Source organism: Salvia splendens, chromosome 2, assembly GCF_004379255.2.
Source record: "Salvia splendens isolate huo1 chromosome 2, SspV2, whole genome shotgun sequence".
Classification (NCBI taxonomy): domain Eukaryota; kingdom Viridiplantae; phylum Streptophyta; class Magnoliopsida; order Lamiales; family Lamiaceae; genus Salvia; species Salvia splendens.
In genome coordinates this window covers 5633525-5772280 of record NC_056033.1, presented here as the reverse complement: position 1 = coordinate 5772280, position 138756 = coordinate 5633525, and the positions used below count along the sequence as shown (strand labels likewise).

The 138756-nt window shown below is 39.0% G+C and overlaps 20 protein-coding genes and 1 non-coding gene across 27 annotated transcripts; 13 read left to right on the top strand and 8 right to left on the bottom strand.

Moving 5' to 3' along the window:
• Positions 1 to 3177: 3177 nt before the first annotated feature.
• LOC121785345 (F-box/LRR-repeat protein 3-like) lies at positions 3178 to 7114 on the top strand. The gene is made up of 8 exons (XM_042183731.1): positions 3178 to 3967; positions 4874 to 4999; positions 5185 to 5289; positions 5368 to 5761; positions 5837 to 5966; positions 6063 to 6357; positions 6428 to 6679; positions 6765 to 7114. The coding sequence occupies exons 1-8, from the start codon at positions 3326 to 3328 to the stop codon at positions 6813 to 6815; spliced, it is 1995 nt and encodes a 664-aa protein (XP_042039665.1). The 5' UTR covers positions 3178 to 3325; the 3' UTR covers positions 6816 to 7114.
• Positions 7115 to 9132: 2018 nt separating this feature from the next.
• On the top strand, positions 9133 to 12311 carry LOC121785323 (probable WRKY transcription factor 33). Of its 2 annotated transcripts, none has more exons than XM_042183713.1 (5): positions 9133 to 9553; positions 9626 to 9751; positions 10682 to 11259; positions 11358 to 11519; positions 11593 to 12311. In XM_042183713.1, the coding sequence occupies exons 1-5, from the start codon at positions 9200 to 9202 to the stop codon at positions 12038 to 12040; spliced, it is 1668 nt and encodes a 555-aa protein (XP_042039647.1). In that variant the 5' UTR covers positions 9133 to 9199; the 3' UTR covers positions 12041 to 12311. The 2 variants fall into 2 exon arrangements, with proteins under 2 accessions (XP_042039647.1, XP_042039642.1); XM_042183708.1 differs by having other exon boundaries at positions 10679 to 11259.
• Positions 12312 to 12368: 57 nt separating this feature from the next.
• Positions 12369 to 13846, bottom strand: LOC121785335 (CASP-like protein 4B1). The gene is made up of 3 exons (XM_042183721.1): positions 13448 to 13846; positions 13214 to 13349; positions 12369 to 12767 (listed from the first exon to the last, which is right to left on the bottom strand). Exons 1-3 carry the CDS (start codon positions 13693 to 13695, stop codon positions 12576 to 12578), a joined length of 576 nt encoding a protein of 191 aa, XP_042039655.1. The 5' UTR covers positions 13696 to 13846; the 3' UTR covers positions 12369 to 12575.
• A 5535-nt stretch (positions 13847 to 19381) lies between these two features.
• LOC121770427 (probable protein phosphatase 2C 65) lies at positions 19382 to 21413 on the top strand. The gene is made up of 5 exons (XM_042167158.1): positions 19382 to 19712; positions 19792 to 20097; positions 20162 to 20279; positions 20368 to 20591; positions 20713 to 21413. Exons 1-5 carry the CDS (start codon positions 19500 to 19502, stop codon positions 21097 to 21099), a joined length of 1248 nt encoding a protein of 415 aa, XP_042023092.1. The 5' UTR covers positions 19382 to 19499; the 3' UTR covers positions 21100 to 21413.
• A 14670-nt stretch (positions 21414 to 36083) lies between these two features.
• Positions 36084 to 38333, bottom strand: LOC121760097 (patellin-6-like). Its single transcript, XM_042155707.1, has 4 exons — positions 37489 to 38333; positions 37247 to 37371; positions 36914 to 37055; positions 36084 to 36431 (listed from the first exon to the last, which is right to left on the bottom strand). Exons 1-4 carry the CDS (start codon positions 38191 to 38193, stop codon positions 36177 to 36179), a joined length of 1227 nt encoding a protein of 408 aa, XP_042011641.1. The 5' UTR covers positions 38194 to 38333; the 3' UTR covers positions 36084 to 36176.
• A 15162-nt stretch (positions 38334 to 53495) lies between these two features.
• LOC121763952 (kelch-like protein 3) lies at positions 53496 to 58904 on the top strand. Of its 3 annotated transcripts, none has more exons than XM_042160052.1 (11): positions 53496 to 53633; positions 54412 to 54624; positions 54794 to 54975; positions 55088 to 55681; positions 55778 to 55855; positions 57098 to 57425; positions 57501 to 57700; positions 58063 to 58139; positions 58224 to 58325; positions 58442 to 58628; positions 58703 to 58904. In XM_042160052.1, exons 2-11 carry the CDS (start codon positions 54462 to 54464, stop codon positions 58799 to 58801), a joined length of 2010 nt encoding a protein of 669 aa, XP_042015986.1. In that variant the 5' UTR covers positions 53496 to 53633; positions 54412 to 54461; the 3' UTR covers positions 58802 to 58904. The 3 variants fall into 3 exon arrangements, with proteins under 3 accessions (XP_042015986.1, XP_042015981.1, XP_042015990.1); XM_042160047.1 differs by having other exon boundaries at positions 53545 to 53633; positions 54445 to 54624; XM_042160056.1 differs by having other exon boundaries at positions 53564 to 53633; positions 54448 to 54624.
• A 745-nt stretch (positions 58905 to 59649) lies between these two features.
• On the top strand, positions 59650 to 61575 carry LOC121760083 (macrophage migration inhibitory factor homolog). Of its 2 annotated transcripts, XM_042155688.1 has the most exons (4): positions 59650 to 59865; positions 60869 to 61069; positions 61154 to 61212; positions 61342 to 61575. In XM_042155688.1, the coding sequence occupies exons 1-3, from the start codon at positions 59755 to 59757 to the stop codon at positions 61205 to 61207; spliced, it is 366 nt and encodes a 121-aa protein (XP_042011622.1). In that variant the 5' UTR covers positions 59650 to 59754; the 3' UTR covers positions 61208 to 61212; positions 61342 to 61575. The 2 variants fall into 2 exon arrangements, with proteins under 2 accessions (XP_042011622.1, XP_042011630.1); XM_042155696.1 differs by lacking the exon at positions 61154 to 61212 and having other exon boundaries at positions 59661 to 59865.
• A 6511-nt stretch (positions 61576 to 68086) lies between these two features.
• On the top strand, positions 68087 to 76280 carry LOC121762748 (protein LURP-one-related 12-like). The gene is made up of 4 exons (XM_042158735.1): positions 68087 to 68356; positions 68560 to 68791; positions 71875 to 71909; positions 76239 to 76280. Exons 1-4 carry the CDS (start codon positions 68087 to 68089, stop codon positions 76278 to 76280), a joined length of 579 nt encoding a protein of 192 aa, XP_042014669.1.
• LOC121765565 (PRA1 family protein B4-like) lies at positions 69379 to 70366 on the top strand. Its single transcript, XM_042161768.1, has one exon. It carries the CDS (start codon positions 69447 to 69449, stop codon positions 70125 to 70127), a length of 681 nt encoding a protein of 226 aa, XP_042017702.1. The 5' UTR covers positions 69379 to 69446; the 3' UTR covers positions 70128 to 70366.
• LOC121785314 (probably inactive leucine-rich repeat receptor-like protein kinase IMK2) lies at positions 76253 to 79111 on the top strand. Its single transcript, XM_042183702.1, has 2 exons — positions 76253 to 78187; positions 78326 to 79111. Exons 1-2 carry the CDS (start codon positions 76432 to 76434, stop codon positions 78919 to 78921), a joined length of 2352 nt encoding a protein of 783 aa, XP_042039636.1. The 5' UTR covers positions 76253 to 76431; the 3' UTR covers positions 78922 to 79111.
• An 11532-nt stretch (positions 79112 to 90643) lies between these two features.
• Positions 90644 to 91595, bottom strand: LOC121760071 (abscisic acid receptor PYL4-like). Its single transcript, XM_042155677.1, has one exon. It carries the CDS (start codon positions 91375 to 91377, stop codon positions 90763 to 90765), a length of 615 nt encoding a protein of 204 aa, XP_042011611.1. The 5' UTR covers positions 91378 to 91595; the 3' UTR covers positions 90644 to 90762.
• A 3672-nt stretch (positions 91596 to 95267) lies between these two features.
• Positions 95268 to 96556, top strand: LOC121764539 (uncharacterized protein At5g01610-like). Its single transcript, XM_042160551.1, has 3 exons — positions 95268 to 95354; positions 95604 to 95658; positions 96016 to 96556. The coding sequence occupies exons 1-3, from the start codon at positions 95268 to 95270 to the stop codon at positions 96384 to 96386; spliced, it is 513 nt and encodes a 170-aa protein (XP_042016485.1). The 3' UTR covers positions 96387 to 96556.
• A 320-nt stretch (positions 96557 to 96876) lies between these two features.
• Positions 96877 to 98221, bottom strand: LOC121764526 (mitoferrin-like). Of its 2 annotated transcripts, XR_006042566.1 has the most exons (3): positions 97384 to 98221; positions 97008 to 97266; positions 96877 to 96932 (listed from the first exon to the last, which is right to left on the bottom strand). XR_006042566.1 is itself a non-coding variant. In XM_042160539.1 (2 exons), exons 1-2 carry the CDS (start codon positions 98065 to 98067, stop codon positions 97087 to 97089), a joined length of 864 nt encoding a protein of 287 aa, XP_042016473.1. In that variant the 5' UTR covers positions 98068 to 98220; the 3' UTR covers positions 96877 to 97086. The 2 variants fall into 2 exon arrangements, 1 of the variants encoding a protein (XP_042016473.1); XM_042160539.1 differs by having other exon boundaries at positions 96877 to 97266; positions 97384 to 98220.
• Positions 98222 to 107339: 9118 nt separating this feature from the next.
• Positions 107340 to 111271, bottom strand: LOC121785300 (protein TIC 56, chloroplastic-like). Of its 2 annotated transcripts, none has more exons than XM_042183696.1 (6): positions 110651 to 111271; positions 109928 to 110138; positions 109149 to 109346; positions 108174 to 108447; positions 107926 to 108088; positions 107340 to 107848 (listed from the first exon to the last, which is right to left on the bottom strand). In XM_042183696.1, exons 1-6 carry the CDS (start codon positions 111122 to 111124, stop codon positions 107660 to 107662), a joined length of 1509 nt encoding a protein of 502 aa, XP_042039630.1. In that variant the 5' UTR covers positions 111125 to 111271; the 3' UTR covers positions 107340 to 107659. The 2 variants fall into 2 exon arrangements, with proteins under 2 accessions (XP_042039630.1, XP_042039624.1); XM_042183690.1 differs by having other exon boundaries at positions 108174 to 108456; positions 110651 to 111270.
• Positions 111272 to 111961: 690 nt separating this feature from the next.
• LOC121760616 (gamma-interferon-responsive lysosomal thiol protein-like) lies at positions 111962 to 113218 on the top strand. The gene is made up of 5 exons (XM_042156258.1): positions 111962 to 112399; positions 112530 to 112595; positions 112675 to 112815; positions 112909 to 113001; positions 113077 to 113218. Exons 1-5 carry the CDS (start codon positions 112127 to 112129, stop codon positions 113149 to 113151), a joined length of 648 nt encoding a protein of 215 aa, XP_042012192.1. The 5' UTR covers positions 111962 to 112126; the 3' UTR covers positions 113152 to 113218.
• Positions 113219 to 113304: 86 nt separating this feature from the next.
• On the bottom strand, positions 113305 to 115492 carry LOC121760621 (kinetochore protein SPC24 homolog). Its single transcript, XM_042156262.1, has 5 exons — positions 115072 to 115492; positions 114479 to 114620; positions 114296 to 114397; positions 113722 to 113795; positions 113305 to 113573 (listed from the first exon to the last, which is right to left on the bottom strand). Exons 1-5 carry the CDS (start codon positions 115247 to 115249, stop codon positions 113464 to 113466), a joined length of 606 nt encoding a protein of 201 aa, XP_042012196.1. The 5' UTR covers positions 115250 to 115492; the 3' UTR covers positions 113305 to 113463.
• A 74-nt stretch (positions 115493 to 115566) lies between these two features.
• TRNAS-CGA lies at positions 115567 to 115648 on the top strand. Its single transcript has one exon. It is a non-coding gene; the product is annotated as a tRNA-Ser (tRNA).
• A 3468-nt stretch (positions 115649 to 119116) lies between these two features.
• Positions 119117 to 120721, top strand: LOC121762661. Its single transcript, XM_042158618.1, has one exon. The coding sequence runs from the start codon at positions 119117 to 119119 to the stop codon at positions 120719 to 120721; it is 1605 nt and encodes a 534-aa protein (XP_042014552.1).
• Positions 120722 to 126294: 5573 nt separating this feature from the next.
• On the bottom strand, positions 126295 to 126726 carry LOC121762550. The gene has a single exon (XM_042158454.1). It carries the CDS (start codon positions 126724 to 126726, stop codon positions 126295 to 126297), a length of 432 nt encoding a protein of 143 aa, XP_042014388.1.
• A 1575-nt stretch (positions 126727 to 128301) lies between these two features.
• Positions 128302 to 129777, bottom strand: LOC121762484 (protein NODULATION SIGNALING PATHWAY 2-like). The gene has a single exon (XM_042158371.1). The coding sequence runs from the start codon at positions 129775 to 129777 to the stop codon at positions 128302 to 128304; it is 1476 nt and encodes a 491-aa protein (XP_042014305.1).
• Positions 129778 to 134732: 4955 nt separating this feature from the next.
• On the top strand, positions 134733 to 138520 carry LOC121766898 (probable L-type lectin-domain containing receptor kinase VI.1). The gene is made up of 2 exons (XM_042163130.1): positions 134733 to 136288; positions 137666 to 138520. Exons 1-2 carry the CDS (start codon positions 134843 to 134845, stop codon positions 138299 to 138301), a joined length of 2082 nt encoding a protein of 693 aa, XP_042019064.1. The 5' UTR covers positions 134733 to 134842; the 3' UTR covers positions 138302 to 138520.
• The last annotated feature ends 236 nt before the right edge of the window (positions 138521 to 138756 follow it).

Here is a 138756-nt window from a genome sequence, read left to right as displayed (position 1 = left end):
AGTTGGAATTTTATTCGTCTCATCCATTAACTATTCATGGGGCCCACTGTACTTTTCACTCAATCTCTTAACTAAGAGACAGAACCTGCAACCCTCCATATCTTATCCGTCTCTTATCTCATCCCTTAACTATTCATTCAATTTTATTTTTTATTTTTATTTTCAACAAATTCAATTAATAAAAACACATTTCATTAAATAAAATTTTTAAAAAAACATAATTAAAAATCCTAAAAAATTTAAAAATACATAATTTAATTTCTTCCGCTCACTCTTTCTAAATTCAAAATTTCAAAGCGTAAAGAAGCAGAAGAAAGATCATGTGCGTCTACCGGTTGCCAAATTTTGCCCAAATGTGCTCCATTAGATCATCTTGGAGTTGGGCGTGGGCGGTAGAATCATGTGTCCTTGCCCGAATAGACAACCAATCTTGCAAAGACGGATGCATTCCACTACGAGGCGGACTACTTGGGGTAGAGCTTCCGGGGGTTTCTGGGTCGAACCAATTTCCCGCCTCGGGTCCTACGTCGGCGACAATCATGTTGTGCAAGATTATGCATGTATACATGATGTCGACCATACTCTCCATGAACCACGTACGAGTCGGGGCTTTGATAATGTTGAAGCGCGCTTGGAGAACCCCGAACGCCCTCTCCACATCCTTGCGAGCAGCCTCCTGCTTCTACGCAAAAAGAGCCTGCTTTTCGTTCACCGGCATGTTGAACGTCTTCACGAAGGTTGGCCACTTCGGGTAGATGCCGTCGGCAAGATAGTACCCCATTTTATACCGCCGGTTGTTAGCGATGAAGTTGATGGTCGATGCTTTACCATCCAAAACTTCGGCGAAGAGGTCAGATTGGTTGAGCACGTTCGATCCGGGGACCCCGAAGTCGCATGCCAAATCCATAGCCGGTAGTCGGCAACAACCTCGAGTATAACGGTGGGGTGAGTGCCTTTGTGGCCACTTGCGTATGACCCCCTCCACGCCACAGGGAAATTCTTCCATTGCCAATGCATGCAATCGACGCTGCCAAGCATCCCGGGGAATCCGTGCACTTCTTCGTGAAGGTGGAGCAGAAACTGACAATCTGCCGTGCTTGGCTTCCGGAGAAATTCGTCTGCGAAGGCTGCCCGGACGCTTTTGCAGAATTGCATCAAGCACATTCTCCCAGTGCTTTCTCCAATGTGGAGGTATTCGTCAAACAAATCCGCCGTTTGTCCAGTCGCAAGCTGACGGACTGCTGCAGTACATTTCTGCAACGTCGTGTGGCTGGGACGGCCGACGATGTCGAACCCTTCTTGGAAGAACTCTTCCCGGGCTGCCAATGTATTTGCGATGTGGAGAAATAGCGGTCGCCGCACGCGGAATATCTCCCCATACCGCGTTATCACAGAAGTAGTCGCGTACTAACCTTGCGGCGGCTTCCTCCCGGTTACGATGGATGTAAGTCCGGGATCGTCATTGGGGCGGCGCGGCTTCCTCCGCCCCCTACGTCGATCTTCTTCAAGTGATTCTTCCATTATTCGACTCATTTGCTCAAATGGATCCATGAATGGATTAACTTTGGTAGAAGAATAAAAGAGATGATTTGAGATGAAAATTGGAGAGGAAAGAGAGATGATTTGAGAAGAATAGATGTGTGTTTGTGTGTGTGAAAGAGGAGTATTTATAGAATAAAAAAAGAAAAAAAATTTGAAAATTACCGTTGAACGGTCATATGACCGTTTTTAATTTTTTTTATTAAATTTGATTTTTTAAAAAAATGATTTATTGCGTCAGCGTGACGGCGCCCACTCGTGGGCGTCACGCATAGCGCCGGAGTGCGCCACGTTGCGCGAGCGCGTGGCGAGACAGCTCGCGCGCCGTCTCGGTGGGACGGGCGTGTCGGCGGGCTATGGACGAGACGGGACGCTGCAACGCGTCCCGCGGCCGTCTCGTCTCGGAGGGACGAGATAAGGGAGACCCGCGAGACGCGTTGTGGGTGCCCTTATCATATTTCAGCGCATATTCGAAAAAAAAATCAAAAAAAAAAAAACAAACACACCAATTTCAAAAGGGACAGCATTGTAATTACAATCCCAAAATCCTTATTCCCCATACATCTCTCTCTCTCTCTCACCTCTTTACTGTTAAAACTTCACTTATTAGAGCACCCGCAACGCGGTGCCGTCGCCGTTCCTATGCCGTTCCGGAGGAACGGTTTCGCGGCGGCACGCGTTGCAGCGTGCGTTCCGTCGCCATTCCGTGCCGCCACCGTTCCCATGCCGTGCCGCGTTTCGTTCCTCCGGAACGCGGAACGAAACGTTCCGCCACGCGCCGAGGCGACGTGGCGGACTCCCATTCGACGCGTGAAGCCCACTCGCTGCCCCGCGAGTGGGCTTCGTCCCGATGACGCAATAATTCATTTTTTTTAAAAAAAATTTCGAATTTAATAAAAAAAAATAAATTTTTTTTTTATTAACGGTAATGAGACCGTTAATTTTATAGCCGTTTGTTTTTTTTTATTATTTATTTATTTACTCTATAAATACTCCTATTTCATACTCATTTCAATCACAAACACACATCTATTTCTCTCTATTTCCACCCCAATTTTCATCTCAAATCAACTCTATTTTCCTTCTCCCAAATTTAATCAAACTAATGGATCCTTATGAACAAATGCGTCAAATACAAGAACGGTTATCTATTCGTGCAAGGACACGCGACTCTAGCGCCCACACCCAACTCCAACATGATCTAATTGAGCACATTTGGGCAAACTTTGGCGGATGAAATTATTAAAATTGTGTACTTTTATTTTTTTATGATTTTAATTGTGTGCTTTTTATTTTTTTAAGTTTAAGTTGTAACTTTGTTTTAATGTTGTGTGTTTTTTAATAAAATGTGTTTGTTTTTTTAATTGAATTGAGTTGAAATTAAAAAAAAAATGAAATTGAATGAATAGTAATTTAAGGAACGGTTAAGGAACGGTTAAGGAACGAGGGTTGCAGGTTCCGTTCCTTAGTTAAGGAATGGAGTAAAAAAGTACAGTGGGGCCCTCAAATAGTGGTTTAAGGAACGGTTTAGGAACGGTATAGGAACAGCGTTGTGGATGGCCTTAGAGTCTTGCGGTTAACGGTTGTTCAATAAATCCCTCAATTTTATACACACCACTAATTTTAGCATGATTGCAACCATTCTTCTACACCTATCAAATTATTGAAAAAAAATCAGGCGTAGAAGCCAAAAATCCACAAAAGATCGAGCCTCTTTTCGCCGATTAAGCTGCAAAGATCCAATTTTTAGCCTCATTACTCGAAAAAAGCTTCGACCTTTGCCGCGATGAAGAAGCAGAAATCAATCCCAGAACCCACCTTCAGCCGCTTCGATCTCCTGTCAGAAGAGATAGTATTTACACTTCTTGATTTCCTCGAAAACCCAGTCGATAGGAAGTCGTTCTCTCTCGTTTGCCGCTCGTTTTACGACATTGAGTCTCGCCACAGGAAGCTCCTGAAACCCCTTCGCTCGGAGCTGCTGAGCAAAGTTTTGGTCAGATACCCTCATGTTTCAAATCTCGATCTCTCTCTCTGTCCCAGAGTCACCGATGCCACGCTTGATGTTGTGTCGAGTTATTGCAAGGAAACGCTGCGGTCGATTAATCTGTCTAGGTCCAAGTTTGTTGGGCATGTGGGGCTGTCTAATTTGGTGGTGAGTTGTGGGAATTTGGTGGAGATTGATCTGTCGAATGCGACAGAGCTTAAGGACTTGGCGGCTGCCACCATAGCCGAAGCCAAGAACTTGGAGAAGCTGTGGTTGGTCAGGTGTAAGTCTATTACTGACATTGGGATAGGTTGTATTGCTGTGGGGTGTAGGAAGCTCAAGTTTCTCAGCTTGAAATGGTGTTTGGGTGTTGGTGATTTGGGGGTGGGGTTGATTGCTGTCAAGTGTCAAGATATTCGAAGTTTGGATCTTTCCTTCTTGCCGGTATTACAGCTTGATTTTAAGAGTGTTTTCTTGATTATTTGACTCTGTTTTTGATGCTTTATTTTGATTTAGTTGATTTACTGAGTTCTGATGTTGTTTATTGCCTTAGTTGTTGTTTGTGGAATAACTAAATGAAATAAATTCATTTATGTATACTAAGTATTTGAAGTTGACCTTATATCCATCAGTAGCCTGAGGTCTTAACCTTGAGTATTTCGCCTTCATGTGTTAAGAAACTAAACATGATTTTAGTATTTTAAAATTGATGTACTCCCGCGTAATACTTGCTAGGTAACAGTCCCTGACCGTGGCAATTAAACATTCTTGCTACCTATCTCGCCCGGAAGTGCTAAGCTTTTTGGTTGGGGCTGTTAATGAGAGCTGTATGATAAAGCAAAAATTATGTCATGAATTTGAACCTTTTATGATGGTGAATGTATGGGTAGTTCTATCTAAACACATGTCTAAATACGGTGGCCGGACAATATTATTAGCGCTGCTGCGTCTTTGCTGGAAGAATTTTAACGTGATAACATATTTTACCCTTAGGGAATAAGGAAAGTTGTAGAATGAGTTCTATTTCATTATGATTAGGTCAGAATCTCTCAGGGCATGTTACAGGACCAATGATTTGAATTTGTACTGGTTTTTAATAGAAAGTACTAAGAATACTCAAGTTCTAACCTATTGTTTGAATCACATATATATTTACTTGCTAATTGCTATACTTCTTTGTTTTTTCTGTATGCAGAATTCACACATAACGCTTTAATGAGTTTTTTGTGCATAAAATATACTCCGTAGTTTAATAGTTGAATCTGTACGAATTAAAACATATATAGCTTCTGTGAGCAATATTCATGGACTACAGGAATGATAATGCCTCACTTATTTTCTCTCATGTAGATCACCAATAAATGCTTGTCGCAAGTCTTAGAGTTGAAACGCCTCGAAGATTTGGTTCTAGAAGGGTGTTTTGGAATCGATGATGACAGCCTTGCAGCTCTCAACCAAGGATGCAAATCACTGGAGGTATTAATTTTTAGATTAAGCATGCTTAGAGACTCATGGACTTTTACTAAATGTATAACTTTACAGTTTTGTTGGACAATGAAAAATCTGAACTTACAGGCTTCAGTTAGTGGTTTCCTTACTCTTTATCGATCTTGAAGTGGAAATTGTGCTTTGCCCGTAATTAGCTTCTTTTGTTTCAACAGACACTTGATATGTCGAGCTGTCAGAAAGTAAGTCATGTGGGTTTATCTTCTCTCACCACTGCTACTGCGAGTTTGAGGCAACTCATCTTATCATATGGTTCTCGCGTGAGTCTCCATCTTTCCCCACCTTGCCTATAGTTGTATATTTTTGAATTTTTAACTAATGTACTAGTGAATTTTCAGGTGGATCTTGCTCTTGCTGATAGTTTGCAAAAGCTTTCAATGTTGCAATCCATAAAACTTGATGGTTGCAAGGTCACGTGTTCGGGACTCAAAGCCATTGGGAACTGGTGTGTATCACTGAGTGAGATAAGCTTAAGTAAGTGCTTAGGAGTGACAGATGAAGGACTTTCCTCCCTCGTTACAAAACATAAAGACTTGAGAAAACTAGACATCACCTGCTGCCGCAAAATAACTAGTGCGTCTGTGGCCCACATAACAAATTCTTGTACCGCCCTCGTTTCCCTCAAGATGGAATCGTGCACCTTGCTTCCAGCTGAGGCTTTTGTTTTGATCGGGCAGCGATGCCAGTTTTTGGAGGAGCTTGATGTTACTGATAATGAAATCGACGATGAAGGTAACTAATTGCTTTGTTTGGCTCATTTATATATTTATAGGAATTTTAGTAATGCTGATTCAAGTACGCATCCAGGTCTAAAATCCATCTCCACGTGCTCTCGACTCAGAAGCTTGAAACTGGGGATCTGCCTGAATATAACCGACGAGGGGCTCATTCACATAGGCATGTCTTGCTCAAAGCTCAAAGAGGTCGACTTATACAGGTCAGCTTTTATCATGCATACAAACGAGAAACATACTCGTTGCTTTGAAGCTTTTCTTCCTTCCGTTTATCTCTAATACTATCTTTTGTTTGCCAGATCTGATGGAATTGGTGATTCTAGCATCTTGGCCATTGCTAGTGGCTGTCGTGACCTAGAAACGATCAACATTGCATATTGTAAATCCATCACGGATTGTTCCTTGATGTCCTTGTCGAAATGCTCGAAGCTGAACACACTAGAAAGCCGTGGATGCCTTCTTATCACTCCAGTTGGTCTAGAAGCCATTGCTATGGGATGCAAGCAACTCTCCAAGTTGGACATAAAAAAGTGTCGCAACATCGATGATGCCGGAATGATTTCTCTTGCCCGCTTCTCTCAAAACCTCAAACAGGTGTGCTCGACGTTCTTACCCCCTTTCCATCTCGCATAAGAAACTCCATCTTAGACTGCTTTCTATGCAGATAAACTTTTCATACACATCGGTGACTGATGTGGGGCTCGTCTCCCTCGCAAGTATAAGCTGTTTACAGAGCATGACTGTCCTCCATGTGAGGGGCTTGACTCCCAGAGGGCTCGTGGCTGCACTCTTGGCATGTGGCGGACTAACCAAAGTGAAGCTTCAGGCTTCGTTCAGAACCTCACTGCCAGAGCTTCTCGTGAAACATCTAGAAGCCCGTGGCTGCACTTTCCTGTGGAGGGATAAAGTATTTCAGGTAACCATGGTTTCACTTGTGTCTTTGAGCCTATGAACGAGTCAAATACCCGTCTGAGACTAAGCGGCCGTTCCTTGATTTGCAGGAGGATTTAGATCCTAAGTGCTGGAAGCTTCATTTTAACGAGATAGAGTAACGAGACCCAGAAAACTGCAGATTAGTAGCGAATTGGCGATCATCTCAAAGCTGTAGAGAACGTGTTAAAGGTTCGTCCCGTTTCTTGATTCTGTGATAGTGTGATAGGTGGTAGCATACTTTTGAATCAAGCAGTTGTTCGTCTCTCTTTGCTTTGGAAGAGGCAACAATTTTGTTTCGTTGTTATCTTTTCGTGTTGCAGTCTTGTGTTCCATTTCATCAGTACATGTCATTCGGATATCTATAATGTATATTGTACTTCCAAAATTCCATAATAACCATATACTATCATATTGTGTATATATTCTCCTTAATTTTGCAAATTATTTAAGAATTTTTTGGATATAGGAATAAAAGAGGAAGAAAAATCAAAGATTCCACACTCCTGAGTCAATGATTAAATCTAATATTCCTTGGAGAAATAAACTGCATAATTTTCAAATGACTGATAACACAGAAATTAAGGTTGCTACAAATATCAGACACGGTAGGATAAAATAAGCAGACATATCATGTCTATGTTCTGCTAAATAAAAGTAAGACAATCAATCAAGTGCAAAGAAAAAAATGTTGGATAAATCATCCACACGTGTGTACAGTATACATTATACTCCCTCCGTCCCGCACTACTTGCACTTATTTCCTTTCTGGGCGTCCCAAGTTATTTGCACTCTTTCCATTTTTAGTAACAATTTATACCTACAGCCGTAATTGTTGACTTTGTCTATCACTCATTCCTTAATCTCCGTGCCCAAAAGGAAAGGTGCGAGTAGTGCGGGACGGAGGGAGTATATGAATGCTAATCATAAAAAAGAGAAGTGATTGATAGCCATGGGAATTTTCTATTTCGATATGTTACTCCACCCTCCCCATCTTCAAAGCTAATCATTCTAAACTCATAAAATAGAAAAGGTAATTTTATGCAATATTGTCATGTGTTTAGTTAGCAAAATAGAATAACATAAGAATGACAAAATAGAAAAGGCAGTGTTTTTTTATTTTTAGAAATATATCAGTTTGATTAAGATATTTTGGAAAAGAAAACCGTGTCACCTTTGAGAAATACTGGAGTATACCGGTGTAGTTTCATGAAAATTGCAAAAAATTATAAGTACTATGAGGCATCCCCGTCCGTGCTCTTGTCAAAGTGCAGGGATGTGGGCCCAGACTCATTTTTATTACTTTTTTACTTCCTGCTCTTAGGCAAGAGCACAACATCTACATCAATGCTCTTCTGCAAGAACATGCTCAAGAGTCCCACTATTCTATTATTCAATTTAAATAAAAACTTTTCCATAATATTAAAATGCATTAAAAATATCCGGAATACTATTACAAATTACAAAAAAATTAAAAATTACATAATTAAGAGAAGATGAGAGAATTTAGATGAGAATTGTATAGTGTGGTGTGAAATTTTTGGTGTGGAAGTGGGAGTATTTATAGATGAAAATGTGAATTTTGGAGAAAAAAATTGAAAAATAAATTAAAAGTGGGGAGAAAACGGATATAATTTATTGGGAAGTGGGAAAATATTTTTTTTATTTAATTCGAATTTTTTAAATTAAATCCATTTTTTTTAAAAAAAAAGAAAAAACGAAATTGCCAACGGTATTGCCGTTGGCCAATCAGGCGCCGCCACGTCAGCTGCTCAGCGGCACGGACGTGCTCGATGCATCGAGTAGCGCCGTGCCAGCGGCAAGAGCACAGCTGCGAGCAGGGGTCAGCTGCGCCAGCGGCACGGACGCCGTCCTTGCCAGCGAGCACCGCTACGGATGCTCTAAGTTTGATAAATTTCTAATCAATCCTGCATCTTTCTAAATATTCTTATTATATAACCTTGACATTTTTCTTCAATATCACATGGAGAAAATTCTAGCAGTGCTACATGCTTTAACTTAATTAACATCATACGTATTTGTCAAATAATTAAAAACGTAATTGGTTAGGTGTAATGAACGATGTGTTGCCGAACATTTTACGTTTGTCATATATAATTTTTCCTCCATCATGATATTATGATAAAAAAAAGTATTAAAATTATAATATAATATGCCATTTTCGAAAGTTATAAATTTGTTAGAATTTGATCAAACGCCATATTTTTAGACAATTTATCTCTAATTTATTGTGAAAATAATGGATGAGTCATTACAGCCGCCGAGAATCAGTCAAACCCACACGTTTTGACAAAAAAAAAAGAAGTGAAAATTCCACGGTCAAACATATCGCAACCTTCTCCGAAGCAACTTCACTTCTTCATTTCTATATTATATTATGCATATATATATATTATCACGACACAGTCCAACACTTTCTACTTGTTCACATTTCCATTTTTTCATTCATCTCCCAAAACAAAACAAAACAAAACAAAACAAAAAAATGGCTTCTTCAAGCGGAAGCCTAAACACTTCAGCAAACAATTCCAATCACCACATCTTCTCTCCATCACAATTCATGTCCACTTCCTTCACCGATCTTCTCTCTCCCAACAAACAACAAGAGGAGGAAGAAGAAGAAGAAGACGCCATGAGCCGACCAAAATCTCGTTTCAGTTGGGGCATGAATTCCGACATACTTAACAAAAACATCGAAATCCCAAAATACAAGTCTTTCCCACCTTCCTCTCTCCCTCTCTCTCCTCCACCTGTCTCTCCTTCCTCCTACCTCTCCATTCCTCCTAGCTTGAGCCCTTCCATCCTCCTAGATTCTCCTGTCCTTTTCTCGTCCTCCAACGTAAGTAAACTAAACCGTAATAAATTCATGTTCGTCTGCAATAGCAGCCTCACAACCAAGATTCTTTTGCAGGTTCTTCCGTCTCCGACCACCGGGAGCTTTGCCGCCAAGGAGGAGGAGAGGAATTATTCGGATTTCTCTTTTCAATCTCACACCAGGAATTCCAATCCTTCTACCATGTTTTCATCCAATCCTATGGTATGTTATTTCTTATGTTTCAATATTTTTTTCTTTTATTTCTATTGTATTTTATCAATTTCGTAGTATTAAAATGCAAAGCCTTCATTACTATGATTATTGGTAGGAGGCGAATGCAGTATTGTAGTACTCCGTATGTCATCTTGAACCAATTTTAAATAATTACTGTAAATTTCAATTGTTTTTCCTTCTATTCTACTTTATCAATTTTAAATTAAAATATTTACTACTAAGATTATTGATATGAGACTGATGTAGTATTTAACTATATGAGAACTTAATCAAGATACTTTTTGAATTATTATTGATATTATTTTGCATTGTGTGTTTGGCTTCCTACTAAGTTGACTTGCGTGGTTTGCTCTTATCTTGTTTAGACTTATGTGGTGTTTTAAATATCTAGAATGATTGCGTAACATTGTTGTGTGTCCAAATTTGATTTCGCTCTCTTTCAATATTATAGTATTATTGTGTCTGCATTATTAGGCGTATGGAGCTTAAATTATCTATTCTGACCTCTAAAGTCTCCTCTAAAATAGATCCCATCTCTTTTACAACAGCTGGCTTCGCGCATGCTTGTCAAACTCTCTCATCTCTACGTCAACTGTTACATTATTTTCATTATATAGTAAATAAAATACAATACTACCTGATTTCAGTAGTCCTGATAGTAAATAACACAACTGATGTAAAATTAGTAAAATTGGAAATTCTGATAGTAGATTATGCAAATTGTAATACAAAATTAATAGTAAAATTGAAAAGAGTATTGAGATTTAATATTGATTGATGCTGAAGTATGCATGAGTTATAGTAACTTGTAAAACATTTTTACTCTAATCAATAGATATCGAATTTAGCCATTGGTTAGGACTTGAGTTAGTTTTATCAGACAAAATAAACTGAATCATCTGTTGGTGAACACAGCAGGATTCATACAGAAGGGAACAAGAACAAAACCTCAACACATTCCTCAATAAACAAGCTGAGGTTCCAACAACACAACCTTTGTCCAAATCCGAACAACATAGTTTCTCACAAGACTTCCCCATCCATGGCGATCAACCCTCACAACAACCAGCCCAAATTCCATTTCCACAACAGCCACAGTATGCTAGAGAGCAGAGGAAATCCGACGACGGCTACAACTGGAGGAAATACGGCCAGAAACAAGTGAAGGGGAGCGAGAATCCTCGTAGTTACTACAAGTGCACGTTCCCCAACTGTCCGACCAAGAAGAAGGTCGAACGCAATCTCGAAGGACACATAACGGAGATCGTTTACAAGGGAAGCCACAACCATCCCAAGCCGCAGTCCACGCGACGATCATCCTCCAACGCCCTGCACAATCCCGTCTACACAGGAATGCCAAGCCAGCCCTTGGTCGAGAACGACCAGGTGGATCCCGTCACAACTCCTGAGAACTCGTCCACATCCTTTGGAGAGGAGGAGTTCGAGCAGGGCTCATCGATGCACGACGATGAAAACGAGCCCGAAGCTAAGAGATGGTGAGTGAGTGTGTGTGTGGTGGTGTGGCTTAAGAGTAATTAATGTCTGAGACCAAGATTCTGTTAGTTAGTTATTTACCTTTCTCTGTTTTTTGTAGGAAAGGGGAGAATGATAGTGAGGGCGTTTCGGCCGCTGGGAGCCGGACGGTTCGTGAGCCGAGGATCGTGGTGCAGACGACGAGCGACATCGATATTCTCGACGACGGCTACAGGTGGAGGAAGTACGGCCAGAAAGTGGTGAAGGGAAACCCCAATCCTAGGTAAGACATCATTATGCATATGTAAGACTAAAACAGAGTGAAGAACTATATGCTTATAACCATTTTCTTGCAGGAGCTACTACAAGTGCACATTCAACGGGTGCCCGGTGAGGAAGCACGTGGAGAGGGCGTCCCACGACCTGAGGGCGGTGATCACCACGTACGAAGGGAAGCACAACCACGACGTTCCAGCAGCACGGGGCAGTGGGACCTACAACATGAACAGGCCTCAGGCAGTATCAGGCAACGGTAGCGCGCCCACAGCTATAAGGCCGGCTGCCATGGCTGGACATACCAACGAGGTGCATTACCCCAACCCCGCCAGGCTGCAGGCGAACCACAACCAAACCCCTTACACGCTGCAGATGCTGCACAACAACGATAATAGCTATGGATTCTCGGGTTTTGGGAACTCTGCAGGGCCTTACACTAATCAGATGCAGCAGCATACGGATAATTCCATGTCCATAGCCAAGCAAGAACCTAAAGAAGACTCGTTTTTCGATTCTTTCCTCAGCTGAAGGGCGACGGCGCAGTTAGTTCTCAGCTATGGTTAGTGATGTACAACAACATTACTCACACTTTGTGCTGTGTATGTAATATCTTGTAATAGGATTTAGATAAAATTTCTTTATTTTTTTAAGCCATTGAAACTTGAAACAGTGGCCTCATATAAGGTTTAGTGCAAGAAAAGAAAACTAGAATAAGGAACATACATTATAGTGATCAATTTTCTTCATTTATTTCTATTTTCATATCATTTTTTCAATAAAATATCCACTTCCTGTTGTAGCAATATCTAAACAAAATATAGTTAGGTTGAAAAGAAATCGAGAGAAAGCACAAATATAGTGGAGTATAATTCATTTCATTAATTCACAAAAAATGAACCTTTACATTTCAAACTATGTAATGTACCCAAGTGAAAGGAAATCAACTCCTTTTCTTCATAAACATGAATTTACAAGTAAAATATAGTACTCCATATGAGTAAATGATCAACAATACAATCAAATAAGAGAAATACAAAGAAATTGTATCAATATTTTAGGCTGATCAGATGTAAGTTTGATTAGAGAGCTTGTATCCGGAGATGAGAGCCGACAAACCTAGTGAAAAGAATGCGAAGAATTCCATACTGATCGACGCTGCTGAGGAATCTGTGAATATGTTATCTCCTCCTCGACGCATGCTGTTTGTCAAAGGTACTGCTGCTGAAGCTGCAGACAGCAACAAGTATGCCACAATCTACAAATTCGACAATTTTTCACAATCAAATCGATATGTTTAGCTACAACAAGATCCTCACCTAATAAGCCTATACTCATACAAATATGACAAGTGTCTTGAAGAAACATTCTAGAAAGATCAAGAAGCTTGAATGATTGTCTCATCCTTCACGAACGTTCATCTGATGTTATTACTACCATTATTCGACACTAGAACATTCACAGCATTCCTAGTTTACTACACCCCCCTCTCCTATTCGTTGCATATTATGTATCTGGAGACCATTCCCTAATCGCTACACCGGCATTTTCAACTAATCATCTAGGTTTTAGTGCTCTACTACATAGAAAGGACTATACTACTAAATTCAAACACCAATTTCATTGACACATATGAATTGTCATTCCAAAATGAAATCCAACAAATCATCATAATGAAGTCTAGCATCCCAATAAAAAAAGTACCTGATCGCCAATAAAATCAAAGATTGAAGCATTCTTCCGTGAAATGGTCTCTTTGTTTGTGTGAATTTCATGAATATGCCTCCCTGTTTGAAATCCGGTGTATAAAGCAGACAGAATTGCAATCGCCAACACATACCTACCAAAAAAACCCACAGAAATTCAAACAAACAAGACAGAGAGAAGATGAAATTGAAATTGAAATTGAAATTGAAATTGAAATTTTGTATAACTAACCTGTATTCTTCATATTTGTAAAATTCTCTGCCGTCGCCGTGTTGATTGGTGGCCATGATAATGAAAGCGAGCAAGGAGAAGAGTAAACCGAAGGCTCGAAAAGCCACACAGCCCCTCTCCACAACACCTTCACGCCGCCACCGCTGGACGATGTTGGAGAATCCGCCGCCAGCAGCCGCGGGCGCACTCTGGCTCTCCACATCGGCGGCGGGCGGCGGCGTCTCTTCGGCATCAGCAGGCTTCGTCATGAGTTGTTTCTAGATGGAAACAACTAAATTGTGATTGAGAGAGAGATTTCGGGAGAAATGAAGAAGAATTGAAATGCAAGAAAAGGAAGGGAAGTTACGACAACTGTGTTTGTTCTGTTATCGGTTTGGTCGTCTTGACAACTAAGCTAGCTTTTTGTTCTTCGTTACAGCGTGACTTATCAATTATCAATTAAAATAGAGGCAACATGATACGGCACCAACACGAGACCTCTTCCTAAAAGACTAGCCTGTTAGGAGAAAGAGCTCATTTAATCTATATACCCCACATCGGTTATAACCCCAATCACTTGTTCTCACAACGATGTGAGAATTGAGTCCGTAACATTCGACCCTCCTTTAAGGGCCAACGTCCTCGTTGGTCACGGATGGTTCTTTTGACAGGCCGCTTTTTGTTCTTCGTTACAACATGTCTTATCAATTACTCCCTCCGTCCCCGAATAAGAGTCGTTAATTTCCTTTTTGGGCCGTCCCCATTAAGAGTCACTCTTCATTTTTACCATAAATGGTAGTAGGTCTCACATTCCACTAACTCACTCCACTCACATTTTATTATAAAATCAATATATAAAAGTGGGTCCCACATTCCACTAACTTTTTCAACCAACTTTTCTTTACATTTCTTAAAACTCGTGCCCGGTCAAACAACGACTCCTATTAGGGGACGGAGGGAGTATCAATTAAAACAGAGGCAACATGATACAAACTAAACATGAGAACTTATCAACGTCCTCGTTAGTCACGACCACATTGGTCATCACTGGTTCTTTTGCCAGGCCGCTTTTTGTTCTTCGTTACAGCGTGTCTTATCAATTATCAATTAAAATAGAGGCAGTATGATACAGACCAAACATGAGAACTCATCCCAAAATACTAGACTGTTAGGAGAGAGCCCATTTAGTCTATATACCTCACATCGGTTGTGACCCCACATCAGTTGTTCTCACAACCGATGTGGGAATTGAGTCCGTAACATTCGACTCTCCTTTAAGGGCCAACATCCTCGTTGGTCACGGCTGGTTCTTTTGCCAGGCCACCACTCCGAGTTCTCGTTGGTCACGGCCACGTTGGTCACTGCAGATTCTTTGCCCGGCCACCACTCCGTGGGTCACCACTCCGAGAGGTCTCAAACGCACTCGTTGGTCACGGTGAGTTCGTTGCCCGGCCACCACTCCGAGCCATTTGGGCTCTCAATGAAAGCACCAATTGATACAGACCAAACAGGAGAACTCATCCCAAAAGACTAGCTTATTAGGAGAGAGAGCTCATTTAGTCTATATACCCCACATCAGTTGTTCTCATAACCAATGTGGGAATTGAGTCCGTAACACAACAACACATATCTCTCTTCTTCTTCTTCTTACTCCCGCTGCCCTCTTCAAAGCTCCGATTTGTTGAATTTTTTTCTTCATGTCTTAGTTGTTAGCGAACTATTCGGTGGAAGAAAGAGGGAATGGTTGTAGGTGGCTCAAATTAAAATACGAAAAATGTATATGTCGCCAAAGAGCTATTTTGTGCGAATTGGCACGGTGGATGGGGATTTGGTGAGGAGAGGGATGTTGAGGATTACGCAGACCAAATGCTGCAGTTTTGCCTTTAATTGCTGCCCTTTCACACACTTCACTGTCCACACACACCTTTCTCTCTCTATATATCTGTCTCTATATCCACGAAACCACAACTTTCTAATTTCTATGTGTATCTCTCTCTTCTTGTTCTTCTCGAAAGAAAACCCCTTTTTGAGTGCTCCGACTTTTGCTCCGACTTACCATCTCTCTCTCGCTCGCATTGCTATTGCCAGGGACGGAACTACCGTGGGCCAAGTCGCGGCTCCAGCGGAGGCTTGGCCAGCGCCGGTCCCGGTAACCTCACTGACACTGTGTCCGCCCCTGATATGTCTCTTTTATGTTGTTTAGGCCATCAACGACTCTGTCACTATATCGTCCCTTAAAACACTATTCGCGGGTCCCACTGTACTTTTTTACTCCATCTTTAACTAAGGGACGGAACCTGCAACCCTCCATCTCTTATACGTCCCTTAACCGTCCCTTAAATTACTATTCATTCAATTTCATTTTTTTTCCAATAAATTCAATTAATAGAAAACACACTTCATTAAAAATAAAATAACATTACAACATAAAATAAAAATAAACATAAAATTCAAAAAAATAAAAAAACACACATAATGAAAATCCTAAAAAAATAAAAATGAAATAATTTAAAATACAATTTTATAGAAAATAAAAAAAACGACTCCGTCGGCGAATCATCCCCCTGGAGGAGGCGGTGGAGGTGCACTGAAGCCGTGAGGAGGCGGAATGTCAAGTTGTGCTGCCATAAACGCAACTCCGTTAAGCCAGGCTTGGTATTGGGCGGGCGTAAAGCGGGAAGTGTCCATCATTGTGGCGGTCATGTACATGGCCATAAGGGAGTTGGGGGGTCCCCCCGAGCCCGAGCCCGCCTGGCTTGATTCGGCTCGGCCCCTCCTCCCTCTAGCCGCCTTCGCCGCATTTCTCCCTTGTGGCCGACGGCGCCCACGGGAGGACCCCCCGACATCGTCTGCCGGGATCTCCTCTTCCTGCAAGGCAAACTCTTGTGACCCGCTGCTCGAACCGCCCTCACCAGACGAGTATTGGCCACTCGCCGCGTGCTTCGTGCGTTTCGAGGTTGAGCCCGAGCTGGACCGCACACCGCCGGCCCACCTTTCCTCGTCCCTGACGAGCTCCCAAACATCGGCATATTTGAATTGTTTGCCGGTGTCTTCGAAGTAGACCCGCAAAGCCGACCTCAGAATGTCGGCTCCCGTGGCTCCGCTTTGGTACTGCGCCACTTCATTCTTGTAAATGGCGCAGAATCGTTTGACCTCTCTGTCGACTCGGTCAAAGTGAGCGCGGAACATCTTATATGTGCGGCGGCGGGTCTTTTTCGACTTAATCTCGTGGTACTCCTAGGTGATCTTTTCCCAGAAGCACTTCTGGGGCTGTTGATTCCCGACGATGAGATCGTACGAGACACTGATCCAGGCGTTGTACACCGCCAGCGTTTCTTTGGGGCCGTACGGATGCCGGCCTAGATCTTCCTCCTCCTCCTCCTCCGCCATGGAGCCTCCCTCGCCTCGGCCTTCTTCCGAAGTGGGTTGAACCGGATAATCCTCCCGAATCTAGGATAATCCCTGCGAATACCGCGGGGCGGAGGGACGGGCGTATGCATCAACATCAAAATTGGGTGGTTGGTACCCCCCGGCGTCGAGCCCGGCGCCGACGAACCGGACCACCCAATGTGTTGTACATGCTCCCCCAGTCGCCGAACGCGTTGAGATCCCAGGCGCCGGAGTTTCCGTCGCCGGACATTTTGTGATGAGATATTAGATGAAAATTGGAGAGGAAATGAAGATGAATTGAGAAGAATAGATGTGTAGTTGTGTGTGAAATGATGATGAAATAGGAGTATTTATAGAGTAAAAAAAATAAAAAAAGGAAACACGACTCTATTAACAGTAATATTATCGTTAAACATTTTTTTATTTTATTTATTTTACTTAATCCGAATTTTCTTAAAAAAAATGAATTATTGCGTCAGCGTGACGATGCCCACTTGCGGGACGGCGAGTGGGCGTCACGCATGGCCTGGGAGCGCGCCACGTCGCCTCGGCGCGTGGCGAGCCGTCCCGTGTTTCTTCGCCGCGGGACGGGTTGCGTGACGGGCTGGTGATGGGGCGAGAAGCTGCAACGCGTCCCGCCCCGATTCCGTCGCTGCGGAACGAAGCACAGGCCACCCGCGTGACGCGGCGGGTGGCCTTACAGAGGACTAAGGGAAGACTGAAAGGAGAAGGAGACAATAGGATTAGACAATAATTATCATTAAATTTACAGCGGTGTGGGGTCCACTTTTAATTAGAGAGTAATTAATTTACTGTGTGTTTCAAGAGATTTGGAAATACAGTATATAGCAGTATAATCGAATTTGCACTATTTTGATTTGTGGAAAAATACCTAATGCTAATTTTCTTGCCTTGATTAATGGTTTAATACTTGAGTTTGTTTAACAAAATATTTTGCATATCTTCATAATAGCACAATTTATGTATCTCTATTTGTATCTCTATTTGTATCTCTATTTCATTATATTAAAATATTAGTAGTCATTTGAATATATAAAATTGTCAAATTCTAATTTATGGTAAAAATGACGGTCAAGATTAAAAATCATACATATTAGACTATGTTTTCACGACATTCCGGACTCAACATGTGAAAAAACTCACATGTTGATGGAAGAATGAATGAAACGAAGAAGAGTCCATGCATGCTTTATTTTTTCACTTCTCTGCATTCACCCATTAATAATAGTTTTGGTTGTAATGGGAAGTTGTTGTGCAAATCAACACCATTGGATTAAAAGATCTAACGACCTCCGTTTGGCATTTGTTCTACGTGTAAGAATGGTTCTACGTTTAAGAATGGTTCTATCTTGATCAGAATCCTATATATATATATATATATATATATATATATATATAATGTATGTGTACCTTCTCTCTCTGTTAGCAAATATATACATTATATTTATACACCTCATCCACACTCTCTCTTTCTCAAAATCATTAATTAGATATATAACTGTACTTGCAAATCACGGTGAATGGTGATGCGGACAAAAAGTTGAAATGGTGTATTGACTAAAATGCCGAAACCCTCAAAAGGGTATTTTCGTCTCAAAAAATGGTAAACGGATCATTTTTGAAATAAACCCTTAGTCCACGGTTGTCTGGGGATATTTTTAAAGTCCAGGGTTTATTGTCGAGATAAACTCATAATCCAGAGACTGTTTTTGAAGTTCACACTCTTGATACAATATAATGCATTTACAATATCAATAAATGCATCAAACAATCTCAATATAATGCATGTATAATATCAATAGCAGATTTTATATCAATATATTAAGTGCATCAAACAATCTCAATATAATGCATGTACAATACCAATAAAAGTGTGTTGATATTTTCTGATACTTGTGTTGAGATTTTCATGTCCATATGTTGATATTATTTGTAACACACTATGTCGATAAAAAAATCTATGAAAATTATTATGTTCTAACAAATTGACTATTTTACCATTTTATCAATATTTAATCTACTATTTATTGAAATACGTGAGCTTTAATCTCATTCACTCATTTTAAGATCTAATGATATATGATTGATGATAGTTGTGGATTGAATACTATATGCATTATAAGAAATCCTTTAAGTATATATTCTCAACATGGCCTTAAAAAAACAAAAGTATTTTTCTTCTATATACGTATATAACTTTGTAATTTGCTGTGTTACATATACTATTTCTATCTCAGTGTCATGTGCACACATTTTTTATACAATATAACTTGCTGCATCACATTTAAATATAATACACACCAAGTATAATACTATGATAAGTGGCATAATATGTAATCCTACACCCAAAAATAGGGCTTATAACATACTATTACTGGATTATGGATTTAGAAAATTTGGTTTGGTTAATTAGGACCATCTAAAATTGGTGAAATTGAGACCTCTCAAAGCAACGATTTTCCTGGTAAATCTGAATGATTGTTATCCTTTGAATATAAACAAATCACATTCTTCCCTTTCACACCATTCTTGTGATCAATTTAAACTTTATATCATAATTAGTTTTGGCATCAAGAGTCTGAATTTTCAGGCTCTAGGCTCTCCTTGCATCCATCTTTTGGTCCCTCGGCCCTCTTCGCATAAGAATCCAAGGGACAAAAAGATGGGTGCATGCTGCTCGTGTCACCGAGTCGGCAGATTTGAAGGCTGCCCAATCGAGGAGGAAGCCAAACCTAGAGAGGTCGATGAGGACAATATCATCTTAACCGGCGAGGGAGGGGCCCGCGTCCGCCTCCAAGGATCCTCTAAATATGTCGCCATGCACACCCAACAAGGAAAAAAAGGCTACAATCAAGATGCCATGACCGTTTGGGAGGTACTCTACCTAAATAGTATTTGAAAAATCAACTATTATTTATTTGTAGTACTAATTTTGATTTGATTTCGTTGGTAAGAACTTTGCCGGCGATAAAGAGGCGGTCTTGTGCTCGATATTCGATGGACACGGGCCCAACGGGCACATGGTTTCGCGCTACGTTCGTGATTATCTGCCGGCTAAGATCACAAAATGTTACCAACAGTCGAGATCTTACAAGATGGACCCTGAAAGTGATCAAGTTTGTGATGAAAATCACCCACATTACCTATATTGGAAAGATAGGCTGGTGAAATGTTTCCATGAAATGGATGAGGAGCTGGAATCAGATGCTCCGGTTGATAGCTATTCCAGCGGCACCACTTCCGTAACTGTACTTAAAAAGGTATGATTCCGTCTCATTTCGAATTGTGGATCGGAAGATCTCATCTCGTGTCGTTTGGTTGTAGGGTCGGAACTTGGTCGTTGCGAACTTGGGCGACTCTCGTGCCATCATATGCACAAGGGACTCCAACAATGAACTTGTTGCTCAACAACTCACAGTTGATCTCAAACCTAATCTTCCAGGTCTAATATTATACCGTATGAAATTATACAAAACTAATTATTATAAGTTACAATTATATTGAAACGCATGGTTGTTTTGATTGGTCAGCCGAAAAGGCGCGAATCACAAGCCATAGAGGCAGAGTTTTGCCAATGAAGGAAGAGCCAAATATCCACAGAATATGGATGCCTGATCAAGATTGCCCTGGACTCGCCATGGCCCGAGCCTTCGGAGACTTCTGCCTAAAAGACTATGGTCTCATCTCCACCCCTGATGTAACCTATCGACGCCTCTCCGATCGTGACGAGTTCGTCGTCCTGGCCACCGACGGGGTAATAACTTTCATAACAAATTGCATTGATTTAAATCCAATTAATAATAAACTTGTATAGTAGTAGTGCTTTTAGTTTTTCTAATATTAAGAAATATCAGTCTCGTGTTTCGTTTCATCAGATATGGGATGTCCTATCAAACTCGGACGTGATCAAGATCGTGGCGTCAGCGAGGAAGCGGTCGATGGCAGCGAAACTGCTGATCGACGAGGCGCAGAGGGCGTGGAGGCACAAATTCCCGTGCGCCAAGACGGACGACTGCGCGGCGATCTGCCTGTTCTTCAAGAGGCCGCGGCCGCTGCTGACGAAGTCGGTATCGGAAGTGACTCACCTGAGCTTGAACTACAAGGACCACGTCGTCCACAAAAGCGGCCAAGACCACGAGCTCGAGACGGTGCTGAACTGCGATATGGAAGAGGGCGGCGAAGATTCGCACAAGCCGGCAGGCAAGAATCCGCAGAGGAGGAGGAGAAAGACATCTCGGAAAATCGAATTCGCTGGCCAGTGACATACTTACCTTCCGACAGTCTTGGTTTTTTTTGTTTTTTGTTTTTGCGTTGGTAGCATTAGTCAAACACTAATTAAAAGGTGTGGATCAATAATAATATTTTGTTTTTGGCTAATTCCACATTAATAACAATGGTCAATTTTGAACTCTACTGGAACTGTGGGGGATAATAGAAGTGGTCGGATAAATTGAGGCTCTCGGCAGTTCCGGCCACGTTAGTACACTGTGTGTGTGTGTGTGTGTGTGTGTGAGGATATTGTACTACCATGTAATGTTTTTTCTTTCAAATCCTAATGTGTTTATATTTACATTTTTGTTTTCGGCTTATTTTACATTTTTAGAAATACTTCATTATTATAATAATAAAAATATTCGATTTTGTTACTACGTTTTATATCATTTTAATGTAAATCTATCGAATATCAACCTAACCGGCAGAAATATACCTCCAATGAGGGGCTTAGTTAAACTTTTTGATATTGTATGCAAGTTATAGTGCAAAAACCTCTATCACTACAATGACACACAGCAAATTATTGCCTCAAAATTACGAACACAAAATTTGAAACATAAACTAGCATCTATCAAAATAATTTTTCACATCCACCCCTGCTCTTCTTAAGAGTAATTGCAAAGTCTTCAAAGTCTCCTTCAAAATTAAAGGGGCAATTTGGGCTAGATTTTTTTTCAATATATTTTAAGTAAAAGTGAAATCAATAGACTAAAGTCCAATTTTGGTCTCTTACATTTGGCCTAAAATTTTTTTTGATCATTTACATTAAGTTTGTGATCTTTTTGGTCCCAAACATATTATTTTGGTCCAAAATAACCATTTTCTGTTAAAATTAACCGGCAAAATGTTTGATCAATTTAATAACTTAATTATAATCTAGAACTAAAGTCCAATTTTGGTCCCGTACATTTTCCATAAAATTCTTTTCGAGTCCCATATATTAAGTTTGTGACCTTATTTGAGACCAAAATGTATCAACACAATATGTTAGGGACTAAAAGGCTACAAAGTTAACGTAAAGGACCAAAAATAATTTTAGACTAAATGCAAGGAACAAAAATTGGACTTTAATCTTTTTACAATTACGTTGTGGCAGATTCATTTCCCCATTGCTAGGGCCGGTCCATAACTTTGAGCCCGTACTCCAAAACTAAATCAACTTTGGGCTTTCGAATTCCTCTTTTTTAGGGTGTCAATTTGTAAATATTTGTTTGTATGAAAAGTGCACTGCTACTATGTTTTTAGTTATTTTCGAATATTTCAAGTGTACAAATGTTTTTAATCCTAATTTTTATGAGAATTAGAGATGTCATTATACTAGTGAAGATGTCTTCGCCTAATTAAATGTAAATAAAAAAAATGTAATTAGTTTTCGATCAAAAATAAAAGCTAAGTTACTAGGTAATTACCAAAACAAAGCGAACAGAGTCAAATTCAGAGAAAAGTGAGAATACAGTTTAACTATTTTAAGTACTCCACTACTTTTCTTTTTACCCTTTTCCTAGTTTTATGTAGCTATTTTGTTTTAGATGACAATATTCCATGGAATTAGACGTAAAGATAAAAAAAAGGGGAGTTGTGTAGCCAAGATATGAATTACAAATAATAAAAATAATTACTCTAATTAGGCAAAGGACAAACAAAAAGTTGATTTGGCAGGGCAGAAAGAATCATCGTTTTTTACCGTGCACTCCGATTTAGTGAAAAACCAAAAATAATAGGAGTAGACTGCACAAGCAACGCAAAGAAAAAGGCTAGCCGTGTCCACAAATATGAGTATGCAAAATTCAGTACTGACTCTGCCTCCGCTGACAAAGGTAAAGGATACACAGAGACAGAGTAATATCTTGGGTTCACAAGCAATGAAAATTCATTGATACGTTTCGAATGGCCGTATAAGGTCATCCACATCCATGTCTCAATACTGTCTCTTAACCGTCTCATCTCTTAACTATTCATGAGTCTAACTTCATTTTTTACCATATCTTTTAACTAAGAGACAACACTTATTTCTCTACATCTCTTAACCATCTCATTTATCAACTATTCATTTAATTTAATTTTTTATTTTTATTTCCAACAAATTCAATTAATAGTTCATTGACATATTAACTTAATACTAATAATTCATAAAATCAATAAAAAGCACAAAAATTACAATATCCGAAAATACGAAAAATACATAATTGAAATCCTAATATCTATAGAAGTGATTGGAGGCTTAAAAAATTCAAAATATTGGAAAAACCGGCTAGTATTTTTGGGGAAAAAAATTAATTTTTTTTAAAATTTTCGAATTTTTTGTAATTTTTTTAACGGATATAAAACAACGCCCACTCGCGGGCTGGCGGGCCGCGGGCGTCACGGCCGCACGGGAGCTCGCCACGTGGCCAACGCGCGTGGCGAGACAGCTCGCCAACCACCTCTTGGCGGAGGGACACGGGACGAGACGGAGCACCCGCATTGCCATCTCGTCTCGCCAAGATGAGACCGAGCCTGCATCGAGACGGCGATGCGGATGCTCTAACAATGTTTTGCTTTTCTATATTTGCGATGTCTATATTCATATTTAATAATGGAAAACTTTCTTTTTAAATACTAACAAAAAGGAAAATTTGATAAAACGATGACAGCATATTTGTAGTTTATCATGATTGCAAAGAATGTATTTCCTCATGGAAATAGGTTATATTTACTTTTCCATTAATTTCATAATTTAGTCTATATTCATTTATTACAATATTTTTCTCATTCTCTTTTACTTTATCAATTATGATACTAACTACTAACTATCCACTACACAATTTCAGCTACTTTCTTTCACTCTCTCTTGTTTTACCACTTATACATTAAAACTCGTGTCAACCATAAATGGCATAATTCTATGGGACGGAGGGAGTAATATATAGCATCGGAGATAATTTGGTTGTAAATTTAAACTATCATTTATTAACTAAACTATTTATTTACTCTCATTTTATAAGTAATCAAAATTTCGGTGTAAAATAAAATTTCAACGGATATAACTTGATGATTTACTTATGTCAAAGTTTGACAAAGATATTAACCCTTTAAGGTGGCAACCTAAACACAGACTGTTTAGCAAATCCAACCCAAACCCGACCTACTACTTTTACAGTGTAGATGACCTCCACATGACATAAACACAATGGCGGATCCAGAAACAAAATATCATGGGGTCGAATAAAATGGAGTAATAAATATTTAAATTAAATATTTAAATAAACATGTATTTTAATTTAAATAATTCATCCTAGTCTCGATATTCTAAAAAATGCATAGTACTCTATCCGTCGGCGAATAGGAGTCTCATTTCCTTCCGGTATAAGTTTTAAGAAATGCTAAAAAAATGAGTTAGAAGAAAGTTATTGTAATGTGAACCTCACTTATATATATTAGTTTTAAATGATATGTGAATGAAATGTGGGTTTTTATACCATTTATAGTAATTATGAACTGGGACTCCTATTCGAGGACTGATCGAAATAAAAAATCGAGGCTCTTATTCACGGATGGAGGGAGTATATCTTTTTTTAACATTCCAAGTTTTAGAAATGCAGAAATAATTTGAATTTGAATATTAAGGTTAGAAAATTTAAATTATAAACTAAAATTATAAGAAATCAAGTACTAATATTTACTTTATATTTTTTAAAGTGTGTTATATTTTAAATAAAGTGATTTATTGATTTAGCTTCGTCGAAATTATCAGATGGGGGAATATTTTTAATATACTTGAGAGAAGTAATACAAATAAAAAATTCAAAGCCCATTTACCATTTAATACACATAGTTCAAGATATTTAATGAATAGCTTCCTAGGTAAAGTAAATATAGGGTAAAGAAAACAATAACGACGATAGAAGACCCTTTGGTTTCAACATCTCTACTATCTTCTCTTTATGGAAAAAAATACTGAAAAATCTCTTCTAAAATCTCTCCATCGACAACCGCCTCCCTCCTGCGATGAGACTCCTTTCTCTCTACTCAGTCTCCTCATTTCTCACACTGCGTTGGGGAGGAGACGTGAACATTGTGGGGTCGGCGGCTGATGAAAGAAGCTTCCCGCCCGAACTCAACGGCCGGTGGTGGAGTCGGCCGACCCCACTCGACCTCACCTGCATCCGCCGCTGTATGAACATATTAGCAACATTGCAGCAAGATCTACCCAACGTTGTCAACTGCGCTACGCCCCTGTGGGCAAACATATTAGCAACATAAACTTAATCTTGCTGACAAAACAAACTCAAACTCGAAACGATTTATATGTGTTGTATAAGAGATATAATTTGACAACGTGGTGGTGATGGTGGTGGTGAAAGCGGGGAATGGAAATGATCAATTATATGAATCCAACCAAATTGTAACCTGAAATCAGATTATAAACTATGCATGGTAACAATAAACTAAAAAATGGTAATACGTAGTAATAATTAAAACGAGTTATACGAGTTCGATTTGAACCCAATCCGAACCCAACAAAGGAAATGTACACAATAAGGCTTAGCAATACAAGTTCATGTAGTAGTACTTACTATTTTGCGTGTCGCTATTGGAAGTCAACTATAGTAATGTCATATTTTAGACAACAAAATAATGTTATTATAGTCTACTAAATTAGATAATTTTGTTGGATTATGGTTCATAGTACTATTAAAGATGGAATGAAGAAACCGAGAAATAAGAAACGAGAAGAAAGGGAGTAAACCAAAGAAGCTACTCCCTCTTTCCGTGAAGAGAAGTCCTATTTTTCCATTTTGATATGTCCCCGAATAGAAGTCCCGGTTTGTAATATATATAAATGGTGAAAAGGCCTTACATTCCACCAACGCATTCCACTTAAATATCATTTAAAACTAATATATACAATTGAGACTCATATTCCATTAACTTTTTTCCCTCACTTTTCTTAACATTTCTTAAAATCAGTACCGGAAAAAATGAGACTCCTATTCGCGGACCCATGGATATTTCATTGTCTACAATATCACAATATTCTAGTTAACTCCCGATGATGTCGTGTGTAAATTATTAAATCACATCAATGCCAAAATTTTACTACTAAATTAGTTGCAATAGGAGAACAATTGTGACTATTCAACTTTTGACCTGCAAATCAAGCAAACTAATTGAGATTGATTTAATAAAATAAAGGAACATATAAAGATAAATTTATAATAATAGGTGATAAATATTCAAGAATAACTTGTTTGAAACTTATTTTTACAGCATTTTCAAGTATCTATGATTTGCTATATGACAGTAGTAGTTTGAATCACAACTTTCACACCACCCACGCGGCCACGACAAATGAAGTTAGTAAATTTTCTCATTATTTTTCCATGATAAAAACAAAATACTTTCGGAAATCAATAAGGCCATCCACAACGCTGTCTCTATACCGTCTCTTAAACCGTCTCTTAACTACTATTTGAGCACTATTTGAGGGCCCCACTGTCCTTTTTTCCTCCATCTCTTAACTAAGAGACGGAACCTGCAACGCTCCGTCTCTTAACCGTCTCTATACCGTCTCTTAATTACTATTCATTCAATTGAATTTATAATTTTTTTTTAGAACCCAATTCAATTTAAACAAACACACTTTATTAAAATTAAAACAAAAAAAAACACACAAAATAAAAAAAAAAAACACACAAAAAAAACACAAAATAAAAAAAAAAACACAAAATAAAAAAACACACAAAATAAAAAAAAAAACTAATCGGAAGGGCTAATCATCCTCCGGAGGCGGTCGAGGTTGAGGGGGAGTCGGAAGGCCAAGTTGTGCTGCCATATGCACAATTCCGTTCCACCAGGCCACGAATTGGGAGTGCGAGAAGCGGGAAGTGTCCACCATTGTGGCGGTCATGTACGCCACCATAAGTGTGTCCGAGCCTCCTCGCGAGCCCGATCCTGAGGCCGACTGGCTTGATTCGCCTCCGCCCTTCCTTGCTCTAGCCGCTTTCGCCACCTTCGTCCCTTGCGGCCGACGGCGCCCACTCGCGGATCCTCCTGCATCGCCGACTGTACCCGCAAGCTCCTGGGATTCAACATCATGTTGGCTGATGCCTTCAGCAGTGTCACCACCAGACGCACCAGCACTAGACGAGTATTGGCCACTCGTCGTATGCTTCGTGCGCTTCGAGGTTGAGCCCGAGCTGGAGCGGAAACCGCCGGCCCATCGTTCCTCGTCCTTGACGGCGCGCCAAACATCAACAAATCTGAATTGATGTCCCTCGTCCTGGTAGTAGACGCGCAAAGCGGACGTCAAAATGTCGGTGGCCGTGGCGCCGCTTTGGTAGCGCGCCTCTTCCGCCGAGTAGATGCCGCAGAATTTTTTGACCTGTCGGTCGACTCGGTCAAAGTGACAGCGGATCATTTTAACTGTGCGCTTGCGGGAGCGGTTCGGCTTTATTTGGTGGTAGACCTCGACAACCTTTTCCCAGAAACACTTCCGGGTTTGTTGATTCCCGACAATGGGATCGTACGAGACCGTGATCCAGGCGTTGTACACCGCCATCGTTTCGAGGTTGTTGTACGGATGTCGGCCAAGATCCTCTTCCTCTTCTTCCTCCGCGTCCTCGCCCGTCTGGGTTTGTACACTGCCTCGGCCACCTCCACCGCCTCGCCCACTTCCACCTCCTCGGCCTACTCCCGGCGTGGGATCAACTGGAAAATCCTCCCGGATCTGGGATAATCCCTGCGAAAACCGCGGGACGTTGGGACGAACATATGCATCAAGGTCAAAATTGGGTGGTTGGTACCCCCCCGGCGTCGCCGAACCCTGGGTCCCCGGCGTTGACGAACCTCCACCGCCCAATGTGTTGATCATGTTCTCCCAATCGCCGAATGAGTTGAGATCCCACCCGCCGGAGCCGGAGCCGTCATAGTTGCCCTCGCCGTCGCCGGACATCTTGAGTTGGGTTATGAAAATTTCAGTGAAAATTTGAGAGAAAATTTAGATGATAGAGTATAGATGATAGATGTGTAGTTGTGTGTAAATGAGGATGGGTTTAGGAGTATTTATAGAGTAAAAAATTTAATAAAAAACAAAAAAAATATAAAAAAAAACAAAAAAACGGTAATAATACCGTTACAAAAAAATTTTTTTTATTTAAATTCGAATTTTTTTTAAAAAAAATTATTTATTGCGTCAGCACGTGACGACGCCCACTCGCGGGCCGGCGAGTGGGCGTCACGCACGACGCCGGGCTGCGCCACGTCGCCTAGGCGCGTGGCGAGACAGCTCGTCTCGTGGCTCTCCGAGACGAGCCGCGCGACGAGACGCGCGACGAGACGGGACGAGTCGGAGGCTGCAACGCGTCTCGCCGGGGTCTCGTCTCGCCGAGACGAGACGCGAGACGCCGGCGAGACCCGTTGTGGATGGTCTAAGTAGTACTAGTAGAACTTCTAAATCTATTTTCTCACTAGTTTGAATGTCTCGACTGAAATATAAAATAGAAATTGAGCTGCTTTAATTTGATTTTAGATTTCAAGCGAACCTACCAAACCAAATAGATTTATTGAACCACATAGATTTATTGAACCAAATAATACATATGTTTATATTATGATAATACTAGTACTCCCTCCGTCCCGCACTACTCGCACTTATTTCCTTTTTGGGCGTCTCAAGTTATTTGCACTCTTTCCATTTTTAGTAAAAAATTTCACCTACAGCCTTCATTTTTGACTTTCCTATACACTCATTCCTTAATCTCCGAGCCGAAAAGGAAATGAGCGAGTAGCCCGGGACGGAGAGAGTATTATAGTATGTACTTTTTTTTACTTGATTAATTAGATTTTATGTGTATTTGGACCTTTTAATTCTCTCTTCTTTCTCTTGTAGGAAGAAGAAATGTGAATTTTGCGCCAAACGATTTGAAATTATTGGTGAATTTTTAAAAAGAAAACTTGGACTGATGTATGTAACAAATGTCAATGATGTGTCCCACGCTGAAATGTGGACGCAACATATACAGATAAACATTTTACACCAAAATCTGATAAAATAATTTTGACAAGACGAGTCTATCAAACTACAACCAAACACACTATACTCTTTTGTCAGAAAATAAATTATTAAAATTAGATCAACAAAATCCAAGTCCCAACCCTCACAGTGCAGTCAATATCTTCTTGCCTTCCTTACCCACTTACACTTTTTCTCTTTCACATTTCTCAAGAAAATTATAAGTTTTTACTACTCAAAAATCAAATTAAAATGCCATCAATTTCATTATTGGAGGCCAAAAAGTGGTATTTATACCATAGTATTGTAGTAGTATTAATAAAATTTGTAGTATTCCTTTTTCACCCACATCACACCAGACATCTTGTTATATCGCCTCATTAGGCCATCCACAACGCTGTTTCTATAATGTTCCTAAACCGTTCCTTAAACCACTATTTGAGGGTCTCACTGTACTTATTTACTCCATTCCTTAACTAAGGAACGGAACCTGCAACCCTCCGTTTCTTATCCGTTCCTTAACCGTTCCTTAAATTACTATTCATTCAATTTTATTTTTTATTTTTATTTCCAACCCAATTCAATTTAAATAAACACACTTTAATAAAAAACAAACACATTTTATTAAAAAACACACAACATTAAAAAAAATTAAAACTTAAACTTAAAAAAAATAAAAAAAACACACACTTCAACGTGGGAAAATAAAAAAAACTATTCCGTCGGCGAATCATCCTCCGGAGGCGGTCGAGGTTTAGGGGGAGTCCGAAGGCCCGGAACCACCAAGTGTGTTGTACATGGTCTGCCAATCGCCGAACGCGTTGAGATCCCACCCACCGGAGCCGTCACCGCCGTAGTTGCCGTCGTCGGACATTTTGTGTAGAGATTGAATATGAAAATTGGAGAGGAAATGATGTTGGTTGTGTGTGAAATGAGAATAAAGTAGGAGTATTTATAGAATAAGAAAATAAAAATAAAAATAAAAAAAATAAAAAAAGTTAAAAAAACGGTAATATTACCGTTATAAAAAAATTTAAAAAATCAATTTTTTTTTAAAAATAATTATTGCGTCACGTGTCCCACTCGCGGGCCGGCGAGTGGGACTCACGCACGCCGCGGGGAGCGCCACGTCGCCGAAGCGCGTGGCGGCACAGACCGTGCCGCATTTCGTTCCGTCGGCACCCGGCACGGAATGGGAACGGAACCGAGACGAAACCATGCCCCGCAACGCGTTCCGCGGAGAAACCGTTCCGGCGGAACGGCACGCGGAACGCCGGCGGCCCTTGTTGCGGGTACTCTTAACCCCGTCTCAGATTCAGGCCCCAAGTCCCCTCCACATCATCATTCTCCTAAATTTGAATCACAGACCACAACTGCTCTAACTATGCAGGCCTCATCCCAAGCCACAACTATTAAATTGCACTATTCACAACTCCAGCCTATATTACTTGTAAAAATTGAAAACGTTGAGCAATTATAACGCGAGAAATTCATTTTTAATACAAAAATAATAAATTATAAACTAAAAAATATAAAAAAATATATAGAATATTAAAAAAAGTGCAAAAATAAAATTAAAAAAATTAAAAAGTGCAAAAAAATCTTCTCCCTCTCCCTCTCCCTCTCCCTCTTCTTCCTCTTCCAAATGCATAAAAATTCAGAACTAAGGGCACAGGAGCGGCCCGAACCCTCTCCAACCGGAAGCTCTATCGCCTGCCAGGCCGGACCTCGGGAGCGTTCCCAGGCCGCAACTGCGGCACCGGGACCGGCCTCGGCCGGAACTTTGTCGCCTCCAATGCTGAGCTCCGACCGGGACTCGCTTTTTGCTGCCCGGCCTGTACTGTTAATGATGCTCTCAAAAAGTCTTACTTCCCTCATCACATGTACAACAAAAACCTGCCCATCTTCTTCCTTAATTATTCAAATTTTTGTACATGTTGCCCACGCTTAATTATTGCACTCACGTTTTTATAATATTTAATATACACACTTCTCAGATACTAATGATTAGCCGATCTCTTTGGCCTTATTATGTCCCATTATAAAACAATTAACCCTTCCATTTAATCTAGACGTTTTATTTTTTAAATGAACTAAGTGGAAAAATAAAGTATATATATATATAAATATTTTTTTTATAACGATTGATTTTTTGTTACAAATCAATTAAGTAATCTGAAACGGACACAGTATTATTTTAAACATATTTTTTCTCTGCATACAACATTTAATTACGATTGTACTATATTCGTAGTATCGTAGTTAGAACATATTGTGACCAAGTAATTTCACTGAGGACTAATATTTGTCTCTATTTATACGGTATCTTGTATAGAAACTAATGTAAGAGCATCCGCAATGGCGGATTTCTCGATGGACGTCCGATCGGAGTGTCGGGTGTCCGCGCCGCACGTCCCTTGCGGACACTGCATATCTGCGGTCTTCCGGCGACGTCCGCGCAAAACGTCCGCCATTGCGGTGCCACGACGAACATCCCGATTTTTTAATTTTTTTTAAAACAAAACTCTATATATACGGCTCGTTGAACTTCATTTCATTCGCACCACTTGTTTTAATGAGTTTCTCTCACTCTATGTTTCTATCAGTATATCCAAAATGGCTAGTGGTGGTGGTAGTGGTAGTGGTAGTGGTGCGGGTGGTAGTGGTGGGAGTGCTGATGACATACATCGGCGAATTAACGAACAGGTGCGGGCCTATACCTCCCGGGAGATAAATCGCCTGATACAAGCGGCCTTGCAGCAGCAGTCGGCGGTACCTCGCCCCATCCGCACTAGAACTATAGTACCCCGAGACCACGTCACTGCACACCATCGGTTGTATGAGGACTACTTCACTCCGCAGACGCGGTTTGGGGATAACTTATTCCGGCGACGTTTTAGGATGCATCGTCCGCTATTTATCCGTATCGTCAGGGAGGATGCGGTAGATAAATCCGGTCACACGCCCCTACAGAAGTGCACTGCCGCAATCAGACAGCTGGCGTACGGAGTCTCAACCGACATGTTCGACGAGTACCTCCACATCGGTGAGTCAACTGCCCGCGAATGTCTGAAGTATTTTTGTGAGGGCGTTAGGGAGATATTCGGGAATATGTATCTTTGGAAGCCTACCCCCGAAGACTGTCAGGCTCTGATGGATATGCACGGGAGTCTGCACGGGTTTCCGGGAATGTTGGGCAGCATAGATTGTATGCATTGAGAGTGGAAGAACTGCCCCGCCGCCTGGAAAGGGGTGTACACAACTGGCTTCAAAGGCAAGCATCCCACGATTGTCCTTGAAGCGGTAGCTGACTACCGGATGTGGATTTGGCATGTGTATTTTGGAGTAGCCGGGTCGAACAACGACATCAACGTCCTCCAGTCGTCGCCCCTTTTCAATGAGCAGTGAATGGGCGTTGGTCCGGCCGTCAGTTTCGTCGCCAACGGCAACCAGCACAATATGGACTACTATTTAGCGGATGAGATATACCTTATGTGGCCATTCTTTGTAAAGACGATCAGATGCCCAACGGACGAAAAGAATATCTATTTTGCAGGACGTCAGGAGGCAGCGCACAAGGATGTGGAGCGGGCATTTGGTGTGCTCCATGCTTGATGGGCGGCAGTGAAGGGTCCATCACTGCTGTGGTATATTGACAGCATCACTAATGTCATGTACGCATGCATTATCATGCACAACATGATTGTCGAAGATGAAGTTCCAGCACTGACAGATTGGGCCAATGATGATGTTAATGCTACCGGTCCAAGCCACGGCGTGGCCACCGCCAATATGCGTATGGGATACCTCATGGAGCTGCCGATCGGGTCCGTGCATTTGCCGACATGCGCCAACAACAAACCCATATTCGACTCTAAAACGATATAATTGAAGACCTATGGACGCGGAGGGGTGCACGTTGATATTTTATACTCCCTCCGTTTCACCATAGTTGAGGCGAAACTTTTCAGCACGGAGTTTAAGAAATGGATGTTGAGTGTGTTGAATAAATAGATAAAATAAGTAAGAGAGAGAAAAAGGTAGAGAGAATAAAGTAGAAAGTTAATAAAGTAGAGAGAAAAAAGTAAGAGAGAGTAAAGTAAGAAAGAGAAAATAATTACTATATATGAAAATGACTCAACTATGAAGAAACTTCCCGAAATGGAAAAATGACTCAACTATGAAGAAACGGAGGGAGTAATATAATTTGTTTAATTTTTTTTTTGTTGAAATGTACTTTTTTTAATGATATTATCATTGCACTTTATCTGTCTGTATTCGTGTCGAAATTTTAATTCTGTAAATTGTTTAATTTTGTGAATTTGTGAATTTTTATTATTATGGACGTCCTTGGAGATGTCCGCCATTGTGCAGTGGGATATCTTTATGACGTGGCAGAAGGTATTTTTGAGAAATCCGTCGGGTGTCCGCGCATAACATCCGCACCATTGCGGATGCTCAAAGAGAAGTGTTAATATTTTAGTATAGAAACTAAAGAAAATCGTTTGTTTGGTGTGAGTTTCAAATCGAAGGGTAATATCCACAGTCCACACGATGAAAATAATCACTTCAAAAATTACATAGATCTCCTTTGCGTTGAGGAAATAACGTAATGATGATAGAATAACGACCAAATTTTTGTTTATAAAAATTCGAAAATTTTGAAATAGATACTAACATTAGAAAAAATGACAATTAGGCCATCCGCATCCATATCTCTTATCCGTCTCTTAACCATCTCATCTCTTCACTATTCATGGGCCCCAGTGTACTTTTCACCTCATCTCTTAAATAAGAGACATCACCTGCATTCCTTCATCTCTTAACCGTCTCTTAACCATCTCATCCCTTAACTATTCATTCAATTTCATTTTTTATTTTTATTTCTAACAAATTCAATTAATAAAAACACACTTCATTAAATAAAATAAACTTACAACTTAAAATTCTAAAAAAAATAAAAAAATACATAATTAAAATCTAAAAAAAAATTAAAAAAACATAATTTAAAATCTTCCGCTCACTCTCTCTAAATTCAAAATCTCAAAACTCAAAGAAACAGAAGAAAGAGTTGTCTAATGACGATCATGTGCGTCTACTGGTTGCCAAATTTTGTCCAAATGTGCTCCATTAGATCCTCCTGGAGTTGGGCGTGGGCGGTAGAATCACGTGTCCTTGCCCGAACAGATAGCCGCTCTTGCAAAGACGGGTGCACTCCACTGTGAGGCGGACTACTTGCGGTAGAGCTTCCCGGGGTTTCAGGGTCGACCAATTTCCCGCCTCAGGTCCTTCGTTAGCGACAATCATGTTGTGCAAGATTATGCACGTATACATGATGTTGACCATATTCTCCATAAACCACGTACGAGTTGAGGCTTTGATAATGTTGAATTGAGCTTGGAGAACCCCGAATGCTCTCTCCACATCCTTGCGAGCATCCTCTTGCTTCTGCGCAAAAAGAGCATGTTTTTCGTTCATCGGCCTGCTGAACGTCTTCACGAAGGTTGGCCACTTCGGATAGATGCCGTCGGCATGATAGTACCCTATTTTATACTGGCGGTTGTTAGTGACGAAGTTGATGGTCGACGCTTTACCATTCAAAACTTCGCTGAAGAGGTAGTAAGATTGGTTGAGCACGTTGACGTCGTTGTTCGATCCAGGGACCCCGAAATACGCATGTCAAATTCATAGCCGGTAGTCGGCAACGGCCTCGAGTATAATGGTAGGGTGGGTGCCTTTGTGGCTACTCGTGTATGACCCCCTCCATGCCACAGGGCAATTCTTCCATTGTCAATGCATGCAATCAACGCTATCAAGCATCCCGGGGAATCCGTGCACTTGTTCGTGAAGTCGGAGCAGAAACTGACAATCTGCGGTGATTGTCTTCCGGAGAAATTCGTCGGTGAAGGCTGCCCGGACGCCTTTGCAGAAGTTCACCAAACACAGTCTCCCAGTGCTTTCCCCAATGTGTAGGTATTCGTCGAACAAATCCGTCGTTTGTCCAGTAGCAAGTTGACGAATTGTTGCAGTACATTTCTGGAGCGTCGTGTGACTGGGACGGCCAACAACGTCGAACCCTTCTTGGAAATACTCTTCTCGGGCTGCCAATGTATTTGCGATATGCATAAATAGCGATTTTCGCATGCGGAAACGGCGACAGAAGTAGGTCCCTCCCCATACCGGGTTCTCACAGAAGTAATCGCGTACCAACCTTGCGGCGGCTTCCTCCCGGTTACGATGGATGTAAATCCGGGATCGCCTTTAAGGCGCCGAGGCTTCCTCCTCCTCCCTACGTCGATCTTCTTCTAGCGATTCTTCCATTATTCGACGCATTTGCTCAAATGGATCCATGAATTGATTAAATTTGGGAGAAGAATAATGTTTTGAGACGAAGAAGAGTGTTTGAGTGAGAATAGAGAGTTTTTTTATAGTGGATTAATTTGTGGGAATGATTTGATATTTATACATGTGATTGGGGGCTCAAAACAAAATACAAAAAATAAAAAATTTATAAAAAACGGCTAGTATATTTTTGGGATTTTTTTATTTTCAAATTTTTCCTGAATTAAAAAAAAAACATTTTCAACGGAAATTAAAGACGCTCAATCGCGGGCCGGCAAGTGGGAGTCACAAACGAACCAACGCTCGCCACGTGGCCAACACACGTGGCGAGCTGTCTCGCGCGCTGCCTCTTTGCGGCGAGACAAGGGATGGGCTGGGGACGAGACGGAGCCCTTATCGCTGTCTCGATGCAATCTCGTCTCTCCGAGATGAGATAGAGCCCGCATCGAGACACGATGCAGGTGCTCTTATGAATTTAGTAGATACATAGTACGCAAACTCCCACGGAAATAACCAGACAAACAAATTAGGAATTATTTTTACTATTAGTCTACTAGTACTAGAGTCAACATTCAATATGCTTTCTAAATTCCCTAAACTAAAAGCATTATAAAATTTACATAAAACAAGATCCAATACAGAAACTCCATAACAATTTAGCATAGCCATAATGTGTTTTGAAAAATAAACATAACCGCAAATCAAACAGCAGCACAAAATTAATTAAAATTAGGGTGATTTGCGAACTACATATCGGTAGGCAGCAACCTTCCGGCAACGAGACGCCGTGTTATCAACCGATAGCACCATTTTTCCAGCATTCCTCGCCGCGAACGAGTTATGCACCGCCTCCTCCTCCGCTGCCACCCGCCTCCGCTTCTCCACCGCGATGGTGTAGCCTTCCTCCGCATTAGGTACGAACTCCGCGCTGTATTCTAAATCCCATCCTCCCACAACTATATCCCATGTTATTGTCGCACCAGCCTTTGTCAAAAAATACAAACATTTATAAATTTAATAATCTAGTAAAACGTTCAATTTGGGAGAGCAATTTTATCCGAATGGAAAATTTCAATCCTAAACCCAAAAGTTTCTGAGAATCAATAGGCTAATTGGGTTACTTGCAATAAAATTAATTTGCTATTTATCCAAAAAAAAAATTAGTAATGAAAATCATAAACATTTAATTACGAAAATTTTGGAATATAAACTTAAAAACTCTACTCACTAATGTAAGAAAACGACATGCTAATAAGAATGACATCGGATAGATCTTATGTTGTTGAGAATACGTAAGAAAGTAGAAGTACTAAAATCTACCTAGACATTGAAATCTAATTTCAAATTTGTAAAATTAAAATACTTCATAAATGTTAAAGTAAATTTTAGAATAAATTTGAATTTAACAATTCCTATTTCATCTATCTATCAATAATAAAAGAGTGAATATATTAATATATATATACCTCAATGCCTTCGATTTGAATGTTGACTTTTTCACCGCCTTTGACGTCGAACTCGGAAGCGGGTTTGGGCGGACCGGAGAGCGAGTCGTTGGGTCGACTTAGGCCGCCGTACTGAACCGGGACGTACTCGGGCCGGATGAATCTAGAGAGAGAAATAAACAAATTTAACAATAGGTCTCTGTCTCAAATCTCAATCATGTAATCCTCATCCATAAATAGACGCCATTGATAATACGCAAAAGATTTCATTGATGATCTTCTGCACAGAGCTAAATTTATGACGGAAATGCCCGAGAGAGATTTATTATATTGTTTCCAATTAAAAACTCTTACTTGTAAAGTGTTTCAGCAGCATTTCCTTCCTTGGATATCACGAACTTGCTCTTGGTTCGTTGCGTCAGAAACGGACTGATCACTGAATACAGCAAACTGAAGTACCACGGCACGTTTATAAAGATCTGCACCACCAAATTCGAACTCCAATTACAAAAGATGAAAAAAAAGGGGGGGAAATGTTGTGTATGGTGCGGGCATTTTATGTTTGAAGAATCAGAATGAATGAATCATCATATCACCTTTCTAGCAACCATTTCGGGGTAATTATCCTGAAATAGAGAAAGAATGTGATTTGAAGTAGCTCTGAGCTCTCTCTTGGGCATATCTTTAAGATCTGTGATTTGAATAATGGAATTCACGCCGCCTGGTTTGAAATGGAGAAGCTTAATCCCTCGCTCGAGAATCTGGACTCTCCACCTCAAAAACTTCTTCAATTTCTCCTCATCTCCAAAAACCTTCTCATACATCTCCTTATCTTTGAAAACCCCATAGGCATTATAACAAACAGGATGCCCGCACCGGTCGAAACCGTGCATATAGGCGACGGAGCCTTCGAGCTCCTTGAGCCCCAAATCCTCCTCCAAAACGGCGTCGGCGCCGAACTCCTTCCGCCAGTCGAGGCACTTCACCAGCATGTTGAGGGCGTCCTGTACCCTGAAATCCCTAGCGCGGAGGAATTTGAGGAGGACGACGTCGGCGCGGTCGTCGGCATTGCCTAGGAGGGGAATGCCCCACATGGAATCGGCGCCGTGGGAGGCCGTGAGCTTGTCCTTGAGCTCTTTGAGGGCTTTGCGCTCGGAGTTTTTGAGGTGGGAGATGAAGTAGGTGTCTTCTTTGAAGGAGGGGGAGCGGAGAGAGGCGACGAAGCTCTTCTTGGCGGGTTTTGGGGAGGAAATGGGAGTGTGGGTTTGTTTGAGGGAGGTAGGAGATGCGGCGGTTTCCATTTTTTTCTTTTTTCTTGTGGGAGGAGAAATGGAGAGGGATTTTTGGGAGTGTGTGTGCTTTGGTGATGATGAAATGGTGGGAGGGAGAGAGGATGCGTGGATTAAAATGGGGCTTATTTTTCGGAGGTGAAGTGTGAAAAATGAAAAAGCGGCTTTAGCTGAGCAGAAGCAACAGAGGTGATGGGGCCATTCAAATTTCTGACTATTCAGCGCCATTTTCAAACTTTGTTAGAATAATTGAAACTCCGGGTATCCGCAGCGGACGTTTGTATCCGCGTCACCGCTGCACAATGGCGAACGTCCCGCGTGAAACTCCGGCACCCCGGTCGGACGTCCGCCGGGACGGGCACCATTGTGAATGCTCTAACGTAACAAACTTGTATTAGGGCCTCCACAATATTAATTATAGTTAGTGTACGCGTTAAAAAGACTAGATTAGCCTTCACCCTCTTTTTTCAATTTTTTATTTTTATATTTGAATTGTCTCTATATTGTTTTTCAAATTTGAATTAAAGTATGCATTACATTTTATGGTTTAAAAAATAAAAAATTTACATACAAATTATTAATATACGACCACAATATTATGCACGTTCCATGTACTATATATGCGTCAATATATTTTAACTGAATGCATAAATAAACCGATTTTTTCTCAAATAAACCTATTTTTTGTTGTAAAAAATTTGATCACATAGATTTACTATTTTTTAACATCTTTTTGGATAAAAACGTCCCTAAATCCATTATGAACATTTTTGTATATTTACTCTTTAATAACCTGAAATGATATTTATTTTGATAGGACCTCAAATAAAATTTGTTATGTATATTTAATAGGAGTAGTAGTTAATACTCTACGACTAATCAAAATTAATTTTATTTTCCTATTATAATTAGGGTATAAATTTATACGTTTTAATTTCTGATAAATTTCTCTTCGGTACAAGGTTTTCAATGATACACTTTAATTGGTATATAAATTTATATACTTTGACTAGTTTACCTTCTCATATTCTATACAATCATCTATTTATATATGCATGTATATAACTTTAGATATTTAAATATGTACATGTACACTTGTGGATTGTATGACTAGAATAGCTATTTTGAAAATTATATAGGTTCTTGAGAATGTGGATGTATTTAGTACAGTAGTACGTAAAATTTCTATTTGTCTATAGTAAAATTAATTCTATGTATATGGAGTAATTTCCATTCTTTATCAAATTCTAATTTAATATGGATGTATATAACGTTAGAATTAAATAGTACTATATGTCATACTATGTATGTACACTTATATAAGATTAGAATTTAGCTATTTTGAAAACTATATACTTTAAAAAATAAATTTTAATTCGCTAACTCATAAACCCAATCAAACTATAAATTAATGAATTGGATTGGCTCAACTATCGATTCATGAATTCCACACAATAACCGTTCCCAACAATAATTCATCACTAATTCAAGAGTGAACTACATTAATAGTCCATGATCTTGTCGAAAAATACACCAATAGTCTCTAAAAAGTTTTTATAGCCTTTTTGTCCTTTGAAATTACATTTTTAGTACATGTTAGTCTTTTATATCCCTCTACATTTGAAAAATCTCTTAAATATCATGGAGGGCATTTTCGGTATTTGGACATTAGAGTTTTTGTACCTTTTCAATTTGCATTCAATTTTTCTGGACATACACAAAAGCACCTTTGAATTAATTCACTTAAATTTTTTAAATAATTATTTGAATAACGTATAGATTAAACTTTATAATGAATAAATTACTGTATTTTACTTTAATATTTTTAGTAAAAAATGTTATTTTCAAGAGTTCTCTTTAATTTATGTTAGATATAGTTAACTTAAATTTTAATTATTTTATTTAATAATATTTTTACTATACTATATTTTAATTAACGTAATTAAAATATGTATTTTTCACTAAAGTATGTAATATTTAAATATTTAAGTAACATTTTTAAATAAAAAATTATTATAGTTTACTATAATATATTTTCTTCTCAGCTTTAAAAAATTTAAGTTGAATTTTCTATAGTTCACTTTATTTTTTTAAAAAAAGGTTACTATTAGATTTAATTTTTTCTTCACAAATATACAAATTGATTGAGATGTATAATAAATAACATTTAATTATAAAATAAATAAAGCATAATTTAAACATTTGGTTTCTTATTTAAATTTTTTCAATCATAAAGCATCATATATTATTTAAATGAGGGTTTAATTGAGTTTTTAAAAGAAAATGATTGTGAAAGAAAAAATTAAAGGCAGAGTAGAAAGGTCCAAAATACCCCCAAACATTAAATATTCACACTAGTGGTGCCTAGGGTTACTTTAGTCTTATCGTACTAAAAATGATATAAAAAAATTTTATGGACCATTGGTGCATTTTTTGACAAGTTCAGGGACTATTAGTGTAGTTCACTCTTCAGAGCATTAACAATGGGGCGCCCTAAGGCGCGCCCTATGGCGCGCCACGTCAACAGTTTTATGCTCCTACCTCCCCACCTGCAGTGGGGCGCCCTAAGGTGTTGCGCCCTATGGCGCGCCACATCATCATTTTATTGTTTTGTTTAATTAATTTAACTGTTTTCAAATAACAAGTAACGAGTAAATAAAAAACGGCCTAAATAACAAACGGCGAAGTTTTAATAAAAAAAGTTACATCATTGAACTAATAAAAAAAAACTAAGTCGGACCAATTCCCAACTTCCGACGCAGCTCATCGAGTAACGCCCGGAGATATTCGGCTTCGTCGGGGTCGGTATACTTCTTGAGGGCCCTGTGCGTCTACAACATCGTCCTTGCCATCGACGCTGTTGCTAACGACTCAAACGCGGTGGCCGTCTAGGTCGGGAGCTCTACCGGGACCGAAGCTTGGGTTGCAGCGGTCGACGATGAGGTCGCGGTCGCCTTCCGTACTGAAATCGGGATCGTAATGGGTGTTGGTGTCGAACGAACGATAATCGTCGGGTTCTGTACCCGGCCAATGCGCCCCTGCGCTAAACGTAGGACTATTGGGGTTTGAATCCATTTCGTAGTAATTATGTAAATGTAAGTTTCAAAAATGAAATCGCGTGAAATGAAATGTTACAAATGAACGGTATTTATAAAAAAACGAAACCGCGTGTCATCGTCCGCGACAGCCGCAATGGGGCTGACGATGACGCGGACGATGGCCATCGTCCGCGCTATCCTCCGCGACCGAAGTATAGGGCGCGACTATCGTCCGCGCCCTATGGCGCGCACCCGCAATGGGTGCGGACGATGGATGGCGCAGACGATGCGCGCCATCGGGCGTGCCATCGTCCGCCCATTGCGGATGCTCTCAAATAAATCGCAAATCATTACTTCCCAAAAAACATAAACAATTTCACTTTAGGTTCTGGCAAAACTAATTTCACTTATGATCATTGGAAAGTGGAGTACATGTACAAAAATACCCCTAATAGATTAAGAGTATTTTTGTCTGAAAAAGTGTTGAAAATGTGCAAGGGCACCCGAAACAAGCAAAATGGATAGTATAAGGACTGCAAAAGTGCATTTTAAAGTATGGGGAACCTCAAATGTGCATCGCGAATAGTATTTGACATAAATATATAGTTCACTCTAAAAAATAAAAATATGTTCATTCTTTTTTTCTCCACAATATATCACCACAAATCATTAGTACATTAATATTATTTGCTATTACTCCCTCCATCCCATTTTTAGTCCACTTTTGTCATTTTTATTGTCTCCATTTATTATTCATTTTCACTTTTTAGCATAAATATTAAATAGACCTCACATTCTACTATCTTATTTCATTATAAAATCAAATATAAAAGTGAGATTCACATTCCACTAACTTGTTCATTTCATTTTTCTTTACATTCCTTAAAAACACGTGTTCAATACAAAGTGGACTAAAAATGGGGGACGGATGGAGTACAATTTATTTACAATAACTCTGTGGAGTATTCCTAAAAGGAGACAATTACTCTACTCACAACAGAAACAAGCGATGGGAAGGACTCGTTCCTCCATCACTTGGTGTCACGACCGCCCATACCAGGGGTATCACAAACACGGCGATCGTGACCGACATGCATGGACAACAGTTTAAAAGAACAACTTAAGACTTAAAGAAGAAAAACAACTTAGTTTAAAGAAGTTTAAGGTCATTTTTTTTAAAAGACGTAAAGAAATATACTTTTATAAAGGGCACCAGAAAATTTTGACTTAAGAAATACAACTATATATATAAAAAAACTAAGGTAAAACGAACATTTAACTTAAATCTCGGAAAACACTATTTTCAGAAAGACAACGTAAACACTCGTTTAAACCTAACACCGCCATACATGTTCAAACACAACACGAAAAGATTAAGGTCTTAAGACATAATTTAAAACATAGCAGCGGATAAATAAGGTTCAGGGAGAGTCAAGGATCACGCCTATGTATGACGACACAACGTATCCTAGGGTCTTTAGCCAGCTCAACATCCACCGCAACATCCCGCTCAACCTGCACATAAGAAAAAGAATATGCAGGGCTGAGTACTTGTTGTACTCAATGGGCTCATGCCGAAAACATTTTAATAAGTTATGTCATCCATACCAGTGATCTCGAGTTTTATATAGTAAGAAATATCACGAGAACACAAAAATCCAAGTCTGGCAAGACAATTTATCTCCTCATTTTCTACATCAATCAATCAATCACATCCTCTTACCATAGTGCGACGAAAGTGTGGCCACACTATTCGCCCACGAGACCGGCCGACTAGCAAGGACGGCTCACGATCCCCTCTGTGTACACAGCCTGATAGGGTTTGCGGCCCTACTCAGACCCGAATTCGTTTATCATAGCCCTATAGCCTAATGGAGCGAACTCACAAACTAGGCATCAAGCACAATCTCAACATAGCCCTATAGCCCAACGGAGCAAGCTCAAACGAACTAGGCATCAGACAAAAATCTCAACATCAAAACAATCACGGCATGACATAACACTTTAAACCACCCTTATAACACCACATCATATTTTTGGAAAAATAAAGAGGTTTGAAAAGAAAGCCCACCTCGTCCGCTTAACAATTCACAATCCAACTTATGGCAACTCTCGTTCCTCGAGTTCACGAATACAAAATCACCCTTGTCAACGACAACACAAGTCAGCCTTCCACAAAAACATATTACCATGCATGTCCTATCGTTTCTTTCACCGTTCTCTCAAAATTACCCAACCCAACGTTCGTCACAAAGATGGAAAAACACACCATAATATATTTCAACGTATCTCACATGATCACATCATTAAACACGTTCCTTGGATATACATGCATCATATAATACTTTTAAACTTGAAAATAAGTGTCATTTTATTAAGGCATAAAACTGGCAGAACTGCGCGACCGTGCTGTAAAAATCACTAAAAATTCACCCGACCTCATATGAAGCTAAATTTTAGTCACAATACAGAGGGCACATTCAAGTTCATCCATGAAGATTTTCACACCGAAATCACGTCATTTAATCAGTCATATCACATATTAAACTCTCTGGTCGGAACATACAATTTCTGACAGCACTGTGCAGTTCATTTGAAAAATTTACCATAAATTCATCCAATGCCCAAAAAGGATGAAAATTTACCACGACTCAGAAGACACTTCAAATTTTCATCTAGTTCAAGAATCACATCAATCGGAGGTCATTTGGTTAGTCAAACAGAAAACGAAACATTCTTGGCGAGAACACGAGTTTCTGGCAGATTTGCGCAGTCAACTTCAAAAATTTATTAAAAATTCATTTTTCGATAAAAAGGGCTGAAATTCACACGAGACACAGGTAACACCTTGAAGTTTACTCAGTAAAATTTTCATATCAAAATTCTGCTGTTTGATAGGTCAATTACTCATCAGAAGCTACTGGTCGAACATCACAGATAACAGATACACAATTTCTAAATTAGGGTTTCCTTCTCTATCATCCAAACACCAATTCTCATGCTTATAACACACAATCATGCTTGAGACTCTCTTAATCATGTTTGCACATAAACTTACATCATTCACCAAAGATTCCAATCAAACTTCACACAATTCAATTGAAACGCATATTTATCAAGGTTTTCAAGCAAACTCACTTTCCCTCCCCGATTAAACTTGCGATCTACGATTCCTACACCTACTACATGCATGTAGGATTCAAGAACATGGTTCAAATGAAAAGAATGAGGGAAAGTGAAGCCAATATACCTTCTTTGACAAAACGAATCGGTAGAACCAAGAAACGAGGTGATTCGTCGGAGATTCTTGAAAATAAACTTCAATGGATGCAAGAAACAATGGTGGAAGAAGTTTTTTTGGAGAGAATGTGGAGAGGGAGGAGGGAGGCACGAAAATTGAGGGAGAATGGGGGCTAGGGTTTAGTTTAGGTGTTTTTATAGGATTAGGGTTAGGTTTAAAATCAATTAATTAATTAATTGTGGGGAAAAATACAATTAAATAAATCCCACAATTAAAAGAATAAAATAAGCATGTGGGAAGGGGAGGAAATTTTCGAAAATTCCATGTAGGAATAGCAAGGAATTTATTTGGTATTTACTTGGAGAGAATATATTCACAACTTAGGAAATAAAAGTGAATATTTCATAAACAATGGAACAAAATAAATTAAATCTCCAAGTATGAAAATAATGGTGGGGGCCAAAAATTTCCATAAGGAATTTGCACAAGGAAATTATTTAAATCCCCAATTAAAAGAATAGGATTTAAATTAGGCAATTTATTTATAGGAAAAAGACTCCCATAAAATAGGCAACAATTAATTAAATTCCCACAAGGAAAATATTGCATAGGGGGCGTGTGATATGGGAGAAAAGTAGGAGAAAAAAGTATTCACATCCCCAATTAATTAGACATAGGAATTTATTTGAATAAAAAGGGATTCCACAAATTAGGAAACAAATAAAATATCCTCCAAAATTTAGTGGAGGGGCCGAAAATTGCTAACCAAGGAATGTCCCAACTCTCTATTTATTTTAGGTGAAGAAATAAATTATAACATGATTTAATTGGATTAAATTCAAAGGAAGAGAGTCAATAAAGCACCAATTAAATCACATGAAAATAATTCTTTCTCCTATAGGAGATTTTCGAAAACTCCCAAGGAAAATAAAAATGGAGTTCGAATTCCATGTAGTACCATTTAGGGTCATTTGGTTTGGATTTAATTTGGATAAGTATCCCAAGACAATTAATTAAATCCAAGAAATGAAATACTATTTCAATAATTAGGAAGGGTCGAAAATTCCAATGAATTGGCTCGAAAAAAATAAATGCATGATCCTATTAATTATTTCCCCACATTGGAAAATATAAAACATCAAGCTCATCATTCCACATTAACCACGAAAATTTATTTCACGCAAAACACTTAATCACATAGAAACGAAAGTTTCATAATTCCAAGAATCCAAAATTCGAATACACATATAAGAAGAGTCACAAAAATTTGGGAGGTTACACTTGGCAGAGGGACAGATAGATGGGGATGGGTTGCTTGCAATGTTTCCCTATAGAGTGTCTCGTATCTTGGAATGGAATGTCGTGCCCTCAAAATTTTTAACTATTCTCAATTTTGATATTTTACTAGCTTCTCATTAAATAGCCAGTCCATTTTTGTACACTATATTTCACCCTCACAATTACATATTGGAGATTAGATTACACACATTCACCTACCATTTTAAACGGACAAAGGCAGTGTAGACCTTGATTTTTGAAAAGGACAATTTTAATAGTAGTAATTTTTAAACTGAAAATGTAAATTAAATATAATCATTGCAAAATTAAACTAAATCGTACTAATTATTTAAATAGAAAGAAATAAAATTGCAAAAATTGGTAGCAAGATAGAGGGCGGACGCCAATAATAGGATCACAGCTCTATTTCCAACTATTATTATCATTATCATTTGGGGAGGGATATATGCTTTACTTGATTGTTAAGAACATGCTTTGTTTTTTTTGACTATTTGTTTGTATTTGAGTGTAGTTACAAGTACCAATTTCTTCTTCTTTTATTACTTCATTGTCCTATTTTTTGATAGCATGGTGGCCCCTTAAATATATCTACCAAATCATTCCACATATCAAAAAGCAAAACAAAGTCATTAAAGAGTCTACCCCCATCAACGCATACGTAAGTAACTTTAAATTTTTATTTCTAATTAAAAATAATAATAGAATATTATAATAAGATTATCTCAATTTATTGTTATCTAATATTCTTCCCTCCCTAAAAATAGAATTTTTTTTATCCGTTCCCTAAAAAATATAAACTTTATAAATTCTTTTCCTCAAATAAGGTGAGACTCAATTTCTACTAACACACTTTTCTTTCTATATCTCTCTTATTTTTTTCTAATCTTGTACAAAAACCTGTATCGTTTTCAAAGTTCATATTTTTAGAGGATGGAGGGAGTATTATATACATCACAACTCGACGATGAAACGACCCGACTCCAAAATTGGCGACTATCCTCACAAATTTACAAACCCAATTAGTCTTTTAAGCATGCTTTATTCTCAAACACGCGCCTCGTAAGAAGCTTCTGAATTGGTCCCTTGTCTTAGAATTTCCTAGATTACACTAATCTTGAAGTTCTTATGAGATAAACATCATAAAAGAAATGTACCTTGTTGGTATGAATAGCACTTATCAAATAAGTTAAGTACTCCACAATATGCAGTCTTATATCTTTATATTCTTAAAATTTATTTTTTCTCGTGCGTTTTGGTTCATTCATACCCCATTTATTTCAGAACTAGGACCCGATCGGTGTTCAGTCTCTAATTTTGTCTCAGCCATTACAGATACTAATATATTTCCATCATAACTTTGTTTGTGTAAAATCATTTATCATGCACACTGAGCGTAGTCATATGTGCTTAATATTAATAGATATCTTGAAGTCGTCGACTTAGTATCTTGATTTGATTAAATCTTCTAATTTAGTAGATACAATTATAGTAATTGCTTTATACTAGTACTAAACAAATTATCGCACACACGAAAAAATATGAATGAGAACTTCTAGGGATTGATCACCGAAAGCAAAGGTAGCTATAATCAACAATTGCATGGCTAAGATAAGTTTTTGCTTTAGTATGTGGTTATACTTTTTGCTTTATTCAAATTTACAAAGTAATCATGTCTCTCCGGTACTTAATTAAAAAAAGATTTGTTTTTTATTGAACTAAGTGATGCCATACTGTCGCATAATAATGCATTCTATTTTCAAATTAATTTCTACGTAGTTTATTTCCATATTTTGATACTGGCACAAAAAGCCTATTATTTATTACTCCATTAAACGGTGTGAATGTGATCGCGTAATTTTCGAGTTTTAAAGCACTGGAAATCATGAAATTATTGCCGCTTTTCTTAAACGCTTTTTGACTTACAGCATTTGTTTTTGACTAAAAGGAAAGTTTAGGAAACTCATGATATTGGGCGATGCCTTTTTCTCGGTGACTGGTCACGAGAGTTTTACTCCCTTCATCCCATGTTTACACATTTTTCGTTTTAAGTCATAAATTTGAGATTGATTTGTTAATGTAATTAAATTAGAATTTAAAGTGTAACGAAACATCACTTAATAAAAGACCTTTTAACTTAATCTAACATATTAATAAAATACATTAATTCTAACTTCGACTAGAAATAGTGTAAGTAGTTTGTGAGAAGCTGAAATTGAACAGTGCAAGTAACATGAGACAGACAGAGTATTAACTTTAGAATATGCATTTTATATTTAATACAAATAAAGCAATAACAATAATCAACTTATACAGATAGTAGCATATAAAATATGTTATACCAATACAATTATACTATAAGTTAATAATTTCACCAAACAACTTACAAATAAAAATACATAATTAAAAAACTAATTATAAAAAATACATAAACCGATTCAAATTAATATTTACAAATAAATCAAAATTCATGTTAATAAAAAGTTAAAAAAATATACTATTATAATTTAAATGAAAACAATTGGTGGAGACAATTTAGAGTGAGAAAATTAAAGTGAGAATTTTAGGACTCGAAAAGTGTAAGAATGTATATATATATACAGACAAAAGGAAAATAATTCTACTAGTAAATAAAAAACCAAAAAGATTCAAATGGGTGGCCACATGCGAAAGCTTAAATTTAACTTGTTTGCATGAGCTACCCCAATTTGATAGAGGCCCACGGATCGGCCTATTTTGTGCATATCTGATTAAGAAGTGGGCTAAAGCCCATTTAAGTTTATGGATGCAATTGATATTATGTAACAATATAGTAGTACTAGCTAGTATCAAGAAGATAACTCATGCATGTTAATTAGCACAAGATTATCTTCTCGAAAGCGCTTAAATATTTCATAAAAAGTACTACTGTTTCTCCAATATTTTATGCATCAAACAAATGATATACTTGTGATAAAGTTTGTATCAGTCCATTCTAAATTTAACCATTTTCCAGCCAGCACAATAATTAAGAAAGTACTCCATTTATGAAAGTTGTGAGTAGTACTTTTTTGGATTCACTCTAGTATAAATTGGACGATTGAATGAGCTAGTCAGCTATAGGTAATATAGACTATTGGCCTTTAGAATATACCCATAGCTTCTTGTTTACTTACCAAATTATTTCCACAATTATTCTAAATCAACCTCTTTTCAAAATGCTCAATTTCAGCAATTTTATAGGCGTACTATAATTTAAATTAGGTATGATAATATGATACTTTTTGACATAATACGAAAACACGATATAAACACAAAATGTTAATAAGTTATGATCAAATCTTATTGCATTTATGTCCTTATATGATAATTTTAGATTGAGTTCGAACTAGATTCTTGTAATCATTACTCACTCCGTCTCAGTTTAAGAGTAAGATTTAGTTATGACACATGTTTTAAGAAATTGGTGGAGTGTGTAATAAATGAAGTGAGGTAGTGGTTGTTGGAGTGTCTAAGACCATCCACAACGCGTCTCGCGCCGGGCTCGCGTCTCGTCTCGGAGAGACGAGACCCCCGCGAGACGCATTGCAGCGGCCATCTCGTCTCCAGCTCGCGACCGGCTAGTCGCGTAGCTCGTCTCGGAGAGACACGAGACGAGCTGTCTCGCCACGCGCCCGAGACACGTGGCATGTCCCCATGCGTGCGTGACGCCCACTCGCTGGCCCGCGAGTGGGCGTCGTCACTGATGACGCAATAATTCATTTTTTTAAAAAAAAAATCGATTTTTAATAAAAAATTTTTTTTTTTTTCAAACGGTAATATTACCGTTAAATATTTATTTTCATTTTTTAAATTTTTAATTTTTTTACTCTATAAATAATTCTATTCCATACTCATTTCAAACACAAACACACATCTATTCCTCTCAAATCCTCTCTATCACTCCAATTTTCATCTTCAATCAACTCAAACAAATGGATCCTTTTGAGCAAATGCGCCAATTAATGGAACAATCACTCGAAGAAGATCGACGACGAGAGGCGGAGGAAGCCGCACCACCCCCACGACGCTCCCGGAAGTACATCAATCGGAACCGGGAGGAAGCCGCCGCACGGTTAGTACGCGACTACTTCTGCGATAACCCGATTTGGGGAGATACCTATTTCCGTCGCCGTTTCCGCATGCGGAAACCGCTATTTCTCCACATAGCGAATACTTTGGCGGCCAGGGAGGAGTTCTTCCGAGAAGGGTTCGACGCGGTCGGTCGTCCCAGCCACACGACGCTGCAGAAATGTACTGCAGCCATCCGGCAGCTTGCGACTGGACAAACGGCCGACATATTCGACGAATACCTGCACATCGGAGACAGTACTGGGCGCTTGTGCTTGCTCAACTTCTGCAGAGGCGTCCGGGCAGCCTTCAGTGACGAATTTCTCCGGAGGCCAACCACGGAGGATTGTCAGTTCCTCCTCAACCTGCACGAACAAGTGCACGGATTCCCCGGGATGCTTGGCAGTGTCGATTGCATGCACTGGCAATGGAAGAATTGCCCGGTGGCTTGGAGGGGTTCCTACACGAGCGGCCACAAAGGCACCCACCCAACCGTTGTACTCGAGGCCGTTGCCGACTACCGACTTTGGATCTGGCACGCGTACTTCGGGGTCCCTGGCTCGAACAACGACGTAAACGTGCTCCAACAGTCCGACCTCTTTACCGAAGTTTTGGATGGTAAAGCGCCGGCCATCAACTTCGTCGCCAACAACCGACGGTATAAAATGGGGTACTATCTCGCCGACGGCATCTACCCGAAGTGGCCGACCTTCGTGAAGACGTGCGGCAGGCCAGCGAACCCAAATCAGGCTCTTTTTGCGCAGAAACAGGAGGCTGCGCGCAAGGATGTGGAGAGGGCGTTCGGGGTTCTCCAAGCGCGCTTCAACATCATCAAAGCCCCGGCTCGTTCGTGGTTCATGGAGAGCATGGTCGACATCATGTATACGTGCATAATCTTGCACAACATGATTGTCCGAGACGAAGGACCCGATGCCGGAAATTGGTTCGACCCCGAATCCCCCGGAAGCTCAACTGCAAGTAGTCCGCCGCGAAGTGGAGCGCATCCATCTATACAAGAACGGTTGGCTATTCGGGCAAGGACACGCGACTCTAGCGCCCACACCCAACTCCAAGAGGATCTAATTGAGCACATTTGGGAAAACTTTGGCGGAGAATATTAAATTATGTCATTTTTATTTTTTTAGAATTTTAATTATGTCTTCGCTTTTTTAATGTTAAGTTGTAATATTGTTTTAATTTTAATAAAGTGTGTTTGTTTAAATTGAATTGGGTTTTAAAAAAAATTATAAATTAAATTGAATGAATAGTAATTAAGAGACGGTATAGAGACGGTTAAGAGACGGAGCGTTGCAGCCTCCGTCTCTTAGTTAAGAGATGGAGGAAAAAAGGACAGTGGGGCCCTCAAATAGTGCTCAAATAGTAGTTAAGAGACGGTTTAAGAGACGGTATAGAGACAGCGTTGTGGATGGCCTAATAATTGAAGTGAGGTAGTGGAAAATGAGATCATTTTGACTTTTTGTATGCTTAGAATTTTGTTTTGTTTTATTTTTATGAAAGTAATGGCAATGACATTTGAGTGTAAATTTGATGAATAATGAGGTTAAATTTTATGTCCAAATATGGTAGATTCTAAATGTGATTCTTAAACTGAGATGGACTTAAATAGCAAAATGTGACTCTTAAACTAGGACGGCGGGAGTATTATTTTATTTACTCCTATTTTGTTTTTTTATTTTATGACTTTTACTAGTAGAACTATAAGTAGGTCATCATTTGTTGAGTCTATGTTGCTATCGTGCAATGTTGGTCTATGTCACTATCGTGCCATGTAGGTTCGTGTCGTTGTCGAGTCATTATTCTCTATGTTGCTATCATGCCATGTTGGATTCATGTCGTTGTTAGGTCATTAATCTATAGTTATTGTGTCATGTCAACACGACTGGGATTATGTCGCAACGAGTTTGTGTCGTGTTCATTTTTTAATATAGCAAACCGGGTTAATGCCAGTCTTACAATTTCGATAATATATTGTATTCAAATTTGATCTTAACAAATTGAATTGTTATTGGATCGACTCGATAACAACCCAATCCGCACCGTTATAATTTAATTCTACAATTTTTCAGTATATAATGTCATAAAGAGGAAATCGGGTTTATAGGCTACTTTGCCTTTAAAATAACGTAAATGTACCAATTTTGTTATCTATTCCATAAATGGGAAAAACGCCACTCTCGTTGGCGTGTTTTAAGTGAAAACGCCACCCGTATTGGCGTTTTACAACGTATGTGTCGTCGTATTGCATGTACGTTGAAAGACGCCGACGTGGTTGGCGTTTGAACGAAAAACGCCAATCCCACTGGCGTGTTTTAAAAAACGCCAATTCAGTGGCGTTTTTCATGCCTTCCGCCGTGAAAAAAAGGCCAAAAATTATCCCAAGTTATACACGCCAATGGGATTGGCGTGTTTCAACCTTTCAAGGCAAACTTTCGTTCAGGCATTTCATCAAACACTTGGAGAGCAGGTATGTGTAAATTAGGTAGTGATCATCTTTCTCTGTGTTTGGTGGCAGTTTTTGCTTTTTGAAAGTGATCTCTGTACTAGATATAGTGTAGAGCAGGTATGCATAGTGATGATGCTCATGGTTTCTAAACTGTCCGGTTCTGGTTCATAACCGCTGGTCCGGTTAAAACCGAGCACCACTAGGTATGCATAGGGATTGTTTGGCGTTTTCACTACTCTGCTCAGATCTTTCTGTGTTGAATTCTTTCATGGAAGCTAGGAGGCTTGAAAAGATTGCCTCTGCATTGTAGTCCTGTGATACTGTGACCTAAGCACGGATGTCAAAATGCTGCACCATAAGTGGATCATCGTAAGCACACTTTGCAAGAGTAGTTTTACCAATGCCCCCCATTCCAACGATTGAAATAACTTGTAAATTGGATGATTATCCACAGAGTCGTGACTTTATTTCCACCAAACCTTCATGTAAACCAACCATATATTCAATCTTCGTAACTGGAGCAAGTCTAGAAGGCGAACCTGCTACGGAAGAATCACCATGTTGCGCTGCATCTGAGCTATTATTTTGAACCAACTGTTTGATGAAATGCCTGAACGAAAGTTTGCCCTCCAAGTGTTTGATGAAATGCCTGAACGAAAGTTTGCCTTGAAAGGTTGAAACACGCCAATCCCATTGGCGTGTATAACTTGGGATAATTTTTTGCCTTTTTTTCACGGCGGAAGGCATGAAAAACGCCACCGAATTGGCGTTTTTTAAAACACGCCAGTGGGATTGGCGTTTTTCGTTCAAACGCCAACCACGACGTACATGCAATACGACGACACATACGTTGTAAAACGCCAATACGGGTGGCGTTTTCACTTAAAACACGCCAACGAGAGTGGCGTTTTTCCCATTTATGGAATAGATAACAAAATGAGTACATTTACGTTATTTTAAAGGCAAAGTAGCCTATAAACCCGATTTCCTCATGTCATAAACCTATTGAGTTGTTATTGAATTACCGTATAATAAGTAATAACCGAATCCGTAACATCCTAATTTTTTTCTACAACTTTATACTAAAATATAATATCAGAAACATGTTTTCGAATTTTTCATAATCTTTGATTTTGACACGATTTCATAAGCGTAACATTTGAATCACAGCCATTGATATTTGATGGATGAATCGTCTCTGTAAAACCTTTTTATTTATAGGGAAAAACCCAAGCCCGAATTAAATGCAACACAAACACACGCCACTCCATTTCGCGCTACTCTCTCTCCCTCTCTCACAATTGCACAGTAGCTTCATTTGAAGGTATGCCCTCATCTCATCGTTTTGCCTTTTCTGCATGCCACAACTCTCTCTCGCGCGCACACACACAAGCACAAAACTGTACAATTAAAACAATGTATGTATTCGGATCAGTTTATCGTGGATTATCGATTTTTAGTTTTCTTGTATTTGAATTTTTTTGGGTGTTTTCCTATTCTTTTGTTTCGAATCTTTATTTTTGTGTTGGAATGGGGTTGCCTGATCCTATTTTGCCAATTCGTCATCTTTTGTGAAAGAAATGGGGTTTGGAACTCGGGATGAGTAAGTTTCCTTTCTCGAATCACAATAATGTACATGTATTGCTAGATTGTAGCAGATTGTAGGACTTGTTAATGAGTTAATTGGTTCCACAGAATGTCATTTTCCCTGTGTGAGGCAAAATTTGCCCATTTTGTGTTGTTATTGAAGGGGACGCATTGTTTCTTTCTTTTTTAGGATTGTGATTATAACATATCATGGTGTACATAATTCTTTATGATTAGAAACTGTAATTACAGTTTCTGGTGAAGTTTTTACTAGTTTTTTTCAGCCTGTATTGGAGAGGCCTTTCCTTTAGAATTCTTGCCTATGGCTGCATTGGTCTATTCTTTCCACTTAAGTTTTATAGCATCCAATAAGCATTTTCGTATATGTACTGAGTTCAGGATACTTACCACCAATATTCATGCTGTATGTATAAGTATTGAGTTCAGGATACTTAGTACTTACCACCAATCTCCACTGTTAATGTATATTGATTTAGAACTTTTCCAATTTTCAGCTGGCGTTTTGATATTCATCATATTTCTTTCAGAAGATTGCCATAGCAGAATGGTAGTTGGAAGGACCGCACAGACATATTTTCCTAAAGAAAGTTTTCCGATGGCATTGAATGGGAAATGGGCAAGAAACTTGAGTAAGAACCAGCTTGGAAGCGTCATATTTGGCTGCACAAAACAAACCATGGATGAGTGTCTCACCAAACAACTCTTCGGTTAGTCTTTTCGATATCTCTTTCTCTTCAGGCTTGCCTTGCACAGACACCATTATCATCATACAGTCTTTAATTTGCCAAATACAAAAATACTCGGATATTAATCATACTATAACTTGATGATAGAGTTGGTACGTACTTGCACTCAATTTGTTTCCGTGGTTGGTAGGTCTGCCAGCACCACACTTTTCATACGTAAAGAACATCGAGCCAGGTTTACCACTTTTTCTGTTCAACTACAGCGAGAGAAAACTTCATGGTATCTATGAAGCTGTTGGCTCAGGTAAAATGAATATTGATCCATATGCTTGGACAATAGATGGTTCAGAAAGAACAAGGTATCAAGCTCAGGTATTACTTGGGAATCTGGTCAAATCTAATTGCTCTACGTTATTTTCAACATGTTCTTGATTTCCTTTCTGAGTAAGGCAAAGTACTTACTCTTTTCTGTTATTGGATTCAGGTTCAAGTACGCCTGCGCTTGCAGTGCCAAGCCCTTACTGAAATTCAGTTCAAGCTATCCATTTTTGACAACTATTACGGTCAGAGTCATTTCCGGTTTGAGTTGGATCATGCCCAAACAAGCAGATTGATCTCCCAGTTCTCCTCTCAAGCAGTTGCTCCTAGGATCAGTATAAAACCAAATCCCCCAATTTGGACTGCAAAGCAGATGTTCCCCTCTACCAACAAGATAAAAAAAAGTGGAGCTTCTGAGCCACCGACTTTGGCTGATAATTTTTCCAACTACGACGATTCTCTTTCTACATCCACGACTTCAGATAACTCAATCTCTCTGAATGGAAACAAACAACTGATGGGGGGAGCCATCCAAGGGGAACAATTTGATGAAAAAGATCTTATCCTCATGAAAATAAAGGAACTAGCTCTCAGCAGTAAATTTACAGATGCTAATTTGATATCTGGTTCGGTAGGAGAGACATCCACAAGTGATGATGGTTTGCAGTGTGAAACTCGTGATGACCACCAGGTGACTCTGGGAAAGAGGAATAGTGGATGTTCTTCCGATCAATTTGATTCCCTTGCACTTGTTGAGAAGGTACTTTCACTGCATGCACACAAAGATCTGGTCAGTTAATTAGTTTAACCAACCAGTATACTACATATCTGACACTCACATTTATGTCCATTGCAGTTGTACATGGAAATTGAAGAGCTAAAGACTTTTAAGCTAGAACAAATTACGAAGACAGAGAGTTTGGCAAATAAGCTGGTAATGTTTTTCCTTTCTGTAACATTTTCTTTTGAAATGTTTGGTATGTTTTTATAAGTTTGCGCCTTTCATACTTGGTTTGGTCTCAGTACAATGTTAAAATAAAAATGTTTCATGTTTGGTGTTACTGCCCTTGTGAATCTGATTCCTGGCAATGCTGAGCCGTCGCAAGGTATTCCATTGTTTGCAGGGGACCTATGTGATTCTGTTGAGTGAGTAAATTCAAGTTCATATAATCTTCATAGTTTGCGTATTAATTGAATCTTAATGCTTAAACGAATGACATCTAGTCACATAACAATGACATGTGTTTGATTTAGATTTGATTTGGTCAATGATTCAGACCACTGTTTGCTCTGCATACTTTAGTGAAGTCTGGGTAGTAAAGTGTGCTATACTCTTACTTTGTTTACCTGGAATGTAAATACTTCCATTTTTTCCCTGAACAGAGGATAATAATGTTGCATTGCAAACCCGTCCCATCTCAAATATGTAACTAGGTTTATATTTGTTAACACAGTTGAGCTAAAAAGTACGTATGTGCTTAAAACTTTAGAAGGAAAAGGACAAAAGGACAGGAGAAAGAGCGATGAAGTCTGTTAAATAAAGATAAATAGATTCCACATACACGTCGTACAGAGCTTCAAGTCCTTGTTTTGTACTCCCTTCGTCTCATAATAGATGGCACACTTGAGGATTGGCATGAGATTTTAGGTGATGTTGTTTTATGTGTTAGGTGGAGAGAGAAAATAGTATATTTATATTAACGTGAGAGGGAGCTTTTTCCAAAAAAGGAATTGTGACATCTTTTGTGGGACAAACTAAAATGGAAAGTGTGACATCTATTATGGGACGGAGGGAGTACTAGATGCTATTACTGATGAAATGCAACTATAATTTCAGTTTTCATTTTGATGCTAATGGGACTTCCTCAACATGAAAATTGAATATTACTATTTAAAGAGTTCTACAAGTTGGAAGAGTGTGACAATTCTCAAATTCTGGGCAGCTGAATCTTCAAGAATTTAATACTAGTATAAATTTATTTTTAACTTTGGACACCTCTGAACCTTTTGTTTTATTGCATGGCAAACAACGTATTGTGTTTTTCTTCACAGCAATGAAAATGCAAGTCTTTGGTGCTTTTTGTTTAAGATTAGGCTTTGTGCTTCTATTAGCTAATTTATTTTGTTGGGCTTTATTGGTAATATTTCCTAAACTTTATTTCCTCATACTTTACAGGTTGAGGCAGAGCAAGAAATTCTTCGATTGCAAAATAGATGCTCGGTGCTGGAGTACATGTCTGATGTTTCTGAGCAACCTGTGTATGCCCAAGAGCTTGTGGAGTTACCTGATGAATATCACTTAAATATAGACGAGTCAATATTGATAGTGGGTGGATATGATGGTGTATCTTGGTCATCAGCATTGCAGTCCTTCCTGCCTTCAAAAGACATCTTAAGATCTCTTAAGCCTATGTCTTCTGCTCGATGGAATGCCCCAGTCGTGGGATTTAATGGAGAACTCTATGTTTTTGGTGGTGGAAGTGGTTCTAAGTGGTATGATACAGGTACTGCTCATGCCTGCTCATCCTCCTCCTCCTCCTCTCTCTCTGTAATGACAATTGTACTCTCTTTATCTGCAGTTGAGTCCTATAACATTGTAAACAACGAGTGGACTCTGCGTCCTTCCCTGAACAAAGAAAGAGGCAGCTTAGCTGGTGCGGCTTTAAATAATAAAATATTTGCAATGGGTGGAGGAAATGCAATGGAGTTCTTCTCAGATGTAGAAATGTATGATCCGTTTGTCGGAAGGTGGATTCCTTCACGCTCGATGCTCCAAAAGGTTTTAGTCTATTCTCTTACTCCGGAAAGTATTTGTTGAGTTACTTGAGTAAGGAAGATAGAGTATACACAAAGCTTCTACAATTGATAAAAGCATCTATATTCTTCAGTTGCACTAATTCTTGTGACATCCGGTCAACAAAAATAATGATTAATCTAAACATGCTATGATGACATCATTTGCAACATGGTGGTTCCTTGATAGTTTGATGATCTTTGTTTATTATGCTCAATTTCAACGTCATGTAGTAAATGTGGTTGATTCTATGATACTATTAAACTCAGAAAACTTGATTAGGGGGTCTTAAAAACCTTATATAAACATGTATTCTTTCTCAATTCTCTGCCTCTTATTTTCAACAGCGGTATGCTCATGCTGCCGTGGAGCTGAATGGTGCACTCTATGCTGTTGGGGGATACGACGGACAAGAATATTTGAAGTAAGTCACGAACCTCTTTGTAACTGATCTTTCTTTTCACAGTTCATCTTCTTAAGAAAATTTATTTGAACGTGTGGTGTCTAGTTCTGCTGAAAGGTTTGACCCCAGAGAAAATTCATGGACCAGAATTGCGAGTATGGAAGCAAAAAGAGGCCTCCACTCACTTGTTGTAATGAATGAAAAGATGTATGTTCTCCACATGTGCTCCTTATGCTTGTTTCTAGTTTGGAGCTCGAGTTTTCTTATTCAAAATTCAGTGGCCTATAGTCTTGAGCTAAGATGATGTTATACTATGTTGGCAGATATGCGCTTGGTGGTTATGATGGAACAGCAATGACACCTAGTTTTGAGATATATGATCCTCGGCGTGGATCATGGATGACGGGAGAACCCATGAAGCAAGGCAGAGGCTACTTTGCTGCTGGTGTTCTTCACGAATCTATTTACGTTATTGGAGGGGTTGAGACTGATGAGCAAATCATCGAAACGGTATGCATTTAATCTGCTTATCTAACAGTGCTCTCTCTCTATCTCTCAACATGCCTTTTCTGATGCAATGACAGGTTGAGTGTTACAAGGAAGGTGCAGGTTGGGAATCTACAAACCTGAGGGCTGTAGGAAAGAGATGCTTTGCCTCAGCCATTGTTTTAGAAGGGAAATGAATCGATGTATTGAATGCTATGGAGTAATTTTTGAAATCCAATTCTATAGGAATTAGTTGATTTTACATATAAAATCTATGAATGAAATTTAGTTGCTTGGTCCCAGGAATATTGTGCTTTTCATAATTCGTGAACATGGCATAATCTTGAAAAGAGACGCATTATTCACTCACTTTTATCAAAACCCTGATAACAATTTTTAGCAGCAACTATGATTCAAGCATCTCTACTATGAAAAAAATGTCAATTGGGGGAAAAATTAAGTGTACCTTTGACTTTGATTTAAGATTGCCATTGATTTTAAGATAATGCGAATGAATATATGAAAAATTAGTTTGATTTAAGATTGCCATTGATTTTAAGAAAATGCGAATGAATATATGAAAAATTAGTTTTACTTTCTATTATTAATATATACTATGAGAACATTAACTTTCCAAAAAACTACTTAACGAGAATTTCTTAGTAGTGGTGCTAATTTTGTCCATAATTAGTGTTTTTTTGGGCCATCTAATTATTGACATTTCTAAGTTTCTCTCTCACATTAAATTAGGCCTATTCTACCATGATAGTTACAGTGTAATCTAATGATTTTAAAGACGAACTATGATCTAACATACCAAATATTTGAGAAAAATAAAAACTGAATAAGAGATAAGAATGAACACGGTCTCAATAATGGAAATTGATTGAGCAGCCCAAATATAATTAAGATTATATTTTCGCACTAATTTCTAATCAATAGTAGTATGCTTTTTAGCTGTTGGTAATATTATATATAAGAGAATAATTTAATATAGGAGTATTTGATTTTTGACAGTTTGCCAAATCCAAAATACTATTACTAGTAAATAGTAGTAAGGATAAAAGAGAGTAAAGGGTGTTTGAATCGAGTAGAGTGGATAACAAATTAGGGTTACAGAACGAGAGAAAGGAGAAACGAAGAAGAAACGATGCCGTGCTTGAACATTTCCACTAACGTGAGCCTCGAGGCCACCGATACTTCTGCCATACTCTCCGAAATCTCCTCCACCGTTGCCAAGCTCATCGGCAAACCCGAGGCTGTCTGTGTTTCTCTCTCTCGGTTTCCCCCCCTGCTAATTTCTGTTTTTATGTTGACGCTGAGCCTATTTTTTGTGTGGTTTCCGTTATGCTCCTAATTTGAATTTGCTTACATCCGCCATTTGATACTTAATTTTGTGTAGTTTTAAAGTTTCCTGCCAGATTAATGGTTATAGTGGAGTTTATTTGAATTTACTTTGTTGATTCTTGTGAAATGTGTGCTTAATTGTTTAGATGTTACAGTTTTAGCTAATTGAAGTGATGTGATAAATGATTATCTTAAGGATAAGAATCAGAGGTTATGCTGCTCATCACTAGATGAAATCCACCAAATATATACATGAAGTTAATTTACTGAAATGCTCAAAAAGAAGAGTTCAAAGAGATAGAAAACGTATCTTCAATTTTATTGGTGTAGTCTGATTGATTTTTCGTTTGTAGCCCTACTTTACAATTGGAACAGCCTTCCAAGCTTAGGAAATAAAAACAGAAGTCTGATTGTCATTAAAGATTAATTTATCCAAATTTTAACACTTTTAAAGCCTTGATCCAAATTTTAACAGAAGGATAAGATTTTATGGGTTCTAATCTGTACAATATAGGTTGTGTTGGGCACTTGGGCCATTGATCCACAGCAAGGTGATACTTTCCTATATTGGACTTAACTTCAACTTGACAATTAGCTTAACTAGGCTTAATAACAAAGTCGGATTTTGCTATAATTTGGAAGTCATCATGAGATATGCTTCTTCAAGTGCCACCAGCCGTCTGCAATACGGAGATTGGGTGTGAATCAGATAATCTGTATTGTTTGCTGTTTACCCAATTTTGTCATGTATGTTGACCGAACTCCAGAAGAATTATGGGCTTCGTATTCCAAAATGGGTTTTGATTACAGACTTTGAAAATATTGTTTAGCTGTTGTTGCGCTTGCTATTAGCTCAAATTGTGATTAGAAATAATTTTGAAAGAACTGATTATATTTGCCTTCCTGTGTAATTGCAGTATGTGATGGTTGTGTTAAAGGGATCTGTCCCCATATCATTTGGAGGGACAGAGCAGCCTGCTGCTTATGGGGAGCTTGTTTCAATTGGAGGCCTTAGTCCCGATGTCAACAAGAAAATCAGTGGTGCTATTGCCAACATACTCGAGACAAAGCTATCTGTGCCAAAAGCACGATACTTCCTCAAATTCTATGACACCAAGGCAAGAAAGCCCAACTTTGAACTTGTTAGAAATGGTGTTTCTGTGCTCTAGTATCTTATCATTGCAATCCTCCTGTGTGTTTAGGCCACTCAGAGCCAAGAATATGCACAATGTCTGCATGCTTTACACCAGTACTAGCTCATGTAAATGCACTTCCACTATTTAGACCCATATTCCATGAGCTGCCCTGCGCGTACTTATTAACTAACATAATATCGTTTGATCTTCATTTTTGCCGTAGTCCCTTGATGGCATAAACCTTTTTTTTTCAGGGTTCCAACTTTGGCTGGAATGGATCGACATTCTAGGTTCTTGCCTCTTTGAACTCCCTATATATGTGCATGGAAGCAGCTTCGGTGATTGCATCTTATCTTATGTATTTCGATTATGATTGACTCACTCGAGCATCAAATGATTGCTGCTATTCCTCTATTATCTTGTGGTGATTCAGCTTGTTAATGACCGAGTATTTTCAAGTATCTTATGTAAGAGTTCTAGTTATCGGAGGAGCTCTGTTCTTGAATTTGCTTCTACAGATATAGAAGGCAAATTTTAACTCAAGAAGCTAACTTGATATCATACCTAATGGAATTCAAATAATCCAGAACGCATCCTGTTAATAACAGTTCTAGGCATTAAAATTATCAAATAAAAAGAGCGGCTTTTACACTCATAAATCCTAGAAAAGAGAGAGTTGCAATAAACGTTGGTCATTGAGCCATTTATATTACTTGTGGAAAACTGTACATAGATACGAAGGGGAGCACAATGTCCATCCACGTTTAGCGTCATAACACACTTCCAACCACGTGCCATGTGACATATATGATGCAAATAACAATGCTATAATGCAAATAAACATTAATGAATACTATAATGGATTTATGAAGGTTGCACTATTAACTGTTTATTTTGCATTATAGACATTGACTTCAATAATGCAACAAAAACTATCTATTTTGCAATCTATCTATATATATTTTGCATTATAATGCTATTGTTTTGCATTATTATATGCCATGTGGCAGTACCAAGTGTCAGGTTAGATGTTATTAACATTAAATTGAGTTATTTTTTAAATGCTATGTTATAACATAAATCAAAATAAAATCTAAGAAATTCAATAGATTTTGGATTAAAGAGATCTTGACGCAATCTACAATTTCTATTATTGCATAATCAAGATCAAATCTCAGCAATTCAATATGCATTTTTTATGAATGAGATCATGATGCATGACAATGCAGATTTAATTACTTTGATAATAAAGCGATATCCGGTAATTTGTCATTTAACACGTGACAGCTGGCATAGGGGCGTGTACTCTAAAATATTCCAAAACTTTTAATTTCATTTAACTCACTAAATTTAAACTAATTTTTCATATACTAGTATCAAATTATAGTTCACCACAACTATACATGATTCATTAATGCCATTAAGTAAGATTTATTTGATGTGCTTGCGAATGATTCATTATTTTGGTGACGTATAATCTATTGTTATGCCGTTCATTTATTGTTGTGCTAAAGGAGATGATCAAAATAAAAATGTATTTAAATCCAGGAATGTAGACCAAATCTTGGCCCTAGGATTAGATGATCTAAGGGTCAATAATTAACCAAAAACAAGGACGGTCATAATTAAACAATTTTAGGTCATATTATAATATTTGAGTTTAATGTCATGCTAAGATCATTTTAGGTCATTGTTCCATATTTTTTAATGCAGACCACAGCTCTCCCGCTCCCGCACCGGAAGCGTACGCTGGAGACATCAAGCCAGAGTCAATGCGGCTGATTTGGATAGCAAGGAAGACTCAACAGGCGGAATGAGCGTAGGACAGAAAGCCGGCGTGGCAGTCGGAGTGATCACCGGAGCTTTCGTAGTCGGCGGCGACGTAGTGGTGTATAAGAAGCGGCAACAGAATATCCAGCTGTTGCAGTACGGGTACGCCGCCAGGAGAGAGATTATGTAGAATCACAATTTCAGATTTGTATCTTGATCACAATCAGAGCCGTTCGTCTATATATATATATATACATATACCAATTCAACTGCTTGTTTTTGTTACTCAATAAATTTGTTACTGTACTTCATTTCATTGGTTCAATAATTTGTTAATTTATTACTGCTTATTTACAAGGATTTGTTGCTAAGTTTTTGTAGTAATGTGTTAATCTCATAGTACAATTCTTGCATTTTATTTCATTTATTGATCTATTTTGTTCATATCAGTGAAGTAAAAACATGCTTAGAGTGATGCTTTCCACGGTTAGAGTGATGTTTCCGTGATATTTTCTTATAGTGATCTATTTTGTTCACATCAGTGAAGTAAAATCATGCTTAGAGTGATGTGTCCCACGGTTAAGTGATGTTTCTGTGATATATGCGTATAGTGATATATTTTGTTCACATCAGTGAAGTAAAAATATGCTTAGAGTGATGTGTTCAACGGCTAAGTGATGTTTTTGTGATATTTTCTTATAGTGATCTATTTTGTTCACATCAATGAAGTAAAAACATGCTTAGAGTGATGTGTTCCACTGTTAAGTGATGTTTATGTGATATATGCGTATAATGATCTATTTTCTTCATATCATTGAAGTAAAAATATGCTTAGAGTGATGTGTTCCACGGTTAATTGATGTTTCTGTCATATTTTCTTATAGTGATCTATTTTGTTCACATCAGTAAAGTAAAAACATTCTTAGAGTGATGTGTTCCACGGTTAAGTGATGTTTCTGTCATATTTTCTTATAGTGATCTATTTTGTTCACATCAGTAAAGTAAAAACATGCTTAGAGTGATGTGTTCCAATGTTAGAGTGATGTTTCTGTGATATTTTGTTATAGTGATCTATTTTGTTAACATCAGTGAGTAAAAACATGGTTAGAGTGATGTGTTCCACGGTTAGAGTGATGTTTCTTTGATATTTTGTTATAGTGATCTATTTTGTTAACATCAGTGAAGTAAAAACATGCTTAGAGTGATGTGTTCCAATGTTAGAGTGATGTTTCTTTGATATTTTGTTATAATGATCTATTTTTCTCATATCCATGAAGCACATCAAAAGTTGGATTATCTTACAAATGGTGATGTAATTAATAACTAATGACTATGAAGTATATATGACAACAACTAATTACATTTGATTACTGCTCAAAACATTATCCCCATTATCTCTAATCCCCCACTGGCATTTCAACAAACAGAATTTCGATCTGTGGCGCCAGCCAGAACACGCTCATCGATAGTGAATTTCCGGCGGGGCTGCTGCTCACGATGCCGATCCGCCTCCTCTCAACAAAGGTGGCGACGATCATCGTCGCTATGGAGAAGATCATGCCGATGCCGATCCTCTATAGGATGTCGATGCCCCTTTCGTTACTGGAGAAGCGGTGCAGGAAGGGGACAAGGAGCCTGTCGTAGATCGAAATGAAGATGACAAGGCTGATGGCAGCGGAGCCGTAGAAAGAGACTGGCGGGATCATGAAATCAGCGACGATGGTGCGGTTGAGGATGGTGCTCTACTTGACGAAGAATGTGGAGGATTGGGCTACGCAGATGCCGAAGGGGAGAGTCGTCATCCATATTGGGATCATGTTGATGATCAACTTCAACTCTTCCACTTTAGTTACGGCTGATAGACGCCATGGATTTGCCTTCGAAACATCATCATTTTCGATGATCGGGCTTTATCCAGAAACCTACATACCAAAATTCGATCTACGTGATGATTTATTTCGATCTAATTCTGCAAAATATGATCGGAACGCCGACCACAGCTCCGCCGCTGCCTTCGGCGCCGATCATGACGACCGCGATCGGCATCCCAGGGATTGCTCATTCTGCTCATAGGTTTCCATTGAGAGAGGAGAGTAGAGAAGAAGAAGCGCAGTGTGTTATGGAGAAACGATTCATTTTTCAAAATGAGTGTAATTGATTTTAACCCTAACTTTTGTAAATGACTATTTTACCCCACCTTATTATAGTGAACCAATTTAGCCCTTAATTTTCTTGATCATATGTTGAATGTCAGCCCTTAATTTTCTTGATCTTGTGGCTGAGATTTATTCTCTAGTTATATATTTAAGGGATGCTTGCCCTATATATATATAGAGTCGTGATCATATGATAACCCCTAAATATCGTAATAACCCTATAATCAAATCTGGACCACACATATTTCTAATCATGCGGTTGAGATTCAAACTTAGATTTACTTCATAAAAAAAACGCGGGGGTAAAACTGTCATTTCCCTCACTTAATTTCTGAATTTCGCCAAATATCACGTAAAATGATAAAATGATAGGTTTATTGCATAGAATGATAGTTTTGAGATTCAAACTTAGATTTACTTCATAAAAAAAGTGCGGGAGTAAAACTGTCATTTCCCTCATTTAATTTCTGAATTTCGCCAAATATCACGTAAAATGATAAAATGATAAAATGATATGTTTATTGCATAGAATGATAGTTTTGCCGGATAGAATGATACTCTGAGTTGATAAAATGATACTTTTGACTGACTGATAAAATGATAGGTTTATTGCATAGAATGATAGTTTTGCCGGATAGAATGATACTCATAAGTGAGTGACTGTTTAGGGTTTATTGCATAGAATGATAGTTTTGCCGGATAGAATGATACTCATAAGTGACTGACTAAAGTGAGTGACTGTTCATCGGAACTGTTATAGTCCGAATACTCATAAGTCCAATACCATTGACGTCCAATAGCTTTGATAGTAATGGCTGGATCTACTACTACCTCGTCCATTGAATATAAAAGAGCAAATGATGGTATAGCAATGAACATTAGGATGATACTAAGAAATAGGGTCCACAGAATCTCGATAGTAGTTCCATGAACAATCCTTTGAGGGATTGGATTTTTTGGATAGTGGAAGTGCCATAAAGCGCGAGCCAAGATCCACGATACGAAAACAAAAATCAGAATCAAAAAGAAAAAGATATCGTGATGTAAGTCTATAATTCCTTGCATCGTAGGTGTTGCTGCATCTTGAGATCCTAATTGCCATGGGGACTCTGAGTTGATAAAATGATACTTTTGACTGACTGATAAAATGATAGGTTTATTGCATAGAATGATAGTTTGGCTGGATAGAATGATACTCTGAGTTGATAAAATGATACTTTTGACTGACTGATAAAATGATAAAATGATATATGTTAGGTTTATTGCATAGAATGATAGTTTTTCCGGATAGAATGATACTCTGAGTTGATAAAATGATACTTTTAGCTTATAAATGTTAGGTTTACTGCATAAAATGATAGTTTTGCCGGATAGAATGATACTTTCAGCCGATGGAATGATAGTTTTACCGGGTAGAATGATAGGTATTTTTGGTGTATAAAATGACATTTTTGTTTAATAAAATGATACTTTTACCTGATAAAATGATAATCTAAGCGGATAAAATGACAGTAACCGTATAAAAATGATACTCTGAGTTGATAAAATGATACGTTTACTGCTTTGTAGGTTTGTATATTATGTATTGTGCCGATTATATTAGGTTTATTGCATAGAATGATAGTTTTGCCGGATAGAATGATGCTCTGAGTTGATAAAATGATACTTTTGACCGACTGATAAAATGATATATGTTAGGTTTATTGCATAGAATGATAGTTTTACCGGATAGAATGATACTCTGAGTTGATAAAATGATACTTTTGACTGGCTGCTAAAATGATAAAATGATAAAATGATATATGTTATGTTTATTGCATAGAATGATAGTTTTGTCGGATAGAATGATACTCTGAGTTGATAAAATGATACTTTTGACTGACTGATAAAATGATATATGTTAGGTTTATTGCAGAGAATGATAGTTTTGCCGGATAGAATGATACTCTGAGTTGATAAAATGATACTTTTGGCTGACTAATAAAATGAGCGAAATTCAGAAATTAAATGAGCGAAATTTGGATACACAAATTTTATCATGAGCGAAATGACATATTTACCCTCGCGCTTTTTTTATGAAGTAAATCTAAGTTTGAATCTAAACCATGTGATTTTAAAAATGTGTGGTCCAGATTTAGTTATAGGGTTATTACGGAAATTGGGGTTATCATTATAATGCACCTATATATATATATATATATAGGGTTTTGATCCATGCAAAACCATTCTTAATACAAAAATGCAGAACCAAGCATACAAAAGTCATTTTTAGGTCATTGTAAGCTTATTTTTACGTCATTTTAGTAAGGATGACATGAAATGATCTTAACATGACCTCAAACCCAAAGTTTATAATATGACCTAAAACTGCTTTACAATGACCCTCCGTGTTTTTGTTTAATTATTGACCATTGGATTGTCAAATCTCATGGTCAGGATTTGGTCTGGATTTTGTATTAAGATCAAGTTTTGTATTGATCATTTTCCTATATATATATATATATATATATATATATAAAATTCCGAAACTGATTAGTTTATTATGAATCTATTCACCCGGCCTAATTAAATAAAGACTAAAGTCCCAAAATGGTCCTTAACATATATATTAAATTCCGAAACTGATTAGTTTATTATGAATCTATTCACCTGGCCTAATTAAATGAAGACTAAAGTCCCAAAATGGTCCTTAACATATTGCGATTTTTTGATTTTGGTCAAAAACATTATCTTTTGAATTATTCGGTCCCTCACATTTGAAAACGAGTCACATTTGGTCATTTTTGGACGGTTCCGTCAAATTTTTGACGGTTTTAATTACCGGGTCACAAATCCGTCACTAACACAAACCAAGCTCAACACCGGCCCTTTATACCCTTTCAAGCAGCAAGCAACGAAGAAATCCATCTCTTCATCGTCGCCGGCCTCGTCTCTCCTCTCCCAAACCAGAATCACTCTACCGCCGCCGCCGGAGGCCAACCTCGCCCCATCCGGCGTCAGCGCGAGAGCATTCACGCTCGAATTGTGCTTCGATAGCTTCGTCTTCAAACTCCGTTAATTTCTTGATTTTGTTATGCTTTGGCCGTCGGCGGCGAAGCGAATGGCGGCGGAGACAGTGACGAAGAGTGGCGCGATCGTGGAGAAAGGCTACGTGTACGAAGAAGAGACGCATCTCACCGTGCTGAAAACTTCTCTCTTTTTCGCCGGCGATGACTTCACTGCTTATGATTGCAAAGGCGCTCTCTTCTTCCGAGTCGAATCGTACGGCCCCGACGGCGGCGATACTGGCGAAGTCGTTCTCATGGATGGCTCCGGCAGATGCATCCTCACCGTCCGCCGCAAGGTATGTATTCATCTCAGATCGTCGAGTTCCTCATAATTCGGCGATTGAGTATACAGTGTAGTGTTGTAGCTTGTGATTTTTTCACCAAACTCATATGATTTCCGTGTTAATTAATCAATCATTACGCGAATTCGCGCCGCAATCGTGTGATTTAGCATCTGAATCAACTCACCGATCTGTTTTCCCCAATTTTTATCGAGCAGAGGCCGAGTCTGCACCAGCGGTGGGAGGGCTTCGTCGGCAAGGGATCAGAGGGGAAGAAGGCGCTGTTCAGCTTGCGGAGATCGTCGATAATCGGACGGTCGAGCATGACGGTACAGGTGTACACCAACCCCAGCGAGGAGTACCAGATCGAAGTCTCCTTCGCGTGCCGAAACTGCAACATTCTGGCCTCGGATAAGGAGATCGTGGCTGAGATCCGGCGCAAGGTGGACGGTGTTGAGCTTGGTTTGTGTTAGTGCATAAAGGGCATAAAAGGGCGGTGTTGAGCTTGGTTTGTGTTAGTGACGGATTAGTGACAGATTTGTGACCCGATAATTAAAATCGTCAAAAATTTGACGGAACCGTCCAAAAAGGACCAAATGTGACCCGTTTTCAAATGTGAGGGGCCGAATAATTCAAAAGATAATGTTTTGGACCAAAATAAAAAAATCGCAATATGTTAATGATATTTTGGGACTTTAGTGTTAAATGAAATAGTTATTTTGCTCTTTTGCTACACTCATATACACTTTTTACTATACTTCTTAAGTCTTAGTCGAGTGGATATTTTTTAAGTTTATTATCCTTTGACGAAAATTTTGCCTTTGTTTCCTTTTGAATCATCAATAAAAAACTGTATATTATTACAATTTGTGTTGTCTATACGCCATAGACCCAACGATATAAACTAATTGGAGTAAAATAATAGAGTAAAAAATATAAAGGGGAAAAAAGTCGTAATAAATCGTAAAAATCGGAGTATCAAACCTTCCTCCCTAAGCCTAAACAAATTTAAACCACCTTTTTGAAACGCTCCCTATAAATACTCTTCCTCTTCGCTCCTTCAAATTTGCCGAAAAATAATCCCCAAATTTCCCCCAAAATCACCATGGCTGCTGCAGGCGCGAATTACCACCCCGCCATCCTCCCAATCTCCTCCGCCGCCGCGCAGCCGCATAACGCCGCCGGAAATCATCAATTTTCCTCCGCCAATTCCCCCGTCCGCGTCTTCCTCACCGTCGTCTCCGACAACATCCGATTCGGCCTCGCCAATCGCCGCCCCTGGTCGGAGGTCGTCGATCGCGCCGCCTTCTCCAAGCCGGAGTCGATCTCTGAGGCCACGCTCCGATTGAGGAAGAATTACAACTATTTCCGCACCAATTACCTCACCATTGTCACCGCCGTCCTCGCGATCTCGCTCCTCACCCATCCGTTCTCGCTCTTCCTCCTCTCCGGCCTCCTCGCCGCCTGGCTGTTCCTCTACGTCTTCCGCCAGGCTTCCGATCCGCCGATCGTCTGCTTCGGCCGCCAGTACTCCGATCGGGAGACGCTGCTCTTCCTGATCGTCTCCACCGTCGGCGTGATCTTCCTCACCAGCGTCGGATCCGTGCTCATCTCGGCTCTAATGATGGGCGTCGGTGTTGTTAGCCTGCACGGCGCCTTTAGGGCGCCGGAAGATCTGTTTATCGATGAGCAGCAGCCGCAGGGAGGCGTTCCTGGATTCCTCACATTGTTGAACGGCGGCGCCGCTGCTGCTTCTAAGCAACCCAATATGCCTGCTAGGGTTTGAGGATTCGTCGTCCGTCGACGGTAGGGGCAAATAAACTATACTCCATTTTTTTCATTTCTAGATTTATTGAAATAATCTGTGGTATGACACATGATGAATTAACACAGTACTGTAATTTGCTATACAAGTAGCTAGATTTATATATGCACACACGTGAATTTTGTTCAGGAGATGTGTCTTTGTGAGATCCGCTGTTTTCTTTGGATGTGAATATTATTATTGCGTTTGCTTTGTGAATAGATTAATTTTGCAATTTAAATGGAAAACTATTTGTACTCTAGATTAATTAAGAAAATTCTCCTTCTATCAAGAAAACAAGATTAAACAGGGATTTCAAAGCTCAAATGTAATGATTTTTCTGAATTGTTGGGTTCCCTTCAAATGAATGAACAAGTATGTATGTTTGCTTTGTTATTTTGGATCTACTTTATGTTGAAAATCATTTTATTTTAACTTAGGCTTGTAGGAAGATTAGGAGACAAGTCGATTTACCATGTTAATTGTATCTAAACAAATATACAATATCATTATTTACAACTATGCATAATGATAAATTAATATGACAATAAAATAGGATCGTGCATCACTGTCATGAAATAAAAGTGATCTTGAGTTCATAAGTCATAATCTAATATGTTTCGAGATCATTTCATCAAAGCAAGTGTTGCATAATCTTAATTATTTTAATCTATATATGATTACCCACTCAGATAAAGTGTTTGACTAACTTATTTTAAGGACATATATCTCTATATGACCCCTCAGACGAATACTAGCACCTTAAATAATTTAAACGACACATTTTTAATATAAAAACGTCAATATCTATTTTGTCATCCTCTTATTTCTCTTCATATAGCACAAATACTCTTGTTGTCTACAATTAAGTGACGTACCTCGACTCTGGCTCAAATTTCATGAAATACTCCGTGCAATAAAAGTAGATAAAAAAAATTAGTGAATTATGAATTTTACTTTTATATACTAGTTTTATACTCCCTTCGTCCCCAAAGAATATGCACTTTGGGGACGACACGAGTTTTAATGTAAAATTGGTACAAGAGAGAGAGAGAGAAAGTAATTAAAGTATTATTAGTGGAGAATGAGTCCCACTTCATTAGAGATAAAAAACTTTTCAAAATTAGAAAGTGTATATTCTTGTGAGACGGACTAAAAAGAAAAGAGTGCATATTTTTGTGGAACAGATGGAGTAATAAAAGATAAGTGGATAGAGACTTAAAGTTAGTGGAATGTAGAGTATATTACCAAATCTATTAGAGTAAAAAAAATACAATAAATGAGATATTTAATTGAGGACGACAAAAAATAAAATAAATTTAAGATACTTAATCGTTAATGTAGTAGGAGTATAGCGCTATACTTTGACACCTCAATCTTGACTGTAGCATTATATAGTACTCCATCGTCTCATAATGTGAGTCCGCTTTTTTATATTAATTTTATAATATAACGTGAGTGAATTGAGTTAGTGAAATGCGGACCTATTTATCATTTATTATAAAAGTGAAATGCGACTTATATTGTGGGATCAATAAAAATGACAAAATGTGATAGGACGCACAGAGTAATAATAATTCAAATAAAAATTGAGGGAGTAAGGTATGGTCATCGAATATCGGGTCGGATCATGTGCGGGATTCACTAAAAAAAATTTAGGTATTGATGCAAGTACCCGATTTTTCGATTGCGGCCAGCCAATAAAATCATGAAATTGAGGTAGTAAGAGCATCCACATCCATGCTCTTTGGCAAGAGCATAGATGTGGGTCCGAACCCACTTTTATTAATTTTTTACTCTCTGTTTTTCCTCAAGAGCACAACAACCACACTCAGAGCATCCGCAGCGGTGGCGAAAGACGCCACCGCCGTCCGCGCCGTTGGCAAGGCGCAGGACCGCCGCCGCTGCAGCCGCGCCGCTGGCACGGCGCTGCTCGATGTATCGAGCACGTCCGTGCCAGCGGACGCACACGTGGCGCGCTCCCATTCGTCAACGGCATAGCCGTTGTGTTTAAACTTTTTTTTATTTTTATTTTTTAAAAATCGGTATTTAATTATAAATAATGCTAAAAAATAAAAAAAAAATATTTTCCAAATCCCAAAAATATGGCCGTTTTTTTCCCGTTTTTTCTGATTTTTTTTGATTTTTTTTTATTTTTTTCCCCAAAATCATCTATAAATACACACATTCATCATCCATTTATCACATCAAATCATCTCTCATTCATCTCTCATTCATAATTCTCATACAAACTATCAACACATTCATCACCCACTCAAAATCTCAAATGGATTTCACCCATATTATGGCGGAAGCGGAACGCGAAGAACAAGAATACTACGAACAACATCGTGCCGCTTACGAAGCATACGTCGCGGCGAATACCCCTGCTCCTCCTCCTCAACGAACCAGATCAAATCGACGGTACATCCATCGTGACCGGGAGGGAGCCCACGAAAGGCTCGTTGCCGACTACTTTGCCGACCAGCCGCGGTTTCCGGCAGATTACTTCAGGCGCCGTTTTCGCATGTCAAAGCGCTTGTTCATGCGAATTGTCAACACATTGTCCGCACGTGTTGAATACTTTCAAACAGGTGTAGATGCAGCCGGCCGGCAAAGTATCACGGCGTTGCAGAAGTGTACGTGTGCCATCCGACAACTCGCTACTGGGCAAACGGCCGACATGTTCGACGAGTATTTGCATATCGGTGAGTCCACTGGAATCCTATGTTTAAAGAATTTTTGCGAGGGCGTTCGTTCTGCTTTTGAGGATGAATTCCTTCGAGCACCCACCACTAATGATTGCCAACGGTTGCTTCGTCTTCATGAATCAGTCCATGGCTTTCCCGGAATGCTTGGCAGCATTGACTGCATGCATTGGAGGTGGAAGAATTGTCCGACTGCTTGGAGGGGGCAACACTTGAGCGGTCACAAAGGCGGCGGCCCAACGCTTATCCTTGAGGCGGTCGCCGACTACCGCCTATGGATTTGGCATGCATATTTCGGCGTTGCTGGATCCAACAACGACTTGAATGTGCTATATTCGTCACCACTCTTCAATGATGTGATGAATGGTGTAGCACCGGCGATCGACTTCACCATCAACGGAAATATATACCGCATGGGTTACTATCTCGCCGATGGTATCTACCCAAGGTGGTCGACGTTCGTGAAGACGCTCCACAACCCGCACGACCCGAGACGGGTTCTTTTTGCGCAGCGTCAAGAGTCAGCGCGGAAAGATGTCGAAAGAGCCTTCGGGGTCCTTCAAGCTCGATTCAACATTGTGAAGGCCCCGGCTCGGCTGTGGTACGTGAATAATATCACCGACATCATGTTCACGTGTATTATATTACACAACATGATTATAGCCGACGAAGGGCCGAGGGCGGCTAGCTTCTACGACGAGGACGAAGCCGGAAGCTCAACAGCGAGGTCTCCCCTACGCCGAGGCGAGCATACGACGGTTGGCCAGAGGATCGAGACAAGACACACAATGCGCGATACTCGAATCCACAATCAACTACAAGAAGACCTAATCAACCACATGTGGGCGAAATTCGGCAACGAGTAGTGTCATTTTTAATTTTTAGGATTTTAATTATGTAATTTTTAATTTTTAGGATTTTAATTATGTAATTTTTAATTTTTAGGATTTTAATTATGCAATGTTTAATTTTATTTGTCATTTGTAATATTTATTGTGGGTTTTAAATGAATTTTAATATTATGGAAATGTTTTTGTGTAATTGAATTTTATATTAATTGTGCTCGTCCTTGCGGAAGAGCACAGTTGTGGGTGTTGTGCTCTTGCCAGAGAGCAGGCATGAATAGTACCGCCCGGGCCCACAACCGTGCCGCTGGCAAGAGCACGGTTGTGGATGCTCTCATGCTCTTCCGCAAGGACATGCTAAGGGTCCCACCATTCCATTATTTAAATTAAATGCTTCAATTACTAAAAATACATTAAAATATAAAAATTATATAATTAAATCCTAAAAATAAAAATTACAAACTTAAAATCCTAAAAAATAAAAATTACATAATTAAAATCCTAAAAAATAAAAATACATAATTAAAATCCTGCAAATTAAAAATTACATAATTAAAGGCTAAAAAATACCCCCATGGAAGATTAGTCCTCTGGCCCTATCCCTAATGTTTTTCGGAGACCCCGTATCATTGTCAAATGTGAATCAAGTTGCTCGGGAGTCATCCGAGACCTATCAGCCAAATTGAGTTGAGCCAAAAGGGTCCACAACGAGTTGGTGGGGGGTTGAGGTGGCACAAAGGGAGCGGGAGCGGGAGCGGGGGCAGATGGAGTTGCGGCCCGACGGCGGTTGGCCGTCGCCTTCTTCCTTCCTTGCGGCCGGCGTTGGGAACTGGTCGGGCCGGCGTCGTGGCTACCCAAGTTAGCTCCGGCAAGCTGGCTAGCAACCTCATCCTCGCCGGGGTCGGATAGGGATACGGACCTCGACCGTTTGCTGGAGAAGCTGGAGGAGGATGATACGCCTCCCTTATACTTCGGATGATGGCGCACCTCCTGCCAAGCGCTGAGGTACTTGAACGGTTTGTAATGTTGGGATTGGTAGGTCACCAACGCGGCACTGATGATGTCAAGCTCGCTCCTGCCGACCGTTCTTCCTGGAGGTAATACCCCTGGAACTTTTGGATTTCTTCGTTTGCTCTGAAGATGGCATTGCACACCATACTCTCATTGCGCTCGATGGTTCCATCAGAGCGGTTTTCATTGTACCAGCAAGAGACGCAGCACCAAAACCTATCACCGCTTTGGTTCGTGGCAACCTCCGGATCTTCGGAGATAATCAAATAGGCTTTGAATAACTGATCCATCTCCGCCGGATTGTACGGGATGCGGACACCACGAGGAGTAGGAGTAGGAGTAGGAGTAGGAGTAGGAGTAGGAGGAGTTTGAGAGCCGCCGCTCCCTCCCAATCCGGGTTCGGGTGCCCACCCGTATCGCCCATCGGGGGCATCTTGGTCGTCCACCGGGTAAGGCCGGTAGCCACCTGGAACTTGAGAACCTTGGGTTTGAAGAGGGGCAGAGAATTGCATTTCCGGACTAGGGAATGGTTGTGAGCCGAACCATTCGTGGTTCCAACCGCGGGAGTCTGAGGGGTGATCGCCGGAGCCGGACATTTTTTTTGTAAAAGTGAAAGATTGAGAATTGATAATAGAATTTAGATGAGAATTGTGTAGTGTGGTGTGAAATTTTTTGTGTGGAAGTGAAGGTATTTATAGATGAAAATGTGAATTTTGGAAAAAAAAATTAAAAGTGGGGAGAAAACAAATATAATTTATTGGGAAGTGGAATTTTTTTATTTAAAAAAGATTTTTTATATTAAATTCGAATTTTTTAAAAAAATTGAAAATGCCAAAAATAATTGGAAATCTGAGAGCTGACTAAAAGTATGATGTCGTGTATATATATAATGACATCAGCAAGTATGGAGCTGACTAAAAAACAAAATAAAATGATGGTAAAAAAACGATAGGAAATCTGAGACAAGAATCTGCAAATAAAATGTGAGCAATATTAGGTGAGGGAAATAATAAAGTTTTGGAGGTGGAATAAGTCAAGATTATTTAACGGTCGCACGTGAGCCCGAATATAGCCGTTATAGGTGGCCCGCGCCAAACACGTTCACCCGTTCAGGTTTCTTATCTCACAACAGTTCAGCCAGAATATAAACTTTTTACTTTTTTTTATAGACTACTTATTTCATTTTCTATAAAAATTAATCTAATAGTATTATATTTGAATACACTGTGACTGTGAGCTCTATTTCTTGTTAATAAATTTTGCTTCTATATTTATTTTATTTTATCAATTTTATATTATGAGAATTATTTTTCGTGAACAAATTAAGTATTAGTTTTATAATAGTAGAAATAAAATTCGAGTGGTTAATATTCCAATTTGAATATGAGATTGATTTATAAATAAAAAAAGTAAAATAAGATATTTAATATTAATAAAAAGTAATACTGTATGAGATAGTATTTAATTGGTATAGAAAAGAGTAACATTTGTTAACTCAGAAAATACAATTTTGTGTCCATATTGTGCAGACTAAGCATCTAGCCGTTGAGATTAAACTTCAAACTCACTGACACTATCCTCTCTCCCATAAATCATCTCAACTGAGCTGCAGTCAAACCAAAATAGCTGAGCCCCTGTGGCTTCAAACATCTCTCTTAGACTTGCCTAAGCTCTCAATCATTCATATTGAATATTGATTGCTTCGCTTCTCCCTCTTTGTTCATGGCCGATCACTTCAAAAATCTATTGGCGGGAAATTCCAAATGGATCTCCTTTTCTAACAACACCACACTGAACTTGCTCTTCTTCCTCAGCCTCCTCCTCGCCCTCTCTTTTTCCGCTTCAGGCGCGAAATGGGACGGCGTGAAGGTCACTCGAGCCGACTCCCAAGCCCTCCACGCCATCAAAAACGAATTGGTGGATTTTAAAGGGGTGCTCCGGAGCTGGAACGACACCGGCGCCGGCGCCTGCGCTGGCTGGACCGGAATCAAATGCGCCGGCGGCGAAGTCATTTCCATCCAGCTCCCTTTCAAGGGACTGGGCGGCCGTATTTCCCACAGAATCGGCCAGCTCCAGTCCCTCCGGCGGATCAGCCTCCACGACAACGCCATCGTCGGCGCGATTCCCGCGACGATTGGATTTCTACCGAATCTCAGAGGCTTATATCTCTTCAACAACCGCCTCTCCGGCTCTCTGCCGGCCTCGATTTCAAACTGCCCGCTGCTTCAGACCGTTGATGTCAGCGGTAATCAGCTCGCCGGAATCATCCCTCCAAATCTTGCTAACTCCACGCGCCTGTATCGATTGAATCTGAGCTTTAATTCCTTCTCTGGGTCGATCCCAGTAAGCCTTTCTCGCTCATCCTCTCTCATCTTTCTCGCTCTTCAACATAATAATCTCACTTCCTCCCTCCCTGAGTCTTGGAGCTCTGTTTCAAGTCTCAAATATTTAACTCTTGATCACAATTCTTTATCTGGAAAAATCCCAACCTCTTTAACGAGATTGGTTTCTCTCGAGGAGTTGGATTTGAGTCACAACAAGCTTGAAGGAAGCATTGATGAAATAGGCAGTTTGTTGGCTCTAAAGAAGATGAATCTTGAGAAGAACAATCTCGATGGCTCGATTCCGAATTCAATTCAAAAACTTCTAAATCTCTCTGTTTTAAACCTGAGCAATAACAGATTCCGCGGTGGAATCCCACTGACCATCGGCAACATCACCTCGTTAAACTCCCTTGATCTCTCCGAGAACAACCTCACCGGAGAAATCCCACTATCTCTCTCCAATCTGCCAAACCTCACTTCTCTCGACCTCTCCTACAACAACCTCTCCGGCGCCGTTCCTTCTCTTCTATCCAAGAAATTCAACTCCACCTCCTTCGCCGGCAACATCAACCTTTGCGGCTACGGCCCCTCAGCGCCGCCGTGCCCGTCGCCGCAGCCGAAGCCCCACCGCCGCCGCAAGCTCAGCACCAAGGATATCGTTCTCATCGCATCCGGAGCCCTTCTCTTCGTTCTACTGATCCTCTGTTTCGTGCTGCTATGCTGCTTGTTATGCAAAAAGACGAAATCCAGCAAAGGCGGAAGAGCTCCTCCGCCTTCAACCAGCAAGGCGGCAGCGGCTCTGGCAGCGGAAGGGGAGACCGGCGGCGATGGAGGAGGGAAATTAGTCCATTTTGATGGGCCTTTTGTTTTCACAGCTAACGATTTGTTGTGTGCCACTGCAGAGATTATGGGAAAGAGCAGTTACGGAACGGCCTACAAAGCGACGCTCGAAGATGAGAATCAAGTCGCGGTGAAGAGATTGCGAGAGAAAGTCACCAAACCTCAAAAGGAATTCGAAGTCGAAGCTTCCAATCTTGGAAAGATTAGACACCGAAATATCTTGGCGTTGAGAGCTTACTATCTCGGCCCTAAAGGCGAGAAGCTTCTTGTCTACGATTACATGCCTAATGGAAGCCTCGCATCCTTCTTACACGGTTCGATTTTTATTCTCTCTCCGCTTAACACAAAATATTAGTATTACAGAGTCATATTAAGGAGTACATTTTTATGTTATGTTTGATTATAATATTGTTTAGCATAATGTGGTGACATTCAATACACGTGGCATGCAGCTAGGGGGCCGGAGACGACCGTGCCATGGCCCACAAGGATGAACATAGCAATTGGAATAACAAGAGGGCTGTGCTACCTACATAGTGAAGTAAAGCATGTTCATGGAAATCTGACGGCAAGCAACGTTCTTCTGGACGAAAAGACGGATCCGAAGATCGCGGACGTGGGGCTGTCGAGGCTGATGACGAGCGCGGACGTGGTGGGGACGGCGGGGTCGATGGGGTACAGGGCGCCGGAGCTGTCGAAGCTGAAGAACGCGAGCGAGAAGACGGACGTGTTCAGCCTCGGGGTGATGGTGCTGGAGCTGCTGACGGGGAAGTCTCCGAGCGAGGCGAAAGACGGGCTGGATCTGCCGCAGTGGGTAGCGTCGATTGTGAAGGAGGAGTGGACTAATGAGGTGTTTGACGTGGAGCTCATGAGGGATGCTTCTTCTTCGACTGTTGCCGATGAGCTGCTCAATACGCTCAAGCTGGCGCTTCATTGTGTTGATCCGTCGCCCGCGGCGCGGCCTGAGGCGCTGGAGGTGCTGCAGAAGCTTGAGGAGATTAAGGCGGAGGCCGACGTTGCGACGGCGGATGTTGGCAAGACTGAGTGAAGAGAGCAACAAAAATACATTTTTTTTAGTATTAAAGTATTCTTTATTGATTTATTCGTTTGGAATCGAGGTTTTGCTGTTTGTTAGATTATTATTAAGTGTGTATATAATAATAGAGGTTGAGAAATGTTTTTTTGTTGTAATTATTAATTTATTATCTCTAAATAAATGGATTTTCTTTCTTTCTTTAGTGCGTTTAATGTGACCCAATTTGTGAATATGGGCGCTTTTGTTGTTTTGTTGCGTTTAGGTTTTTACTAATTACTATAAAAGAATACTAAGTCGAACTTGAACTCCAAGAGGTGTTTGGATTCTAAATTTTTGAGTATAGAAGATTAAATAGAATAACTCGTGTTAAATATAGTGCTGAAGAAAACAAATGAATTCAACTTAGATATGCCCATTTAGAGAAGGTGTGCGAGAAAGAGATGCTTACTGGATCCAAACTGGGCTTCGATATTTAAATATTGGGCCACTTTCTCCAAAGTACGATTATAAGTTTGTATTCTTTTATTTTCACTTTTTTCCATACTTCATCCGTTGTATAAAAATAATGACATTTGAGATGACACAGTAATTAATGCACAATTAATAAAGTAAAAGAGAAAAAGAAGAAAAGTAATTAGATTAGTGTTAATGGATAGTAAGACTCACATCTTATGGTATAAAATGTAAATGAATTGGTGTATATGGATAATGAGTTGGAGAAAAATTTTTCATTAATGGAATGGACTAACTATATGGGACGGGCGGAAAAGTAAAATGTCCATATTTTTATAGGACAAATGGAATATGTCTCAAATGAATTCATAATAGACTTTATATTAAGGTGACTTAGTTGGTGAGACATGAATAGTGGGAGGTATAATATATGTCGACCTCAAGTATAACTCTATAGACCTTAAAATTGAAGTTATCAAATTAGTTTGGATAAAATTAAAAGAGTAAGTTATCAATTAGTTTGGATAAAATAAAAAGAGTAAGTTTTTTTAATGGATGATCTTGTACTCTAATCAATTCAGTGATTGAATCAACCTACAATCTCGCAATATATGTACCAGTCATATCTAATTTCATTATATCTCAATCATGTCACTTAGACTGATTAACTTTGACGATTAAGCCAGTGATACGATAGATTGCGACCACCTCACAATTAGTTAATTTCCAATCATCATAATATCCATTGGAATCTTTTCCAAACAAAAAAATCGTTGATATAAAAGAGCCAAGTTAAGAACCTGGCCCATTTTACAATTATTATCACATGCCCACTCTTCCAAATTGAGAAATGCTGTAATAATAAATTCCATTTATTATACTCCCTCCCTCTGTCTCTAAAATTTTATCACATTTTTCAATTTTCGTCCGTCCACAAAATTTATTACATTTCAATTTTTACCATTTTTTATAATGAATCACACATTCCACTAACTTATTCTCACTAACATTTTATTATAAAACTGTACTTTAAAAGTAGGATTCACATCCTACCAATTTTTTCATCTTACTTTCCATTACATTTATTAAAATCCGTGTCCGATCAAACTATGACAAAATATGGGGGAGAGGGAGTATTATAATATGGACAATTTTTAATATGTCTTGATCTATTAATGTACTGTCCTTCTAAGTATTCTAATCTAAACTAAAAAATGGTTCACAATTTATTTAGTAGTAGTAAAATTGGTAACCACTCTTTTTCATCACATACAAATTAATTAAGCAATGGAAAGATTAGTATGTAAACTTCTTTGCCATTACTTTTAAAGGATCGTTTATCACATACAAATTAATTAAGCAATGGAAAGATTAGTATGTAAACTTCTTTGCCATTACTTTTAAAGGATCGTTTATGAAAGTACAGAGCTTGTTACATGATTTTGATTCAGTGGTACTCCATCGTGTGGACAAAAAGAAGAATTTTAGTGCGAACTTTCTATCACATTATGCATATAGTTTTCACAAAAAAATTCATGTAATGCAATATATTATGTGTCTGTTATATTCGTTAATTTGTTTTTGCAATCGGGCTCTGCCTGCCTCATTTCACCCCCAAAAAGAGAATGTTTGTATTGACCATATACTAATCACAATTAAGTCAGTTAAGTGTAATCTCTTACTATAAATTGATTTAAAATATTTAAATACAATATAAAAATGAAATAATATAATTGGTCGAATATGCTAGAAAAGATTAGTGATTAACCACATTGGCTTTTAGTACACTTTTTGAGCGGCCCCCTCAGTACTAGTATTAGTTAGATGCCTAGTACTTTCCCTAAAGAGTCAAAATCAATTTAATAATGGAACAATCAATCTCAATTTTATTATGCGTGTACAAAGTTCGATGTTACTGTATTACATTTATAATATTATAGGTATGAATATGTCCCTAAGCAAAAAAAATTGAACGTATAAGTTATTAAGAGTAACTGCAGGGATAGTAAATATAATTAATTAAGAAGCTAAATAAATTTACCAAATGCATATAGCAGTAGGATATTTTATATATACCATTTTGATCACAATTTTATTATCAGTTCATCTAAAATTTTTTATCACGCCCATTTATATTAATTTAACGTTATTTGTTTCATCATCAACTAATATGTCACTGTTGGCCTACCAGTCTACCACAAACTCAGCACATTCTACTACTTCAATGAAATTACTATTCTACCCATGATTCAACAACAAACTTAACCAAATTAATAAGCCTTGTGTTAGTAAAAGGTGTGAAATAACTTCAAACTTTGCACTTTTACAACGCCAAAACATAATATATTGTGTTATTTTAGATAATATATTTGTATAAGCATATGTAATAAATCTATAGGCACATAACAAAATACTACTCCTAAATACACCAAACCATCGATTGTGAAAAGAAACATTACAAAAAGAAGCAAATAAATGATGTTGGCCTCATCATGGATCAATTTAATAGAGATGTCCCAACTGACAAACACCACATGAAACGATTTAATATTTTCACAAACTCTAAAATAAATTAATTGAAAATTAGTGAAAAAACGTAAACTAAATTCTATTTGTCCGGCACTTCAAGTGCAACTAGGTAGATTTGGATGGTTCGAATGAGTGTGTTACTACAATCATATCTATCAAAATGAGTATGTAATAGAAATTCATGAAACTCAAAATGGATAGTGATATGGAGGTCATTCGTCAAATAACCAAACAATTAGGCCGTCGGAATAAATCCATTTAAAGATATTCGACGGTGCAATTCCTTTCCATACTTCTCTAACAAAAACAACCTTAATTACTACACTGTTTTTTTTATAGAAATAAAAGATATTGGCCTCTTAATTCAAGTGCATGGGCTCTCAATCACGATCAATTTTATAGAGCTGAAAAACAACACATTAAACTATAAACTACTACTAGCAGTAATATTCTCACAAACTCAAAAAAAGATAGAAAATGAAAATAATTCATGTGTATAGCAATAATAGTGTACTGTGATAGTAGTACAAGACATTGAAAATCATAGAAAAAAAAATTAAATTTCTAATATGTCTTGCAACTTAAAAAATATATTTAGATGACTAGATTAAGTGTTTGCTACTATAGCCTCTCAAAACGAATAAACAAAGGTGAGTATGAAACAAAAATCCATGAAACTCAGGATGGATAGCGCTAAAGAGACCGTAAGACAAACACCCAAACATAGTGGCCAGGATAATCCAATCAAAGATCTTCCGTGGCGCTATCCCTCCTGAGCTTTACGGGTTTTCCATACTTCTCTCTACTCTAAAGAAAACAAGCTCACCCCACCATAATATAGAGAGAGGAGAGGAGAGGAGAGGAGAGAGTGGTGATGGTGACGATGATGAAGAGTGGTGGATGGGGATATGATGAATTGGCAAGTGGGATAATATAGTAACGTGGGGAATGGCAGTAAAATGTCATCGAATTTCTCACGTACAGAGAGAGGCCCCCTTTAGTATCTTTGACTATATTTTTATGCATGTGTTCGAGGACGACTGCGCCTTTCTTTTTACTCTACCTTTTTTTTCTCTTCTCAATTTCACCGCCATCACACATTCACATCAAATATCGAAATCATACTTTTTTAAATGAGTGATCCTAAATGGCCATAATGTGGTCGGCCATAAAGAGTTAATTTAGTCCATTTACATGTATAAAAAAATTAGAATTACCGATATAAACTTATATGTGTGTGAATGGACTTGTGAGTTGATACTTATCTTTGAATTCCATTACGTAAAACACGTTAACATCACGAATTACTGTATACGTTGAGCAACAATCAAGAAATGACAGTAGTAATAAGTTGAGCAAAAACTACGAAAGAGCAACACTAACATGTTGAACAACATATAATGAAGATGATATAAAAGTAAAATCAAGTAGTATTAAACCAAAAATTTGAAAAAAAAATCAATTTTTTTGTTAATTAATTAATTTATGGCTGGCCATAATGTGACCACATAGCATTATTCTTTTTAAATATATCCATGTAATGTCTACTTAAATCATACTCCCTCCGTCCCGCACTACTCGCACCTTTCCTTTTGGGCACGTAGATTAAGGAATGAGTGATAGACAAAGTCAACAATTACGGCTGTAGGTATAAATTGTTACTAAAAATGGAAAGAATGCAAATAACTTGGGACGTCCAGAAAGGAAATACGTGCAAGTAGTGCGGGATGGAGGGAGTATCTTTTTTAATCCATGTAATATCGAAATCATACTTTTTTTAATATCGAAATCATACTTTTTTTAATATATCCATGTAATTTTTATGGTCAGCCATAATATGGCCACGTAGCATTTCCCTAAAATAAAGTGGAGAAAGTGTATATAAAATTAACATGAGAAACTACGCGGTAAAAAGGTAATTTTGTATTGCTTTTTGTTGGATTATTTAATGTTTGAAGATAATATTTGATTCTATACGTGTTTAGTTTATCTTGGTGGATATATAAATTTACTGTAAGAAATTAATGAAACTAAGGCAAACAAGATTAAGAAGCCTTTAATTGTAGTTTGTTACAGAATTTGCAGACCTATGTTCTATCATAGTTTGAACTCATTGTTGTCAATACCCGATTTTTCTAGATTTGAGACTAAATAACAGAGCATGAATCAAACTTGTTGTATTCCAAAATAATAGTATTACTATTACATGCGGAAACAATTTCAATTATTTTGTGGAATGAACGCATCTGTACTCATATTTCATTCATTATCCCGTTTGCCTAATTCACTACCAATGGCTAAAATTTGCTTAAAAATATATCCACAACTTCACCAATGTAATAAACTACAAGTTTATAGTTAATTTTAAAAAAAAATCAAAATTGGGACTGAATACCCGATTTTTCGGGACTGGATACCCGAGTCGGGTATCTGGGTACCCGAAATCAGTTTCGGATCGGGTATCATGTATCAATTTTTTGGAAATTCATGATCGGGTACCCGAAATTTTCGGATTGGGTATCTGCGGGTACCTGATTTGACAGGCCTAACTGAAATAACTGAGGCAACGTGCACCTAAAAATGTTTAACGACGTAAATAGATAGGCGCACTACAAAAAAAACACATCTAAGGACGCTTTTTTAGTTAATTTGGGACGCTACTTTTTGTTTCAAAATATTTCACCAACGCTTCAAAAACGTCCTTAATGGTGGTGTGCCAAATAAAAATAAGGACGCAATTAGCAAGTGTCGGTGAATTAATTTGGATACGCTTTTAAATTGCGTCTCCAACATATTTTCCAACGCAATTCATAAAAGCGTCCTAGTTTTCACCTCCTTCCTAACGTTAAGACACTATTAAAAAGTGTCCCGAAATGTACTTAAAAGTGTCTCCAATTATACAATCAAAGATATTGTCAATACATATATACTATATATTATATACCGTATACAATTGAGAATCTAGAAAATCCACATTGGAATTCAAACAAATAATCCTGTTAAAAAAACGAAAAATCTCATATATATTCTCAAGAAATTGGGTAGATACAGGGTGAGTCCTCTAGTAATAACAACAGGACAATTATCAAAGTACTGAAAAAATAAATGTGAATCAACTATGTCTATTGCTAACCTACAAGACACACCAATCTCGTATATGTACCCCTAGTGTTTTGAACACCTGCATATTTCAAATCAGAAGGGTGAGGAGCAGCTACCTCCTCGGCTGCCCAAATATATCAGGGATCCCGTCCCACTCGTGTTTCTCCCTAGCTTCCCAGTCTCGGTAACAACCATCTTCATCCTTCCCGAACCATCTTGGTTGCCACCCTCTATCCTGCAACTTCCTTGTCTGCACCGAAAACTCTCGCATCAGATCTACAAAAGCTTAATGTATGTATGACTTCACACCACAAAAGTAGATTACTATGACTAAAGGCAAGCTCCCCAGCTCTTTACATGGATCTCACATAGGAAAAAGAGACAAATAAAAGCAAGGCAGAAAATACTGTAAAAGAGTCATTTTTCCAACATTTATGGACTGAATAAGAACCACAACTACCTTTAAGATCTTAAGAGCTATCTATTCAGTTCAGCTAAACCAAGCACCAGAAGCCTACAATTTGATATGATTCATTATTCAAAAATAGCGATTGATGATTTGTGACATTCTAATTTCGAGCAAATATACCTGAGGATCAGCTTCTCCCGGACTTGAAGCATATCACAGATAGCTTTTGTTGCACAAAACTATCCCGGCCACCGATGCAAAACTCACTGTGAGTATTGCTTGGTTCTTACTTTTGGATCCTACATCATTTGAATTCCAAACAAAAAATATAATTACTAACCATGATAGACCGAGCATGAAATTCATAAGCTATGACATGAATTGTTTCCCTGCAAAAAGAAAACAATATAAGAAAGACAAAAGGAAGATGAGTATTTGAAACATAAATGCCAAGTTTATTTTGCATTTCATGGAAAGAACATAACGATCCATTAACATAAGCAATTTAGGTCAACCATTTAGACAAACAATAGATGTGCAATCAGTTTAAGAGAAAATCGGATCTATGGGAGTCTACTACTACACTAACAAAAATGTACTCACTTTGTTAATTGTTCCATATATGGGGTGTTATTAAGTGAAAACGCCAACCGTGATGGCGTTTTACATTTAATTTGTGAATTTTAAAAAATACGGTACTTATTTAAACTCACCAACTCGATTGGCGTGTTTGTTTAAAAACGCCGTCAACGATGGCGTTTTCTTCTTGTTTAAAACGCCATCCACGTGGGCTTGTTTAGTTTAAAAACGCCATCAACGTAGGCGTTTTTATGTTAAAAACGCCATCCAGGTGGGCGTGTTAGCGTTGAACCAGATATCAACAAGATTTCTCCCAAAAACGCGAACCCTAATCACTTTCCCTCCCCAATTGCGAAAACTCTCCCCAAATGCGAAAAACCTTAAGGAAACCCTTGCTGGGGTCGACACAATCGGCGATTTGAGGGTTAAGATTTCGATTTTGCCTCATTCTTCCAAACATTAGTCTTCCTATTCGGTTAGTATATCTAAATTTTGAACAATATTTGATGGATTTTTATGATAGTATATATTGTAGTGTAATTAATAGAAATATTTGATAGATTGTTATTATATTATATATTCTAGTATATCTAATTTTGATCAATATTTGATGGATTGTTATGGATTCATTATGTTGGATGAAAGTGTTTCATATGATAAGCTTGTGGAAACAATTTGTGAAAGGATGAGGATAAGCATATTTGAAAACAAAGTTCAAATAATATGGAAACGTACTATATGCGTTGGATCCGGAGTCACATTTATAGGTACTCTACTAGTAGAAGTTTGTATGCCACTAATGTTCAGTGAGAGTATGGCTACCGGAGGTCAAATTGAATTATTTGTTGAGTATTCGGTAATTACTCAACAAATAAGTCATCATGTCATAAGTTATGATGTTGGTACGTCTACGAGAGCCCAAGAACCAAGTTTCGCTGCAACACAAGATTTTGATGTTGGAGGCGTGCGTTTAGGGGACAGTAACAATTGTCACGTGGTTGATGACATTATAGGTCCTAATAAAGCTGACTTTCTTGATCCACAATCACCTTATGATTCTGAAGATGTAAACAGTGTTAGTACAGACTCAGATGGTGATCCGTCTGATGATGAACAATTAATTGATTCAAGACCATCCATTCCAGTTGGAGAAAATAGCAGTTGAAGAAACAGTGGTTGGAGAAACAGCAGTTGGAGAAGAGCAGTTGGAGGAAGAGTTAGGGCGGAGACGTGGGGGTTGGATAGAGGATGGGAGAGATCCGACGGGTGTGTATTCTCAAGGCTTTATGATTTCGGAAATAAAGGCGCGGTAATTAGAGAGGGTTAATTAGATCAACAAAGTACTTGAATTAAAGACGCTTGAATTTGCGTCTCAAAATCTGATATTTTTTAAAAATTTTGTAACGCAACTAATTGCGTCTCCAAATTTGTGTCCTTAACGATTGGATTTGTTGCAGTGGTGACACAAGAATAGTGACAAAAATAAGAATAATATCGATATAACACTCTCTCCGTTCTACAAGAGTGTGCACTCTTAATTGAACACAAATTTTAATGCACAATTGGTAAAGTAAAAGAGAGATAAGAAGAAAATATATTAGAAGTATTGTTAGAAATTAAAAGAATGAGCCTACCTCATTACAGGGAATAGACTTTCGAACATTAAAATGTGCATATTCTTATGGGATAGATTAAAGATTACATACTCTTATGGGACGGAAGGAGTATTGAATTAAGTATATTTTATTTATACTATACATGAGATATGTGCGAAGTAATATTTGAATTGACAAGGCCTAGAACTTTAGATCCAATTTACAGGACGCACGAAAAGGCCATGTTCCGCCATTAAAATTAAAACAATTAAGCCCAAAGTTCAAGATCCATAAATAAAAAGGCCCAAAGGTTGAGTATCATCCCTGGGCTTACGATCAACTTTATAATTCAATATGAAACTATGAATTCGTCTCTCAGTCTAATAACATTACTTGTTGAGATATTAATATGGTTAAATATAGCACTCTCTCCATTTACTATTAATTATTTTATTAAGATTGACGCAAATTTCAAGAAATATAAGGGGAAAACTAGTGGAATTGGATCACATTTTTATATACGGAGCATTAATTTTTATAATAAAATGACGGTAAAATAAATTAGTGGATAGTAATACCTACTTCAGACGACAATATGAGGTATTTTAATGACAAATAAATGAAATAATAATATATGATATTCCTTTTAAAATTAAATGCTCTCTCAGTTTATAAAAAGTGTTGTGAGTGACAAGACATGAGTCTTACAAAAGATATTACTATTAGATATTTTAGAAGTAGAGAGAGGGTGGCACCGACTCCGGTATAAGCTACTTTTGTATGGATAAATAAATAAAATAATTGCGTTATATTGAATTCGAACTTTGAGATTTTTGATCTCAAACATTATTATTCCGTCATTAAACTAACACACACTAGCTTCTTGATTTTTAGTTGGTGGCTTTTGGTCCATTAAAATGAAAAAGTAAGTGGTTGTTTTTAAAAAATATATTAAATGTGAATGAAATTAATAATATAAAGAGTTAATCTATGTCTTAAAATGGAAACACTGAATTCTTGGTGTATGGATGAAAATCAAGACAATATTTTCGTTGACCGGATTTATTTTTCAAACATAATTTTTCGTAAAATGGAAAATGTAGCATGAAAATTAAATCCGACACGGCGTAGCTCAAGATGAGCTACTGGAATTAACTGGACAAATTTACAATTAATTTTAGAGATGATTTATTGAGATTAACTAATTAATACTATTAATTATATTAGACATTGAATGAGTAAACTCTGAGAAGTAAGACCATTCAAGATTATTGATCAAGAAATCACTCGAATAGTAGTAACAAAATTTCGTAGACCATGAATTTGAAATTTATCAGAGAAAACCTACACACACTCTATAAGAAAAGAAGATGACATGACTTCCAAAGTTCCAGAATTATTCAAAGTGAAGTAAATGACTTAAGAAAAAAATAATAATAAAAGACGTAGACTATAAGCCACGAGAAAATTAATTTAAGGCCGCTTGTTCTTGCCCACTTGCAAATTGCAATCCAACTTGCGCCCTAGACCGTCCTATTATATTCTACTAGTATGAACATTCTTTTAATATTTTCACACTTCCATTTATTACTTCCTATATTCCTAAATAATAATCTTATTTTGACATTATAGTATATTCATAAAAGTTAACATATTTTTATTTACACACATTGCCTTACAATATATCCCTAATCCCTCTTAATATGTCTAACTTATTTAATTTTGTTTGTCAAATGATCCTACACTTTCTCTACTTATAATACATTTATTAATTATTACTAATACGTACGTCACGTAAAATGAGGCAATTTCCCTATACTCAATATACACTCAATTATTTTTAATGAAATTAAAACCCATATTAATTACATCCAAGTAGATCTATTATTTGGGACCAAGAGTGTATTCTTTTTCTCGAGCACAAAAAACAAATCCATAGAAAAAAGGGATATAAAAGGGAAAAGGCCAAGTTGCATGCATAAAATACCACCCCTTTTTAGACCAAAAGATGGAATATAATTTTTCTCTCTTGCAACTTGTGTGACGTACTATCGGTATTATTTTCTTTTATTAATTTAAAACCTCATCAAATTGGCCAACTTGCTGAGATATCTAGCTGTTTGATTCCATTCACCTAAATTCATTACTATTCAATTTTATTTTGTTTTGAATTTAAGACTATAAGGTACATCCCCCCAGACTCATTCAAATTTTGAAATTTCTATGAGCAACTAGTATTAACCCTATACATTTGTCATATTAAATATCAACTATTACTACATAAATGAGTTTTTATATGTATATAGGGAGAGGATTAAATAAAAGATTTTCAATAGTGGTAAATGGTAATTAAGAATCAATCTTCACGATTAACATTGTATGATCAACGACAGCTTTAAAGAAAAAAGTAATGACTTACAGATGTATATATCTATTACAACTATATATTAAGAAGAATTATGTACTTTGTATAGATAAAATATAATTTATTATATTTGGCATTAAATATAATTGAATTCCATCCGAGGACATCCATGTACTTCCATAAAAGCATACTAAGTTATATGGTCTGAATTTATTGTACGTACTTGATGTAGTATAATTACAGTACTACTTCCATTATCTTTATTCGCGCAAGAGCTATTTCTTGAGTTTAAGATGTTAAATAAGCTTAAACAAATTAAAATGGCATGCTTAAATAATTTGAAATATATTTTTTATAACTTGTTTCAGCCCTTTTAGATACATACATAATACATTGTACGGAAATCATATGCCTTTACTAACCTTATTTTTTTATAGTCATCAAATTTATTCAGATTTGACATAAACTGTTATTTTTATGTAAAATTGATCTGAAAATACCTATAGCTAAATTACCAAAAAATGAATTTTCAAATAAAATTCAAAAATAGCTCTCGATGTTTTTTTCATATACTAGTATATAGACATTGTTGATAAAGAAGATTGTTATATTAACAAGGGCCATTTATCGTACTCATCTCAACCTCTTCGTCTTCAAAAGGCCATTCTTGTGTAATTTTAATTTATACTTCAAAAAAATCAATTCACAATAAAACAACATTTTCCTTAAAACAAACATCTATTTTACACGATCGATCGAACTCATGTCCCAAACTTTACAACAATCAAGATTTTTTTTCCCAAATTAAAAAAAAATTGAATTCAAGAAGATGAATTTCGTCTGCATAAATTCTCAGCAATCTGAGCTAACGACTGCAAATTGCACCTAACAATAGTGTCGACGAAGACGCACGTCTCCTCCTCCGTGTTCCCCGGAGGCACGTCGACGACGTACGACTCCACCACCGCGGTGCCGGCGCCGCCCGCCGCCGCGTGCAGGGTGGTGACGGAGCGGTAATTGGCGAGGCGGTGGTCCCCACCGACGATCCTGAAGCTGATAACGTGGCGCTCGTCGTCGAGTATCTCGAGGCGCTCCGTGCTGCTGACCGCCGGCATTCCGGTGATGACGCGGACCTCCCGCAGCGTCCCGACGTCGCCGTCGCCGAGGACCACGTGGCAGCTCTTCACGAAGTGCTTGTAGGCCTGCGGGTTGTCGAAGCGCCGCACCACCGACCACACGGCTGCCACGGGGGCCGAGATCAGCTGCGTCGTGGCCGAGCACGTCTGCTCCGGCCCCACCGCGTGGGTGTGGTACCGCGCCACGTGCTCCGGGACCTGGGCCGCCGTCGCGTGCCGGTACGGCTGTTTGTAGGCCGCGGCCGGGGCTTCGGGGATTCTTTGGAGGAGAAGGGATGATTTTTGAAGATCGGTAGCCATTTTTTTTGTTTAGGTTTTGGGAGAGAAGATGCGTGCGAAAATGAAATGTGTTTTGTGTTGTGTTACTTGTGTGGTGGAGTTCCACTTATATTTTTTTTTGAGAGAAGAGGCAAAGGGAGAGAAGGGTTTACTATATTATAGAGAGAGAGAAGGGGTTTTTTGAATTGTTTATGAAGAGTTTGTTGTGGAGAATGGAGAGGTAGTTGGATTTTCTAAAGAAGGATATGAGATTCATGTGAGGGATATAAAATACTATGACCAAGTTGCTACATGTTAAATTACTAAATTAGCCATATATATGCCGCTGGCAAGACTTAATAGACTCAAATTTGTTTGAAGAGGTTGATGATGTGAAAGTCACCAAGATATTGGGCGATCTGAGATTTAGGAAGACTGGGAAGCAAAATTTGTTTCCGAGCAAGTTGCGGACGGTAGTGGGCCTCAGTGCCCACTCCGTCGGCACAATGTGTAACCACTCGCCTCCAGTACTCTTACCGCGGGTGTGATACTCAACAATGCGGCTGGATGATTGGGTGGTTCATCTGAATTTGCATTTTCATAATTTTATTTTTATAAGAGTACCTTTTCTTTTGTTGTTTGGGCATCTTACCCTTTTCCTTCTTTTTATTTATTTTTTTTAAGTTTTCCATCTGTTTTTATGTTCATGTTTATGTTTTCTGAATTTTTCATCGATTTCCTATTTGTTTGTGTATATATTTATTGTTTGTGTGTAGTAGCAATATTTTATTATTTATTATTTTTTGAATTGGGTAGTTTTTATTTTTAGCATAATTAGTAGTATTATTTTTATAATAATGTATTCATATAATCAATTTAATTTTATTTAAATTAAATACAAATATACTATATTGAATATGCATAAATTATGTTTGCATTGTATATATAAATAGCTATGTTGAAAACTGAAATCACCACCGAACGGGGAAATGATAATACATAAATATATTCATAAATATATTTATGAATGGATAATACATAATATATGTTCTACAAAATTGGAGCAATTTTGTTATCTTTCACTATCAAAAATTAAAGAACTTATCTATTTTAACTGCTTTTTCATTTTACATTATAACGTCTTATATATCAAACAACAACAACAACACCAACACTTTTAACTTAATTTCAAAAGGACAGTGCTTAATATTTTTGCCAAAGTTTGTTTAATTTTCACAAATTAAAACAAGGCGAAGGAGATCAGTTGCCACTGTGTCCACGGGGCGGAGATCATCTTAATTTCTCCATTTTTTTTGTTTTGTTCTTTTTATTTCGCTCAATTTAATTTCATATTTTCTGTCAAAATTAGAAAAAAAATACGATATTTATTTGTTTTCCTAGTTTTGACAGAAAATATGAAATTAAATAAATAGAATTTATAAAAAAACATGAGTAAACTATAAATTTAGGGCATATATTTTCATTGATGCACATTAGCGGTGCTTATACTGCAAATGAATATTAATCAATTCTCATCTTCTACAAAATGTTACTCACCATATCTCTAACTCATCTCCAACAACTAATAAACCACTTATTGAACCAAAAATGTGAAACATATATATTGAGCGTTACCAACCCACATACAATAACATAAACTATATATATATATATAGATATATTGAGTACTCCATAACCTATCTAAATATACTCTTATAACAATGTTTAAAAATTCAGCAAAATCTGAGTTAAGAAGAAACAAACATACCCAAGACAACTTTACAGTTTAGCCCAACAAACCATTGGCCAATTTTTCCCCCTTTTTTCAGTTAGCATTAAAATGTTAACATTTTAAATTATGTACTTACTGGAATGTACCATTTAGCACATTTAAAGCTAATGAAATTTATTTAGTACGGAGTATTATTTTATTCTTACACGGATAAATTAATAATTTGATTTTAACAAATTAAATTAACATTCACCAAAATAATTTATCAATACCCTGCGGAATTAATACTATCCCCTTTAATGAAAAGTAGTCATATTTTTCTAATATGAATAATATATAAAAATTATTTTGTAGTCTCAAATTATATTATCTCTAGTAAATTTTTTCCGCTTATGAGGTAGGTCAATTTTTTTATTAATAATACTTTAACTATTTTTTTCTCTTTATATTATTTTTATTTTATTATTTTTGCATTAAAACTTGACCAAAATTATAATTACTTTTTTGGACATAAGTAGCAATTAACTTTTTTTATCACTATCCAAATTGAATATGAAACAAAAAGGGAAATGACCAATCTGTCCTCAAATTCGACGTGCTTTAAAATCAGTCGACTATCAACTTGATCTGCACCCTGGAATGGGTTAAGAAGTTGGCAAGTTGCACATCTTCTGATACTTTCATTTATTTCACGTGTTTTTTGATAAATTTCACCCTACAATAAAAACAACTACTCTATGTTCCTTAACCAATAAGGCAATAAGTATATATAGTATATATATTTTTATTTTAATCCAGTCACAAAAATTAACTGTATAGTATTAAAGCTTGCAGTGTTAAACAACGAGATTATGTTGTCGTGGACTATAATTACTGAGATTTGAATTCAACTATCCAAATCCCACCACTATTTAAATCAAAACAAAATATTGTTTCAGCTAGATCCGAAGAAAAAACATTTCCTACAAAGATTCTAGAAAAGCACAAAATCATGTGTATAGGTCACCGGTATGTTGCAAGTTGCTCTTAGGATTCATGATTTATTACTCTGATCAGTTGAATAATAAATGGTTTTACATTTGTTGCGAAATTCACCCCTCATTTCCTCTTTAATTGCCTGATTTTGACATTTCAAAGGGCACGACTGGAATAGATATTTGAAACTATATTTACAGTTGAAAACTGTTATCCGTGATTTTGAATCACTTTCACATTTATAATCTGAAATAAATTTTAAACAATACATCTCACTACACCTCTAAAAAAGTGACTATTATATTATAATAGTAGTACATAACAAATTTATTTGGGCCCTAAAATTTAAACTATTCTTACTCCATAGTAATGGAATCATTTGGCCATTTTAGTATGTTCCATAATAATAGAGTCATTTCCCTTTTTAGTAAAGGTCAACACATTTCTCCACGCATATTTTACTCTCTCTTATTTTATTCTCTCTTCATCTCTCTACCTTTTTCATTTTCCACTTTATTCCCCATTTACTTAACTCACCTAACACAATTTTCTTAATCTCCGTGCCGATAAGAAACGCCTCCATTACTATGTAACGGAGGGATATTTCTAGAGATTAATATTACTAGTACAGTACTGTATATCAATTATTTAAATATATATTTCAATTGAATAAATTATTCTATAATTTTGAATCGGTGTACCGCTTGTCGACAGAAATTATAGAAGACATAGGGATACCGATTTTAAACTAGAATTTGCTATTCTTCAATCCTTTGCTAAAAATATCTTCGGAATTTTTTGTGATTTGATTGCTCCAGCCCAAGACTTTTTTTTTGTCAATTTTTTACATCAATTGATTTGAAATTTATTTAAAAAAGAAGATATCGTTGGTTTGAAACTTCGATAGTACAACCATATCGAATTATACCCCTTAATTTATTTTTCTACATAATTACAAATCCAATTGGATAAAACATGTACAGTACTATCTTTTTCCTTACCACAATACATAGTCATATTTTCATTTGAACTAATTTTTTATGTGCATAAACGAAAGTCTTTATGTATGTAGGCATATTGAGTTCCACGCAATTTTACCGGTACTTTTTAGGTGATAATAGCAACGGATTATAATCATTATGACAAAAAAGAGACCTTCATACGAGAGAGAGAAATGAACTTTTTTGCTGAAAAGTGAAAAAAATTGTAGTTTTTGTATGTAGGAATGGATCAAGTTTTCAGCAAAGCCGGTTCGTTTTGGCTTAAACAAAAAGCCAGCAATGAGTTTGGCTCTGTCGGAAAGGATGCCAATGTAACATCCCCGATTCCTTCTTCACATCTATTTTGTAGTAATTTTTATTTTAATACAAAAAAATATCACGATCTTATGCAAACCATTAATGTTGTGTGATTGCATTTTCTGAGATTCATTTCGAAATTCGAAGAACAACGAACATGAATAAAGAAATTGATTACATATTGCCCCCATTGGAATTATTGGATTGTGGCTTAATTTCAGGAATTTCTATAACAATCTCTTTGTTATCTTTTGTGTCGTTAGTCATTGTCATCGAGCATTGAAGGAGGCACCAAGTGGTTGGTTAACACGATCAAAGGTTAGACATCTTTTTCCTTGTGATTGCCATCTTTTTCCTTATGATTGCCACCATATTGTGTTCCTATAAACGTTTTCCGTATGATATGTTTCTCAATTGTTGATCCATGCATCGACAATTCGTCTCTGCTCAATATTACCGACAGACTTTTTATAGTACGTATAGACATGCTTTTTCCCAACACCGTTGTCTGTTAATCTGTCGTTAATCAAGATTGCCTACGGATTTTCCAATGTTTAACGATATAAAAAAAATATGACAGTAAATCCTTTTTTTTTTGTATTGAAAAGACCTCCACAATTCTTTTTTAGTCACGCGGTTGTTGGAATTTCTTACATTAGTAACATCCCTTTTCAGGAAAGGTCCAAAAACCATTACCGGAGCTCCTAAAAGAGTACGATCTCGCAATCGGAATATTCCCCCGTGATGCAACGAGCTACGATTTTGACGAGGAGACAAAGAAGCTAAAGGTTTACATTCCGAAAGTGTGTGAAGTTGGGTACAAGGATCAATCCGTGCTGCGTTTCGCAACGGAAGTGAGCGGTTGTTTGGAGAAAGGGAAGTTGTCCGAAATAGTTGGGATTAAGACAAAGGTGATTGTTTGGATGAAGGTGAGTTGTATCACCTCCGACAAAACCAATCTCCATTTCCAAGCCACTGTCACAAGATCTAGGAGTAGAGCTGCTTATGAAGTTGAAAAAGATGGCACTGTTTGTGGAAAGTTCTAGCTGTTCCTAAGAATTCCCCCCTCTCAATAAAAGCCCTTTAAACTAGAAAATTCTTGGGAGTGAATGATGTTGGTTTGGTCTTAATGTAAATAGTCTATACAATTTGAACTGGCATACATGTGTATTACTTGTATTTCATTGGGTATAATATTGAGCATTGCCAGACACATTATAGTGGGGAAGAAGGGGGGCTCCATGTTTTCATTTTGGTGTTGTGTGTGTATCATTATGCAAAATCCCATGTCATCACAAAAAAAAAGTGTAAATTATTAAAATTGATACGCTTGTGGTGACATAGTAATGCGCGATTAATGCCCGATCGAGAACAAAGATATTGGATTAAAAGTTCTACAGTGGTAGTACTATTTATTTATTCATAAAAAACATATTGAAATGGTTATCTTAGAATTTCAAACTTAAAATTCAGAATGTACTATAATTCCTACCAAAATGTATAGTAAATTTATACGTTTACCTCTGCATAGTAGCATTAATATGGACATGTTCTGTTTCTTCATTTACCCTTTTTCTCCAGCTGAATAATATCTGTACAACATAATTACATAACAATAGGCAGGAGCAAAGCAAAGCAAAGCAAAGCAAAGGGTTATGAGTCATTACATTATAGTACTAAACTTATAGGAACACAATAACTTGTCTCCAACCAAATTCATCAGAAGCACCAATATATCTGTCTCCATCAATGGAAAAAACTCTTGACTGATTCATAAGTAGACCAGCAGATAGCAGCTGCAGGTGCATGAAACAACATCCTAGGAATCCAACCTCTCATCAGCCCTCCATACCCATCTTTCTTCTTGATGATCCCAATCACATCCATAATCGAGCTACTCGAAAGCCGATCACACCCACACACACCCTACCAACACCCAAAAAAAAAACAGTTAGGATCATCGACTGCACGTTAGTAAACATATTAGTTTGAGATTGTCCACTTTGCTAAAAACACAATCCACAAACAAACAAACAAAGAAACCTGACACTGCAGCTGAGTCTTGACAACATCTAGAGGAGTGGTGACAACGGCAGCCAACGCCCCTGCAGCCCCACCAGCAGCCGCGTGCACCACCAGACTCTCGTCCTCTCCATCCACCATTAGGCCTCTCTTCGCAGCCTCGTACGTAGCAAAGTGGACGGCCGTAAAAGGCGCGTTCATCACCACAGTCGTCCGATAACTCGCGTAAAACGCCCCGAATCCCTCCTCCACCATAACCCTCTTCACACAGTCACACACTCCCTTGTAAGGGCTTCCCTTAAGCTGGAGGCGCTGCTTCACCACGTCCATCGGCGTCAGCACCGCGTCGCTCGCCACGGTGGCGCAGACACCGGAGGCGGCGTGAGCGACGGGGCTGTTGGGATTCCCTAAGCTCTTGCAAGATTCGTAGACGGAGAAGTAGACGGCGTGAGCAGGGCCGGCACCGAGGCCCATTGCAGCGATGCCGCGGTACAGGCCGGCGGGGCCCTCGAGTTTTAAGATGGAGCCGAGCGAGTGGCGGAGGGTGAGGGAGGAGGCTTTGGCGGTGGAGGTGATGGCCTGCATCCTGGTTTTCAGAGTGTCGACGGGGAACATGGCCATGTGCTCCACGGACCCGGCGATGGAGCCAGCGATCATGAACTGCCAGAACTCGAGGCCGTCGTGGATTGGTGGCGGCGCCGCCATGGTGGAGGAAGATGGAGAAGCTGTGGAAATTGATCACGGTTTTTAAAGGGTGAGAAGTAAGAATTATTCATTGGAGATATATCGATCGCTTTCGAATTCTTGGGAGGAGAGAATCACGATTCAAGATATGTTTGCTTTATATTTCTTCATTTTAACAAGAATAAGTGCAAGTAATTTAACATGAAACCAAATTCCAAAGTAGTCCTGCGTGCGTCCGTGCGCAAATACATGTCCCATTTTACCATTTTAGTCCGTCTATAATTACATCTCTCATTTTCTAAGCGTTTAGAGCTCTTATATGACATTAACGTGCGTTTAGTATACATATCAATCTTAGTGAAAGGCATGTGTTATGTTTATGGTTCGATGAAGCCGCCTTGAATCCTGTGTGTTTCAGCCTAGGAGCTTAATTCATCGTTTTGGTGGCCAGGGTCGGATCTAAATAGTGCTATTTCTGCGAGTATATAAAAGTGGAATCCATAAACATTTCCAAATCCACATTTCTAAAAACTGTAAGCCACCAAAAAGTAAGACTATATTGGTGAAAGAAGAGGGTTTTAATTTTGAATGTGATAGCACCGGAATCCGTTGATAAAGACAAGAAAATGGTTGATGCAACTAGAGACAAATAGAGATAGGGCATGTTCTATCCACACGCCTTTTCAATTAGTGGTAATCTCACTACCAACAGCTCTCGATCGCCACCTTTATATTCCCAATAACTTGAAAAGAAAAATGGAATAAGTTTGTTCCACATCGACGAGTGCCAAGGCATCTATGAATTAATTTCATTTTCAAGATCAGATATATCCCCTTCCATTTTCTCGGAAACGCGACAAAAATGGAGTCGAATTCATCGCTAGCTGCAGAGTCATCTGATTCTTCACGTCATTCTTGGGAAAAACTGCAGATCGATTGGATTTGTGGATCACTGGTATATTCATCTTTTTGAAAGAGCTGATTGAAAAGTGAAATAGAGAAGAAGAAAAAATATCAACATAGATTCGTGATAAACTTGAAATTCTTCCAAGGAATACCTGATGTTTAGTTGGTGGTTATGTTATATTTTGAATTGCTTTTGTACTAATGTTTTGTTGTTTGACATTTTTTGGACCGAGCATTTTGCAACATAGTATCATAAAAACTAAGATGCCTTCGCTCAAGATTTTCCTAATCATTGGGCTTGATTATGTATTCATAAATCACTCAAACTCACTTAAAATCAATGTCACGCGTATTAAATGACATTATTATAAACTAAAAGTTGAGAGGGGAGCAGACCTATTGGAAATAATGTGGAGGGTCAAGTGAGAGATTTTCTTGTGATCCAGAATCATACTTAGGCCATCCACTACGCTGTCTCTATACCGTCTCTTAAACCGTCTCTTAACTACTATTTGAGCACTATTTGAGGGCCCCACTGTCCTTTTTTCCTCCATCCCTTAACTAAGGGACGAAACCTGCAACGCTCCGTCTCTTAACCGTCTCTATACCGTCCCTTAATTACTATTCATTCAATTTCATTTAGAATTTTTTTTCTACCCAATTCAATTTAAACAAACACACTTTATTAAAAACCACACTTTATTAAAAAACACACAAACTAAATAAACACACAAAATAAAAAAACACACAAAATAAAAAAAAACTACTCCGCCGGCAAATCATCCTCTGGAGGCGGTCGAGGTTTAGGGGGTGTCGGAAGGTCAAGTTGTGCTGCCATAGCAACAATTCCGTTCCACCAGGCCGTGAATTGGGCGTACGAGAAGTGGGAAGTGTCCGCCATTGTGGCGGTCATGTACGCCACCTAGTGTGTCCGAGCCTCCCCGCGAGCCTGAGGTCGGCTGGTTTGATTCGCCTCGGCCCTTCCTTGCTCAAGCCGCTTTCGCCGCCTTCGTCCCTTGCGGCCGACGGCGCCCACGCGCGGATCTTCCAGCATCGCCGACCGTACCCGCAAACTCCCGGGATTCAGCCTCAGGTTGGCTGATGCCATCGGTGTCACCACCAGACGAGTATTGGCCACTCGCCGTATGCTTCGTGCGCTTCAAGGTTGAGCCCGAGCTGGAGCGGAAACCTCCGGCCCACCGTTCCTCGTCCTTGACGGCCTGCCAAACATCAACAAATCTGAATTGATGACCCTCGTCCTGGTAGTAGGCGCGCAAAGCGGACGTCAAAATGTCGGTGGCCGTGGCGCCGCTTTGGTAGCGCGCCTCTTCAGTCGAGTAGATGCCGTAGAATTTTTTGATCTGTCGGTCGACTCGGTCAAAGTGAGAGCGGAGCATTTTAACTTTGCGCTTGCGGGAGCCTTTCGGCTTTATCTGGTGGTAGACCTCGCAGACCTTTTCCCAGAAACACTTCCGGGTTTGTTGATTCCCGACGATGGGATCGTACGAGACCGTGATCCAGGCGTTGTACACCGCCATCGTTTCGAAGTTGCTGTACGGATGCCGGCCAAGATCCTCTTCTTCTTCTTCCTCCTCGTCCTCGCCCGCCTGGGGTTGTACACCGCCAGTGCCATCTCTACCGCCTCGGCCACCTCCACCGCCAGTGCCACCTCCACCACCTCGGCCACCTCCACCTCCACCTCCAGTGCCACCGGGAAAATCCTCCCGGATCTGGGATAATCCCTGCGAATACCGCGTGGCGGAGGGACGTACATATGCATCAAGGTCAAAATTGGGTGGTTGGTACCCCCCCGGCGTCGCCGAACCCTGAGTCCCAGGGGTTGACGAACCGCCCAATGTGTTGATCATGATCTCCCAATCGCCGAACGCGTTGAGATCCCACCCGCCGGAGCCGGAACCGCCGTATTTGCCGTCGCCGTCGCCGGACATCTTGAGTTGGTTTATGAAAATTTGAGAGAAAATTTGAGAGAAAATTTATATGATAGGAAGAATAGATGTGTAGTTGTGTGTGAAATGAGGATGAGTTTAGGAGTATTTATAGAGTAAAAAAATTAATAAAAAATCAAAAAAATTATAAAAAAAAAATAAAAAAACGGTATTATTACCGCTACAAATTTTTTTTAATTTAAATTCGATTTTTTTTTAAAAATAATTATTGCGTCAGCACGTGACGACGCCGGGTTGCTCCACGTCGCCTCGGCGCGTGGCGAGACAGCCCGTCTCGTGGCTCGCCGGGACGAGACGCGGGACGAGACGGGACGAGATGGAGTCTGCAACGCGTCGCGCCGGCGTCCCGTCTCGCCGGGACGAGACGCGAGACGCCGGCGAGACCCGTAGTGGATGGTCTTATGATTCTAGTTTTTCGGGCCATATTAGCAAATTGGTTCAAAAAATCCTTTGGGCCTCTTGGGCTCTATCTACGATAGTAAGCTCATTTCCTTGAAGCCCACCACCCAAAATATTACTCGTATTATTAAATGTACTGTACTACGACGTTTCACATATTTTTCTCCAATATTTTTTTTCAATTGGTAAAACGCTTATAGTACTAATTTTTCTCTATTTTATTCAGCTCCTCATAAATCATAAGGTAGCTGTAGATTCACTACAAAATTATGTTACTACTATTAACAATGTAACGAGGAATAGCTACATACAAAAATGCTAATACGTGCTGTTACTAAACAGAGAGTATTGAGAGAGTTGAGAGTGAACGATTGAACTCTTCCAATGGAATCTTGAGAAGAAAAGTTTGTGAGAGAATATTGAAATCTTATTCAAGCTTATGAGAGTTACAACTTGAAGCCTACACTATATATCTTCCACAAACTGCTGCTACTCAGCTTAACCGAAAATAAAGAAGAAGGAAAAGCAAGAAAGCAAAAACAGTTACAACAGCTAACTATTCCAACAGCTAGTTCAAGATATTTGAACTGGGCCATCTTATTATTTCTATACATTGGGCTTACGAATTGGGCCTGACTACTATATGCATAAATCCTCACAATTCTCCACCTTGCATTTAGTAGTTCAGTCAAGAACACTGACATTGATTAACTCCTTACAATGCTCCAACTTCTCCTTTGGTATAGCTTTTGTAAGCATGTCAGCCGGGTTGTGTAGTGTGCTTATCTTCACAACCTTTGCATTACCTTTCTCCACCTCGTCTCTGATAAAGTGTAACCGAACGTCTACATGTTTGCTGCGTTCGTGGAACACTTGATGACGAGCTAAACACAATGCACTACTGCTGTCACAGTGCATTGTTATTGCTTTTTGATAAACCTCAAACTCAGCAGCCATCCCTCTGATCCAGAAACTTTCCTTAATGGCTGATGTCAATGCTATATATTCAGCCTCCGTAGTTGAGAGAGCCACCACACTTTGTAGAGAAGACTTCCAACTAACTGCTGAACCAAACAATGTAAAGACATACCCGGTTTGAGATTTTCTGTTGTCTAGATTGGTTGCATAATCAGCATCACAAAAACCTTGCAATGCTTCCCCCTCTGCCTGATCCCACCTTCTAAACACAATTCCAACTTCCCTGCTCCTTTCAGGTACCTAAGTGTCCATTTCAGAGCATTCCAATGCTCTTTTCCAAATGCAGACATGTACCTACTTGTGACACTCACAGCATGTGAGATGTCTGGTCTTGTACATAGCATTGCGTACATCAAGCTTCCAATGATGCTTGCATAAGGGATGCTTTCCAATTCTTTAGCTTCTTGTTGATTGCTAGATGCCTGAGCTTTACACAGCTTAAAATGTTGAGCCATAGGTGTTGAAGTAGGCTTCACATTGCTCAGATTGAATCTCTTCAACACTTTGCTAATATATTCTTCTTGAGATAACCACAAAGTCCTTTCCTTTCTGTTTCTGCATATGTCCATGCCTAATATCCTCTTTGTATCTCCAAGATCTTTCATTTCAAAGCTGCTGTTCAGGCCATCTTTCACCAACTGCACTTCTTCTTTGGAGGGTCCTGCTATCAGAATATCATCTACATAAATCAGTAGATACACCACAGGAACTCCCCTCTTGTTCTTAATATACACACAATCATCATATCTTGATTTAGTGAACCCACTGGCAGACATGTGTGCATCAAATTTCTTATTCCACTGTCTTGGGCTTTGCTTGAGTCCATAGAGGCCCTTCTTCAACAAGCAGACCTTGTTCTCATCTCCTTTCTTCACATACCCTTCTGGCTTGTACATATATATAGACTCCTCAAGATCTCCATGCAGAAATGCAGTCTTCACATCAAGTTGCTGCATTTCCCAATCCCTCTGATTCACCACTGACAGTAGGATTCTTATAGATGTGTGTTTGACTACTGGAGCAAATACTTCATTGCAGTCTACTCCTTCCTCCTGAGTAAATCCCCTAGCTACAAGTCGAGCCTTAAATCTGATGCTCTCGGTGCCCACTGACTCCACCTTCTTCTTGTAAAGCCATCTGCAGCTTACTAGCTTCATGAACTCAGTTCTTTCTACCAAAATCCAGGTCTTATTTCTGATTAGAGAATCCATTTCATCATTCATAGCTTTGATCCATTTCTCTCTATCACTGCTAGCCATAGCTTGAGTATAAGAAGCAGGTTCAGAATACTCCAGCTTCTCAGCTGTACACAAGGCATATGAAATTATATCAGCCTCTGCATATCTGGATGGTGGCTTTGGTACTCTTCTGACTCGATCTCTTGTTAGCTGGTAATTACTCAGATCATGTCCTTGATCTGCAACTTCCTCTGCATCAGAACCACCCTCCACTGTCATTGGCTCAGATTGGTTATTAGAGTTATCAACAGGTTCCAAAAACTCATCAGTGTACTCCACCTCCACCTGAGCTGACTCCTTTCTGTTTCCCCCATCTAATTTTTCAAGATAGGGCATGACATGCTCAACAAATGTCACATCTCTGCTGACAATAACCTTCTGCTTTCCCTCTTCAATATGCCACAATCTATACCCCTTGACTCCTCTCTGATAGCCAAGCATGACACACTTCAAGGCTCTAGCATCTAGTTTGCCTTGCTTGATATGAGCAAAGCACTTGCAGCCAAATATTCTGATATTTGAATAATCTGGATGCACTCCATACCACCTAAAATCTGGTGTATCTCCACCCAAGCTAGTAGAGGGACATTTATTGATCAAGTAGGCAGCAGTAGCAACAGCTTCCCCCCAGAATTTCTTGTTCATACCAGAGCCAAATAACATGCATCTCACCCTCTCCAAGAGTGTCCTATTCATGCGTTCTGCAACTCCATTTTGTTGTGGAGTGCCTGGAACTGTTCTATGCCGTTTGATCCCATTTTCCTTGCAATATTCATCAAATTCTCTTGATAGATACTCCAGTCCGTTGTCAGTCCTCAAGCACCTCAGTTTACTACCCTTCCCAGCTTCAACTTCCTTACACCAATGCTTGAACTTCTGGAATGCTTCAGATTTTTCTTTCAAGATGTAAATCCACACCTTCCTGCTATAATCATCTATCAAGGTCATATAGTACCTCCCACCACCAAGAGTGTTCACTGGAGCTGGGCCCCATAAATCTGAGTGAGCATACTCAAGAGGAGAAGTAGAATAATGAGCACCAGTGGGAAAGGGAGTCCTCTTAGCCTTACCAAGCACACACTGCTCACATGGATCAAGTTTGGAGCTGACATCTCCAGAAATTAGGCCTGACTTCACCAGCTCCTTGATGCTTCCTTCAGCTGGATGTCCTAGCCTCTCATGCCACAGCCTTAGGTCATCAACCATTACTGAATTTGAGTCTCCTGTCACAGTCTCTGCCATCAAGTAGTAGAGACTATTCTTTCTTTCAGCCACCATAACAACTTGACTCCCCTTTCTAACCTCCATTCTCCCATCAGCTGAACAAAATGAGAACCCCTTCTTCTCCAACAATCCCAGAGACACCAGATTTCTCTTCACCTCAGGTATGTACCTCACATCACTTAACATTTTCACAGAGCCATCACGCATTTTCAGTTTTATCATTCCAATACCCTTCACACCACAGACATAATTGTTGCCTAACAAGACTGAACCACCAGCATTCTTCAACTCATGAAACCATGACTTATTTGGGCACATATGAAAACTACAGCCAGAATCCATTATCCAAACCCCACTCAAACCACTCTCCATCACATTAAGAATTTCTGGAGTATCACAATCTTCAATACAATCAGAGGTTGTGTGAGATTTACCTGATTCAGATTGCTTCTTTTTCCAAGCATGGCAGTCTTTCTTGATATGCCCAGGCTTCTTGCACCAGTAACAAGCTCTGGTTGCTTTCTGACCTAGTGCAGGAGCCTTTCCATCATCTGGTTTCTTGGTGAACTTTGGTTTTTTGAACTTCTTCACAAGAAGACTCTCAGATACGGCCTCTGAGGACTTAGTTGAGCCAGCTTGGAGTTCTCTAGACCGCAAAGCAGATTGCACCTCAGAGAGGGTTATAGTTTTTTCTCTCCCATACACCATTGCATCTCTGAGGTGATCATAACTCCTCGGCAAGGCATTCAGAAGCATGATCGCTTTATCTTCATCATTGATTTGAACATCAATGTTCTCCAAATCATCCACCGCCTTGTTGAACTCTTCCAATTGCTCACAGATGCCTCTGTCTTCCAAGAACCTGTATGAGTACAACCTCTGCTTCATACACAAGCGATTGTCAAGAGACTTGGTCATATACAAGCTCTCCAACTTCTCCAAGATTCCAGCTGATGTGGTCTCCTTAGAGACTTCCCTCAATACCTTATCTCCAAGGCAGAGTATAAACACGCTATGTGCCTTAGCGTTAATTTCAGCGAGCTTAGCCTTCGCCTTTTCATCCAGCACTTCTCCAGCCCCCACATCTGCAGCCTTCTCCTCCAATGCCGCAGAAAGACCTTGCCGAATCAGTAGCGCCTTTATCTTCAAACGCCACAACCCGAAGTCGTTCTTGCCGGTGAATTTTTCAGCCTCCAATCGTGCAGCCATCTCGCAACTGATCTATCTCAAATCGGCTTCCCACAGATGACGCCAATTGTTACTAAACAGAGAGTATTGAGAGAGTTGAGAGTGAACGATTGAACTCTTCCAATGGAATCTTGAGAAGAAAAGTTTGTGAGAGAATATTGAAATCTTATTCAAGCTTATGAGAGTTACAACTTGAAGCCTACACTATATATCTTCCACAAACTGCTGCTACTCAGCTTAACCGAAAGTAAAGAAGAAGGAAAAGCAAGAAAGCAAAAACAGTTACAACAGCTAACTATTCCAACGGCTAGTTCAAGATATTTGAACTGGGCCATCTTATTATTTCTATACATTGGGCTTACGAATTGGGCCCGACTACTATATGCATAAATCCTCACTCGTGCTATAAATCCTATGGCATGAAGAAATATCATCCATTAATTGAAGAAATTGATTACGATTCCATTGAATTACAATCCCAAACTCTGGTATAAAAAACATAAGGCAGAGTTTAATGTACGAAATGAAAAACAGTCTAAAAATAGAAAAAAAAGTAATCATGAACAATGGCATGAACCAAAATAGAAGCCTCCTCCGTAGCAGGAGCTGCATCATCTGCACGTGAGGTCCCAGAAAAAAACAGAGTGTCAAGGTCTAGTGTGTGTGTGAAAAAATGAAATGGGAAAGGAAATAGGAGTAATTGAAGATAAGTAGTAGTATTACCAGAAAGCGGCGCAGGCAATTGAGACACGATGTTATCCATCAAACTACCGCCACTTTCTCTCTCATTCTCATCTGATTCTTCACTCGGATGCAAAATACCTGCAATCAAACCACTCAACACCTTTATTTTTACTTATGTTAACGCCCATGGTTAAAGTTGAATGGTTTTTGTTTTTAACTCGTAATTATAAATACTAGTATGATTTACTTAAATTCATGAGTTGCTCGTAATAATCTCATACCCCAAATTTTTATATATTATTAAAAATTAGATAATCCATAATTTATGAAAAATAAATTGATACCCCATAAATATTAGTACTAAATAATTTAGATTTTAATGCTAAAATCCATCCTGTGTGACCAAATTTATTCAATAAGATCTTACTGAAAGCAATCATAAACTTGTTATTTTTTCAAAATCAGAATCGTCATTTTTTTCCATATGATACATCAAAATGTAGAATGGGAATTTTCTATAGAAATGTAAATATAAATATCTAACAAAATTAAACTATGTATGCATCTATAGATACTACTATAATTTTTGGAAAAAAAAATATAAAATCGCACCCAACCACCACCCAAACCGTCTACCAGTTACAATCAAGTATTACATGTCTTGAAAATTAGATTATTATGCCATAACATATAGTACTACTACAAAAGATGGAATTAAAGACGATATTGCAATCTTTTAACATAAACAAGTATGCTGAAGAGCACAAAAGATGTGAGATACGTATTCAACAAATTCAAGACAAGTCAGTGCTATCTTTGCAAGTTCAAAACTTGTGCTCTATCATCAAGAATTTACAGTATTTCCTCAAGCTAAAATCTCTTCCACTTAGTTACTACATGATCAATGCAGACCCACAATATCTCTGACTCGCCGTTGCTAAGGAAGAAACAAAAGTAAGCACAGAGAATCAACGATGGTGGGAACTTAACTGAGACCAAGAAAGCAATGGTAGTACATAGCTAGCTTTGTTATCGACTCTCCAGTTTTCTCCGCTCCTCCTTTTCTTTCTTTTCGGCAGCCCTCTTAGCTTTTCTTCTTTCAGCTTTCTGAGCAGCATCGGCTTGGACTTTTTCCATGATCTGGTCGAAACCTGGGATTGTCTTCTCCAGTTTTTGGTACGTTTGGACACTCAGATTGTGGAAAATTTCAAAAAGTCTCTGCATTGGTTTAGGGTTTAGGATTCAAGGTTTAGGTGCAAAATAAACGGGATGCTAGATAGACCGGTGGAACTTACCATGACGTCTTTGTTCCATTCAGCAATGTATGGTGGTCCAGTTGTGTACGATCCGAGAGGCACACGGTGCCATTTACCACCAAAAACAATATGTTCCATGGCCTGTTCAATGCTGAGAACCTCCCACGGCCTCAACCCGGGGATAACTTTAGCCAATTCTCGTCTGCCCAAAAAAGGAAATCAACTTATTAATGCTATACTGCTATTGCAAGAAATAAAATCCGCAATAAAATGCAAAAAAAGGATACCTAAGATCTTTCGGAATATATTTATTAGGCATATGGTCTTCTTCAAGAAGAGTTGTCATCTCAGAGCCACTTGCCCATAAAAACAGAGCATGGCTTGGGGTTCTGACACCAGGCCAAACACCATTATTAGCCTCTAAAACAGCCAAATCACGCCTTTTGCTCTCGTATGCTTCGTCTTGCAGCTGCTTGTAAGTTTTTTTTTCATGCCCCTTGAGAGGAACCCATGGAGGAATTCCTTTCTGTAACTTATGAATAGCAGCTGTAGCAGCAGCACCTAATCTAACTGGAAATCAAGCCTCACATAGCCAATTAGAGAGTAAGTTTCTATAAAAGAACCTTCATGACATTTTTATTCACATTGCAGCTGACAGCAGAGGCCCCAACAACGATAGATGAGTCAAGAACTCTACTGAAATGACTCGTCTTTCAATTGGTAACTTACTAGCTTTGGTAAAAAGTTTGAGACATATATGTTTTAACATATCACATGTCATTTTAGCCCCTTAATACATTACTCCCTCCGTTCCATAGTAATAGAGTCATTTTGTCATTTTGGTACGTTCCATAGTAATAGAGTCATTTCCCTTTTTAGTAAAAGTCAACACATTTCTCCATACCTACTTTACTCTCTCTTACTTTATTCTCTCTTCAGCTCTCTACCTTTTTCATTTTCCACTTTATTCTCCCTTTACTTAACTCACCTAACACTATTTTCTTAATCTCTGTGCCGAAAAGAAACGCCTCCATTACTATGGAACGGAGGGAGTACTATATAACTATTAAACATGGCTCTATGGTGAAATAACTAACCCAGCATTTTTATTTAAGGAATTTGAATAGCACTATGCACTAAAGGTAAATGATAGTGATATAGTACAACATAAAGATTAGCAGTGCTCATCCAGAATTCAGCCAATATTTATTAAACTCAACAGTTGGAAACTAGACACAATGTTGCAGGTAGGAATCACGAACCTTCCCATGTAGCAATTGCATGCTCCAGACCATAGACCATGCTAATAGGTGCCCATTCATCCAGATCATCACCCCAGATAAAAGTATCCTTGTCAATTATCCCCGCACCCCAAGCAGTTTTTAGCTGTATCAGTTCCATTGGTCCCCTTGAACGACCCAATCGGTCCTTATAGTACCACCCACCAGTTTTCATGATAACTAAGATTAGAAAAATATAAACCCATTAATTCAGTGAACGATAGACTTGTAGCATGTAGCCTGATACCAATTTATCAAACAATCCTTTCAAATGAAAGAAAATAATGCAAAAAATAAAATAAAATAAAATAAGAGAGAATACGGTTGTCAGAAGAAAACAAACAAATGATGAAAATTACATCCAATGTAACAAAAACACTGACCATGCTCATTTAACTTGATGAAAGATGATTTCCAAGTTCCAACATAGATTTATACAGATTTATATCAATTTTTTCAAACACTGAAAGATGATTTCCAAGTTCCAAAAACACTGACTTGCATTACCACTCAATTTTTTCTATTCAGCTTTACAGATTTATACTATGATACATCAACAATTGGCTAAAGACATCATCTAATATTTAACCATTCCCAAAAAGTGCTAAAGAAATTACCTAAAATCCAACTAATTCTCAAACAGACCATACACACAGCTTACTGTCTCTTTTAGAAAATGGCATACCTAATATCCACGAATTTCCACAATTGAGATACAAAAACAGCCAAAGTGAGTGCAATATAGATAATTTTCTACTTACAGTCATAGTAGCGCCTCTCCAGTGCTTTATAACCTATTGCCTGAGCTACATCAATTGGCCTACCCGGTGGGTATGGCCGTTGCCTGAACCCCCAAAGTCCAAAGAAGAACTGCCTAGCAAAATCCCAGAATTTATCATCCGACTCCTGCCTAGTTTTTATAGCTTTCCTTGGCATTGGCCTCCCGTCCAGCCCAATCACATTGGGTACTGCCTTTACAATCACAACGAATTACAAATTACGACTGATACTATGTAAAACTCCAACAAGAAGCAGCATCGTTTACCTCAATACCTTTCAATTAAAATCCCCCTCCAACTCCAATGGAAACCACAACTCGACCAATAAACACACTAATTTTGATGACAGAGTAATACATGTACAACCAATAGCATGTAAAGTGAAAAAATTCTCCATAATCTATGCTACACCTTCTATCATTACACCAAATATAGCAACTAAACCACCATTAAAAACAATCCACATAGAAAAATAACCAGCTTTTAGCAAAAGACAATTCTTCAAAATCTATCACTTTAACAATAACAAATCACAAATTCGAGAATGCACAATCAATGCTAGGTCTTACTATTAATTGAGTCCTATTTCATTTTTCTATTCTTACACAGCCTCACACACCATTACTAAACCAATCCCTAATAAGAACTACAGCAACTACGAAGCCTACATACACAATTAAAAAAAATCGCTAATAAAAAAAATACCTGCCAATATTTCTTATCTTCTTTCTTGTAGGGAACTGAATTCTCCTGCAGCTCAAGCTCATTAATTTTATCAGCTATCTCCTCAGCTCGGGTCAAGAACTGCACAACCGGGCTGCTCTTGAACTCAGCCCACCAGCGCTCATTCTCCTCAATCTCTTCCTGGGTCGGGTTCTCCTTCTTCTCAACAATCGGGTCTTCCTGCAAAATCTTCTCCACCTCAGGCCTATGTCGATAATCAGGTAAATTCTCGCATTCCCAGTAGAACTGCTCCAGCATTTGCGTGTACTTCCCGGGCTTGTCATCGGCCTCGGGCTGCGCTTTTTTCTTCGGAAAAGGGTTCGAAATAGCGGCGAAGTTTGGGGTTCTCCCCTGCGGTTTGAAGAGCGAGGAAACGAGGTTGATTGATGGAATTGGGAACTTAGGTGGGGATTTGAACCAGTTGTCACCGAACGGATTGAAATTTATCGACCCCATTAACGCAGTATTTCGAATGAAGTAAAAAAGAGGAAATGCAGAGGGAGTTTCGCCGAGCTGCGAAATTGGATGAGGCGATTGAGGAAGAAGGCTATCTCTCCAATTAGTTTTCTACGGATATCTTCATTTTCACTTAGTAAAACTAAAACCCTCTCAAAAAAGGGTTTTGTTGTACACGATTTTAGACCGGCGGAATTTCCAAATAGTGCACTCCTAGTGCTCTGTAAAATAAATGGGCCCCGATCAATTACACTTACCATTTTGGCCCAATTATTTCAAATGGCCCAATGAGCGGCCCAATCTAAACCATTTACCTTTCACCGAATAGAAGTTTTGGTTCATTTTACTATAAATGCTAATAAGATTTCACATTCCACTAACTCATTTCACTCATATTTCATTTAAAACTAATATATACAATTGTACCGATATTCCAATAACTTTTTTCAATCACTTTTCTTAATATTTTTTAAAACTCATCGTCGAATGGAAGGAGTGTGTCTCATTTGGATGAAAATTATTTTGGGAAAATGATACTTTCGGAATTTCTACGAAAACTAGGATTTACAGTACAATTGTATACTAATGACCTACAATAATTTTTTAAGACTTTGTAAATAATTATGAAACAAAATGAACTATATAAATTAGTTAGGGTCCAAAATAAATACTCAAATTTATACATTTAAACGAACTTGGTTCAATGGGTCGAGATAATCACAATTATCAGCAAAGAATTCCTGCCATCCTGATAAGTTCGATTTTGAGACACAGCCATTAATTGCCCATTATATACTCACCCACTCAACAGGCCCTCGTAATAACTAAAAAGTAATCAAGAGAGAGAGAGAGGATCTGGAAAAGAAAAAAGTGACAAAAGTAGAGTTCATTGGAACAAGCAATACTTGTTTGATGCATTCTTGGTGATGAAGGAAGAATCATAACTGCATGATAACCCGCTTCTCAGCAGCTCATAGTTTCAGTTACTGAGAAGAAGACAAAATGGGTTTTGAAAAACTTTTAGTTCTCACATTTTTGGTAGCAGCAGCTCATGCATCAGCAGACAGCATGCAAATACAACCAGTAATGGCTTCTTCATCAGACGACAAAGTGAACTTGTCTGTATACTACGAATCTCTGTGCCCCTACTGTGCCAATTTCATGGTCAATCATCTCCTCAAGATTTTTCAGACAGATCTCATCAACATAGTCAATCTCAGACTCATCCCTTGGGGCAACACTCAGATTCAATCCAATGATACTTGGATTTGCCAGGTCTCTCTCTCTCTCTCTCTCTCTCTCTCTCTCTCTCTCTCTCTCTCTCTCTCTCTCTCTCTCTCTCTCTCTCTCTCTCTCTCTTGCTATGGAGAACTGGTTTTCTAACCTTGGTGTTATTGCTCTGCAGCATGGTGTAGACGAATGTCGGCTGGATGTGATAGAGGCTTGCGCCATCAATTCCTGGCCTAAAGTGGTACAAGATTGACGTTGTTTCTTTGTTATGTACTATAATATTTATGTTAATTGTTGCTACAACGATTAATCTATCGCAGGAGAAACATTTCAAGTTTATATACTGCGTAGAGCGACTGCATTTGATGGACAAGCACACGCAGTGGCAATCATGCTATGGTGCAAATAATTTGGATCAAACGCCCGTGAACAATTGCTATAATAATGGCCTTGGTTTTCAGGTTAGTTTACATGCTTCGCTATTGTGGGAAACTAAGTTATCTTTTTATCCCAACAACACTAGCATAATGCTTCATGTTTTCTACACTATCCAGCTTGAGATGGCATATGCTGATGAAACGACTAAGCTCAATCCTCGTCACAGATTCGTGCCATGGGTTGTTGTCAACAATATTCCTCTTCAAGAAGTAAGCCTCTCTCACTCTCTCTATACTTAGATATTAGAACAAGAATGAGCCATACCTTTGCTTTCTTGGATGCAGGATTTTGAGAACTTCATAGGATATGTTTGCAGAGCTTACAGAGGAAACAAGGTGCCCAAAGCTTGTGCTCGTTAAGAGAAGGTTTAGAAGAATCTGCAGTATTCTGAGGATTCAAGAAACTTTAAAATAACTTCAGTTTTCCAATATGTAATAGTTTCTGTTCCTCGACAGCTTTCACTGTAGAAACATGTTGTAACAATTGGTACTCCCTGTTTTGAACCACAAATGTACAAGTAAATTTTGTGCTTAATTTTCAATAAGCAATCTCCAAGTCATCCTCAGTTGAGTACAAACAAGTTATAATCATAAATCGTTGCGATTCCTGCTTAGCAAAAGACTAAATAATTGCATATATGCACTACAAGCAAATACATTGCATAATCAGTATCATGCTAGGTTTATCATCTTCCAGATACTATTGCAAGTATCAAAGGTTGTGGCCGTTGATGGATCAAACTCAAACTTCTCAACCACTTTTCTGTCTCTCTCCACGATATCTACAACATTGGAGGTGAAGGAAAAATCCATGGAATGATAAGGGATGTTGAGCACATAAACAAATGTGTAAAATAAATCAAAATGCTTAAGAACAATCAATAGTAATGGTTATTCTAGAAATTGCACTACTCAAAGTAAGAAGGATACGGCCTGATATTCTGGAGGGATTGTCCAGGTATGGTATCGTATTAGTGACAGAAGCATACATTGAAAGCTTCATCCTGCATGATCAAAGGAAATTGTATAACTTGTTGTCATATCAGAGCATCCATGATTAGCACTTCCTCCAATATAAAACCAAGAAAGATTTGAAACCAACAGTGCAAAACAAATAAATAGAAGAAATGCATTCACAAAAACTTGTAATGTGGAGCATATGTAGTTGCTCAATTCATCAAGTTGCAGTAAAGTTCTTTATGAAATTTTCAGAATATGAGCAATGGAAACAAGGTGCCCAAAGCTTGTTCAGGAGATGCGTCTGTGTTTTTGGATCTATGAGATCCGCTGTTTTCTTTGGATGCGAATATTATCGTGTTTCTTCAGCGAATATAACAATTTTGTAAGTTCAGAATATGAGCAATGAATACAAATGTCGATCGAAACGGCCTTCTGACCTCCAGCCCCCAACCCAAGGTTAAGTTAAACACACGTCATTCTTAATAGCATGAGATAGGCACCAATTATGGCACATATGCAAAATGCTCAGGGGTTCGTGACTTACTGATCTCTCACTTGATCTTGATCAAGCTTCTTTATGGTTTGTCTTTGTTCTTCCACACTCTCCCTCTTATGCTCTAAATCATCAATTTCATTAACTATTTCTGTGTATATTGAATAGAAATTGTTAGGCAATGCAATATGAGATAAGTATAAAATCGAATGTATAAATTTATAAAATACATATCTAAGCTCCTCTCTGAGCTGGCGTTCTAGATTTTGTTCCTCTTCCAACTCTTTCTGGAGTGAGTCAAGTTCCGCATCAGCAATGCTCTCAGATTCTGCAGCTGCTGCTTTCTGCTTGCAAGTATGAATCTTATGTTCATAATCTATAGAACAAGTACCAAGTATCAGAGGCAGGCTTGACGAATTCCAAAATAATTTTGACGGGAACACAATGCATTTGAAGCAAGGTCACATAATTTTGCATCTAAGGATCACATTGAGAGGCAAGCATAATGAAATTTAAAAGAGATTAGTGTACAAAATAACAGAGGCAACCGATATCAATCCAGAATAACAACCTTTAAAGTCATAATACACCAATGTTTCTAATTGTTCAAAAATTAAAACATCAATGAATTTTTTTCACTTATGAGGAGCTAAATAACGGATAATACAGCAAACATCCAGATGGAAGAGCAACAGGCTGAACAGAGTTCGCAATTATTAAATGAGACATTGCATATCCCAATAAAACCACATCTTACACCAATTAAATTAAAATCGATTGTACCAAGCAAAAATTATGTATATTATCGTGAGCGACAGAATTTAAACCTTCGATGGATTTCTGAACTTCATTGAAGTCTTTGTTACACTGGGATTGAAGGGCACTGGCTTGACGGAGAAATTGCCTGAGATTTGCAACATCCTTCTCTTCTTTCAGTACTTCTGTCAAGTTGTTGCTGTAGTTCATCAAGTCTTCCATTTTCATTGTTGTTGATACCTCCCCCATTGCTGCTTGCTGGTCAGAGAACTAGGGTTCTAGGTTCTCAATTGTAGGTGATACCAGAACGTCTGATGAAAATTAACCGAATTTACTGAGATCCGGGCAAGTTATCGATGTTATTTTGTAAATTGTGAAGTGAATCGAGATCTGGTTGGGAAGAATTTGAGAAGTACTAGTAGATTAACAGAGGAGGAGCGGGAAAATTCTTCAAGGATTTCGAAATTAGGGCCAAATAAAAGAATTTCTAGATCTGTGATTTGAATTGAAGGGCTTCTTCATAAGATTTTGTATTTATAAATTTATATTGCTTTCACAAGCAGTAAGTCAATATGTCCGAGTGGTTAAGGAGACAGACTCGAAATCTGTTGGGCTTTGCCTGCGCAGGTTCGAATCCTGCTGTTGACGATTAATATTTTTAAAGATTACCCACTCTATGAAACATAAAATAAATATACACAGGAAATGATACAATATATCATCTATAACAATTTTCCATCACCTTTAGACGATATTTTAGAGATTTTTTTTTAAACATGATAAATATCAAATTTATGCATTAGAATATCTCATTTTACTACAAACTAATGTTCTCAACTCTGAAAGGAAATTTAACAATATGGAGTATCTAATTTTGCTCTACGCAAACACAATTTGCTCCACGCAAGCACAAATGAGCAGATCACTTTTATCAGGACTGAATTTAATGCATTTTTCTCCTTATTTCGCATATCCTGTGACCTGTTTGAACACAATGGTCATTGCAATTTGGATATTTTGGACATAGACCTTGAAAAATCCATGCGTCACTGTCATGTTCTACCTTTGAAAATAAATAAAAAAACATATTTTAAAATAAAGAAATAAAGTTGCATAAATAGTTTAGACATGTATATGTCTTAAAGATGGTACTCGAGAGTTAGACGATTCATAGGGCAGTTCTAAGTATGAAGAGAGCTTTTAGGAGAAGATGATTGTATTCCTTTTTTTGTGATGTATATTGCTCTAGGCCATTCCCTTAATATATAGGGAAGATGTACAATGTAAATTTGGTAATAGACCAATCTATTTTTCTAGACTATGTATTACACATTTATTCCATATCAATTTGATATCTTTCTCCTCTAATCATGTTTCTTCCTTTGGTAATTCCTTGATTTGTTCCTTTTGACACTCCCCCTCAAGTTGAGCAAGGGTATCTCCAATGCTTAACTTGGCCAATACTTCTTTGAACACACTTGGATGAATCGTTTTGGTTAGTATGTCTGCCAGTTGTTCCTCTGACCGAACAAATGGAAATTTAATGATGCCTCCGTCTAGTTTCTCTTTGATGAAATGTCGATCAACTTTCACATGTTTTGTTCTATCGTGTTGAACTGGATTTTCTGAGATACTGATTGCAGCCTTGTTGTCACAGTACAACTTACTCTTTCGAGTTGGTGGAAAGCCAATTTCTGCGAGTAGTCTTCTTAGCCATAGAATTTCCATGAGTCCACTTTTCATCCATCGGAACTCAGCCTCGGCGCTAGATAGAGCCACCACTTTTTGTTTCTTACTTCTCCACGTAACCAAGTTTCCTCTTATGAACGTAAAGTAGCGCCCTGTAGATTTCCTATCCACCGGATTGCTTGCCCAGTCGACATCGGTGTATCCATCAATCTCCAAATCTTCCCTCTTGGCTAGGAATACTCCATATCCTATAATGCCTTTCAAATACCGCACGATTCTCAAGGCGGCCTCCATGTGATCAGTTTGAGGTTGGTGCATGAACTGACTTACAATGCCAACGGCGTATGCAATGTCGGGTCTCGTATGAGAGAGATATATGAGTTTTTCGACAAGTCGTTGGTACCTGTCTCTGTCTACGAGTTCTGCTCCTTCCTCTAGTTTTAAATCATGGTTGGGAATCATTGGAGTTTCTGCTGGTTTACATTCAAGGAGACCAGTTTCAGCCAACAGGTCGAGGACGTATTTTTTCTGTCTTAGGAATATTCCATGTTTGGATCTCAACACTTCTATCCCCAAGAAGTACTTCAGTGTTCCTAGATCTTTCATCTCGAATTCCTTAAACAAATTCTCCTTCAACCTTTAGATCTCTTCTACATCATCTCCGGTGATAATCATGTCGTCAACATATATAATTAGACATGTTATCTGACAAACTCGTATTTATAGTGTTGTGATTGGTATGTTGATGTGCATAATTATTGAGTTTCGGTGCTCAAAATGGTTATTTCCAGCCAATTACTCTATATTTTGGGGTTCACATGTTTGTTGAGTGTTTTAGGCAAAAAGTAGGCGAAAATGCAGCAAAAAGGGAACTACCCGGCCGGGTGAATATCATGTGGTTAAATTCCACCCGGCCGGGTGTCAACGTGAAGTCTGCCGAAGGCCAGAAGCTGCCGAGCAAGGGCGACCCGGCCGGGTGAATTTCCAATTCATTAATTCCACCCGGCCGGGTGACTCATTTAACACGCGAGGAGTCCAGTGGCATCCCACCCGGTCGGGTGAATTTCCTAGGCAATAAATACACCCGGCCGGGTCCGTCAGTTTGACGATTTTTTGATTTCCAGACGCGATTTTTGGAGGAAAAATAAGAGGCAAGAGCTAGGGCTATTCGATTCCATTCTCTCCAAGCCGCAAAAACACACACTCTCTCTCTAGGAAGCACTCTTGGAAGAAGATTGGAGATTCAAGCTTCAATTCCTCCGCCAATTGTAATCCGTATCATGGTTTTCCTTGTTTTTCTTAGTTTCTTTTTGTTATCTACCTTGAACATGAGTAACTAAACCTTTTATGTAGAATTCTTGGTGAAGATGCATTGATTCATAGTTTTAATCCAATTAATTTCGTTTTTATCTTGCTCTTGTAATTGTTTGAATTATTCTTGTGCTTTTTCCTATCAATTGCTTGATCACCAATTGGGAGTGTTAGGATTTCTTAGAGTAATCGGGAGATGAAATATTTAATCTTGAAAGAAGAATAATTCACACCTTAATTCAATAAAACTCGGGAGAGTTGAGATTATGAGTGAGATCTTTAATTTAATCAAACCTTTGGGAGTTAGGTCTAAGATTTAGAAGGGGACTTCACTTATTACACCTAATCTACAGATTTCTCACCTCGGGAGGGGGTTTAATCTACAATTGTGATTGATTCAACAATTCTAGAGACTTTAAATGGTAAATTGGTTTTAATTGGGTTAAGCTATGAGTTGTGCATCGGATCCTTGAATTCTGCATATTTCTCCATCATCTACACAACTTGCTTTATCACTCTCTTGTTTATTTGTTCTATTTTATTCTCTGAATTTACATGCTTTTAGTAGTTGTTAGTTTCAAAACCAAATTTCTTGATTGTCTGGATAGTAGTTGAAATTTGTTTGTGGTACTTAGGTTTACACTTAATTGTCTCTGTGGGATACGATATACTCTTGCTTGCTATTTGCTACGATAACCCTGTACACTTGCGGGTATTATTTGGGTAAAATAAAGTTGAGTCAAGTTTTTGGCGCCGTTGTCGGGGACAATTTTGTGTTATATAACTTGATATCGTGATAATAATCAAGATTACTACTTCAGATTTTATTGCTTTTTGTTTCTTTTTACTTCATTTTTAATTTTTTTTTTTGAGTTCTCACATTTGTGTTTCTTGTTCAGGTGTATGCACACACGTTCTAAAGGCTTGCCTCTAGAACCTTTTGATCCGGAGATCGAAGCAACAAACCGGAAGAGGAACGCCTATAGGAGACTCACGCAGAAAATTCAAGCTTCTTCGCCTAACCGCATATGAGCATCTTCAGTTCAAAGCGACCTTTCACCCATCCGATCACCAGTTCAGGACCATATTTTGTTTGATCCCGTTTCTCCTAGTCTGATGGAGTACGAAGAGGGCAACAACGGTCCACCACCCCCTCCTCCCAATTATGCTGAGCTTCTACGACAGCTGGAGGAGCTGCGTCAACAAGTCAATCATAGACAAGCTGTGGTGCCTGTTCAGAATCAGTATGCATACCAAGGCCAGGCAAATCCAACTGTCCATAGCAACATCGCTGCCAACACCTTTGAGCTGAAAAGAGGACTTATTCAGATGGCAGAGAATATTGCTTTCAGGGGAAAATCCACAGATGATCCGAACAAACACATCACCAAGTTCATTCAGATCTGCAACACTACGAAGTTGAATGGAGTGACAGATGATCAGATTCGACTTAAGCTGTTTCCCTTTTCCTTAGAGGATTCAGCAAAGGATTGGTTGGAGAGCTTGGAGTCGGGCTCAATCAGAACATGGGATGCTATGGTAGAGAAGTTTTTAGAAAAGTTTTATCCCCCCAGTGAGGCGATTAAGAGGCAACATGAGATCATTGCCTTTCAGATGAACCCTGCGGAGAATATCAGAGAAGCATGGGCGAGATTCAAAGCCTTGATGAAGCGATGTCCTAACCATGGGCTAACCCCAACTGTTCAAGTCATAACATTCTTCAAGGGGTGTGTGCCTGAAGCACAACGGGAGTTGAACTTGAGCTCAGGTGGTAATTTTCTGAAGAAAGGAGTGGATGAGGCCATGGAAGTAATGGAAGAGCTTGCATCTAATGATGACAGATGGAGCAACAACAGGAGTAAAGTACATAGGGTGGCGTCTACCACAGATCATGATCCTATGAGCGCCATATCTGACAAGCTGGATGCGCTGACTATGAAGTTTGACTGCATGGCAATGGGGCAACCGACTCAAGAGCCCCAAGGAAATATGGAGGATGTTAGCTATGTGAACCAAGGGGGCAACAACCGGTACTACAATAACCAACGTCCCAACTTCCAGGGTGGAGGATATAATCAGTTTGGGAACAGGGGGCATCCCAATCTCTCTTATGGGAACCCCAATAATGCTCTGCAACCTCCCCCGGGGTTCACGGTTACCAATGGAGTGGTCGATGATCCGAAGAAGATGACCACAGAAGACATACTTAAGTCTTTCATGCTACAGTCCAACAAGCTCATGGAACAGAACAACCAAAGAATGGAGAAGGTTGAGACAGATGTGCAAAGCATGGCCACTCATATGAAGAACATCGACACACAGATCAGCCAGATTTCCCAGACTGTGAATACTATGACTCAACCGGGAAAATTCCCTTCGAACACCATCATAAATCCCAAAGATTGCAAAGCTGTGCAGCTGAGGAGTGGAAAAAGTTATGAGGGACCTGCAATGCCATCAGAGGACAGAGTAACGGAAAAGGCACCTGAAGAGGAGGAGTTAGTCGAGGAAGTTGAGACCGAGGCAGTACAAATTACTCCCCCACCTAAGGAGAACGTGGTTCCAACTCCACCTGCACCACCTGCAGCTCGCACTTCCACTGACGTGAGGATTCCCTACCCTCAACGTGTGCAAAAGAAGAAGACAGATGCACAGTTCTCGAGGTTCTTGGATATATTTAGGAAGGTGCAGATAAACATCCCATTGGTGGAGGCATTATAGCAGATGCCCAGCTATGCCAAGTTTCTGAAGGATGTGGTTTCTAACAAGAGGAAATGGATGGAGTATGAGACGGTGAATTTGACTGAAAGCTGTAGCGCCATTATTCAAAAGAAGCTACCAGCTAAACTGAAGGATCCAGGAAGTTTTACCATTTCTTGCATAGTGGGAGATTGTCAAGAAGGGAGAGCGTTATGTGATCTGGGGGCGAGTATCAATCTAATGCCCTATTCGTTCTTCCAGAAAATGAAGATTGGAGTGCTCAGACCCACTACTATATCATTGCAGATGGCTGACAGAACAGTGTCATATCCGAAGGGGATCGTTGAAGACATACTTGTCAAGGTCGGGGAATTTATTTTTCCAGCCGACTTTGTAGTACTTGATATGGAGAAAGATAGGCACGTCCCACTTCTCTTAGGCATGCCCTTTTTAGCCACAGGGAGAGCACTGATTGATGTGCACAAAGGAGAACTTACTCTCCGACTGAATGATGAGAGTATCACATTTTCCATCTATGATGCGATGCAGAAATATGATGACGAGGATGCTTGGAGGTTCAAACAGTGTAACATGATCGAGGTGATTGATGATTGTGTGAGAGAGGTAGCCCATGCTATTTCTTATCAAGACAGGCTCGAGCGATGCCTATCGCAGTCTTTACTGGCTTCAGACAGTCTGCAAGTGTCTGAATTTGCTGAAGAACTACTTCATTTTGTGGGAGCTCTTAATTCTGGTGGGGAGATTCCAAGAAGGAACAACAAATTTTTATCTCTCAAAGATCCGGCAGACGAGGAAGAGAAAGAAGAGAAGAAAGAGGAACTTAAGCCGTTGCCTTCACACCTCAAATATGCTTTCCTTGGAGAGAATGAGACGTATCCGGTAATTGTCTCTTCATCACTTACTTCCACTGAACTCGATAAATTGTTGCGAGTGCTCAGAAAGCATAAGGGAGCCATAGGGTGGTCTATCTCGGACCTCAAGGGAATCAGCCCTACTGTCTGCATGCACAGGATTCTATTAGAAGAAGGATCCAAACCTAAAGCTCAGAATCAAAGGAGGCTCAACCCGATAATGCAAGATGTGGTGAAAAAGGAGGTATTGAAGTGGTTGAAAGTCGGGATTATATATGCTATTTCGGACAGTGATTGGGTGAGTCCCACCCAAGTCGTAGCCAAGAAGGGAGGAATGACTGTGATTCAAGGTGGCAATGATGAGATGATAGCCACCAGATTGGTGACATGATGGCGAGTTTACATCGACTACCGAGTTCTCAATGCAGCCACGAGGAAGGACCATTTCCCTCTTTCATTTATTGATCAGATGCTTGACAGACTAGGGGGATATGAGTACTACTGCTTCCTCGACGGCTATTCCGGATACAATCAAATCCTGATCGCCCAGAGGACCAATATAAATCGGCCTTTATTTGCCCGTATGGTGTCTATGCCTTCCGGAGGATGTCTTTTGGACTATGCAACGCCCCTGCCACGTTTCAGAGATGTATGATGTCCATCTTCCACGACATGGTGGAAGACATCATGGAAGTCTTCATGGATGACTTCTCGGTTTTTGGGTCTTCTTATGATCATTGTTTGGATAATCTGACGAGAGTATTACAGAGATGCGAGGAGACCAACTTGGTGCTGAACTGGGAGAAGTGCCACTTCATGGTACGGGATGGTATTGTGCTTGGGCACAAAATATCTGCTGCAGGACTAGAAGTTGATAGAGCTAAGATCGTGGCGATTGAGCAGATGCCGCCACCGTCTAGTGAGAAAGCTGTGAGGAGTTTCTTGGGGCACGCGGGGTTTTATCGTTGATTCATTAAGGATTTATCTCAGATAGCCCGCCCCCTTTCCAATTTGCTAGCCAAGGATGTCAAGTTCAACTTCTCTGCAGAATGTCTGCAAGCCTTTGAAATTTTGAAGAAAGCGTTGGTGAGTGCTCCTGTACTTATAGCTCCAGATTGGTCACAGCCTTTCGAGATTATGTGCGATGCCAGTGACGTGGCTGTAGGTTCAGCATTGGGGCAGAAGAGGGATAAAGTGTTCAGAGTGATCTACTATGCGAGCCGGACTCTAGATCCGGCTCAGGCAAATTACACCACCACGGAGAAGGAGATGTTGGCTGTGGTATATTCCTTTGACAAGTTTCGCCCGTACCTCATTGGAGCAAAGACAATTGTTTTTACAGATCATGCCGACATTCGCTATTTGTTTGCTAAGGTGGATGCCAAGCCTCGATTAATTCGTTGGGTTCTTTTGCTACAAGAATTTGACTTGGAGATTCGGGACAGAAAGGGGTGTGAGAATGTGGTAGCCGATCACTTATCTAGATTGGAGCACTGTTTTGAAGGGGAGAACTTGAAGAAGCCTATCAATGAGGAGTTCCCTGATGAGCATCTCTTCTATGCTCAGAGCTCCGTACCATGGTTTGCAGATATTGTGAACTTTCTAGTAGCCAAGGTGGTTCCAGAGGGCCTCAACAAGCATCAAATGAGGAAGTTCTTTCATGATGTCAAGTTCTATTTTTGGGATGAGTCGTTCCTATTTAGAAGATGTGCGGATATGGTGATTAGGAGATGCACTCCCAATGAGCAATGGGAAGCGGTGATCAGAAACTGTCACTCAGGTCCTAGTGGAGGACATTTTGGAGCTAATCGGACGACGATGAAAGTACTTCAATGCGGATTTCTCCCATGTACCATTTTTCACCAATGCATCGATCTCCTTCTTCATGGCTTCTCGCCAGTGTTTATGTTTGCTTGCCTCCTCAAATGATTGTGGAATGTCTTCTTCCTCATACAGAGCAGTTTCAAAGGCCCGGGCCATTTCTGATAAGTGACTCTGTGTAAGGTTGGATATAGCGTATTTAGCCTTTCTTCCTCTCCATTCTGGTGAGTACCGTCGAGGAGGCACCCCTCTTGTTCTCCTCGGGGGCAATGGGCTACTTTGTCCACTAGTTCCACATTCTTTATCATTTCCCCTATCCATGTTAGTGCGGTCCAAAGGGATATTATCAAAATCTGAACTATATACCTCAGGAATCGAAGGCGGGGATGATGGTAGGTTGTTGTCAGGTTGCTCGTCGTTCTGTATTATCGGATTTGACGGCCCGACGGTGTTGCTAGCTCTCAGGTGGACCAACTTCTGTGATAGGACTTGGCTCAGACTCTCCCCCTGCCTGTGGTTCCCCTGGTGACTCTTCCCCTAAGTGGTGGTGGTTTTGAATATCAGGTAGTCAATCTAGGAGGTCACTGTTTTGACTATTGTCTAAAGTTTGTGTCTCCACCTGACCGCTAGATTGGTAGTAGTACTCCCATTCCACAAAATCACAGTTCATGGTTGTGTGTATTTGACGGGTTTTTGGGTCATAACAACGGTATCCCTTTTGATTTTTTCCATAGCCAATGAAGACACACTTGTGGGCACATGGATCAAATTTCGAGCGTTCGTGTTTAGGAATGTGTACAAAAACCGAGCATCCAAAAACTCTGGGTTCAAGGGACAAGGAGGATGGTATATCAAAGTGTTAGGAAAAAATATCTAAGGGAGTCTTAAAGTTAAGGATGCCTGTGGGTAGTCGATTCATGAGATAAACAGAGGTGGCTATAGCTTCCGGCAAAAAAGATTTTGGTACTTTGGATTCAAGTAGGAGAGCTCGGGTGATTTCTAGGATGTATCGGTTTTTTCGCTCAGCTACCCCGTTTTGTTCTGGGTTGTATGCACACGAGGTTTGGTGGACTAGGCCTTTGACTCTAAAAAACTCTTGCATTTTTTGATTGACAAATTCCCTCTCATTATCCGATCTTAGTGTCTGGATGGTATGTTTATACTGGGTTTGAATAAGGTTATAGAAGTCTACGAACTTATCAAACACATCATTTTTATTTTTCAGAAAATAGATCCAAGTCATACGGGAATAGTCATCAATAAATAGCACAAAATATCGAAAGCCATGGCCCCTAGTGATGGGAGCGGGACCCCAAACATCAGAGTGTATTAAAGCAAAAGGTGATTTGACTCTTGTATTGTTTAACTTAAAAGAATGCCTATGGTTTTTGGCCAACACAACTATCACAATGAAAATAGTTTAGAGTTCTAGCTAGTTTAGGAAAAAGAAGACTAAAATATCCTAAGGATGGGTGCCCTAACCGACGATGCCAAAGCCAAGCCTGCCTGTCAGTCAGTCCGGGAGTCAGCATCATTACAGCACTCTGTTGGGCTATCTCGTCCACATAGTACAGGCCGCTTCGCTCAGTGCCACGCCCAACTATCGTCCCCGTCTTGATATCCTGTAACATGCAAAATCGGGGCTGCATTAGCAATTTGCAGTTCAGTTCCTTAGTCACATGACTAATTGATAATAATTTATGAGATAAAGACGGAACAAAAGGCAATTAGATAGGCGTAGAGTTAGCGATATATTTATGGTGCCGGCCCCCATAACTTGTGCTAGGTTCCCACTGGCAGTTTGGACATACGATTTTGTGGAAGTGGTAAGTGAAACAAAGTCTGAGGCTTCAAACGAGATTGTGTCGGTTTCCCCACAGTAAAAAATCCAGTGAGTGTCCTTTGGGCCTGAAATTGAGGTAGAGGAATAAACCAATGCTTTGAATGAGTTATGGCATGCTATGGCCGGCTGATATGCAGGGTTTTCGGACTTTGGGGGTGCAATATGCAAGGTTTTAGCAACTGGGGGTTGATTTTGCACAATTTGTGAAGTTTGGGGTGAGTTGTGGGAATATGTGTGTTTGTGGGGGTAGGTTTGGGATATTTGACAACTGTCGGGGTCAATCTGGAGAGTTCTTTTGGGTCGGGGGTCAATGTGAGATTTTGCATTTGTTTGGGGTGAAAAAGTGGGATTTTTGAGAGGAGGGGGTCGAAAGCGCGTATTTAGTTTTGTGGGGGGTGGGTTTGGGACATTTGAAAAATAGGTTGGTATAGAAGGGTTTGAGGAAACCCTAGCCGCCATCCCCTTGTTGCCTGTCGAAACCCTAGCGGCTCCTCCTTCCCTCCGATCACTGCTTCCGCCGATGATTTCATCGGCGAGACCACCAATCGTTGATTTATTACCTTCAGTCCAGGTCCGAGCCATGGAAACGGATGCGATTGGGGCCTTCTCTTCGGTTCGGAGGCGCGGTCGCGGTCGTGAGCTATGGCGGCTGAGGCTCTTCCGCCTCCCCTGCCTTCGCCAATTCGGCCTGTATTCCGGGCTTGCCTCGCCTTCTTCATCTCTTCCCACCACTCCGGGAACCCGTGGATGTGGAAACACGTCTCTCTGGTATGCTTCTTTCCTCCACAATGGCTGCAGACCAATTTGCTTTTGTCTTTGTCCCTTGAGTAGTTAGGGTTCCTGGATTGGTGATGGAAGTGTTGTGGTGTTCGATTGCGGTCATGTACCGCGAGCCCTAATCCGATTCCAGATTCTTTTCCCTCTGGATTGGGAAGCTTCTCGTTGACTGATTCTCTCCGGACTAACCCATATGCTTTTCTTGCCGTCGGTATGGGATCCATATTTAGGATCTCTCTCTTTATCTTGTTGTATCTTTGATCGTCCAGTGCCCATACGAACTAGTATAATCGATGCCTCTGTATGATTTGATTTTCTTTTTCAATGCTTGATGCGGTTTCCATGGGGTTTGGATCCCTGGTATCGATTGATATCCAGAGATCCTGTAGTTTCTGCCAGAGACTCTCCAGCGATGATTCTTCTTGTTTGATGCTATATGCCTGTCTGTGCAGGTTCGAGATCTGGAATTGATTGGCGCCCCTCCCGTACGTCGTGGCTAGACTATCCCATAAGTCATAGGTCGTTTCGTATTGGGACACCTCATTTACGAGGCTGGCGTCGATGTTGTTGATGATCCAATTGAAGCAGCAATCATCTCGCTGCTGCCACCGGTTGTAACTTGGGTCCGTCTGAGGAGGGGGATCTGGAACTCCATTTATGTGAGAGAGGCCAGCCCCTCCCCTCGGATTGCTTGACTCATGAGCTTTGCCCATAACGGGTAGTTATCACCATTGAGTTTCTCTGCCAAGCGCAACTCGCCTAGTGATTCAATTGATGAAGGCTGTTGGGGTTGATGTTTCTGAGACATGTTTAGTCTCATTAGTTCAGCAAATTGATCGGCTGAGAGGGTAACGGCTGTATTGGTTTTTGGGGGTCAGAATCTGACATTTTTGGTTGTGTTTTTGCAGGTCCAAAGGGTCGGGAAGGTATTCGAGACTATGAAGAAGTTTTTCTGAGTCTCACGCCCGAACAAACCTGCTCTGATACCACTTAAAGATGGTACTCGAGAGTTAGGCGATTCATAGGGCAGTTCTAAGTATGAAGAGAGCTTTTAGGAGAAGATGATTGTATTCCTTTTTTTTTGTGATGTATATTGCTCTCGGCCATTCCCTTAATATATAGGGAAGATGTACAATGTAAATTTGGTAATAGATCAATCTATTTCTAAACTATGTATTACACATTTATTCCATATCAATTTGATATCTTTCTCCTCTAATCATGCTTCTTCCTTTGGTAATTCCTTGATTTGTTCCTTTTGACAATATGTATAATAATTAATTAAATTTTATTTAATTTAATAAAAGATGGATATATAAGTATATTTACCTGCAATTTTTAAGAGCGAAGTCATGCAAAACAATCAATATGATGCTAGCTACCCTTTTCGACTCCATTTTCTAGATTTTTTATTTTAAAACTGACTGATAAAATTTGTCATTGGGTTTGCCTTTTTATAGCACATTTTTGGTATAATTTTAATTGTTGGAAATGATTATTGACATAAACGCAATTTGTTGTTATATTCATTTGGTATTTTGATATTATTTGCTGGTTAGTTTTGATGGGTTCATGTTACATGTTTGATCTATTCGATTGATTAACACACTTCATTTTAGAGACCAAACTTACCAAAGATTACATTTTATGTCGCATTGCTTTTAATATTGAGATATAAAGAAAATAATTATAAATAATAGGCAAAAACTTCCATAGACGCACGCTGCCATTAATTAGTAGTAGGATTAAACATTAATTACATCAATTAGTAAATTAATTATAATGATTAAACTAAGGTAAGTAAGTGTTAATTAGAGTGATGAAATTTTTTCGCATGCACTAACTTGAAGCTCATAATGTTATTTGTAAATAAATTAACATAAATTGGATTCCAATAGCATTGCATTGCATTGCATCTCTGTCTGATTTTTAATAAATTCTGATTTGGCACAGTACAAATCTCTTTTACATTGCATTGGTCTCTGTCTGATTTTGAGTGTATTTTATTTTTCAACAGTTAGCAGTTGTATAATTGTATTGGGTGGGCAGTGGAGAGACAAAAACATAAAATTCCATCTAAATAATCTTTGATATCAAACGAATCAAACTTACTCCCATCTTATAATCCTTACCAAATTAGACTACTACATATTTCTCCGATCGCTTGCAATTAAATAAATATTTACCGCATCTCAATAACACAAATATAACCAAATTAGCGTACAATAGTCCTCTCCTCTTTTATGTCCAACATCTACACACTTGACATGATGAACCAACACAATTCTTCACCTCCTACTACAAAACGTCGATACTCTCACAAGCACAGTCTCCTTCCATCTCAACACCATCTCATTCCCCCTCAAACCCTCAATCCTCACACTATACCAACTCTCTCTCTCCCCCACCATCACCCGAGCTTCGCCCAAGCTCTCCCCGCTCGCCTTCCGCCCCTCCAAACCACACTCGAACTCGAGACCTTTGGCCTTCTCCTTCCACTCATCAAACCACGCAAACGGGCACATAAAAGGCGCCAAAAACAGACACTCCACCGCCGCTCTCCCCTCTCCCAAATAACGCAATTTACACTCCAACGCCTCGAATAGAGCCTCATAGTGCTCAACAAGTTTCCCATAATAACACTCAAAACTTACTTGATTTCCCAATTTTACCCCTGCCTCCCCATCTCCAACGGTCACAATTCCATCAAATTTCGCCAACTCCTCCTCCGCCGCCTTCAAGAACTCCACCACGCCGCTCCTCCGCAACATATGCGGCAACGCCGCCATGCAATTGAACACTAGCCAATCTCTACCGCCGCCGTCCTTCCTTCCCTTCATCTCATCCCTGAAATCTCGAATGCATTTTTCCTCAATCTGCAGCTCTATGCCAACATACCTCGCCTGATCAATCAACCGTTTCTTAGTCTCTTCAAAATCCCAGCATGAAGGCGATGACGTCTCGTCTTCGCCTTCATGCTTTATGGCCGTGAGCCTCACCGGCTTCCGGCAACGGCTCAGGGCCTCGATCAATGCAGGCCACTGGATCCCTTCCCCAATGTCAAAATCAACGATGTGTAGCGTCTCCGCGCCAACGGGTATAGATTCGAGAATAACCGCGTTGGCCGCGTTGTGAGCGAACCTCGCGCTGATAAGGGTTTGGTACAACACATTGAACGCCGTTGCAAAGTTTTTGATTGATTCTTGTCTTAAATATTCGTCGTATTTGGATTCGAACATGTTGTACGCCATCCGTTCGACAAAAGTCCCCTGAGGGCTGCTCTTCTCATTTATGGACTCAATTATCACTTGAGCTAGTGATCCATTGTTTCCATCATGCATGGCTTCTCCAAAAGCTTTGATGAGATGAGTTAGCCTCAATTCGTTTTCTAGCTTTGTATCCTCCATTGGCATGTTTAGAGGCACCCCCGGGACCGGGAGGATATGTTCGTTCTGGCATGACTCTAAGGAAGGGGCAGGACTCCATACGTCCGCGGCAAAGGCTGCAGACGGAGAAGTCATGTCTTCACTGGAATGAATCCAGTCACAGATGTCATCAATGTCGCTTCTTAAGATCTTCACAAGACTTTCCTCATGACCGAAAAGGTCGTTGGGAAAAGTATCTAGGAAGAATGAGTCAGAAGAAACCATAGGGGAATCTTCGGATGAGGCGAATGATGGAGAGAAGAACACTCCATCTATGATCATATCTTGATCATCATGAGAGGTGGGGAAGGTGGGAAGAAATAGCTCTGATTGCATCATTTTGTGGGGGGGTGATTTGTAAAGAAGAGGGGAGTTTTGAACTTGGGAGATGGGTGCAATTTATACGCACAAAATATGCTGTGGATGTTGAAAGAAAATAAATTTAGAATGCTAGAGAAAGACCACACCATTGTCCATATACAAATAATTTTTTATGTTGAAATGTTCCCTGAAAATTCATCTCTCCTTCACTTGTATTTACTGAAGAAAAATTCTTGATCCAGCTAGCATATCATCAAAAGAGTATTAAATAAATATAGGTGGGTATTATCTGTCCAAATGTCTTCTTCATATTGAATGAAAATCATGGAATTTATATCATACGCTTATTTCTTCTTTGTGAAAGGTTATTTAAGAAGACAAACACATCAATTTAACTTTCAATTGTTTGTTTTTCATGTAGGTCCCTTGGAATGTGACACCATGAATAGGTACAATTTTGTTAGCAACTTTTGCAAGTTTTTGTGCCTTTATGAATTTTATTGTACTTTAGGAATTGGAATCTTTAGTGTAAAAATTTTCTTTGGTTTAATTAAGTTATTGATACTATATCTATGTCTAATAATACTTGAGTCGTATTTCATTTTGGATTGTTCCATATTAATTTAGTAATTTTTGTTTTGGGGATATGCAATTCAGACAATATGAAGAGGTGTCGAACCGTTTCAGAGGGGTACGAGGTCTTGCGTGATGCGTTGTAGGGATCCGGTGTTGCACATGGAATGGTTTGGTGCTACTAGAGGAGTGGGAGCCCCGACTTGGATCACGGTCTGGCACTAGGCGCGGTCCATGTTGCGGGGCTTTAGGTCAGACCGCAAGACATTTTTTTAAATTCAAAGATATATTTTGAAATATTTATTATTAAATTTTTTTAATAAAAATTCAAATTATGTAATTTTTAGGAAATTGAATCATGCAATTTTTATATTTTAATTATTGTGATTTTAGGTATTTTAATAACGTAATTTTTAGTTATTTAATTTTAACAATAAAAAATACGGAGTACTGATTTTAATAAATGAAATATATTATGTTGTGGTAAGAGTAGAGCCTTAGAGGAATGAGTAAAGCATGAGATGACACATAAATTGAGTGGAATAATGATGAACCTCCCTCTGCACTGCCACGTTATAAGGACATCCCACTGCACAATGACGGACATACCCAAGGAGGACATCCACAATAATAAAAATTCATAAATTCACCAAATTAAACAATTTACAGAATTAAATAATTTACGGAATTAAAATTTCGACACGAATATGGAGAAAATGCAATGATAATTTCATTAAATAAAAAAAATAAAAAAAAGTACATTTCAACAAAAAAAAATACACAACAAATTACATTGTAAATATCAACGAAGACCCCTCCACGTCCATAGCTCTTCAATTATATCGTTCTGGAGTCGAATATAGGCTTGTCGTTGGCGCATGTCGGTATATGCACGAACTCGATCGGCCTGTTCATGGGGTATCCACATACGTACATTGGCGGTGGCCATGCCGTGGCTAGGGCCAGAAGCATCAACATCATCATTGGCCCAATCAGTCAGTGTTGGACATTCATCTTCGACAATCATGTTGTGCATGATAATACATGCGTACATGATATCAACGATGCTGTCAATATACCACAGCCGTGATGGACCCTTCACTGCTGCCCATCGAGCCAGGAGCATACCAAATGCTTGCTCCACATCCTTGCTCACTGTCTCCTGATGACCCGAAAATTTATCTTTTTTTCGTCTGTTGCGCATCTGATCGTCTTCACAAAGACGGGCCACATAAGGTATATCTCATCCGCCAAATAATAGTCCATATTGTGCTGGTTGCCGTTGGCGACGAAACTGACGGCCGGACCAACGCCCATGCACTGCTCGTTGAAAAGGGGCGACGACTGAAGGACGTTGATGTCGTTGTTCAACCCGGCTACTTCAAAATACGCATGCCAAATCCACAGCCGGTAGTCAGGTACTGCTTCAAGGATCATCGTGGGATTCTTACCCTTGAAACCGGTAGTGTACACCCCTTTCCAGGCGACGGGGCAGTTCTTTCACTCCTAATGCATACAATCTATGCTGCCCAACATTCCCAGAAACCCGTGCTGACTCCCGTGCATATCCACCAGAGCTTGGTAATCTTCGGGGGTAGGCTTCCGAAGATACATATCCCCGAATATCTCCCTAACGCCCTCACAAAAATACTGCAGACATTCACGGGCAGTCGTCTCGCCGATGTGGAGGTACTCATCGAACATGTCGGCCGCACCTCCGTATGCCTGCTGCCTGATTGCAGTAGTGCACTTCTGTATGGGCGTATGGCCGGGTTTACCAATCGTATCCTTCCTCATCCTGAAATACGAATATCGACGCTCTAAAGCGTCCACGATATGCAGAAATAGTGGACGATGCATCCTAAAACGTCGCTTGAACATGTTCTCCCCAAACCGCGGCTCCGGAGCGAAGTAGTCCTCATACAACCGACGGTGTGCAGTGATGTGGTCCAGGGGTACTATAGCTCGACTTGGATGGGCCGAGGTACCGCCGGCTACTGCTGCTGCTGCAAGGCCGCTTGTATCAAGCGATTTATCTCCCTAGACGTAATGGCTCGCCACTCTTCTTTAATTCGCCGGCGTACGTCATCAGCACCCCCACCACTACCACCCGCACCACTACCTCTACCACTAGCCATTTTGGATATACTAAAAGAAACATAGAGAGAGAGAAACTCGTTAAAACAAGTGGTGCGAATGAAATGAAGTTCAACGAGCTGTATATATAGAGTTTTTTAAAATAAATTTTTTTAAAAATCGTGACGTCCGCCGGGAACCCGCAATGGCGAACGTCCCGACGGACGTCGTCGGAAATCCGCGGAACTCCGGTGTCCGCAAGCGACGTCCGCGTCCGCCGCTGCGGATGCTCTTATGACAAAAAGCAAACATTTAATTTCTCCTACTTATTTTTCTTACATTCAACTTTATACGAAACTTTGAAATTGTGTGCCAAAAAAAACGATTCAAAGTGTAATAGTGTATATATGATATAGAGGGAGTATACTTTCAACGATAAAATTGCGTTATATCAAACACATTTCCGAAGTATATGTACGTATGAGAAGAGACAAAGGAATTAAATTAAGTGAAAAAGTACTCCATTAGAGTCCAAACATTGATGCAACAAATGAAGGAAATCATAGTTTTGTTCCATCTCATCCACATCTGAAATGTATCTTGGCTATTAAAATCAAAAGAAACGACAGTTTATGCTCTCTAATTATTTTTTTTAAATGGTTAATATTGTCTCTTCCCCATCGATTCCTTTCTTAAACGCCAGCACACAGCATCTCCCTTGATTTAGGTAAAATTATTCAGCAATCAACTAATATAATTACTGCGATAACAGTCTCCCTATCTTTCTGAGCCACTAGAGAAAACTTCAATATGCTAAAAATTGACCGATTTACGACTCAGTATCCTAATATATTCGACATAATTATGTACGTGGATGAGATTAATTTGGCTCTTAACCTAAAGTCAATTTCTCGATTAATTTGCTAAAGAAATATTATGCTTTTGAACACCTTTTGAATATTATAATTTAACAATTAAAAATTCTATGTATGGAACAGCATCCCCTGCTGTGCTAACAGCCACAGCAGGGGATCCAAACCCACACCTTTTACGTCAATCTTGTCCTAAATGCACGTGGTTTCAGTACAATTTATGGCGTGTACTCGTTGTAAATTTATCATAAGAAAATGAGAGATAAAAAGCTAGAAATAATTTATCATATTAGTATTTTTTTATCATGTGCTCTCTAGAATTGAGAATATAGGACAATATCATAAGAAAATGAGAGATAAAAGGATGGAAAAAATTCATCAATATCACATGATGATAGTATAATACTAAATCGGAGTGACAAAGAGACAAACAATGTTGCCCGAAATCTATGTCGCATAGTGCAAATTATGAACCTCCCAGTACACGCGAAAAAAGAGAAAAATATATATACATTTCAATATTTTCCAACAAAGGGAGCGAAATTTTAATATTTTCCAATTAGTATAGGGAGAGTCAATTTGAATATATCTATTTTGCTCTGTTTTTTAATATTTATAGGATCAAGCTTTCCAGGCACAAAATTTTCAGCCCAGCCCATATCTAATCTTGCGTCACAAAAAGCCCATATTTTGGGGGTTGACTTAAAAGTCCTACTAAGAACAAGAATTGTTATTTAAATCCTAATCAGTTAATCATTTCCTAGCTTTACGCTAATATTTTATTTTTTGAAACATCGCGTCGAAATAGCAATGATTGATATTTTGATGCATTCGGAGACTTCATTTCTCTAGCTATATAGGAGTAGTGTTTTTTTTCTGAAGTTAGAATAGATTGTGGTTGTAATTGAGTAGGTCAAATGGGACCACTTATAGAAATTAAACTAGTTCATAAAACTTGTTCAACACAAAAACTGATATTCAACATATATCTCCATTAATTTAGGGTTTATCACGAACTTAAATGTCATTTGACTAATTATTCAATACTATTATATTTTCTTAAACAAAAAAATTGCACGGGTGAAATCGATCACACTAACAAGAATGTAGAAACTTGGATACACGACCAACTAATTACCACATGAGTGATATTGGCTCATAAAATTCAACATTTTCACTCAATTCATAAATTTCACACGTCAACTTGTACATTCACATGATGCTTGTGAATGGATGGCAAGTGTGGGTACACGAAAATTGTGGGCAATTTATGATGGCTATGGCTTTAAATTGATATTTGTCGAGAAATATGCTAATTTAGTTGTTGTATGTCGAAAATTGTGGGCAATTTACCTACTTTTCTTATATGCCAAAATAAAAAAAAATCAGTATTGATATATAATTATCGTAATACAAAATACCACGTTGCAGTTAATTATAATATCTTTTTCTCTAGAATCCCAAACTATTCAAACTTGGGGAATGAAATTGCAGCTCACAAGTATTTTCTCGTTAGAAATTTGTGCACTAACGACTGTGACACATGCAATTTCCCACTACTTATGACAATATTTGTATGCTTAAAATCACGAAAACTCCTCATCCATCAATCCCACTTCTCATTTTTTTTCTCCAAAATGGCTAGTGCCAGTGCCACCCTCTTCTTCATCCAAACAATCATCCTCCTTGTCTCCACTTTTTTCTTCACACCAGAATCCTTCTCTTTCACCTTCCATGGCTTCACCCAAACAGACCTCAACATCGACGAATCAACCGTGATAAACGGCGGAACAGCAATGCTAACCGACAGTACACCCAATGCCACAGGCCACGCATTCTTTCCCGCTCCAATCCCCATGCTCAACGCCACCAACTCTTTCAATTTCAGCACACAGTTCGTCTTCCAAATCAACCCCTCACACTCCAACGGAGGCGGCTACGGCCTCGCCTTCACCCTCTCCGCCTCCCGGGGCTTCCCGGGCGGCGGCACCGGCCACCTCATGGGAGTCTTCAAGGACCTCAACACGAGCACCTCCTCCTCAAACCGCATCATCATGATCGAATTCGACACCGTCAAAGGCATCGACGAGGACATCGATTCCGACGGAAATCACGTCGGAATCAACCTTAACGGAATGGATTCCACTTCTTACAAAGCAACCGAGATTCATTTGCAGAAGGGCAGTCCTATTAGAGCGTGGATCGACTACGACGCAACCAGCAAACAAATTAACGTCACCATTGTTCGTGTCAATGAACCGAAACCAGAACCCTTGATGTTTGATATTGATCTGTCAGATGTCTTGTCGGAGAATATGTATGCTGGATTCTCCGCTGCAACGGGTGGAGACAAATGGAGCTCCCATTACATCCTAGGATGGAGCTTCCGCCTCAACGGCGCTGCCGATCATCTCGATGCGTCTCTGCTCCCCACCGTCGTTGCAAACTCCGGAAGCAATAGTGAACTGAGAAACGCGCTCCTGGCTGCAATTTCTGCTGTGTTAATCATCTCAGTAGCGTCGTTGATCGGCATAGTAATGTACCGGAGATCGAGCCGATTCGAGGATTTGGAGAAATGGGAGCTGGATTTCCCCCATAGATTCCGGTACCGGGAGCTCCACGCGGCGACGAAAGGGTTTAGAGAGAGTGAGATGATCGGAAGGGGAGGGTTTGGAGCTGTTTACAAAGGGGTTTTGGCGAGCAGCGGCGTTGAGGTTGCGGTGAAGAGGATCACATCCAATAATCCGTTGCAAGGGATGAGGGGATTTGCGGCGGAGATTGAGAGTTTGGGGAAGTTGAGGCACAAGAACTTAGTCCATCTCCAAGGTTGGTGTAAGCGCAAAAATGATCTACTTTTAGTGTACGACTATCTACCCAATGGAAGCCTCGATTCTCTGCTCTACAACCCTCACCCCAGTTTTCCCGTCGTGTTGAGCTGGGAGCAGAGGTTCGGCATTGTCAAAGGCGTCGCTTCCGGCCTGCTTTACCTACACGAGGACTGGGATCAGGTATCTTACTAATTCACGTCTCATCTAAATATCTAATCATACGCATCTCAAATACTCCCCCCTTCGCTCAAAATTAGTTACTTATTTCCATTTTTATACGTCTCCAAAAATTTGTCACATTTCACTTTTACTAATTTTGGTAGTCTACGTTACATTCCATTAACCTATTCTCACTCATATTTTATTATAAAATTAATATATTATAAGAGAAGGATCTACATTCTAATACTTTTTTCAACCCACTTTATGTTATACATTTCTTAAAAAAACGTGTTGAATCAAATGCTGACAAATTATTAGGGACGGAGAGAGTAATATGCATGTACATATCTAGATTCATGAACATGTCGTGTTGTTACTTTCCTTGATTTGATTGATACATGCATGTCCACTAATTCTTGTATCCACGTGCCAAATCCAGATACAGTTCAACAGTTACGTGCATCCTTCATCCCCAAAAAATATTCTCTCAATTCCATAGTAATAGAGGCGTTTCTCTGCGGCACGTGATTTAAGAAAATTGTATTCAGTGAGTTAAGTAATGAATAATATAGTAAGAAATGAAAAAGATAGAAAGATAGAAGAGAGAATAAAGTAAGAGCGAGTAAAGTAAGAAAGAATAAATGTGTTGACTTTTGCTAGAAATGAAATGACTCAAATACTATGAAATGGAGGGAATATTAAGTAGTAGCATTATTTAGTTATTTTGGTATGTCCATCAAACTTAGTTCAATTCTATTTTTGGAAACATTTTCACTACACATTACACTACTAATGATGTATCTTATTATCCACTGTCACTACTTAAAATTTTTATTTTCTCTTTTTTCTTCCATATTTTACCAATTTTGTATCAAAACTTATATTATCTCCAAGCCTCTATTTTTATAAGAGGAATGTAATATTATTTGTCTGACAAAAGAATGGTTATAAACCTACGATTCCAAATTCTAAACTTCAACCTTTAATTTTTCTATAATATACTCCCTCAGTCCGTGATTAAATGTTTCATATTTGACCGGTGCGGGTTTTAAGAAATTATTTGACTTTATGAAGTAAAGTGGGTAGAAAAGTTAGTGGAATGCGAGACGTACTTTTATATATTGGTTTTATAATAAAATGTGAGTGGAATGTAGGGTCTACTTACCAAATATAGTAAAAGTGAATGAGACATTTATTGGCGGACGGGCGGAAAAGGAAAAATGAGACATTTAATGACGGACAGAAAGAGTAGATTTTAAGTATTGAACCTCTACTCTTTATTTCTCTACAATAGAGAAAATATATACTAGTATTAACGACATATAGTTTGTAACCTTTTGTCTGCATTAATTAATTAAAGCTCAATATCCTAATCAAGTCCATATATCTTTCAAGGTCGTCATCCACCGCGACGTGAAGTCGAGCAACGTGTTGCTCGACGCCGACATGAGCCCGAGGCTCGGCGACTTCGGGCTCGCGAGGCTATACGACCACGGGAAGAAGTCGCACACGACGCACGTGGTGGGCACGATAGGCTACATCGCGCCCGAGCTGACCCACACGGGGAAGGCCTCGACGAGCACGGACGTCTTCGCGTACGGGATCCTCCTCCTCGAGATCGCCTGCGGCCGGGCCGCGGTGTCCTACGAGGCCCACCGCAACGCGATCTTGGTGGACTGGGTGGTCGAGTGCATGCAGACGGGGAACGTGTTCGACGCCGTCGACGCGAGGATGGAGTATGTGGTGGAGGAGATGGAGATGGTGTTGGGATTAGGGCTCCTGTGCTCGCACCCGAGGAAGGAGATGAGGCCGACGATGAGGCAGGTGGTTAGGTATTTGAATGGGGATGAGGTTATGCCGTTGCTTGAGAGCTTGAGTTTGGAAGGTTCGAGAAGAGTCGATGAGATTACGGCGAGGCTGCTCCAGCTGGGATTGGTGGATAGGGTTTTGAGGTATAGCTCGGATTCGGTGAATTGGGGGGTTTCTGTAGGGGTTATGTCTTCTACTACTTCTTTTGATGGAGGGAGATGATATTTAGTTTTTATTTTTATTTTTTATTTTATTATAGATTCTTTAAGATTCACACAATGTAATTATAATGCTCAGTTGGAGGAATAGAGTGCAAATATAGTAGAAAATCGAATACTAGAATGTTATTCTTGTCATAGTATGTATACTTCAATTAGAGTTGATGATTATCATCACTCATGATTCAAGATCATACAAATTAATTATATTAATTAAGTTTTACATAAATGAATCTACATAATTAGGGCATATTCATAATTGGAGTATGTATAGTCTCTTCTTATGCTAATAGAATTTTCATTTTGTCATTTAGTTAGTTATGTCCGCCCAATCGAAATCTTATTTTACTACTATAAATGATAAATACTCCAGGAGTCCAGGTCACATGTTCCACTTATACATTTCAATTATATTCTATTATAAAATTATATAATATAAAAGTTTAAAGAAACGCATAT

What these genes read in the sequence shown, in the direction of transcription:
- LOC121785323 (XM_042183708.1), top strand. Translation starts at nt 9,200, where the DNA reads ATGGCTTCTTCAAGCGGAAGCCTAAACACTTCAGCAAACAATTCCAAT. An exon ending in TCCTTTTCTCGTCCTCCAAC is followed by an intron (nt 9,554 to 9,625) that starts GTAAGTAAACTA and finishes ATTCTTTTGCAG; the next exon opens with GTTCTTCCGTCTCCGACCAC. An exon ending in GAGCCCGAAGCTAAGAGATG is followed by an intron (nt 11,260 to 11,357) that starts GTGAGTGAGTGT and finishes TGTTTTTTGTAG; the next exon opens with GAAAGGGGAGAATGATAGTG.
- LOC121762484 (XM_042158371.1), bottom strand. Translation starts at nt 129,777, where the DNA reads ATGATGCAATCAGAGCTATTTCTTCCCACCTTCCCCACCTCTCATGAT.
- LOC121760071 (XM_042155677.1), bottom strand. Translation starts at nt 91,377, where the DNA reads ATGGCTACCGATCTTCAAAAATCATCCCTTCTCCTCCAAAGAATCCCC.
- LOC121764526 (XM_042160539.1), bottom strand. Translation starts at nt 98,067, where the DNA reads ATGGCGGCGCCGCCACCAATCCACGACGGCCTCGAGTTCTGGCAGTTC. An exon ending in AGACTCAGCTGCAGTGTCAG is followed by an intron (nt 97,267 to 97,383) that starts GTTTCTTTGTTT and finishes GGGTGTTGGTAG; the next exon opens with GGTGTGTGTGGGTGTGATCG.
- LOC121760616 (XM_042156258.1), top strand. Translation starts at nt 112,127, where the DNA reads ATGGGTTTTGAAAAACTTTTAGTTCTCACATTTTTGGTAGCAGCAGCT. An exon ending in ATGATACTTGGATTTGCCAG is followed by an intron (nt 112,400 to 112,529) that starts GTCTCTCTCTCT and finishes ATTGCTCTGCAG; the next exon opens with CATGGTGTAGACGAATGTCG. An exon ending in ATAATGGCCTTGGTTTTCAG is followed by an intron (nt 112,816 to 112,908) that starts GTTAGTTTACAT and finishes TACACTATCCAG; the next exon opens with CTTGAGATGGCATATGCTGA.
- LOC121765565 (XM_042161768.1), top strand. Translation starts at nt 69,447, where the DNA reads ATGGCTGCTGCAGGCGCGAATTACCACCCCGCCATCCTCCCAATCTCC.
- LOC121785314 (XM_042183702.1), top strand. Translation starts at nt 76,432, where the DNA reads ATGGCCGATCACTTCAAAAATCTATTGGCGGGAAATTCCAAATGGATC. An exon ending in CCTCGCATCCTTCTTACACG is followed by an intron (nt 78,188 to 78,325) that starts GTTCGATTTTTA and finishes CGTGGCATGCAG; the next exon opens with CTAGGGGGCCGGAGACGACC.
- LOC121762748 (XM_042158735.1), top strand. Translation starts at nt 68,087, where the DNA reads ATGCTTTGGCCGTCGGCGGCGAAGCGAATGGCGGCGGAGACAGTGACG. An exon ending in TCCTCACCGTCCGCCGCAAG is followed by an intron (nt 68,357 to 68,559) that starts GTATGTATTCAT and finishes TTTATCGAGCAG; the next exon opens with AGGCCGAGTCTGCACCAGCG. An exon ending in GATCCGGCGCAAGGTGGACG is followed by an intron (nt 68,792 to 71,874) that starts GTGTTGAGCTTG and finishes AGGTAGTAAGAG; the next exon opens with CATCCACATCCATGCTCTTT.
- LOC121760097 (XM_042155707.1), bottom strand. Translation starts at nt 38,193, where the DNA reads ATGGAAACCGCCGCATCTCCTACCTCCCTCAAACAAACCCACACTCCC. An exon ending in CCGAAATGGTTGCTAGAAAG is followed by an intron (nt 37,372 to 37,488) that starts GTGATATGATGA and finishes TTGGTGGTGCAG; the next exon opens with ATCTTTATAAACGTGCCGTG. An exon ending in TTCAAATCGAAGGCATTGAG is followed by an intron (nt 36,432 to 36,913) that starts GTATATATATAT and finishes TTTTTGACAAAG; the next exon opens with GCTGGTGCGACAATAACATG.
- LOC121760621 (XM_042156262.1), bottom strand. Translation starts at nt 115,249, where the DNA reads ATGGGGGAGGTATCAACAACAATGAAAATGGAAGACTTGATGAACTAC. An exon ending in AGTTCAGAAATCCATCGAAG is followed by an intron (nt 114,621 to 115,071) that starts GTTTAAATTCTG and finishes CTTGTTCTATAG; the next exon opens with ATTATGAACATAAGATTCAT. An exon ending in CAGCTCAGAGAGGAGCTTAG is followed by an intron (nt 114,398 to 114,478) that starts ATATGTATTTTA and finishes TTCAATATACAC; the next exon opens with AGAAATAGTTAATGAAATTG.
- LOC121770427 (XM_042167158.1), top strand. Translation starts at nt 19,500, where the DNA reads ATGGGTGCATGCTGCTCGTGTCACCGAGTCGGCAGATTTGAAGGCTGC. An exon ending in CCGTAACTGTACTTAAAAAG is followed by an intron (nt 20,098 to 20,161) that starts GTATGATTCCGT and finishes GTTTGGTTGTAG; the next exon opens with GGTCGGAACTTGGTCGTTGC. An exon ending in TCTCAAACCTAATCTTCCAG is followed by an intron (nt 20,280 to 20,367) that starts GTCTAATATTAT and finishes TTGATTGGTCAG; the next exon opens with CCGAAAAGGCGCGAATCACA.
- LOC121762661 (XM_042158618.1), top strand. Translation starts at nt 119,117, where the DNA reads ATGGAGTACGAAGAGGGCAACAACGGTCCACCACCCCCTCCTCCCAAT.
- LOC121785300 (XM_042183690.1), bottom strand. Translation starts at nt 111,124, where the DNA reads ATGGGGTCGATAAATTTCAATCCGTTCGGTGACAACTGGTTCAAATCC. An exon ending in GGAGAGGCGCTACTATGACT is followed by an intron (nt 109,347 to 109,927) that starts GTAAGTAGAAAA and finishes TTCTAATCTTAG; the next exon opens with TTATCATGAAAACTGGTGGG. An exon ending in TGCAATTGCTACATGGGAAG is followed by an intron (nt 108,457 to 109,148) that starts GTTCGTGATTCC and finishes CTTGATTTCCAG; the next exon opens with TTAGATTAGGTGCTGCTGCT.
- LOC121785335 (XM_042183721.1), bottom strand. Translation starts at nt 13,695, where the DNA reads ATGACGAAGCCTGCTGATGCCGAAGAGACGCCGCCGCCCGCCGCCGAT. An exon ending in TACAAATATGAAGAATACAG is followed by an intron (nt 13,350 to 13,447) that starts GTTAGTTATACA and finishes TTTTTTTGGTAG; the next exon opens with GTATGTGTTGGCGATTGCAA. An exon ending in TTGATTTTATTGGCGATCAG is followed by an intron (nt 12,768 to 13,213) that starts GTACTTTTTTTA and finishes TCGAATTTGTAG; the next exon opens with ATTGTGGCATACTTGTTGCT.
- LOC121762550 (XM_042158454.1), bottom strand. Translation starts at nt 126,726, where the DNA reads ATGGGCAAAGCTCATGAGTCAAGCAATCCGAGGGGAGGGGCTGGCCTC.
- LOC121760083 (XM_042155688.1), top strand. Translation starts at nt 59,755, where the DNA reads ATGCCGTGCTTGAACATTTCCACTAACGTGAGCCTCGAGGCCACCGAT. An exon ending in TCATCGGCAAACCCGAGGCT is followed by an intron (nt 59,866 to 60,868) that starts GTCTGTGTTTCT and finishes GTGTAATTGCAG; the next exon opens with TATGTGATGGTTGTGTTAAA. An exon ending in TCAAATTCTATGACACCAAG is followed by an intron (nt 61,070 to 61,153) that starts GCAAGAAAGCCC and finishes CTGTGTGTTTAG; the next exon opens with GCCACTCAGAGCCAAGAATA.
- LOC121764539 (XM_042160551.1), top strand. Translation starts at nt 95,268, where the DNA reads ATGGATCAAGTTTTCAGCAAAGCCGGTTCGTTTTGGCTTAAACAAAAA. An exon ending in CTGTCGGAAAGGATGCCAAT is followed by an intron (nt 95,355 to 95,603) that starts GTAACATCCCCG and finishes TTGTGTCGTTAG; the next exon opens with TCATTGTCATCGAGCATTGA. An exon ending in GTTGGTTAACACGATCAAAG is followed by an intron (nt 95,659 to 96,015) that starts GTTAGACATCTT and finishes ATCCCTTTTCAG; the next exon opens with GAAAGGTCCAAAAACCATTA.
- LOC121766898 (XM_042163130.1), top strand. Translation starts at nt 134,843, where the DNA reads ATGACAATATTTGTATGCTTAAAATCACGAAAACTCCTCATCCATCAA. An exon ending in TACACGAGGACTGGGATCAG is followed by an intron (nt 136,289 to 137,665) that starts GTATCTTACTAA and finishes ATATCTTTCAAG; the next exon opens with GTCGTCATCCACCGCGACGT.
- LOC121785345 (XM_042183731.1), top strand. Translation starts at nt 3,326, where the DNA reads ATGAAGAAGCAGAAATCAATCCCAGAACCCACCTTCAGCCGCTTCGAT. An exon ending in TCTTATCATATGGTTCTCGC is followed by an intron (nt 5,290 to 5,367) that starts GTGAGTCTCCAT and finishes GTGAATTTTCAG; the next exon opens with GTGGATCTTGCTCTTGCTGA. An exon ending in TAATGAAATCGACGATGAAG is followed by an intron (nt 5,762 to 5,836) that starts GTAACTAATTGC and finishes GTACGCATCCAG; the next exon opens with GTCTAAAATCCATCTCCACG.
- LOC121763952 (XM_042160052.1), top strand. Translation starts at nt 54,462, where the DNA reads ATGGTAGTTGGAAGGACCGCACAGACATATTTTCCTAAAGAAAGTTTT. An exon ending in AGAGTTTGGCAAATAAGCTG is followed by an intron (nt 55,856 to 57,097) that starts GTAATGTTTTTC and finishes CATACTTTACAG; the next exon opens with GTTGAGGCAGAGCAAGAAAT. An exon ending in GTTGTAATGAATGAAAAGAT is followed by an intron (nt 58,326 to 58,441) that starts GTATGTTCTCCA and finishes CTATGTTGGCAG; the next exon opens with ATATGCGCTTGGTGGTTATG.